Source organism: Chanodichthys erythropterus, chromosome 3 (genome assembly GCF_024489055.1).
Source record: "Chanodichthys erythropterus isolate Z2021 chromosome 3, ASM2448905v1, whole genome shotgun sequence".
NCBI lineage: Eukaryota > Metazoa > Chordata > Actinopteri > Cypriniformes > Xenocyprididae > Chanodichthys > Chanodichthys erythropterus.
In genome coordinates this window covers 52,989,397-53,133,575 of record NC_090223.1, presented here as the reverse complement: position 1 = coordinate 53,133,575, position 144,179 = coordinate 52,989,397, and the positions used below count along the sequence as shown (strand labels likewise).

Sequence of the window (144,179 nt, the reverse complement as noted above, 5' to 3'; positions counted from 1 at the left end):
AACAACATGAGGTTGAGTAATAAATGACATAATTTTAATTTTTTGGTGAACTAACCCTTTAACTAAAATGAGGCGATCTAAATATTTTGGAGTGCTCACTATATGTTTAATATATGTCGTGTAATATATGTTTCATTCATAGTGGAAGCCGGAGGGCGCTTTCTCGCAGAATGTCCAAAACAGTTTTATAGAAGTAATTCAGCTATTCGCAGCTGAATGCAGAAATGTATTGACTGATGAAATGCGAAGACAATAAACACATGATTGCGACAAGAAATGGTTTATGTGTGTTTTTCAAGCCATCTCAAGGTATTTATTGACAATAAAGTATATGAATAATGCCGTGCTAATTGACAACCTTTTTAATGTTTTTGAAAGAAGTCTTGTATGCTTGCCAAGGCTACATTTATTTAATAAAAAATACAGTAAAAACAGTAATATTGCGAAATATTATTACAAATTGAAATAGCTTTTTTCTATCTGAATATATTTTAAAAAGTAATTTATTCCTGTGATGCAAAGCATCATTACAGTCATCAGTGTCACATGATCCTTCAGAAATCATTCTAAAATGCTGATTTGTTGCTCAAAAAACATTTCTGATTATTATCTTATTATCCGTCTATTAGCACTGCATAACAGATATACATCATTCTTATGAAAATACCTGAGATGGCTTGAAGAACACAGATAAACAGAAATATTAGCGCAATTGTGTGTTTGTCTCCATTTTTCATTAGTCAAAACATCTCTATCTGCATGTTATTCAGCTGTAGTGATATCTGATCTCCATATAAGGGATTTCCTTGAACATCATATGTTTAATACCTCTACCAGTGTCACCTGCGCTTCATATCACCTCATTTTGGGTTAAAATAGAAAAATAATACTAAAGTACTTTGTACCATAGTAACTTAAGTAGTTTTTCAGCAACCTACTTATTTACTCTTACTTGAGTGATATCATTGTTCAGTACTTCTACTTCTATAATTTTTTAGTACTCTTTCCACCAAATATAGCTGGTTGCTTTGGTTCTTCACTTAAGTATAATGATCATGACTTTGTCTTTTTAGTATAGTTTTTTTTTTATAAACCTCTGTCAGGATTTCATGTGAGTCTGTCAGTGAGTACGTCTTCTGTCTGCATTTTTGTGTTTTGCCAATGTTTTCTTGTATGTTAAACTTTATATAAACTGTATAAACTGTTTATAAACTCTGAATAAAATTTTATATTGTGTACTATCTCATGTATATAAGACTTCATTATTGATACCAAAGCTTCCAAAGCTCATAAATTAACACAATAATGGTGATTATGTAAAGAATCAAGAAGATCACATCTACGATTCTTGCCACTGTGGTCCAGGACAGTTTCTGTCGTTGTTTTTGTTGAGTTGCAGCCTGAACATCTGCGAGGATCTGATTCTGGAGGTTAATGGTATTAGATTGCTCTTCATTCTGATCTCTAACTGAGTCTGGAGGGTACTCCGGGTCTTTTACACCATCTGTAATAGGAAAAATGCAAAGCACAGCTCTGGATAAATGCTGTTTTGCCTGCATTATCTCATATACAATTGTTTTTGATGGGGAATCTTTGCTGATTCTCCATAAAAGAAAAATAAATTAATTTCACATGTGGTTTTGGGGTGGCTTGTTTCATACGCAATTACATGGTTTTACATTTGCTAACTTCAGGCTTCAAATGCTATTTTCATCCATCCATCCATCCATTATCCAAACTGTTGTACTATTTTAGGGGCACAAGTTGCTGGAACATGTTCATTTTTTTTTTTTTTTAATATATACTCCCCATGGAGTCTAATTTACTCAAAGATAAATTTTAATTGCTTTCCTTTGCATATGTACCAAAGCGATGAGGCAAACAAATCTTAAACTTAATTTCACAAATAAACCTTAATTTGTGAAGTAGAAGTATAAAATACATAAAAATGTTCCTCATAATCAGATGCTGTGAACTCTTACCATCTTGGCCAGTAACAGCAGCTGTTGTTTCGACTGATCCCTTCTCAGCTCCTTTAGCCATTATAAAATTCACAAAGATGGTCTCCACCATGCTGATGGTAATTAGACAGAAAACGGCACAGCAGTAAATACCTGTGAAAAACAGCACCTAACAACTATGACCATTGTAGAGATTCGTACTGATTCTTGATGTTTGTGATGACGTAGATAAGGGGTGTCAAACTCATTTTAGGTTGAGTGAAAAAAATGTAACAATGTGCGGTTAAAATTTTGTTTTTTGCTTATTTGTTCTATAACAGACAAACTGGTCTTAAAGTGGTAGTTCACCCAAAAAATGAAAATAATGTAATTTATTACTCACCCTCATGATGTTCCACACCCTTAAGACCTTCGTTAATCTTCAGAACACAAATTAAGATATTTGTGTTCCGATTCATAACGCTCCGAAGCTTCATGAATCATTGTTTTGAAATCGGCCATCACTGAATAAGTCGTTATTTTGTGTTTTTGACATGCCAAAAATATTCTCGTCACTTTATAATATTAATGTTGAACCACTGTACTCACATGAACTGATTTAATTATGTTTTTAGTACATTAATGGATCTTGAGAGAGGAAACTTAATTGTTTAATGCATATTGTTTAATTGTTGTGACTTCATTTGAGATTCAGTTACAGGATTGCATTCTTAAAAAAAAAAAAAAGTAATATTAAATAATCAGGTCAATGTTAGACTCACCAATCAGAGGAATTTGTTTAGACGTAGAGGGCAGGATGTTATTAACAAGCAGCAGCATCACAGAAATAGACAGGAGCAAAGTCACTTTAAAGCTCACTTTGTTTTCTCCACTTGTGTCTATGAAGAAGGAGATCACATCCAGCAGAAGGAAGAAAAATACCGGTACTATAATGTTTATGACATACAGTAGCGGTCTCCTTTTTATGGTGATCTGCCACGAAGAGAGAGAGAGAGAGAGAGAGAGAGAGAACATTAGCATCACAATGGACTTAAACATTGATAACGCCAAGATAATAAGTACATTAAATAGGGGTGGGCATTGTACCAGTTTAAAAAAAAAAAAAAAAAAAAAAAAACAGTATAGGGTCTCTTATTACCAGTAGCAAAAACTGAAATAGAGTTCTCTATTCATAATTGTTACTAGTAAGTATCGAATTAAAGAGCTACATATATTGTGAAATACAACTTGTATGGTGATATATGAATTTGGTCATATTGTCCATCACTAAATATAAAATTAATTTCTTTTAAATTTTAATGGCGACACAGATCTGTGTTTGGTTAGAACTAAAAGTGTAATTTTATGGTAAATTTTACAATAAAGGTCACATTTGTTAACATTAATTAATTATTAATATGAACTTACAATGAGCAATACACTTACTGTATTTATTAAACTTTATGGTAACACTTTAGTATAGGGAACACATATTACTATTAACTACAACTTTTCCTTAATAAACTCCTAATTTACTGCGTACTAATAATTAGTAAGTTAGTTAAGTTTAGGTATTGGGTAGGATTAAGAATGTAGAATATGGTCATGCAGAATAAGGCATTAATGTGTGCTTAATAAGTACTAATAAACAGCCAATATTCTAATAATATTAATAGTTAAAAGACCCTAAAATAAAGTGTTACCATCTTTGTTTGTGTTATTCAGCTGTTCATTGTTTGTTGATGTTAGGGTTAGGGTTAACAGTGTATTAACTATGTTAACAAATACAACTTTTGATTTTAATAATATATTAGTAAATGTTGAAATTAACATTATCTAAGATAAATAAATGCTGTAGAAGTGCAGTTCATTCTTTGTTCATTTAAAGTAACTAATGAAACCTTATTGTAAAGTGCTAACCATTTTATCTTTATTTTACAAGTCAAACTCAACATGTAAATTCCTTGTTAATCTGTTTGTTGGTACTAAAGAAGAATACTTGGTTTCCACACTGAGGAGGCTAACTTTGCACAGAGGTTACAGAGAAGAATTTATTGTGCCAAACGTCATCACAATGAGAGTGAGTACTGTACACAGTGAGAATTGTAAACTTTAAGCATGTAAATGGATTAACAAAAGCAAAATTTCTTTTCTAGCTGTGATTTGTTACTGAATGAATCCACATTTTTTAAATTAACCAGGTGAGTCCAATGACTTAGAGACCCAAGACAGGCTGTGTTTGAATTCGCCCCCTATATACTCTTTCCCTATTAGTCCACTAATATAGTTCACTAAAGGACTGAATGAAAATAAGTGAGGGAATTCAGACACTACGTGCGCTGGAAGGGCTGCCACTTTTGCATCATTTGCGCTTGCTGTTAATTAATGAAACTTAGCAAACTGGCAGCTCCAGCAGTAATGAAAAGATTTATTTTGAACTCTGTCATGGAAATAGCATGTATAAGTCAGTTGTACACTCCTCATTGCAGTGCATTATGGGATTGAATGAGTGCACTCAATGATGTCCACTATGGTTTCAGACACCATTACAAATGGCTGTGCCCTCAAATAGTGCCCTATTTAAGGGTACAGGGGATGAGTTCAGACACAGCCGGACACTTGCTTTGTTCCTGAATGAATCCGCAACCTACATAGAATTTACACGTTGATCTTAACAGTTGAACATTAAATAACAGATACTGTATACTATTATATTATAGTATAATCCCACACTTTGGTGTATAAGTGAAAAAGTGTATTATATGAGCCCCAATGTATTGGAAAATGGCAAATAATTAATTTAGAAGATATTTGATACCCCTGCCTTTTTAAGCATTAACAATTAAATAATTTAATTTAATTTTGGCACATATTAAATTATGAACTCATGAACTATTTTATATATATATAAATATATGTTCAATATTGGTTAACATTCCATACCAAGTGCTCTGTACCTGATATATCAGCTGATCCATTTTAACCCATTCTAAAGATCCATTACCGGCAGAATTAATAGTATCTATACTGTTGAGCTCCCATTCTCCATCGGCCTGGAAAAGCAGCTTTGACTTAATCGTCGTCAAATTAGGAAATTTGGTTAATGATAAAAGTTCAATCTCCTTATCTGTGGGAACAAACATTAATATTTTATTATATTATATTGAATATAATAGTTTAGAAGAATAATCAATGTTATCTTTCATATGTTTGTTTGTCAAAACTGATTGATGGGTTTCAGATGTACTTGAATATGCTGCAGATTGAAGTGTTATATTGCAGTATTGGGTGTCGAGGGGAAACTTGTAGAGATCCATCTTACAGGCCGTTGTCAGAGCAAAAACGTCAGTTGAGAATGTAAAGCCATGATAGAACAACTGCAAATATGGAGACTCATTTGTTCCAAAATCTGCCTCGATGCTAAATGGATAAAATATAATTTAAAATTGATTATTAAACACATGATGATTGGAAATAGCAATTATTCAAATCAAATGTAAATGCAAAAGTAGATTTCAGATTACTGAGGATCATGTTAGATTAGGGGTGTCCAATCCTGCCCCTGGAGGGCCACTATTCTGCAGAGTTTAACTGCAGCCATGATTAAACACACCTGAACCAGCTAATCAAGAGCTGTATCTCATTTTGGATGTTGCACGCTCCGGAGGCCACATATGTCTGTCTCATTTTAAAAAAGCAAGATACACCTCATGCACCCTCCAAATTCCTGTTAAAGAAGCTTTCATTCGAAGGGTGCATTCGGTGTATACTTAATTGCTAAAGATATCCCACAATTCTTTGCGTCGCCACAAACAAACATCATTTATTTGAAAAAATGGCAACAGCTGCACTTTTTTAAATGCAAGTCAATGCATTTTTAAGCTCTTGAGCTATTTCCTCACCCAGATGCTGGACTCCAATTAATCCAATGTCCAGACATCTGTTTGTTTGATGTCAAGCTCCAATGTCAGACATTAAAGTTTGTTTGCACCACACTGCGAAAAGAGTGAAATGCATGGCAGCCCATTAAATCTCTTAAGATTTCAGCAGAGAATTAAACTCCACAAACAGAATTACCAGCTTCACTTATTACTGACCAGATTTACTTTATTTCTCTCAGACATCTACAGACATTCTAATTGAGACTTAACAGATGTTTTGTTATGATGTTTCTGTTTTATTGAAAACAATAGTTTGGTTTGTACAGAACAAAAATATATTAATTTCTAATAAATTTCCTTATGTGACCCTGGACCACAAAACCAGTCATAATTCGCATGGTTATATTTGTAGCAACAGCCAACAATACATTGTATGGGTCAAAATTGTTGATTTTTCTTGAATGCCAAAAATCTAATTTATTTTGTGAGTGTATATGCATTGCTAAGGACTTCATTTAGAGATAGACAATTTTCTCAATATTTTGATTTTTTTGCACCCTCACCCTTTGTACCTTTCAAATACAGTGAGTACGGAATGTATTCAGACCCCCTTACATTTCTTTCTGTTTTTTTATATTGCCATTTGCTAAAATCATTTAAGTTCATTTTTTTCCCCCTCATTAATGTACACACAGCACCCCATATTGACAGAAAAACACAGAATTGTTGACATTTTTGCAGATTTATTAAAAAAGAAAAACTGAAATATCACATGGTCCTAAGTATTTAGACCCTTTGCTGTGACACTCATATATTTAACTCAGGTGCTGCCCATTTCTTCTGATCATCCTTGAGATGATTCTACACCTTCATTTGAGTCCAGCTGTGTTTGATTATACTGATTGGACTTGATTAGGAAAGCCACACACCTGTCTATATAAGACCTTACAGCTCACAGTGCATGTCAGAGCAAATGAGAATCATGAGGTTACAAAAAAAAATTCTGCTGCACTTAAGGTTTCTAAGAGCACAGTGGCCTGCATAATCCTTAAATGGAAGACGTTTGGGACGACTAGAACCCTTCCTGGCCATCCGGCCAAACTGAGCTATCGGGTGAGAAGAGCCTTGGTGAGAGAGGTAAAGAAGAAGCCAAAGATCACTGTGGCTGAGCTCCAGAGCTGCAGTCAGGAGATGGGAGAAAGTTGTAGAAAGTCAACCATCACTGCAGCCCTCCACCAGTCGGGCTTTATGGCAGAGTGGCCCAACGGAAGCCTCTCCTCAGTGCAAGACACATGAAAGCCCGCATGGAGTTTGCCAAGATGGTGAGAAGTAAGATTCTCTGGTCTGATGAGATCAAGATAGAACTTTTTGGCCTTAATTCTAAGCGGTATGTGTGGAGAAAACCAGGCACTGCTCATCACCTGTCCAATACAGTCCCAACAGTGAAGCATGGTGGTGGCAGCATCATGCTGTGGGGGTGTTTTTCAGCTGCAGGGACAGGACGACTGGTTGCAATTGAGGGAAAGATGAATGCGGCCAAGTACAGGGATATCCTGGACGAAAACCTTCTCCAGAGTGCTCAGGACCTCAGACTGGGCCGAAGGTTTACCTTCCAACAAGACAATGACCCTAAGCACACAGCTAAAATAACAAAGGAGTGGCTTCACAACAACTCCGTGACTGTTCTTGAATGGCCCAGCCAGAGCCCTGACTTAAACCCAATTGAGCATCTCTGGAGAGACCTAAAAATGGCTGTCCACCAACGTTTACCATCCAACCTGAAAGAACTGGAGAGGATCTGCAAGGAGGAATGGCAGAGGATCCCCAAATCCAGGTGTGAAAAACTTGTTGCATCTTTCCCAAAAAGACTCATGGCTGTTTTAGATCAAAAGGGTGCTTCTACTAAATACTGAGCAAAGGGTCTGAATACTTAGGACCATGTGATATTTCATTTTTTTTTTTTTTTAATAGATCTGCAAAAATGTCAACAATTCTGTGTTTTTCTGTCAATGTGGGGTGCTATGTGTACATTAATGAGGAAAAAATTAACTTGAATGATTTCAGCAAATGGCTTCAATTTAACAAAGAGTGAAATTTAAGGGGGTCTGAATACGTTCCGTACCCACTGTAGTTGTATAGTTTCAAATAGTTGTTCCAAATATTATCCTATCCTAACAAACCATATATCAATGTAAAGCTTATTTATTCAGCTTTCAGATGATGTATAAATCCCAATTTCAAAAAATTGACCCTCGTGACCCTCGTGGGTTTTGTGGTCCAGGGTCACATATATTTATGATATAATATACTAAATATACTGATAAACATATGAAATAATTAACCCCCTAATAATTGACAGTGTTCAGTAATTTGTATTGAAACTTAACTGCATAAATAAAATAAAAGCAAACTTTAACAAAAAGTTAATAGAAATGAAATAGATTTCTGCCATATATATATAAAGCAATATGCCACCTGCTTCAGCAAACCTGCCAGTGATTTTCAAGTGATCCTGAAGAGCATTATTAGCTGGTTCAGGTGTGTTTGATTAGGGTTGGATCTAAACTCTGCAGGACAGTGGGTCCCCATGAGCAGGGTTGTAGACCTCTGTAATATAACATCAGTGCTTTTTGTTCTTCTCCTGGACTGATGCACAGGCTCTACTCTTCAGCACAATGGTGACCCACAAAACTCAGACAACAGAAAGTCATGTTTTCTAACTACACTTTAATGAAATTTGAAATGGAACTATATTTTGTTTAGTAAGGGTTTCCTTTAGTTGGGTAGTTTGACTTGGTTTCTTAAAGGATTAGTTCACTTTCAAATCAAAATTTCCTGATAATTTACTCACCCCCATGTCATCCAAGATGTCCATGTCTTTCTTTCTTCAGTAGAAAAGAAATGAAGGTTTTTGATTAAAAACATTCCAGGATTATCTCCTTATTGTGGACTTCAGTGGCCTCCAAATGGTTGAAGATCAAAATTACAGTTTCAGTGCAGCTTCAAAGGGCTTTAAACGATACCAGTTCCAAGTGCTTCCGCCAAAACCGCACTTTCATATTCTTAAAAAAAGCTTACGCTGTGTGTCCTAAGCCTTCCCTATTATACTTAAGGAATGAACGCAGGGCCAGTTCCATTTTTTGTGTAAGTAGAATAGGGAAGGCGTAGGACATACAGCGTAAGCTTTTTGAAGAATACATAAGTGTGGTCTGGCAGAACCACTTTGGAAGGTGATCATTTGTTTATATAAAGCATATACATTTACATTTATTTTTTTTAAATGACCAATCGTTTCACTATAGTGACCCTTATTCCTCATCTGGTATCATATAAAGCCCTTTGAAGCTGCACTGAAACTAATTTTGACCTTCAACATTTGAGGCCATTGAAGACCATTATAAGGAGAATAATCCTGGAATGTTTATCAAAAACCTTAATTTCTTTTCGACTGAAGAAAGAAGGACATGGACATCTTGGATGACATATCCACCAAATCTATTCAGTCAGTCTTGTTTTTCTTCGAGTCATGTATCTTAAGTTGCTAAACTATTTTACTCTGATTAATTCGTCAGAGCAGTGCTGACCAAAAGTTTCTGTGCGAGTGTGCGTCTGTACGATACAGTACGCGTGTATGTTTGAAAGAAAGAGCGAGAGCGTGCGAGAGCTTTCAAGACACAATAAAACGTATTTTGTGGCAAAAACAATGACAATTATTAGTCATTTTTATTCAATTTTTTACTTTTTAAAAAAAAAATATTTATATTTTTAACTTTTTTTTTTATTTGTCATTGTGGACTTTATGTAAACATCATTTATGTAAAGTTTTGTATAATGTAATTTTTTTTTATGATCCCTCTTATTTTGTTAAAATTCACATTTTTACAGATTCTGCAAGAGGTTCACAAATGTTCAAGTGTGTATATGTATATATATATATATATATATATATATATACAGTACAGTCCAAAAGTTTGGAACCACTAAGATTTTTAATGTTTTTAAAAAAAGGTTTCGTCTGCTCACCAAGGCTACATTTATTTAATACAGTAAAAACAGTAATATTGTGAAATATTATTACAATTTAAAATAACTTTTCTATTTGAATATATTTCACAAAGTAATTTATTCCTGTGATAAAAGCTGAATTTTCAGCATCATTACTCCAGTCTTCAGTGTCACATGATCCTTCAGAAATCATTCTAATATGCTGATCTGCTGCTCAAGAAACATTTAATGTGTACAATTGTACAAAATATTTGTGTACAATATTTTTTTTCAGGATTATTTGATGAATAGAAAGTTCAAAAGAACAGTGTTTATCTGAAATCTAATCTTTTGTAACATTATAAATGTCTTTACTGCCACTTTTGATTGATTTAATGCATCCTTGCTGAATAAAAGTATTCATTTCTTTAATTTCTTTTCAAAAAAATAAAAATAAAAATTCTTACTGACCCCAAACTTTTGAACGGTAGTGTATAATGCTACAGAAGCTTTGTATTTCAGATAAATGCTGTTCTTTTGAACTTTCTATTCATCAAGGAATCCTGAAAAAGAGTACACATCTGTTTTCAACGTTGAAAATAATCATAAATGTTTATTGAGCAGCAAATCAGCATATTAGAATGATTTCTGAAGGATCATGTGACACTGAAGACTGGAGTAATGATGCAGAAAATTCAGCTTTGCATCACAGGAATAAATTACTTTGTCAAATATATTCAAATAGAAAACAGTTATTTTAAATTGTAATAATATTTCACAATATTACTCTTTTTTTACAGTATTTTTAATTAAGTAGCCTTGGTGAGCAGACGAAACTTCTTTTAAAAACATTAAAAATCTTAGTGGTTCCAAACTTTTGGACTGTACTGTATATATACACATACACATACACATACACACACACACACACACACACACACACACACACACACACACACACACACACACACACACACACAAATGTGCAATGCATTTCCTTTTGTGGTTGATTTAGATATTCACAATTGATCACACATAATGGTTATATACAGTGGTATGTGAAAGTTTGGGAACCACTTGTGAAAAGACGGATCTCAAAATCATACAGCTCAAATATGCAACAAATCCTCGAAAACTGAAGAACCTGCAGGACATGGAGGATTTTTCTGAAGAACAGAGCTCAGTTTAACTGCTCAGAACAAACAGAGACTCATGAACAACCATCACAAAACAAAAAACAGTCACAGACCATCCAGGTAACCATACACAGTATTAAGAATCAAGGGTTCCCAAACTTTTGAATGGAGATATTTTAATAAATTAAGTTTTAAGCTAATTTAATTTAATACTGTTGTTACACTTTCCATAATTTTTGAAATTACAGCAACATTTCTGATCTATCACTAAAAGGCAAAATAAAATGTTCTGACAGAAGAAATACCTTTATACCTTTCAATTATACCAATGTCTGGAGTCCAAAAGATATTTTTGAGGGCAGAAAATGTTGTAATTCCACAAAAACTTGCAGTGTTCCATTTCATATTCAAATTTGGCCATGCCTAGAAAATTATATGAAATTCAGAGTGATTATAAGACAGATATTGTATGCTTGAAAATCAAATAAAACTTTGTGAAATAAGAATGAAATAGGTTTTTAAAGCACTTACAGTTATCGTTTTGACCTGTGTGGTGAGGCTCTGGGCTTTTTCATTCTGTAGTTAAAAAGAAGTGTTGAGAGATGATACTATAACTGCTTGACATCCTATAATGAACTGAATGAAAAGATGTTTGACACATACCACATTTATGATGGAGGTCACAAATAGGTCCACATAAATGTTGGCAGGATGATCACCATAGTAGCTGTTTTGGATGTAGTTGTACATCAAGGGCCACGTTCTGTAATTCTGAGAGTTATTCTTTTCCAAGCCGAGATATTCTAAAAGTTTAATTCTAGCTTGAGCAAGTTCTGTAGAACTGCAGGAACTAGATGTCCGCCCTGTGCAAATGAGACATTCAGTAACACAGAGAATTCCCCAAGCACAAAGTGAAAGAGAATTTCATATTTAACCCTTAAATGCATACCTTCAGTCTTTATCGACCTGGAACGTCATTCACTACCCTCTTCCTCATTAATTTTTTAAAGTTAGACACCAACCTTCTTATTATTCCTCAATCAATTCATTATAAACAATATAATAAAAAATAAAAAAAATCATAACATTATAAAATAATGCCTATTTTCCCATTTATTTTTTTGTAAACAAATTATATGGTAGCTAAGGACTGGAGGTGTGAATCAGTTTTTTTTTTTGTTTTTTTTCCCTGCACAAAAATAATTGAATCTTTGATGACTGAATAAGTGAAATTCATCTTTATTCCACAAGGTGGCAATGTCTGATACACAATGATGAAGTGACGTTTCAGAGAGAAAACGAAAGAATAGGAAGTAATATCAGCAAAACTTGAAATGGCTCAGCGATTTATTGCAGAGCAAGTACTGGATTAGGGCTGCACGATTAATTGCATGAGATTGTGATGCGTGTCTCATCAGTAAAGCCGGTTCTGTGATTAGCGGTAAATGTCCATCACCTGCTTTCAAATGGGGCGGCACTTAATATACAGAGCCGTAGTTCGCGGACAAGCTGTGCAATATCGTGTTCATAATCACAGATTAATCGCCTTCGATTATGAACACGATATTGCACAGCTTGTCCGCGAACTACGGCTCTGTATATTAAGTGCCGCTCCATTTGAAAGCAGGTGATGGACATTTACCGCTAATCACAGAACCGGCTTTAATGATGAGACACGCATGACAATCTCATGCGATTAATCGTGCAGCCCTAGTCTATAGTTTTATAGTTTGAATACATTAATTTTTACTTTTTGTTTTTTCTTTTTCAGGGTTGCAGCACATTTTTAAAAGTCAAATTTAAGGTTGTCTGAGACCTTTTTAAGACCTGAAGAAATAAAAGTTAATACTAGCCTAGTAGCCTATACATTAGGGCTGTTACCAATCAAATTAAATTATTATAAACAAAATAAATCTTTGCAATACAGAGGTGACACAGAATGAGAAGTGGCATTAATATATTAACTCAGTACTTACAATGTTTATACATAAATTTAATTCAATATTTAAATATGGAATTATTCCTAATTTTAACTTTTTAATTAAAATGTACTTTAAATATTGAAACTAAACTGCCAGTAGGTGGCAGCAATTCACTGTCTTAATGAGTGAGTGAGTGAGTGAGTCAACCGATTTGTTCAAAAGATTCATTTATTCAGGAAGGAAGCAAATGACCGTCTTTATTGAATGGGTCATTTGATAATTAATTAAACTGATTAATTCTAAATGCAGATTCAATCAGTGTAACAAAAACACATTTCTGTCTGTTGCACAGCACTCTTGCTCATGTGATATTGTAGGTACATCATATCATATGATATAAGTTAATAAAAAAAACTCGCTGGTGCAAAAATGCCCGTGTATCTTAATTTAGAGGGCATATAACTGCATGCATCTACATCACGCTGAGTCAGACGAGTAAAGAAAACGTGGTAGGCCTACTTATTAAAAGAATCACCCTTTATTTAAATGCATGAACACAGAAAATTGCTGTTAACAGGTTAATGTAGCCTAACATTTCCCATTCCATGACTAGTAAAATAATCGCAACTTACACGGAGGTGGGTAAAAAAGGGTTGGTGGTGTTGCCACCCTTCACACTGATGTAGCCAGGCAAATTCTTTAGAGTATTTTCTTTGAAGCTTAAAAACTCCCAAACTGTCGAGCTTACTTTATTCGGGTGTGGACAGAGCCTGCCGCTCTCCCGCTCGGACCACATGGTTCTTCTCGGAATAGCTGTGCGTGCTGCTGCGTCTTCTTGTTTGACAGGTGTCAGGTGCACGTGACGTCACCGTCGACCGTTAGGACTGCGGTTACGCCCACTTAAGTGGCAAAAGACTGAGCGGCAGGATTGGTTTTCAGTGTGAATGCCGCGAAAAACACACAAAACACATTCAAAATGGGAAAGAGCTTTGTGATTTACTGTACAAATGGCTTTGACACAAAACCCGAGGTATATATTTAAAGAGTGCCGAAAGCTACAGAAATTGAAGCAAATGGATCACTGCAATTTACAGAAACAGCTGGACTCTCCAGCAGAGAAACATGGATTTGCAGTTACCATTTTGTGTCAAATTGTTGGATTATGAGGTAAAATCATAACGTATATATTGTATTGTTAAATATTATGTTGACAAATCATCAATTCAATATTTTCCACCTTATATTCTGCATAATTGTGTGTTTTAAAATAAACACTGACAAAAACTATACTATAAATATATATATATGTTTTAGGGCTGGACAATATGACGATATATATAACATTGATATAAGTGAATGCGGATTTAAACCTATAAATGTCAGGAAACACGACTCCTGGCTGCATGTCAATATCCATGGATTAGGTTTATTTGACAAGTTGTAAGAAACACTTTCGAAGCCAACCTAATGTGTAATTCGTTTGTTTTACTCGCGTTTTCGCAGTTTCCCCTATTAAATCCATTAAATCCAGGTTCTTTTGCCACTCAGTCCAGCTGAGGGAGCATGCTTTCGGCGGGAAAGTGACGTCGATGCATACTGCCACCTGAGAAGTCAACCAGGTGCTGGTGGTGGAGTATTTACATGTCATCATGATATCATAAGAGTCCTATTCGCCAGTACCTGTATATTGTCACACAAATTAATGCGATATCGATATTTCATGCTTTGAATATCATGATTATCGTCAATACCGGTATATTGCGACACCCCTATTTCACATATCAGTTGAGGCTCTCGGATCCAAGGAGTTGCTTCAGCGAAAACTCTACATTACATACACAAGCTTGTCTTCGAACTGTTGCAAATCGGTGTCAGTTGCTCAACGTATTCAGGCAAGATTCTAAACTGATAAGCTAATTTTCTCCTTTCCCCCAGCAATGACACTGTGTCAACAATGTGACCACAATTTTTCATCACATATTTTGGTTTGGTATTAAAAACAACTCACGTGTTCATTTATAATGCAAATTTAAGATGTCTGCATGAGTTCTGGGCAGGTCTAAAATCATTGGGTAGTTTGGTCATGTGACCACACACATTTATTTCCTGGTACTGCCATCTTAACACAATGATAACATTAAAGCTCAGAAATGACAGTTAAGTTAAATTTTGAATAGCTCATATTTTTTTTGCACACATCATCATGAAAGGGTTATCTATACCAGTGTTTCCCAACCCTGTTCCTGGAGGCACACCAACACTGCACATTTTGCATGTCCCTCTAATCAAACACACCTGATTCAAGTCATCAGCTTATTAGTAGAGACTCCAAGCAAAGCCACTGGAAGGCAAGCCTGCAATCTTTAGCCAAAAAAGCATGACGGCTAACGCTCTGTCCCCTGCAGTACGCTGGGAACGAGACCAGAGGCTGTTTTTTGAATGGAAGTCAATGGATGAGAGGCTTCACTATGCTGATTAAACAGCTTTTGTGGGGAAATAGCTAATCATTTAATTAATCCGCTGCCTGTTTGCCAATCTTTAGAATGTTTTACACTAAACAATACTTTCGTTGGGAACTATATGTAGATTTTAGCTTGATAAAAATGTATTTTTTTAAGAGAAGGCAGATGGGAATGTTGTGACTGACGTCACTGCCATTACAGGATAGGCTGAGAGGTGACACATGTGATTAAGTCAGCTGTTATGCTTTCTCCAATAGTAAGAGATACAGACCCTCTTATCTCCCCATTATATACAATCTCTGCTCCAAGACCTGAAATGGGTGTGTCAGACAAAGGAGACATGCAAAATGTGCTGTGTTGGTGTGTCTCCAGGTACAGGGTTGGGAAACACTGATCTATGCATACATATTGAAATGATATTAATACATGGAGTCTTCTCTACACCAAACTCGCTCATCTATGTCTTTATGGACCTAGCTTTGTGCACTGGAGTGCAGTCATGTTGGAACAGGAAGGGGCCGTCCTCAAACTGTTCCCACAAAGTTGGGAACATGAAATTGTCCAAAATGTCTTGGTATTCTGAAGCATTAAGAGTTCCTTTCGCTTGAACTAAGGGGCCAAGCCCAACCCCTGAAAATCAGCCTCACACCATAATCCCCCCTCCACCAAACTTTACACTTGGCACAATGCAATCAGGCAAGTACCGTTCTCCTGGCAACCGCCAAATCCAGAATATTCCATTGGATTGCCTGACAGAGACGCATGATTCGTCCACATTTGTGCACCTCACCATGCTTTGACCCTGCTCTGTGATTTTACGTGGCCTGTTCCTAATTGCTTCAACTTTGTTATGATACCACTAACAGTTGACCATGGAATATTTAGTAGTGAGGAAATTTCATGACTGGACTTGCACAGGTGGAAACCTATCACGGTACCACGCTTGAATTCACTGAGCTCCTGAGAACGACCCATTCTATCACAAATGTTTGTAGAAGCAGTCTGCATGCCTAGGTGCTTGATTTTATACACCTGTGCCCATGGAAGTGATTGGAACACCTGAATTCAATGATTTGGAGGGGTGTCCCAATACTTTTGGCAATATAGTCTGTCTGTCTGTCTGTATTTCTTATTTATTTCGGTTTATAATGATTTGTAATAATTACCTTTCAATTTTCTATAATTTATGTAATTTTGTCATCTGCTGCAGAACCTCTGGAGGTAGTGGTGCCCACTGCAATTTCCCTAGAGGTGGCAGCATATGCTGCAGAACCTCACGAGGTGGCAGTGCTCGCTTCAGCTCCTTGCCCTGGTCACTTGCTCAGTCCTCTCTGCCCTGGCTTCCCGATCTGACTCAGTGTTCAGAAGGGGTGTAACGATATGCTCAGGTCATGATACAGTAAGATATAAAAACCACCCAGCACAGCTATGATCAGCTGTCTGGCTGAGATTTTTATGTTTTGTTACGGAAAGGCCATAGCTAATCGTTTGGTTGTCACATGGCCTGCAGTGTGCTTGCGGCATTCAGAAAAGTTGAGAATTTTTCACCTTGATGCGCCTGGAAAACACGCATGCGCATTGCGACCGCGTTGCTTCATTATGAGCACACCTGCCGTGTGGCTACATTTGAAATAACTGACTTGCACGCGGAAAAGACGCAATATGTGAACAACCCCAGAACTTCTTAAAGCAAAGCATCACAAGCATCTTTTGCCTTTCTATGAGCACAGCTCTTGCTGTTGCACTGCAGTGAAAGAAAGCCATGACTTTTCTTAGACTGCCATCATATCGTAAAAGTATCGGCATCACTCTACGATACATATCGTAACATTTTTTGCATTGCGAAATATCGTACTGCGATATATCTTTACACCCCTTTACACCTCCCACCACATAGTCCTGGCCCTCTGTCACGTATCCTGCACCTGCTGTTTCCATCTACTCACCACCAGAGGTCACCTGTTCACCATTAAGAGTTTTTCATGGCAGACACAGTTTCATCGCCAATTACTGCAAACACATATCACCTCATAGCTGATAGTTGTATTTACGGAGCCAGTTCAAGTTGTCTGTGTATATCCTTAGTCTAGCCTGTCTGATTTTACAGTGTTTGGATTATTGTCCACGTACTTTGGATTTTCCTCTCATCTTGCCATTTGGACTCTGTTAGCACCTCTCTTGGACTATTACCTGTTTTCCCTGGATTATTCTCTAGCCTAGCCCTCCTGGATATTGTTTGCCACTGGTCGACCATGCTTGTCCCAGGAATACTCTTTGTCTCACCTGCTTTATACCTGTTTGCTGTTGCCGACCCATGCCTTTTATTTATCACATCTCTGATAATAAAATCAATAAAAGCCAGCATACGGATCCGCACGCCTTGTTTGTTCATTCCGCGACAACATGAACATATTTTGTTATTGGCAAATTTGTTATTTAATTGTTCAGATTATTTATTTTGGTCATACTTCCAGGACACAGAATCTGTGATTAAAAAGTACAGTATCCACCGGTGTGATGACTGACAGCCGCACATTAGGGATGCTCCGATCGATCGGCCCGAGATCGGAATCGGCCGATAATCATATTTTATGACTCGATCGGTACTCACTAACTTGGCCGATCTCACGAACCGATCGCAATTTGATGACGTCAGCGCGTGAGTGTGAGGACGCGCGGGAACATAGCGCTGCAGACATGTCGTCACCTGTGTGGAATTTCTATGACGTTGCGAGAAACAATGAAAAATTCGCGATTTGCCGTGTATGTTCTGAAGAAATCTCTTGTGGAGGAGTATTGTCCAAAACGTTCAATACGACGAACCTGATTCGGCACCTGAGAACAAGCCACCGCGAGACTTATGCTGAATATGAAAAACTGGCAACTGCAAAAAAGGCAACGGTAACAACTAGTAATACGACTCTCACTCAGCCATCCATTACAGACATTCTGAAAAGTTTTTAAGTTAATTCAGACTACTCCATTTTAGGAGATTAAATGTTTATTTTGTCCTCAACATTTTACTATGGGACAGTTTTTAAGTAAACCTAATGAGCTGCATCACACTTATCCGATTTGTTGTTTTAGGACTTTAAATGTATTTTTCTTGGTTATGTTGTCCTGCTAGGACTGGTATTGGACAATGTTTAAGTTAATTCAGACTTCTCCATTTTAGGAGATTAAATGTTTATTTTGTCATCAACATTTTACTATTGTACAATTTTTAAATAAACCTTGTGGGCTGCATAAGACTGCTTCATTTTGTTTGTTTGTTTTTTTCTGTGCAGGAACACCATTTTAAAGGCATATTAAAATATTCACTGTATAATGAATAATTGTTGTGATTTAGTGCATTGTTAAAACTATAGTTGCATTACATACATTACCATAAAAATGGAACAAAAATAAAATAAAGGCAACATCTATAGTATTTTTTTATCTGGAGAAAAGGTGATCAAAGAGCTTACAAATCAGTGAAGCATTGAAATCGGTACTCGGTATCGGCTGATCACCATGACAAGAAATCGGTACTCGGTATCGGCTGCCAAAATCCTGATCGGAGCATCCCTACCGCACATACACCTCAAAACATTAGATTCATCTGCACTGAAGAGCTTTGCTGATACACAACCCATGTAAAGATGATAATTCCTCAAATAACTGCAATTGCAGGTTTCAAACAGGGATGGCGACAAAGAGACAAAACTTTTTGACTCCAGCTTTAAGTAAAATTCTGTCAAACTGATAAGATTTTAGGTTATTTTAATGCATCGGGTTTTAAAGTACATTGCTGTTTTTTCGATTTGATTTTACCGTAAACTACTGTATATATTACTGTTTTTTTCTTCTACTGTTGTGTTCTTACCTAGAAAGGTAGTTGAAGAAGATTGCCCATGCGGAAAGGATGGGATGTTTATGTCTGTTGCTGTAACTCCTGCAAGCAGAAAGGAAAGTGTTAATTTCAACTCAATCCATGTAGTTGTCTGAATTATATTGAAGATACTTTAAGTTTGGTTGCCATAAACTTACAGTTTATTACTGTTAAAAAACATTTTTGGGTGTGCCTTTTTATCTTAAACCTTTAATCCTTTTAACCCAATAGGAACATTCCATAGTGTTCACAGAAAGAGTAAAAGTAACATTGACGCTGTGTTGCAGTGATTTTGCAAGGCACATTTGTTATGGCAATAAATAAATAAATAAAATAAAACAGTGATCAATTAGATCACAAAGCTACTATGATACATTAATAATAATAATAATAAAACACCCAAATTCTGAGGTAAAGAATGTCCAGCTATTTGTTTATTTGCTTTGCTGTGACAAAGTTGCAACACTGAAAATAAGCAAAAAGTTAACACTCTGCATTTGGCAGTTGCACTGGCGATGCCACCTTGCTTTTTCTCTTATCAGTGTTGAAGAGACATAAAATAATCCGTTTTGGACATACAATTAAGAGTTGCATCATTCTAATCTGTGAAATGTCTTCTTTTATTTGTGTACACTCAGAGTAAAAACAAAATGTTGTCCTTTTTGTAAAATAAAAAAAAACTAATGCCGAGTTCAGACTGCACGATGTTCAAAGTAGTCGGGTCACTGTTCTTTTCACACTGCATGACTATCTTAGCCAGCATTCAGTCGCTGCTGTGTTCAAACTGCACGATGGATCGGCGACAGAAGGTTTCACACTGCATGACTTTACAATAGGAAGAATCGCCGACAACTCTGTCTGGGACGCAAACAACGTTTCACAACCAAACATACGCGAGATGTGACAAGGAAACAACGCGATATCACGCAAGACCGGAGTTATTATTATTATTAAAAACGGTAGCCGGCAAAAAGCTTGCCATATTGCCGGTGCGCTGATTTGCAGCGAAAACAAGAAAAAGAAAAGAAGAATATGGAGGAGGAAATGGTTGGGGAGACTGTGGATTGTGTGTTCTGCAATGAGAGTTGGAGCTAAATACATAACTTTTCAATGTGCTGCTGTTGCGGATGGTCAAGCAAAGGTTTGTGCTTTGTTTCTGTTTGATAGAATTGTAATGTTTATCTGAAACGAAGCCATGCTTGCTGATATTGTGGTCTATAACTCCTCCCCGAACTCTCCGCTGCTCTGTATCTTGCTCTCTCATTGGCTGTCGGTCATCGCCAGTGTAGTTTTCAGTCAGAACACTTTTCACACTGCAGGATTTTGAATCGCCGACAGGTCCAGATATTTAGCATGCCAAATATCTCACGGGCGTCGGCAACTCGTCGGCGATTCTCTCAGATCGCGTCTTTGCTTTAGCCCCGATTTTGGCCCGCCGACAGGTTTTGAGAAATCGCCGACAAATGCCTGAAATCACAGGCAAATCGGTGCTCGTTCACGCGAGGGACAATCACGCAGTGTGAATGAGCAAAGACGCGATCTGAGAGAATCGCCGACGAGTCGCCGACACCCGATTTGGCATACTAAATATCAATAATAATAATGTTTGATCACAAATATTTTATATATAAGCACACTGAAATTAAAGAAAGAGCAACCTTGGCTGATACTGTAATATTATTGGTGAAACAGATTTGCAAAGGTGGGTGTTATTTCTGGGAGGACACAGATATCAGACTGAATTCAAAAGAACACCCAAACATGTTAAAGCTGATTGGCTATCACGTCTACCATTGGATGGGTGTGATTCAAGGATGTAAGCACACTTTTGGATGTTTTTAAATTGTTCAGCTTGAGAGTTCTCCTTTTACAGCCTAAATGATTAACTAGGAGAGATCCTGCATTGTCCCAGGTATATTCAGCTATACAGTCTGGCTGGAATGCAGAGCAGAAGCTTCGATTCACAAAATTCTATCAGCGTTGTGATAAATTCTTTTTTTGGGGGTTGCATCATTTGGGCATTAAGGGTTGTTGTACCACTTAAGTTGCGAACTCAGGTCTTGGAGGAGCTCTATGTTTGACATCTTGGAGTGGTAAAGATGAAGTCACTTGCAAGAAGTTTCATATGGTGACTCACCATGCACTGCTTAGGATGTCAGTATGTGCAAAAGATGCCAAAACCCGCAACGCTACATCCTTGGTAATGGCCTGCATTACTGCAGCAAAGGATCCATGTTGACTTTTATGAGCACTACATTTCTGGTTGTTGTTGATGCGGGTTCAAATTGGCCAGAAGTGTTCAGCATGACCTCCACAACCGCCACCCAAACTGTGATGGTTCTTAGAGAACTTTTCATAAGGACTGATGTACCACAACAGCTGGTGAGGGCAATGGTCCTCAGTTTATATCTGATGAGTTCCAGATCTTCCTAAGGAACAATGGAATCAAGCATGTGACCTCTTTGCCCTACAACCCAGCTACAAACGGTTTAGCCGAGAGATTTGTGCAAAGCTTGAAGAATGCACTGTGGGCCATGACACATGAGAAGCTCACACTAAGCCAGAAGCTTCACATTTTCTTGTTTGCATATCGAAATGCAACTCATGTCACCACACAAACACCTGCCATGTTGTTTTTTGGTAGACCCTTACGATCAATTTGCTAAAACCCAATTTGAGCAGAACCATACATGACAGACAGATGAAGCGAGAAAGTTAGAAGTAGGAGAGAGTGTGCTCACTAGAAACTACAGAGGAGATCACAAATGGACACCTGCAAAGGTCAAAGAAAGAACAGGACTGCACTCATATACAATTGAGACTGCACCAGATACCACCTGGAGACAACACATTGATTAGCCGAGGAGATCAAATGTTCCTCTGGAAAGTGGTCCCATGAGTGTTCCATTCACCACTACTGATACTGTTACCAGTCGAAGTGTTAATTAGAGCCATAACCAGGTAAGAGAGGTGTGAATGTGTCCACGGAGGACTGACACAGAATGGGGCAGTTTGCATCACAAAACAATAGAGACAGTACCCCGAATAGATACTTAGCAGATGGCAATAAGCATCAGTTAGCATTTTAGGGTCTTCTCAAAATAAAATCACATGGCATGGTATTGAATAACATTTAATAAAACTCTTCAGATTTGAAATATAAGGTGGTCAGACATGTGGCTTTAGCTGCAGTGCATTTCTTGATTGCTACAAGGCCAACTTCACTTTTATGTCTATAAAGATATTTCATAAAAATAAATTTCTTTAACTAGAGAAATAACTTTACAAAAAATTGAAGCAATTTATTTAAAAAAAAATAATTCTGACAATAATTAGAACTTTACAATAAACTGCAAAGTGTCTTCTTTCAAATGAACCTATGCTTATGCTTTTAGTGCAAAGGGTTCATGATCATGAACTGTATCTGTTTTAGTTTGGGTATGTCATTTCTTGAGAGTTTTTCAAAAAAAAATTGTGCTGGCTAACAAGTTAATTTTTTTGTTTTTTATGCTGTATTATATAATTACACTGGGACACAAACTAAGGAAAGTTTGTAATCTGCAGTAAATGAACACATCCTTCACGAGTTCATGTGCCTATATAATCTTAGCGTAAGTGGTAAACAGATTTGGCTTGCTGTCTGCTATAGAGGGGCTCGGAAAGGATATTCTACTCGAGCTCCAATTGCCCCTCTATAACAGGCAATAAAAAATAGTACAAAAAGGAGGAGAAGGGGAGGAGGAGGGATGCTGAAAGAACTACAGGAAGATGCTGGTTTTATACTTTGGTATAATTGGAAGATTAGATGGGCGGCAACTCGTCGGCGATTCTCTCAGATCGCGTCTTTGCTTTAGCCCCGATTTTGGCCCGCCGACAGGTTTTGAGAAATCGCAGACAAATGCCTGAAATCACAGGCAAATCGGTGCTCGTTCACGCGAGTGACAATCACGCAGTGTGAATGAGCAAAGACGCGATCTGAGAGAATCGCCGACGAGTCGCCGACACCCGATTTGGCATGCTAAATATCAATAATAATAATGTTTGATCACAAATATTTTATATATAAGCACACTGAAATTAAAGAAAGAGCAACCTTGGCTGATACTGTAATATTATTGGTGAAACAGATTTGCAAAGGTGGGTGTTATTTCTGGGAGGACACAGATATCAGACTGAATTCAAAAGAACACCCAAACATGTTAAAGCTGATGGGCTATCACGTCTACCATTGGATGGGTGTGATTCAAGGATGTAAGCACACTTTTGGATGTTTTTAAATTGTTCAGCTTGAGAGTTCTCCTTTTACAGCCTAAATGATTAACTAGGAGAGATCCTGCATTGTCCCAGGTATATTCAGCTATACAGTCTGGCTGGAATGCAGAGCAGAAGCTTCGATTCACAAAATTCTATCAGCGTTGTGATAAATTCTCTTTTTGGGGGTTGCATCATGTGGGCATTAAGGGTTGTTGTACCACTTAAGTTGCGAACATTTTGACAGTTGAACCAACATCACATTGTAACATTGATGTATGTCATTAGTAGGGGTGTAATGATTCACTTGTTTTCTCGATTAATCGATTACAAATCCTGACAATGCATATGCATCGATTTTGAAACGTGTTCATTTTTATGGGCCATTGAAATAAAGTTATGTAGAATCATTAAGAACTAACATAAACTAACATTAACAATGGACAAAAGGTTGTTTTTTGCCCTTACTCTCTGACCTCCTGAAGGTCACGGAGTAATTCGCACCCTGACTAAGACACCTTGGGGGAAGCCTTTCAATAACCCTATGGACGCATATAAAAATGCAGAATCTAATCAAACTGCATCAAAGTTTAATGTGAATCATCTCAAATAGAATTGTTCTGAATGCAAAAATCGTTTTTGTATCTAATCAAACACCTATGAATCGTGAATCGAATTCAACCAAAGATTCACAGCCCTAGTCATTACCATTGAATTTTCGATAAAAGACCATTATTTCAGCATTAATTGTGGGTGCAACAGTGATGTTCATTCAATGCAATTAACATTGGTGCATTAACATTGTTTCAGTGGTTGCTAATACATTTTTAACATTTCAAATTGACAAAATAGCATTGGCTATATTAATAACAGACATGAATGAACAATATCTATAAATTAACATTATCTAGATCAGTGTTTCCCAACCCTGCTTCTAGAGGCACACCAACACAACACATTTTGGAACTCTTCCTAATCCTGTTTCAACTCATCAGCTCATTAGTTGATATTTCAAAACCAGAAATATATGGGTCAGATAAGGGACACATATTGAACCTTATTAAGGAAGAGGATTAGGGCCAAGCAATAATAAAAAAATAAAAACCATCTCGAGATTAAACTTGTTAAATTTCGAGAAAAAGGTTGAGATAAAATGTTGAGAATAAAGTCATTAAATTACGAGAAAAAAAGTTGTTGAATTGCGAAAACAAATTCGTTCAATTACGAATTTGTTCGCATAATATAACGACTTTTTTCTCGTAATTTAACTACTTTTTTCTCGTAATTTAACGAGTTTATTCTCAACATTTTATCGCGACTTTTTTCTTGAAATTTAACGATTTTCTCGAAATGTAACAACTTTAATCTCGAGATGGTTTTATTTGTTTTATTATTGTTTGGCCCTAATCCTCTTCCGTACCTTATAGTAGTAAAGTGTTATCATTAAACAATATTTACTTACCGAATGAGACAAAAAAAAATATCAGCCAGTGTAGGTGCATGTTCAGTAGTGAAAAAAGTCTGAGAGTCTGAGATCCGTCTGCTGTAGGATGAGGATTCACTCTTGGACAGATATCAGTCATTTGGTCATATTTATACACTGTGAGTGAGCAACACACTCTCACTCCCCACCAGTGGCAGAGCCAGGATATTTTCATTTTCATTTTCATTTTTGCTTTTTGCCTCTCATGCCATTTACATTTTCTTTAAGACTTTTGGTTTCACGTTTTTTCACTTTGATGGTCCCTTTAACACATTCTGTTGACTATTAGTAAAGCTGCACCTACATGTCTTCTAACTGTTAGTAGAGTAGTAGACTGGTAGGGTTAGGATTAGAATAAGTTGACAAAAAATGTAGTAGCAAAGTTGCTTTTAGTCAACAGAATGTTCAAAAAGGACCATCAAATTGAGTGTTACCAGCCTTTTATTGCATTAATCAGTTTTCTTGAACATTCAGCCTGTTTCTGTTATTCTGTTTTGTACATTAGTTTTTTCACCTTTTTTTTTTTTTTTTAAGATAATGAAGTATGTAAATACAGCCACCATGAAAAACATAAATATAAAAGCAGAAGAAAGTAATAATAATAATGTAAATAAAATGAGAAGAGAACATTCATTTTGCTAATCCTCAGAAGTTCATCCACCATATCAATATCATATAACCACGGTTTAAATTTCTCTGTAAACATCATACTTACTGTTTAGTGATCATAACTATAAGATCAAGTATCCCAGCAAACATGTCCATGTGGGCCCCATGCCAGTTTTTGATGTGCTGTCACTTGAGCCCTGCTTGGGCAATCCAAATGGGGCCAAGAGAAATTCGTCCATCATCTCCACATGTGCCCTATGTATGTTAGCCCACAGGGGTACATGATGGATCCATAGCAGGCTCTAAGAGGGGCCCATTTAGATGTTCATTATATAGGCTCACATTGGTCGCAAATGGGTGTTAATAATGGGGCAGAGGTTGGCTACACACAAAACCCTTATGGGGCCCGAATCATTGATCACACTGGAGAAAAAATGTTAAAAACTGACTGCCCTAGCAAACTGCCATTTAAGTTTATAAACTAATATTGATAATGTCCAAGTTGCACACCTTCGGGTGAAAGTTGGAAGGAGCCCAGCATGTGGTTTAGGGTTTGACCATGTTGCATGTTGAGCCAAACAGAGACCCCTTTGGTGTAAGCTGGTACTACAGCTTCCTGTTTGTTGACCAGGATGCAGACCTCGGGAATGGTCTGCAGAGCTCCATCTGGAGATGGGGCATAGAGAGCAGTTGGAAAAGGAATCCAGAGAGGAACTAACTGGAAAACTCCAACAAGGTGAAGCTCTCTTAGCCAGAGCAGAGACTGAGCTGAAAGAAAGACACGCTAAAGCCAGGGCCTGTGAAAATCATCTTAAACAGCCCCTTTTTAGAAACAAAGCCTTGGAGTTCGTAGGCCGCTTCGCGTACATTCACATTTCCGCAACAATTATACTCTAACAGAGTCAACTAACTACGTCATTACTTCAGGTTGGATGATTCTGATTGGCTAAGAAAAATAGACAAGATTAGAAATTTTACACATGTGGACAGATAGTAAGAAGCATATCTCCCTTTGTCAAGGTGATGACGAGGGGGACCCTGGATTTAGGTACCGGATGTCCTTTTGAGGACATGACATGGCGTATGCTGGTCTCAAGCAGAATGCCAGTTGTCCAGTACAAAGGGACCTGCGCAAAACCCTTAGCGCACATACACAGATACATGATTCACAGCTTCTTCAAGGTTGAAGTTGATTTGAGCTCTGCTCTGAGCAGGAAACTTTCCCCAAAACATCCTGGTAACATGTTCTTTTCTCTCGGGGAGAGGTACAGAGGAAAATGGATGCTTTAACATATATTTTGAAGAAGTCATTCAAATAATTTAACAGAAAGATATATGTTGATTAATAACTTAAAGGATATATATTGAAGCGGCAGTGGATTCCAGAATCCATCCCTTCAGTTTCCTTCCCAGTCTAGAGGTTAGGAGGGAAGGTGTAATGAGGTTAGTAGATGTGGGAAGAAGGAGGCGGGAACCGGCGAACATTCAACAAAACTTTAATCTCAAAATAAACAAACAAAACGAAAGTAATGCCGGCAGACCCTCGCGGACGTCTGCTGGCCACACAAACATAATAAAACATAAAACAAAGTCCAGGCCTGGTCCTCTCTCGTCCTTCACGGTAGTGGCTCCTCCTTTTATGCTCCCGGAGCTCCTCCGTGAGGGACTCAAGGCCGGTGCGCCTCCCAGGTGAAGCTCATTAACACTCGCGCCACCGGCCTCGCGCCGTTCCCTCACGGCTCTCGCCCGCCCTGCTCGTCACATACCCCCAACGCCCCTCGCAGGCCGGGGGGTACTCCCGAGACTGCGCTCTACTCCCCCCCGGGGCCTGTCTCGGCGGCCGCAGCACCTGGGGGTAAAGACAGACGAGACGAGAGAAAGGAGACGGAAGCAAGGGGAGCGACAGGACGAGAGAGGGGAGAGAGGAAAAAAAAATTCTGGGTCCGGTTCCCCGACACACTGCCGCTCGGTCCTCAGCCTGCCAAGAGGCTCTTCCTTGCGGTCTCACATGCGATGGCACTAGACGCTTGGTGGACGCTTGGCCTTCTGGCGGCCAGCGATGGCTCCTCCGACTGAGGGCAGCCGGCAGCGAGTCCCCCGTCCCCTGCTCCTCCCCTTCATGGCGGACGGCAGCAGGCTCCGGCCCACGGCGGACGGCGGCGACTCCTCCGCTCCCTCTTGGACGGCAGCCACCCCACCTCGTCCCAGGAGCACGGCATCCGGGTCTCCATCCCACCTTTCACTATGCTCCAGCACCACCAGTTCGGGCAGCCTCTCGCGGTCTTCACTCCCGTGCTGCCCGAACTCCGCAGCACCGCGATCCCCCTCAGCAGCGAGGGCTCTCCGTCGGCATGTCCCTCCTTCCTCCTGGGTTTCGGCACCAATGTAACGAGGTTAGTAGATGTGGGAAGAAGGAGGCGGGAACCGGCGAACATTCAACAAAACTTTAATCTCAAAATAAACAAACAAAACGAAAGTAATGCCTGCAGACCCTCGCGGATGTCTGCCGGCCACACAAACATAATAAAACATAAAACAAAGTCCAGGCCTGGTCCTCTCTTGTCCTTCACGGTAGTCGCTCCTCCTTTTATGAGGGACTCAAGGCCGGTGCGCCTCCCAGGTGAAGCTCATTAACACTCGCGCCACCGGCCTCGCGCCGTTCCCTCGCGGCTCTTGCCCGCCCTGCTCGTCACAGAAGGTAACAAAAGAAAATAAGATATGCTAATAAAAAGTAACGCAAGGATGTAAAAATACATGGAGGACACACTTCAGACTCAGAGTGAAAATGTTAAACCACTTTAAGGAAAAGTAAAAATGTTTATTTACCAAAAAGAGCTTAACAAAAAAATATGAGCTAATAAATCTTCAGGAGAGAGTATTTCCTAAAATAATAAACAAAACAGAAGCTAACTAAAGTTTAGAGACTCTAACTTACCCTGCTCAAAAACAAAGAAAAACAACAACAAAAACTTCCCTGAGCTTCCTCTCTGATCAATAAACAGGAGAAAACAATTGTACACAAAAATAAAAAGGCACTCTCTCCCTACATTTCCCATGTAACCAAATATTATTTAGAGTTAAATGATACAATACCTTCTAGTTACCCACACAAGGATAGGCCAGTAAGCAAACTAAGGAATGTTGCTGACACACAGCAAATAAGTATAGGCCCACACCTAACTCAAAGATATAAGCACTTGTTCTCACACAGTGTCACGAATACGGTTCCCGCGGCTCTTCCTCCCGGCCGCCGGAGGGAGCCATCACCTGAACTCTGATCATCTTCCAATTTGGACTACATTACCCATAGGCCCTCATTCCTTGTACTGATTGCACATGCACCTGCACTGCATCACAGTCACACTACTTAAGACACACACACATGCTCACACACCAAGAAGTCTTGATTTGCCTAGGTGATAATTTCTGAGCGTTTTCCTGTGGACTGCTTACCCTTTATGATTCTCTGCTGCCTGCCCTGATCCTTGCCTGTTTCCTGGACTGTGTTCTGCCTGCCACCTGCCCTGATCTCTGCCTGTTGCAAGACCATGTTCCCTTGCTGCCTGCCACGACCTCTGCCTGTCCCTGTTAACGCTATTGCCTTTCCCTTGTTTACACTGTGCTGTGTTTTAAATAAAAGCTGCAAATGGATCCTCATGCTGTTGACCCATCATTACACACAGCATTCACAGGCACAGAAAAATTTTCACTCTAAGGCTGGGGAGAAGTGTTCCTCAGCACAGGATCTTCTGAATTCACCATATATACTGCTCTGCTCAGACTCACGGTGCGTTCCAAATGGGATATATCGCCCTCCGAAGGGCACTTCGGAGTGAAAATAATCATGGACGCCATATTGAAGGGTCGTTCCAAACCAAAGTGCTCAAAACTGGCCACTTCAAAGGGCCCTTCGGAATGAAGGATTTCGAAGGGAACAACTGATGGACACTTCGGGCCCCCATGATCCTTTGCACAGGGAAGTTGTTTGACGTCACAGAATGGGTACAGGAGGTTAGGAGTTCGATTTTAACTATAAAGGTATGTATAATATTTTTCTGTACTACTGTAATATTTATACGAGTTAGATTTGGTACATTATTATGGTCAAAATGACATTGTACTTCAAAAAAAAAATACAGCTCATTTATCAGTCCATTCAAATGTTTCAAATACATAGCCTACATGCGATAAACCTAAAATAAATAAATAAATAAATAAATAATAACGTTAAACAAAAGGCGCAGCTTGCACAATTTATCATCCTTGATTGTCTCGTTAAGATGACGCTGAAGTGAAATAAAGTGATAGTAGAACACTCTGGGATGTAACAACCCCACCACTAAAATTACAGACCATGGTTCAATAAAGTTTCTGTATCACCAACCCAACGGCACCTAAAACCGAGTTCAAACTGCACAATTTTAGCCCCGATTTTGGCTCACCGACAGGTTTTGAGAAATCACCAACAAATGCCTGAAATCACAGGCAAATCGGTGCTCATTCACGCGAATGACAATCACGCAGTGTGAAAGAGCAAAGGCGCCATCTGATAGAATCAGCTATGAGTCACCGACGCCCGTGAGATATTTGGCATGCTAAATATCTATCTAAAGCACAAAAATTTGCTTGACCATCCACAACAACAGCACATTGAAAAGTTATGTATTTAGCTCCAACTGTTGTTGCAGAACACACAATCCTTGTTGTTAGCGTCTCCCCAAACATTTCCTCCTCCATATAATTCTTTTCTTTTGTTGTTTTCGCTGCAAATCAGCGCACAAGCAATTCGTATTTCAAGCTTCTTGCGGGATACTATTTTTAATAATAATCCCATTGTGTGTCTCAATCAGCTCCCTAGTTCAGTAGTCAGGGCACTGATCAGGGTATCAGCCACATTCACTTTCATTATATACTGATTCACGACCTAGGGAGCTAGGGAGCTGATTGAGACGCAGGGCCAGTCTCACGCAAGAACTCCGGTCTTGAACGCGTGATATTGCGTAGTTTCCTTGTCATGTCTCGCGTGTGTTTGGTTGTGAAACGTAGTTTGCGTGCCAGACAGAGTTGTCTGCGATTCTTCCTATTGTAAAGTCATGCAGTGTGAAACCTTCTGTCGCTTGAAATCTTGAAGCTTGAGAGCCCAGCGCAGCAAATGCTGGTTAGAGGAAGATATGTTGGACAGAAAAGTTAGAGGATTAAGGTCTGTATACACAATCACAGGTAGAGCACTACTCCCAAGGTACACCTCAAAATGTTGTACAGCCCACAATAAAGCCAAAGCTTCCTTTTCAATTGTGATATGACAGTTGGCCCTTTGAGAACTTGCGGGAGAAATAAGACACCGTGTTCAATGCCTTGGGCATCTTCTTGAATAAGGAGAGCTCCCACACCAAAGTGGCTTGCATCTACCTGCAGCTTTAATTACAGTTTAAAGTTAGGTGCAGCTAACACAGGGGCATTGCTCAGCAAGTTTTTAGCCGCTTCAAATGCTTGATCACAGTCACGACTCCAGATAAACACTCTCGTTGTGCTAAAGATGACTGTGAGAGGAGCAACTGACATTCCCAGAAATCGGTGAAGCTCACGCTTGTTGTTAGGTTTGTGGAACTTAAGAATAGCTTCCACTTTTGCTTTTATAGGTTTCACCCAGCCATGACCTACATTTTTCCCTAGGTAGGTTACTGTAGCCTTACCTATTTCACACTTAGACAGGTTTAAGGTTAGCGAAGTACGCTTTAACCTTTCAAAATCCTTTCCAAGGTTTTAATGTGGTCTTCCCATGACTTAGTATAGACTACGATATCGTCAAGGTATGCGTCACAATTAGGTACATCACCCAACACAATATGCATCATGAAAAGGAGAGGACAGAATATTCCAGGAAGTAGTCTGGCGTAACGAATGCAGAGATTTGAGCAACACAGGCAGTGAGTGGCACTTGCCAATAACCCTTTAATAAGTCAAGTTTTGTAACAAACCTGTCTGATCCTACCCGATCTACACAATCCTCCATTTAAGGGAGTGGAAAGGAGTCAGACTTCGTCACTGCGTACACTTTGCGGAAGTCAGTACAAAACCGGTATGTGCCATCTGCCTTTGGAACTAATAAACATTGTGAACTCCACGGGCTCTGACTATGCTGAGCCAGGCCGTGCTGTAACATGTACTCGACTTCAGTTTTCATTATGTGACGCTTACTTAGGTTAACTCTGTAGGATTGCTGTTTGATCGGTTTAACTGAGCCTACACTACACTACACTGATCACCACACCCAGCTGCAGCTCATTACCAGGACTATAAAGGACTTCCACACACACCACCTCACGGCGAAGTATTGTTAACTGTTGTTGTCAATTCCGAGCGTTTCCCTGTATTCCCTGTCTGCCTGTTCCTTGTTACCGTTCCTGCCTGTTCCCTGTTTATTGACCCATTGCTGCCTGTCCTGACCCTTGCTTTGTATAATGACCTGTGAGTGATATCTGCCAGTCCCGAACCTCTGCCTGTACCTGGATTACGATTCTGTCTACCCTCTGCTGTACCTGTTTGCTCCTGATACCCTGCCTATACAACCACGCTTACATTTAATAAAACACTGCACTTGGAACCCCTGCCTGAGTCTTCCATTCACAACAGAATACTTAGCCATACAAAGATCCTGCAGCATCTACGAGCATTATCAGTTTCAGCATGGACCCAGCACGGTGTCTCGTTGGCCTGCGCCAAGGTAACTCTAGCTTCGAGGATCATATTCAGAAGTTCCTGGATGTCGCTTATCTATCTGATCTGCCGGACTATGCCCTCATTGACTTCTTTGGTTACGGATTAAATGAACCATTAAAAACCTATTTACTTACCAATGGTCCCCGAGGATCGTTCATGGAATTCTTGGACTTTGCCCTGCTCGCAGTTGGTTTGACTTTCACTGTGGGGGTCGTGGAGAAATGCGACATCCCTTTGAGCCACGTAATGGCGGCCGCTACGGACAGCGTGCACAAAATGAAAGCTGCTACAACACAATGTCACGTCTCCGCTGATCGTCCAGAGCACCGTCACGTCTCCGGTGATCGTCCAGAGCAATGCCATGTCTCCGTTGATCGCCCAGAGTCACGTCACGTCCCCACTGTTTCCCAGAGCAGTCTGCTGCTGTCCCAGAACGACCTGCTGCCATCTCTAGATCAGCCAGGCAGTGGAGAGGATTGCGTTGCAGTGTGGCAGATCCACTGATGACTTCAGTACGAGCGGCTGGCATTTCTAAGCAACCACCAGCTACTTCTCTCTCAAGCTAGCCGGACGCTTCGCACCCAAGCCAGCCGGTTGCTTCCCACTCAAGCCAGTCGGCCACTTCGCTTTCAAGTTCGTCTGTTGCAACGCTCCCAAGTTCATCTGTTGCAACGCTCTCAAGTGCGTCTGTTGCAACGCTGTCAAGTTCGTCTGTTGCAACGCACTCAAGTTCGCCGGTTGCTGTGAACTCATGTTCGCCGGTTGCAACGCAGCCAATTCACCAGTTGCAGCGCACACAAGCGCCCTGGACGCGATGGACAAAATGGCTGCTTTGCCAGTGCCCACGGGCAAGATGGCCGACCCTGCAGTGCTGAAGGCGTTCCAGCCACTGAGTCCGCTCCAGAAACCGCTCCAGTCGGTGAACCATCGCCTCACTCTCGGAGGAGGAGGAAGAGGAGGAGGAAGAAGGCATCCTCCTCTCTTCAAGATGCACACATCCTTCAAGAGGCTGCTGTGGGTCTGGAGACCACTCCAGAGGTCTCTCCTGCTCCACCCAAGTGTCGTGCTCTGCCAGCACCGCCCACACTTCTTGCTCTGCCAGCGCCGCCCGAGCTTCTAGCCCTGCCAGCACCACCCAAGCTCCAAGCCCTGCCAGCGTCGCCTAAGCTACTTGCTCTGCTAGCACCGCCCAAGCTTCTAGCCCTGTCAGCACCACTCAAGCGTCTTGCCCTACCAGTGCCGCCCAAACGCCTTGCCCTGCCAGCCCCTGACCCTCCGTGGCTGCCCATGACACTTGACCCTCTGTGTCTGCCCGAGTTCCTGGACCTGCATTGGGGACCCCGTTCCAGTCTGCATGCAGGTCTACAATGCACCCACCCCCCCTCCCTAGCTGTTCCTTTTACACCGCGAGGACGCGCCTTCCGGGGGGGCATTATGTCACGATTACCGTCTGCTCCTGTCAGTTCCTTGACTACACTTCCCACAATTCTCCCTGTCAGTCACATGTTTACTCCACACCAATCACCTGTTGCCACATACAGCCTAGCACACTACACTGATCACCACACCAAGCTGCAGCTCATTACCAGGACTATGAAGGACTTCCACACACACCACCTCACGGCGAAGTATTGTTAACTGTTGTTGTCAATTCCGAGCGTTTCCCTTTATTCCCTGTCTGCCTGTTCCTTGTTACCATTCCTGCCGTTCCCTGTTTATTGACCCATTGCTTCCTGTTCTGACCCTTGCTTTGTATAACGACCTGGGAGTGACATCTGCCAATCACGACCTCTGCCTGTACCTGTATTACGATTCTGTCTACCCTCTGCTGTACCTGTTTGCTCCTGATACCCTGCCTGTACGACCACGCTTACATTTAATAAAACGCTGCACTTGGATCCCCTGCCTGAGTCTCCCATTCACAACAGCAGGTAACACAAGGGGGGGAGACACAACAATAAATGGATTATAATGCCTTAAAAATATAAATAGTCAAATGTTTTGTGTAAACATACAACTAAATGTAAAACATAATCCTCTTAGAAGCAATTGTAATACGAGATGATACTCCTCAGGGGCAGAAAACATATAGACATTCACCCTTGAAGGCTGAATTGCTCCTGCTCCAGTTGTCATTTTGGCCATTCAAAGTTAAAATATTACCTCTCGCATGCACGCAGAACATCTCACATTCAATTTTTATTTTTATTTTTTTTGTGTAAGCCCATTCTGACCCTATGTGATAAAGATTATAGAAATATGTTAGATATTCTCTCTTACCCAGATAAAGAGGAGAAATAAACACCTGGATTCCCAGCAGTTGATGTTGAAGTAGCTGGCTATTTTAGTTACTAGGAGTTACTGTGACAATGTAGATATTATGGTCTGGTTTCACATACAGGGCTTAGATTAAGCCAGGATTAAGGGTAACACTTTACAATACGGTTCATTTGTTAAACATTAGTTAATGGATTAACTAACATGAACTAACATTGAGCAATACATTTGTTACTGTATTTACTAATCGTCGTTAGTGTTAGTTAATGAGAATACAGTTGTTCATTCTTTGTTCATGTTAGTTCACAGTGCATTAACTAATGTTAACAAGCTTTTAATAATGTATTAGTAAATGTAATTAACATTAACAAAGATTAATAAATGCTGTATAAGTGCAGTTCATTATTAGTTCATGTTAACTAATGTAGTTAACTAATGTTAACTAATGAACCGTATTGTAAAGTGTTACCGGATTAAGCTTTAGTTCAATTAGGACATTTAAAGCTACTGTCTGCAACTTTTCCTCTTTGTCGCCATCTCTGTTTGAAACATGCGATTGCAGTCATATGCAGAACAGTTATCTGTATGTGCGTTGTACGTCAGCGCAGATGGATCTAATGCTTGCTGTCAGTCACCGCACCGGTGTGGATACTGAACTTCAGAATCACAGATTCTACATCTTAAAGGTATGACCAATATAAGATTTTTTCACTGGAAAATATCAGCTGAACAAGTAAGTAACATTTCTGCCACTTTTGTTCTGACCAACTGAGGAAAAAAGCATGAGGCCCACAATAAATTGCGCTGCCAATGATGATTAAATCTAACAATCTCTTAGCTCGGATCATGCCAAACCGTGCAAATTATTTTTACTGTTATATTGTTCTCAAATTGTTATTGTTAACAACATCAGCATTGCGTGACTGTGTATTTAGTGTGTATTTAGCGTTACCTGTAGATTTCAATTTCTGTATCCACTCCACAGTCCGAAGTCTTTTGTTTTTTGACTACGGGTGAATCTCCAGTTGTCACTGATGATTGTCATTTGGACCTTTCTGGATTACAATCCGCTATCACAATTATTAGTTTAATTATTTCAGTTGCTGTGAGAAAAGGCTATAAATGTGCCGCTACCGGCAGCTTCCTCACGTGATAAAACGACTAGCCTCTCGACGGGACTTCCACAAATTTCACATGGGTAATGCGTCCCTCACGTGAAATTACCAATCACATGGATTCAGTTGACTGTTTTTCGCCCACAGAGTTTTGCCATTTAATTAGCTCCTGAGCAAAGCAGTAAATATGGTTATAATACTGAATGGACCTTCCTTTGTTTACGGACGTGATGTAATGACGCACAGACAAACTGCTGCATGCTTGAATTTCCTGCGGAAATCATCCATGTCGCTCTTATTATAAAACATTATTACAAGCTTACTGTTGTGAATCTAGACAATATAATGAGATCGTTTTGAACACTGGCTGGTTATGTACTTGTTCAAAAGTTGATTTTGGATAATTTTTAACCAAACAAAGTTGCGGACTGCAGCTTTAAGTAGTTTTTATAAACATGCCTTAGAAAAAATCATTACTGGTCTGCATCCTGAGACAAAAAACAATGGCAAGTTGCTTTTAGTTATGACTATATAATTTAGCTCAAACATGCATTTTAGTCTGGGAACCAGGGGTAAATGTAACAAAGTTAAAGGCTCAGGGAAGTAAGTGGGACGTGGGAACCGGCAAGCGATCAACATAACTTTGATGAAAAAAATAAACATAAACAACAAAACAAAAGTATGCATAAAAAAAAAAAAAATACCAACATAAATGTCCCAAGCCTTGTCCTCTCATCCTTTTCTGCTGTCACTCACTACTTTTATCCTCCCAGGGCTTCTCCGTTGGACTCAAGACCGGTGTGGTACACAGGTGATCCTCATTAGCACTTGTGCCACCGGCTGCGCTCCATTCCCATGGCTCTTGGCCCCACCTTGCTTGCCACAGTATATTCTTTAAATCTTAAGGCACAATGACGCTTAAAGCTCTGAAATGAAGAAAAAAACACTTACAAGGTTTATTTATACCTGAGTGAATAAAGAAATAATACTTAGCTCAAGTAACAAAATCAATCAATCAATCAATCAATAATAGGGCTGTAACAATACATCTGCAACCAGTTGAAAATCAATTAAAACGTGACGATTCAAGTCGGATGAGATGCTAAATGAATCGCAATATAGTTGGGGGCAGGGGTTTATGTGAATGTATAGCTGAGGGGAACTGACTATGTTCAGAAAAGTTTAGATGGTATTTTATTTTCATCTTCAATCAATTTTTATCATTATAATCCTCTGAATTTATTCCAGCCTTGCCGGATCTGGGCCATTATCAGGGCAAACCATTTTGGCTACCTGGGATGATGCCACCAATAACCGGAAAGCCTTATGCAACAAGCATTTTATCCATAACAACCAAAAAAGCTTAAAGCAACAATTATGTTGCCAATAATAACTAGAAAGGCCTAAGCAATGAGCATGTTGCCGACACCTGCATAAACAAGAAACAAGGATAAAAGGAAAAGTTGACTTAGCTGCAGTGAAGACACATTCAGAAATGAAAAGAGGATGAAAAATTAGATATGATGAGGATGCTTTGATATTCCTTGGGAGCATTTAGGGAGGGCTGATCTTGCTCTTATGGCCTGGTGATGTTAGCAAAACTCTGGCAAAGAAGGATCCATTGTCAGTAAAGCAGCAAAGCATGAGAACTGCTTTCTTGGAGGTCAGTTCCAAAACAAGCATTAGTTTAAGCTGCGAATTTGTGTAATTACCAATCACATGGATTCAGTTGACTGTTTTTCGCCCACAGAGTTTTGCCATTTAATTAGCTCCTGAGCAAAGCAATAAATGTGATTATAATACTGAATGGACCTTATAGGCATGTTTGACGACAGGGGCATATTATTGATTGATAAAAACTTTTCGTCATGCAGTTCCTTGCACAATACTATATTATGACCTCAAAACTTGGACTCAGCCAATGGCAAGCCATAGGGACTGATGGGGATGTGACAGCTTTCTCTGGGGTTCCCAGGATCAGTCAGCCAACTGGAAACCCAAATGTACTAAATAAAATGAGTTCATTGTACTCAAATATGACTGAAAGATATGTGGACTCAATAACTGAAGCAGAACTTAAAGTGAATATTAAGGAAATTAAGGAAAACATTTTATTATTTGCTAATTATCTCAATATTAATAAAATTTCCATACAGCTGCCACCCTTCCTGTAACAATGGATTTGTACACAGTCTGTATATGTGACCTGTGAGACGTGATGTGGCGTGGTGTGGTGTGGTTCAGGGAAGATGAACAGGATCTTGCCCTTGAGCAAAACACTTAAGCCTGCATTGCTTCAGGGAGATCAACACTGTAATACATTCATGATGCTGTCACGATAATGGCATGTTTGAAAGTTATACAAACAAATTTGAGTAGCCCTTGGTTGTGTGGTGATACATAAATCTTCTAAATAAATAAAGATGTGTTCCAACCGAGGCAGAATGACAAAAGGTTTATTGTTCATAGCAAGTGCAGCAGAAATTATACAATCAATCAAATAGCAGTGGATGAATTCAACTGATGGATTCTCAAATTTCAGTATTGTGTATGTGTGTTTACCTGCAAATATATGTGAGTGTACATCCTTTCTGGATGGCATAAATTAACCTCTGTTGCCATGTCTGGCATGTAAACAGAAAAAAAAAAAAAAAAATCTGGATTTAAAGGGTTAGTTCACCCAAATATGAAAATAATGTCATTTATTACTCACCCTCATGTAGTTCAACACCTGTAAGGCCTTCATTCATCTTCGGAACACAAATTAAGATATTTTTGATAAAATCCAATGGCTCAGTGAGGTCTGCATTCACAGCAATGACACTTCCTCTCTCAAGATCCATAAAGGTACTAAAAACAAATTTCAAATTTAATTTGCAGTTCATGCGCGCTCAGTAGTTCTACCTTAAAATTATAAAGTGACAAGAATACTTTTTGTGCAGCAAAAAAAAAAAAAAAAAACTTTTCAACAATATAGTCATGGGCCAATTTCAATACTGCTTCTGAACTTTACAAATCGAATCAGTGAGTCGGATCTCTCATCAAACGGCTTAAGCCATGCACACACTTAATGATTGTAAGGCTGAATATGAATGTAAACAATTCCATGTTTAAGTATTTAAATCTGCTTCAGTTGCAGGAAACAATCGCTGTATGTTGAGCACAGTCTTAGAATGTTTTAGCTGGTTATTAAATGTGTGTCTGGCTGAAACTTCTGAAATAAAGTGACTTTGGTGCGATTCATAAAGCTCTAAATCAGTGATTAAACTTAAGATGCAATCAGTGAATCAGGCCACTTTATGGTGATGTAATCATTAAGCAGCGGGATTATCCAAACCTGCTTGAATGCTGTGGGAAAGGTACCAGTGTGAAGAGAGGTGTTGTGAGTGCAGATAAAACTGAAGAAGAAATGGCTTGAAGTAGATGAGTGGGGATAGGATCAAACAGACAGGTAGTAGGGTGATTTTAAAGGATGGGTTTAGAGAATTCTGGGGGACAGTGATCACCATAATGATAGCCTCAAATGAAACATTCAATGAAACATCAACATAGGGGTAGCTAGTAATGCTGTTTGTAGAGTTATTTAATCCATTAATCTTTATCTTTAATTCAGTAATTGCCCCATCTTTTCAAAAGAGTAACTTGGAAACATTACAAGGTATGAAATTACTGATGTATAGGTGTCCATGATTTCAGCTTCATGTTATTTTACCTTTACTCACTTTTTTAAGAGGAGGTGCAGCATGTTTTAGTGCATAAATATACCAACTCACTGACATCTGTTCAAGAGTTAATCCTCATCTCTGACAATTTTCTTTTTACTGTTGACCATGTGTCTACACTGGTTAATGTTTGCTCTTGTCTCAATTGGTAAGTTTTTTATATGTATTTATAATTTTTCAATATCCTTGTTTTTGTGTCTACATTTGATTACTCAAAATCTAATAAACCATTGGAACATGTTCAAAGTGCCATGCTTACAATTCTAGCAATCATCAGTGTAAATTATTATTTTTTATTTTATTTTATTTTTTTTGGCATAAAACAAACTACTGCAAAAAATAATAAGATTCCATTGTTACCTAGCCACGCTGTACCTGATCTATATCTTACATTTAGTTTTGCTGGGGTATATTTGATACACTTAAAATGAAATTAATTAATTTGGATGTTTCCACACAAAGCACATTTTAGTAGGTAGCACATTTTTTTTAGCTAAAAACGTTTGATACATGGGCCATTCAATGTCTTTAAAATCTAACAATGAAAAATGAATTCAATGAAATTAATAAATTGAATAGGATGTAGTAAATTCACTCTAAAACTTAACAGTTAAATGTACTAAATAAAAATTAGTTCATTGTACTAAAATATTTCCGAAAGTTATGTGAACTCAACAGAACTAAACTTTAGTTATAGCAAATGTCTATGGATCATTTGATTATTGATTCAGTATTTGTTACGTTACTGGTGTGTAGAAACACGCACGACTAGGAGAATACGATCAAAGTCCAACTTTACTAGATAATCCAAAGTAGCATACAGGGAACACAGGAGATAAACACACACTGGCATACAACAATTACCGACAAAGACAAGAGTGCAGGGTGAGTGGTAATATACAAGTCCTAACGAGTGCTGATGATGATCGTCTTCAGGTGCGTGTGATGGAGATGACGTGCAGGTGCAGGGCAGAGAGGATGCTGGGAAGTGTAGTGCAGGAACCGGTGGTTGTAACAGTACCGCCCCCCTCCGGCAAGGCGCGTCCTCGCGCCGTAGAGGAACATCCAAGGGGGCAGGCCGGAGGGGGTTCAGGAGGTGGACGGTGAGGCTGGAGGATGAGTCTGATGGAGGCCCAGTCCCCAACCAGGATGCTGTACATCGGCGGCGGCGCTGATGAAGGGAGGAGCCATGGTGGTGAAGGCATCAGCACCACCTTGGGGACGAACGAAGGCGGCCGCGGCGATGGAGGAGGAACCCACGGCGCTGATGGACGACAGATGGAGCGGCTCGATGACGACGACCCAGGCGACCGCGACGGAGCCACAGCGACGACGATCCGAGGAGGATGCAGGGATCCTGAGGGCTGAGGTGTAGCTGGAGCGACCAAGGGCGGAGACGGAGCCTGAGGGAGGGCGGAGCTAGCTGGAGCAGTAGGGGTGGAGGGCCGGAGAGTAACGGACGGCCCGTAAGTCCGTTGCATAGGCGGTGTGACGTCCGACCCAGGTGCAGTTGACGGTCCGAGGCAGCTCCGCGAAGCCGATGGCTCGAAGGTCCCAGCAGACGACGAGGGAGGGAGGAGCGTAGGCGAAGGAGTCAGGTCGATGGGTTGAGGAAGAGAGACGGGAATAGATGTTGGAGGCAGAGCCACGGGAACTTCATGCCTCGGAGGAGATGGCTCACAGTGGTCCCGCGGTGTCACCACGTCACTGAGAGGAGGTGATGGTGGTGTAGCGGGACTGATGGGAGACAGCTCGGGAAGAACAGCGGACTTGGTTGGGGTCAGGGAAGGCGGCAGAGATGGAGATTCCAGTAGAGGATGTGGCAGAGAGAGGCTGGTAGGAATCGATAAGTCCAGTAGAGAGTTTTCAAACAGCGGAGAAGTAGTATTGTAGTTGGTGGACTCACTCTCAGTGACGGGCGGGTGGGCGGGGCTTTTCTCCAGCTCGACGTCCGCAACACCTACTCCCTCGTCGCTGACAGGGACCCCTGACTCGAACTTCTCAGTTGGAAATACCTCAGGCTCGGTCGCTCCTCCTGGCGTGGGCTCTGACGTCACGGTGGGGTCGTCGTTTCCATCGGCGGTGGGTCTCTGGTTGGGAACTGGGTACGGAGGGGTTCCGGATCGGGGCCGCTTGAACTCCACGCATTTAAGCATGGCTTCCCTCCAGTTCAAGCCGGTGGTATCAGGCAGCACACAAGGTCCATTGTAGCTCGCCCCGATCCGGTATAACTTCCTCAATTCCTCATCATCCAGCTGACTGTTGACGGCAAAAAGGAAAAAACGTGAAGAAAAAACTAAAAAGTCAGGGCTCTCCTGAGCCAAGGCGATGAATTTAGCCCATTCATCCATTTAGGGCGGTCGGTAATTCTGTTACGTTACTGGTATGTAGAAACACGCACGACTAGGAGAATACGATCAAAGTCCAACTTTACTAGATAATCCAAAGTAGCATACAGGGAACACAGGAGATAAACACACACTGGCATACAACAATTACCGACAAAGACAAGAGTGCAGGGTGAGTGGTAATATACAAGTCCTAATGAGTGCTGATGATGATCGTCTTCAGGTGCGTGTGATGGAGATGACGTGCAGGTGCAGGGCAGAGGGGATGCTGGGAAGTGTAGTGCAGGAACCGGTGGTTGTAACAGTATTCAGTAAAATATGCCTTTTGTGAAATGCATTTTATTGAGTGGAACAATTTAAGATACTGCAAAGAAAACAACCTGTAATTTGAGTTTGCGTGAAACATTCTCAAGAGAGACTGTGAAACCAGAACAGATGTTTTGATTGTTGTAACACTGTCCCATTTCATGCTTGCAGTAAACACCCAAGAAAAGGCATTACTGGTGTTTGTCCTCATTCTGAGTTGATCTGGTGCATACAATGAAACCTTATTGTAAAGTATTCCCCATTGAAAATGTTTACACCACAGGACATGAAGCATTGACCCAGAACCATATTTTGTAATTCCTCTCACAGACACTGTAAGAGACCTGCAGAGTTCTCCAGACTCAGTTAGAGATCAGAATGAAAAGCAGTGTTGTACATTTGACCGTCTGAAGCAGATCCTCACTGATTGTCGGGCTGCAACTCAACGAAACGTACTCGGTTACTAACGTAACCTCGGTTCCCTGAGATACGGAACGAGTACTGCGTATGGGGAAAAGTCTCCCTTTTTCCCCGTCACTGAAGCCTTTTTCAATAACGCAGTGTAACTGCATCGTCATTGGTTCACTCATAGACAAGTCGTTGAACCAATGACGGCGCGGCATAGCTGTGCGGCCTATGGCGAGAGAGCGTGCGAACTTTCCCGCCGAAATGGGCGGGGCAAAGGGCTATATAAGCAGGCGTTTCGCCATAGGATTTCAGGCCAATCGACTGAAGCGACGACACTGAAGCCGCAGCCTCGTGGCACGGCAAGTAACGCAGTACTCGTTCCGTATCTCAGGGAACCGAGGTTACGTTAGTAACCGAGTACGTTCCCTTTCGATACTTCACTCGTACTGCGTATTGGGAACGAATTCAACCGCGCCGTGCCACGGCAGGGAACGACATAACTTGTTCTGGACGCCGAAGGGGGACCGAGAGAGCAAGTAGGAAGGCAAAGCCGTCGTAACCCTTGTTACACTACAAGAGGAGATAACTCCTGTTCGGTGAGAGATGGAACTCGAAGAGGCCATCTAGTTAGAGCTAGGCCTCCATTAGACCAAGCCCAGGAGGAAGCCATTCCTCTGGTGGAATGAGCCCTAACTCCTAAGGGGCATTGCATGTCCAAGGAGGAGTAACAGAGATTAATCGCGTCAACTATCCAACGCGAGAGACGTTGTTTTGAGACCGAAGACCCCTTGGTGCGGCCACCAAAACAGACAAAAAGCTGATCTAACTGCCTGAAAGGCTGCGATCGCTCTACATAGGTCCTCAATGCCCTGACAGGGCAGAGTAACTCCAGCTCCTGTTCATCCGTGGAGGGAGGAAAAGCAGAGAGCGAAATGACCTGAGCTCTAAACGGAGTAGAGAGCACTTTGGGTACGTAGCCATGTCTAGGTTTCAGCACGACTTTAGAGTCGTTAGGCCCAAATTCGAGGCACGCAGGGCTCACAGAGAGGGCCTGCAAGTCGCCAACGCGCTTGACCGATGCTAGAGCAAGTAGCAGAGCGGTTTTCAGGGTTAACGGCCTGAGGTCAGCTGAACTCAGCGGCTCAAAGGGGGGACCTTTGAGAGCCCTAAGGACCAAGGAAAGGTCCCAAGTGGGAACAGTAAGGGGACGAGGAGGATTTAACCGCCTAGAACCCCTCAGGAAACGAACCACAAGGCTGTTTCGACCCACTGACTGGCCAGCGATAGGAGCATGAAACGCAGAGATGGCTGCTACGTATACCTTGAGCGTTGAGGGGGAGCGCCCCAGATCCAAACGCTCCTGTAAGAAGGACAGTATCGGAGATACATCACATCCTACGGGGTCTATGTTGCGTGTAGAACACCAACCAACAAAGACCGACCATTTCTGGGCGTAGAGGCGTCTCGTGGACGGAGCTCTCGCCTGAGATATGGTCTCTAGTACGTCCCTGGGAAGGTTAGTCGGCTCCCATCGAGGGACCAGAGATGTAGAGCCCAGAGCTCTGGCTGTGGGTGCCAGATTGTTTTGTTCGCCTGAGAGAGGAGGTCCCGCCTCAGGGGAATGGGCCATGGGGCTCTCGTGGAGAGCCTGAACAGCTCTGAGGACCAAGTCTGGCTCCTCCAGAGCGGGGCCACTAGGAGGACTCTGTGTCAATCTTCCCTGACTCGCCTGATGACCTGCGGGATCAGTGCGATCGGGGGAAATGCGTACAGGAGTGTGCTGGGCCAGGTGTGGGCCAACGCATCTACTTCCTTTGAGAAATATGTTGGGCAATGAGAGTTGTCTTCTGAGGCGAAGAGGTCTGTCTCCGCCCTCCCAAAGAGCTCCCAGATCCTGAGAACCATCTGGGGATGGAGCATCCACTCGTCTGAGGGGACGTTGCTCCGGGATAACATATCTGCACCCAGGTTGGTTTTGCCAGGTATATGAGTCGCCCTGAGCGACCGAAGCCTTGGTGTTGCCCACTCCAGAAGACTTTTCGCCAGAGCGCATAAGCGGCTGGACGAAAGACCGCCCTGGTGATTTATATATGACACCACAGTCATGCTGTCCGATTGGACTAAGACGTGGCGTCCCGTCAAGTGAGCCTGGAAAACTTGCAGGGCTTTCATCACTGCCAACATTTCGAGGCAGTTGATATGGAGATGGCTTTCCTCGTGGGACCACGAGCCGAAGGCCGGTCTGCCCTCGCACAGAGCCCCCCAACCTGAGTTGGATGCGTCCGTCGAGAGCACCGTCCTTCGTGACACTGCCTGTAGGGGTACCCCAAGACTGAACCAAGCAGGGTTCATCCAAGGTTTCAGGGCTAAAAGACAGGCCCGATTGACCTTGAGACAAAAGCGGCCGTGCCGCCAGGCATGTGGGGGGACCCGGGATTTCAGCCAGAACTGTAGCGGCCGCATCCGAAGAAGGCCGAGCTGCAGAACTGGGGAGGCGGAAGCCATCAGCCCCAAGAGCCTCTGGAAGAGCTTCAGAGGAAGGTAGGCTTTGTTCTTGACGGAAGCCGCGAGCTGCTGTACTGCCAGGGCGCGCTCTGGCGAGACCACCGCCGCCATGCGGACTGAGTCTAAAACTGTCCCCAGAAACGAAATGCGTTGGCTGGGGAGCAGTGAGCTCTTGGCTAAGTTGACCCTGAGACCCAGGCATTGCAAATGGCTGAGGAGTACGGATCTGTGGTGTTCCAGCTCGACTCGCGAATGGGCCAGAACGAGCCAATCGTCGAGATAATTCAGAACCCGGATTCCCATCTGTCTCAGAGGGGAAAGCGCCGCGTTCATGCACTTGGTGAAAGTGCGAGGAGCCAGAGACAGCCCGAAGGGCAGGACCGTGTATTGGTACGCCACTCCCTCGAATGCGAATCTCAAGAATCGTCTGTGAAGGGGGGCTATCTGGATGTGAAAATATGCATCTTTCAGATCCAGCAAACAGAACCAGTCCTTGTGACAAATCTGTGCGAGGATCTGCTTCAACGTCAGCATTCTGAACTTCCGTCTCATGAGGGAGCGGTTCAAAAGTCTGAGATCTAGGATGGGCCTGAGGCCGCCATCCTTTTTGGGGACCAGAAAGTAACGGCTGTAAAAGCCTGACTCGCTTTCTGAAGGGGGAACTATTTCTATAGCCCCTTTCTTCAGTAAAGTCATGACCTCGGCCCGGAGGACAGGGGTGTCATCCGGGTTCACAAAGGTTTGAAGCACCCCTCCAAAGCGAGGGGGCCGTCGTGCAAATTGGAGCGAGTAGCCCTGCTTTATGATCCCTAGGATCCAACTTGACACGTCGGGGATGGCCTGCCAGGCCTCGGCCCGAGTGACAAGGGGTTGAATGATGTCGGGTGATAGGCCGCTGGGAGGGGGGCCGTGCACCGAAGGGGGTGGAAGAGGAATTTTGCTCTCTTTTTGAGGAAGTAAAATAGTGTTTGCCGTGAAAACGGCGTTTTGTTTGGGCGCAACAAGTGTGGGCCCATTTACAACACAGAGCATTTCTCCCGCGCCCAAGTTTAAACAAGGCGGAGGGGAGACTGCACGAGGGAACTTTCAGGGTGGTCCGGTCGTAACGAGACATTCCCCGACCCTCTTCCTTCCTGCTATTGGATCAGGACGTCTTCGGAGTCACCGAGTCCAGCACAATCTTGGGCCGGGGTCCCTGGCGTCTCGGGAAGGAGGATTGGCGCTTAGCAGGGCGAGGGCACTGACGATGCTCCTTAGGCGGTGCTGCTTGAGAGGCGGATGGTGCAGGCTTGGTCTGCTGAGCCGGCGCAGTCCTGGGGCGGCTGGGAGCAGACGCGGAGCTGGAGCGCTTGGGCAGAAAGTGTCTCATGGCCTGAGACGACTTCTGCGCTGCTGTGAAGCGCTCAGTGAAGCTATCCACCGCTGGCCCAAAAAGACCGGAAGGGGAGACTGGGGCGTCCAGAAAGGCCGTCTTATCCAGGTCCTTAATTTCCGTAAGGTTGAGCCAAATATGGCGCTCAAGCACAACCAGGCTGGCCATGGAACGCCCAATGGCCTGGGCAGTGGCCTTCGTGGCCCGCAGGGCTAGATCGGTGGCGCTGCGGAGATCCTTGAAAGCCGGTGCATAAGTGCCGGACTCGTCTAAGGAGTGGAGGAGTTTAGCCTGGAACACCTGGAAGATCGCCATGGTGTGAAGCGCCGAAGCAGCTTGGCCAGCAGAGGTGTAGGCCCTTCCAGCCAGTGTAGAGGTGGTTCTGCAGGGCTTGGAAGGCAGGGCTCTTTTAGTTTTCCATCCCACAGCCGCGGGAGGACAAAGGTGAGCTGCCACCGCTTCATCCAGGGGCGGCAAGTGCTCATAGCCCTTTTCTTCTGCGCCGTCGACAGCAGTGAGGGCAGAACGGTGCGTTGTGTGGAGGCGGGCGGAGTACGGAGCGCGCCACGACTTCGTAAGCTCCTGTTCAATGGGCTCCAGAGGAGGCGGGGGAGCGGGTTCGTCCGGCTCGCCAGCCCATCCTTCTGCTTCAGAAGCCGCAAGGGACATGGAGTCGTCGGGCTCTTCGTCGGATCCTCCAAACGAGACGAGGTCGCTCGCATCTGCAGAGGGACGCTGCTCTGGTCGGGAGAACAGGACGGGAGATTGTTCTCTAGAGGGAGAAGGCGAGGCACGCGGGGGCTGGGCCGGCGTGAGCTCGCACGACTCCGGGCGCCGAGACACTCTACCCCGCTGTCTTTTCTTGGCCGGCTCGCGGGAGGAAGGAGACGGGAGGGCGCGAGCGGCGAGATCGCCTTCAGTGAAGAAGGCGACCCGCGAGCGCAGAGAACCGAGGCTCATGCTCTCGCAGTGCGGGCATGAGGCTCCAGCGAGCGCGCCGTCGGCGTGGGACTTGCCCAGGCACGCGACACACTCGCTGTGTCCGTCGTCGTCGTGCAGAGGGGCTCTGCACGTGCCACAGGAGTGGCGCGGCATTTGCAGCAACGCCGCCGCCGTTATAACGGCGATTGTGGGGGCTCTTTTAGAGTGGCGAGGGCCGCGGAAGCTCTTTTAGAGCAGTAGAACCGCTGGAGGAACGCTCTTTTAGAACGGCAGAATCCGCGGGAGAAACTCTCAGAGGCGCGCCGGATGGCGGCAGGAGACACGCTGAGAAGGCGGTCGGAAGCGGGAGCGGGAGGCGGGCGTCTCGAGGACGGCGCTCGGGGCGGCAGTCAGCGAGGGCGCCGGCGCTGTCTCCGACCAGCGAGTTCAGCTGGGTCCGCTGCGGGGCCTCTTCAGACGGCGGCGGGAGCTTCTGAAGGCGGCGAGCTTCCTCAGGCTTCAGGCGGAGATCAGCGAAGAGATGCGTTGTCGTCGCTGAAGGAGAAAGGACTGAAATCCTATGGCGAAACGCCTGCTTATATAGCCCTTTGCCCCGCCCATTTCGGCGGGAAAGTTCGCGTGCTCTCTCGCCATAGGCCGCGCAGCTATGCCGCGCCGTCATTGGTTCAACGACTTGTCTATGAGTGAACCAATGACGATGCAGTTACACTGCGTTATTGAAAAAGGCTACAGTGACGGGGAAAAAGGGAGACTTTTCCCCATACGCAGTACGAGTGAAGTATCGAAAGGGAACCAACGAAAGAAGACATTTCTGTCCTGGACCGGATTGGCAAGAATCATAGATGTGACCTTCTTGGTTCTTTACATAATCACCATTATTGTTTTTCTGTCTGTGCTTGGGATGCTTTGGTTTCCATAGTGTTGCCTTATATACATGAGATAGCACACAATAGGGATCATTTTAGCAGGATTACTAAAAGAATGCAGATGGAGAATTTTAAAATATTTTTATTTCAAGTTTCTTTGTACAGCTATTTACTGGTTTGCTCTTTAGTGAATAATTACATGCACAGACACATTCTTGATTGTATGGAAAACATTAAAATTGCTTTCATATTAATATTTGTAGAAACAACATTAGATGTTTTTTGTTTGTTTGTTTTTCTAAATTAAACTTAAATGATTGTATGAATCAATAAAGGCTGATTTGTATTATTTTTGTTGATAACATACAACATTCTTTTTTTGATAAAACACAAGGAGGAAAGAATTGACTAATATAATACAAATTCTCATGTCAAAATAACTAGAAGCAGTTTTACAAACAAAAAATGAAAGAGCATTGTTTGTCTTTAGCTTATTTTCAATTAGCTTTTTTAAGCAGTAAATTAGATAATGTTAATTTTAACAACCAACGTGCAACGTCTTAGAAACTTTTTGAAACTTTTTTTTCTTGAGTTGAAGATTTCAGACCTTGACGTGGTATAAATTTCAACAGAGGTGAAAACAACATGACAAGTTTTTTGATTGTTAAATTCTGATTGGCTGGTTTGACCAAAAATTGTTAAATCGAACGTCCACAGAGTTAAATCAACACTGCTGTACATAATGTCCCATTCTACAGAATGTTAAAATACCACTGAAGCAGTGTTGAAGTTAAAGGGTTAGTTTGCCCGAAAAAAAAAAAATAAAATGTCATTAATTACTCTCATGTCGTTCCACACCCTTAAGACCTTTGTTCATCTTCAGAACACAAATTAAGATATTTTTTAATAAAGTCCGATGGCTCAGTGAGGCCTGCATCACCAGCAATAACACTCCCTTTTTCAATGCCCAGAAAGCTACTGAAGACATATGCATGTGACTACAGTTGTTCAACTTTAATATTATAAAGCAACGAGAATATTTTTTGTGCAACAAAAATAAAAAATAGCGACTTTATTCAACAATATCTAATGATGGGCGATTCCACAACAGCATGAAACCTCGTTTACCGAAATCATGTGATTTTGGCGCTCTGAACCACTGATTCGAAACAAATGATTCCCAAAGCTTTGAAGCTTCATGAAGCAGTTATTGTGGAATAAAGTCGCTATTTTGTTATTTTTGGTGCACAAAACGTATTTTCGTCGCTTCATAACATTAAAGCTGCAATCCGCAACTTTTTTTGGTTAAAAATTATCCAAAATCAATTTTTGAGCAAGTACATAACCAGCCAGTGTTCAAAACTATCTAATTGTCTTGTCTCGATTCACAACAGTAAGCTTGTAATAATGTTTTATAATAAAAGCGACATGGTGGATTTCCGCGGGAAATTTGAGCATGCAGCAGTTCCTCTGTGCGTCATTACGTCACGTCCGTAAACAGAAAGGAAGGAGTCCTGTTCAGGCTAGTCAGTTATATCATGTGAGGACACTGATAAGACTTTGAACTGTGGAGTGGATACAGAAATTGAAATCTACAGGTAAGGCTAATATACACATAGTCACACAATGCTGATGTTGTTAACATTAACAATTTGAGAACAATATAACAATAATAATAATTTGCACGGTTTGGTGTGATCAAAGCTAAATGATCGTTAGATTTAATCATTATTAGCAGCGTGATTTATTGTAGGCCTAATGCTTTTCCCATCAGTTGCTCAGAACAAAAGTGTTCAGCTGATATTTTCCAGTGAAAATTCTTATATTGGTCATACTTTCAAGATGTTGAATCTGTGATTCTGAAGTTCAGTATCCACACCGGTGCGGTGACTGACAGCAAGCATTAGATTAATCTGCGCTGACGAGCTGTGATGATGCACAACGCACATACAGATAACTGTTCCGCATATGACTGCAATTGCAGGTTTTAAACAAGAGATGGCGACAAAGAGGAAAAATCGCGGACTACAGCTTTTAAGGTTGAAGTACTGTAGTCACATGAACTGTTTTAAATATGTCTTTAAAAAAGGAAATTATCTTGCTGGCTATGCAGGCCTCACTGAGCCATTGGATTTTATCAAAATATCTTAATTTGTGTTCTGATGAATGAAGGTCTTAAACTGACAGTTCACCCAAAAATGAAAATTTGATGTTTATCTGCTTACCCCCAGGGCATCCAAGATGTAAGTGACTTTGTTTCTTCAGTAGAACACAAATGATGATTTTTAACTCCAACCGTTGCCGTCTGTCAGTGAAATAATGGGAGTGAACTCAATCATTAAGTGTCGAAAACACTTGCATAGACAAATCCAAATTAAACCCTGCGGCTCGTGACAACACACTCATGTCCTAAGACATGAAACGATCAGTTTGTGCGAGAAACTGAACAGTATTTATAACATTTTTTTATCTCTAATACACCACTATGTCCAACTGCGTTCAGCACTCGCTTAGTGAGGTCAAAAAAACCTGTTCTGATGACGGAAGTGATTTCTCGCGCTTTGCATCAATGAGTGCGAGACATGACTGCCGTTGTCAGAACGCGATCAGACCTAAGCGAATGCTGAATGCAGTTGGACATAGTGGTGTATTAGAGGTAAAGATGATATAAATACATGTGTCGTTACGAGCAGCAGGGTTTAATTTCGATTTGTCTGTGCATGTTTTTTTGACTCTTATTGATTGTGTTCCCATTTACTCGCATTATACGACTGACAGACTGCAACGGTTAAAAAGTTAAAAATCATCATTTGTGTTCTACTGAAGAAACAAAGTCACCTACATCTTGGATGCACTGGGGGTAAGCAGATAAACATCAAATTTTCATTTTTGGGTGAACTATCCCTTTAAGGGTGTGGAACGACGTGAACTAAGCCTTTAATGAGATAATTTAGTGATTAATTAAAGGAACACTCCACTTTTTTTGAAAATAGGCTCATTTTCCAACTCCCCTAGAGTTAAACAGTTGAGTTTTACCGTTTTCGAATCCATTCAGCCGATCTCCGGTTCTGGCGGTACCACTTTTAGCATAGCTTAGCATAGTTCATTGAATCTGATTAGACCGTTAGCATCGCGCTTACTTTGCTGCCGTATCATGGCTGCAGCAGTGCAATGATATTACGCAGCGCCCGTGAGCTCCTGCTTGCACAGGGAACGTGCCTTGCAACCATGGAGACGTTTGTGAGAGACGCTGCGTAATATCATTGCGCCTGCTGCAGCCATGATACGGCAGCAAAGTTCCTTGATTATTACGCCTGAATGAGAGTATAGTTCCTAGCCATATCAGCCTAGAAAATCGCAACTTTTCATTTTCTGTCGGTCTTAGTACATGATTTAACTACAGAAGAGTCAAGTTTTAAATAGGAAAAATATCAAAACTCTTTGGTCATTTTTAAGTGCGATGCTAACGGTCTAATCAGATTCAATGAACTATGCTAAGCTATGCTAAAAGTGGTACCGCCAGAACCGGACATCGGCTGAATGGATTCGAAAACGGTAAAACTCAACTGTTTAACTCTAGGGGAGTTGGAAAATGAGCCTATTTTCAAAAAAAGTGGAGTGTTCCTTTAAGTGGCAATTGAGCACTAGTGATTTATTTATTATAGTGATTATTAACACCTGCAGTTAACAAGCAGAATCATGTAAGAAAAGTGGAACAACAAGAACAGAAAAAAAGAGAAGAGATGAGTAGAAGCAACAACTACAGCTGACTTCCAGCCACAGCCTCAGATGAAATCAACTGATGATAAAAGACATTAATGGTGCCCTAGAACGTTCTGTCACAAGATGTAATATAAGTCTAAGGTGTCCCCTGAATGTGTCTGTGAAGTTTCAGCTCAAAATACCCCATAGATTTTTTTAAATTAATTTTTTTAACTGCCTTTTTTGAGGCATCATTAACTATGCACCGATTCAGGCTGCGGCCCCTTTAAATCTCGCGCTCCCTGCCCCCCATTTGATTCTGAATGAGTTTGATGGTGCTCCGTGGCTAAAGCTAACATTACACACTGTTGGAGAGATTTATAAAGAATGAAGTTGTGTTTATGAATTATACAGACTGCAAGTGTTTAAAAAATTAAAATAGCGATGACTCTTGTCTCTGTGAATACAGTAAGAAACGATGGTAACTTTAACCACATTTAACAGTACATTAGCAACATGCTAACAAAACATTTAGAAAGACAATTTACAAATATCACTAAAAATATCATGATATCATGGATCATGTCAGTTATTATTGTTCTATCTGCCATTTTTCGCTGTTGTTCTTGCTTGCTTACCTAGTCTGATGATTCAGCTGTGCACATCCAGACGTTAATACTGGCTGCCCTTGTGTAATGCCTTGAACATGGGGTGGCATATGCAAATGTCGGGTGCGTACATATTAATGATCCCGACTGTTACGTAACAGTAGGTGTTATGTTGAGATTCGCCTGTTCTTCGGAGGTCTTTTAAACAAATGAGATTTACATAAGAAGGAGGAAGCAATGGAGTTTGAAACTGTATGTCTTTTCCATGCACTGAACTCTTGTTATTCAACTATGCCAAGATAAATTACATTTTTGATTCTCTCAAAATCTCAGCAGAGGATATGTGCATCCCAATTTGCGTACTTATGCACTGTTCCATGACATTTTGTAGTATGAATAGGGAAAGTAGTGTGTTCACACTGAAAATTTCAAATAGAAAAGGTGCACTTCAAATACCCAGATGATGCAACTGAAAAAAGAAGTGTGCACTATTGGACACCTATAGACTTCTCCTCTTTACTAACGAGCTGATGAGTTGAATCAAATGTGTTTGATTAGGGAGACATCTAAAATGAGCAGTGATTCCAGGGTTTGGAACCACTGCGCTAGCCAACCCAAATTAAAAACTCTGATCCAAGCCAATCCGCGCTGGCGGACACACACACACACACACACACACACACACACACACACACACACACACACACACACACACACACACACACACACACACACACACACACACACACACACACACACACACACAGTCACATGCAGGAACTGCTTAAAATCTCCAGATCGAAAGGTGGCGCTGATGCTTCATGTTTCGGTTCCTGCGCCTCAGTCTGTTTTTAAAGAAGAAGACATGGCGTCACGACTTTTCATAAACAGTTGCAGGTGAAGATATGGAGAATTTCAGCTGATTTCAACTCAGACATGTTTTTCGGTAAGATAACGCTACTGTTGTTTTCAGATGTGTGTCGTTACCGCTTCCAGCGACTTCGACTGTACTGTTACTCATCATTCGTGTGAATTTTTGGAGGCGTTTACTAACTGCATTAACCAGTCAACTCCCCCTTACATGTTTTACTTTATGAGACAGTGTGGGAGTTCATTTCTGCCTGTTGAATCTCTAATAATCTTTTAATATATACACCACACCAGCATAAATTATTTTATTCCTTAGTAGTAATTTAAGAATCATAAACATAAACGACAGAAATGATCTATGAGCTGAACTGAATTGACATTTGATGTAATTTGACAGGTTGTTTATGCATGTTTATCTTTTCCGTCAAAATACCATCTGACATTAATGTTAGACTTGCTGTCATTAATATACAATATATTTATATCTAAATATGCATATTTAAATATATTTTTGTAAAACATTTTACAATATATTTGTGTAACATTTATATTAGTATTGTAAATGTTACAGCAAATGTAATTATTGCAAAGACAAAGTAATAGTTATATTTGTTATTGTATTCTTTTATTTTACTTGTGCAGTTTTTTTTTTTTTTAAATAAGATTTTAGGTTAAAATGGATCCTTTTTTTTGTTGATATTTAGTTTTTCACAATATTTCAATAACTTTTTTTCACAGTTAGTTTAAAGACGACATATTCCATATAGCCTCTCAGTTGTTATGTAGTCATAAAACTTCAAGGATATTTATTATACAAGAATTAGAAAGTGCTGTAATAGTTTTAGATGATGTGTAGCATGCTTGAATCATGTGCTCATCTATTTTTTTTGTCAGCCTGATTGATTGTTGAGATGGAAATAATGGCTGTGAATCTGCCGGCCACCTCTCCGTCCACCTCCACGCTCCCTCCGTCTCCCACTGTGGAGGACTCCAGCTTCCCGTTGTCCTCTCTGGACAGCGAAGACTACGTGTTTGTGGAGGCTCGGCATCCCAACAAGGTGCTGGAAGGCTTGAACAGTTTACGGCTCAATAACGCCTTCTGTGACGTGACTCTGTGCTGCGGAGGGCAGGAGTTTCCCTGCCACCGGATTGTTCTGGCCTCCTTCAGCTCCTATTTTCAGGTAATGACAAAACAGTCAGGCAGGACTAGTTGACCAAAATAGTAGAAAGTGCCAAAGCACTTTTAGCAAGCAATATGCTTTGTTACAAAAATTTACCATGTATAAGGCTCTGTTTCCATCTGTCATTAAAATGCATTTTAGTCAAGTGGATGAGGGAAACGGATACCCATTTCCACCTGGTATTTTAATCCATCTCTTTTGTCCACTTCTGTCCTGATTTCTTCGTGGGGAGAGTCTATGAGCGGGTAAATGATGTATGGATTTTTTCAGAAGTTTCGATCTAATGGACAGAATAATCTCGTCCAATTTACATATGAACACAACCGGAGATGACAGAAAAATATACGGAGAGCATCTGCTTTCATTTCTGCTAAAACAGTCACAAGAGCACGCTGAACGCTGTGAGAGTATGCTAATCATGAACGATGAGAGAACATTGTGTTTGATACGTTTTTCATCTTCAATCCAAACCAGGGTCTTTAGCTGATAAAGTTTAAATCCCGTCTGGCTAGTGCGCACTTCCCATAATGTTTACATATTAGGTCAGTAGGCTCAGAGCAGACAGTCTTTTGTGGCTGTTTGAACACATTCAACCACATGAGCATCTACACTACGAAAGCAATCTGGTCGAATGCATTTTTGACTACCTCTAAAAGTGGTCGAAAGTGGACAAGCTCAAAATGTTTCACACTCTGTTTATACCTGTATTTGGTCTCATCTACATGTGATCTGATTGACCAAAACACATCTTAATACCAGGTGGAGACGGCCTAAGTGCATTCAATAGACTGTATAAAAATATTGACTATGCACCTTCACTCTCTTCTATAGTAGTAAGCCGCCAGTGTGTCTATATGGTGCTGACATCTTGAGTCTCGAGTCTGCGCATAGTAAACTTGAAACCCAGAGTCTGCGCAGTAGTGAGCGCAAAGTGGAGCTGCGATATCAATGTCCCACCCAAACTCAGAAAAAACTCATTATTTCGTTGTGAAATAAACCGTTATGGAAATGTAGAAATTAAAGTTTAAGGTCCAGTCACCTTGCGAAGATCCAGAAAAAAGTCTATTGCCGCCAGTATGACTACTTCACTCAGAGAAGCTGTCAATATCAACTGTCAATCATGACGTCTCACCCCTGTTTTTATAGCATCAAATAACTAAAACTAAAATTAATTTAAAGAACGAACACTTGAACAAACTGGCTAAAATGACAGAAATTGTCTTTGGAAAAAAAAGTGAAGTGTAATTTATAGGGCTGTCAAACGATTAATCACGATTAATCGCATACAAAGTAAGTTTGAGTTTGCCTAATATATGTGGGTGTACTGTGTGTAATTATTATGTATATATAAATACAAACACATCTATGTATATATTTGAGAAATTTACAAGTATATGTATTTATTTATATTTTTATATAATTTATATTAAATATAAATATTTTTTTTTTGTACATAAATAACATTTCTCTTAAATATATACATTAATTTGTGTTTATTTATATATACATATTATTTACACCCATTACTCACACATATATTATGCAAACTCAAACTTTTTATTTTGTATGCGATTAATCGTGATTAATCGTTTGACAGCCCTAGTAATTTAATTGTTTAATTTGTTACACGTGCCACTGGAATGCATGGAGAGGGCGGGGTTTATGACGTATACTGCATATATATATATATATATATATATATATATATATATATATATATATATATATATATTAATCTAACATTTAATGAACAAACAATTTGTTCAAACCCCGAGAAAGTGCCCTGTTTTATCTGTGGATGTAAGTGAAAATTAAGTTAAATACTTTTCTTTGGGTTAAGCTAGTGTTAAACTTGTGTGGAAAAACTTGTGAAGTAACTATATAAGGGGCTGTTTAAACAACTCTTTTTTTTCAACATAAAAAGGGAATTTACGTTCATTTACACGACAATGCCATTTTGCGGGTCTGGAAACTCAAACTTTTGAAAACAGATTTCAAAGTGCAAGTTTTTGAAAAGAATCCCGTTATTGTCTCAGTGTGAACAACAAAAATGTAAATTTGTGAAAACTGTGACGTCGGGTGCATGTGTATTACTTGTTCAGTCTATAGGTGGGTAGTGTTTCTTTACAAAGTGACATCACCATCTACTGGCCTGACATGAATAATACTGCATTTTTAGTAATTTTCACGGATCCGTGTGAACGAGGATCATTTTGTAAAAGAAAAACTTTTCCATTTTTAGTACATCATTATCGTGTAAATGTACACTGTTAAAAAAAAAAAAAAAAAAAAATCTAATTTTACAGAAAATAACTGATTTTTTTATAGTAGTTTTATTTTAAATTGTACTCAACTCTGTAAAATTACAAACAATATCTTTAAATTAACAACTTTAAGTTGTTATTTTTAAAATTTTTTAATTATTGTTAAGTATTATGACATTAATGACAAATTACAGTAATTCACATTTTTATTCAGAAAAATAGAATTATACAGTATTATTTTTTAAATTACATACTAATGTATGTAAAGTTACAAAAATAATCTGTAATTAAACAGTAACAAAACAGTTAAATGATAAAATGTTCAAATGACTGGCAGCCAAAAAATTCAAATTAAAGGAAAATATCCTAATTTAAATAAACTAGAAATACTGTTCTTTTACAGTTATTTCCTGAATTATTATGATTACCTAAAACTTTTTTTGCTGTATTTTGCAACTTGCATTAATGATTTAAAAAACAACACAATTTTAATTTATTGAAAAGCAAGAAAATATCACAATGTATATCTAATATTTTGATTATACATTTGGCACAGATATTATTTTTATTATTATTTATAAAAAAAAAATCACTTAAAAACGTTTTAAACCTTAAATACAAGTCTTAATTTGAGATTTCTGCTAATTAATCAAGTGGATGTTGTTTTTGGCCAAAGGCAGTTATCTTAAAAAATTGATATCCACCAGTTACCTCTAGAAAAGAATGAATTATGCACTATTTAAAGTAAAAATACCGGCTGTTATCTAATATTATATAATTTATAGATTGTATTTATAGCTGTGAGTGATATGACCAAAATCATAAATTGCTGTGTATTAAGTTTTTTAATATGACTTAATAGTTGTTTTTGATTAAGCTATAAAATAAAATTACCACAGTATGGTCAGAAACCAAAGAATTCATATTAACGAATATAAGTCTGGCATAAACACCAGAAACATTTTTGAAAATGAGTTAAATGCGTAAAAGTATAAAAACAGTATAACTACATTTATTTTAAACTTTCAGCAGGGGCTTAATCGATCCATTAAGTTCTACTCAAATCACCCCTATCAGTCACATGATGAATATGCTGTACATTGAAACTGTTGTTAATGGATCGATTAATTCCCTGCTGAAAGCTTAAAGCTGTGCTGTGTTGTTGGCACAGGCCATGTTCTCCACCGACCTGATGGAGTCCCGGCAGGAGCGGGTGGCCATCAACGGGGTGGAGCCGCAGATGATCGGCATGCTGGTGAGCTACGCCTACACGGCGGAGGTGGTGATCTCCAAGGCCAACGTGCAGGCGCTGCTGGCGGCCGCTAATCTGCTGGACGTGATGGCGGTGCGGGAGGCCTGCTGCAGGTTCATGGAGCGACAGATGGATGAGATGAACTGCGTGGGCATCCACTGCTTCGCCGAGGCGCACTCGTGCAGAGAGCTGGAGCGACGCAGCATGGAGTACATCCAGCAGCACTTCAGCAGCGTTTGCCAACAGGTGAACTCAAGCACAGGGCCGTCACACTTTAGAGCAGCTCCCTAAAGTCATGCTCAGTTACCACAGACTAGACATAGACATTACCTTTCCCATTTAGGGGCGGATATTTAGTTGCTCCCTGGAAGTGATTGCCTTCTTATGTTGAATATTTACAGAATACTGTAGTATGTTACCAGTAAAACTGATCAGCATCAACAAAAGCCATCATTGCCCTGCAAAGGTGGAACAGAAGCAGCATCTGACATAACCTGTTCATTTACACACAGTAGCAGTTTAATGCTGCTCAAAGGTGGCATAAATGTGTTGCAGTGAGATCCAGTCAGGAGAAGTGATGAATAAAAATGATTTTATTTATGAGTAAAGAATAATATAAAACAATGAATGCACGGCTTCAGACTGCGACCAAATGGTCATTTTATGACCTTTTTCCCTGCAGGTGAGTCTAAATTTTGTTAGAAGTCACACTTTTGACACCACAGCTGCCATTTCTGTTGAATATGAGAAACCTCAAACTGCAAATGAAACGAAAGCGGAACGAAACTGCTCTACTTATTTGAGCTAGTTTATCAGTTCGGGGAAAAATAGACAGTGCAGCATTAGCTCAGAACAGGTTTACTCGCGGGCCAATCTCGATCACAGGACACTGTTACTAAACAGAGCTGCGAGATCCAGTGTTTGAGTTCGAGATTGCGAGATTTCTCTGTTATAAACTATATCAGATCAAAAAGCATGAACTCATGCAACATGTCCTATTAGACCACTTACCTGAGTTTGCAGAAGGACATGTCTCAACTTTTAGAGAAGTGGCAGCAGAATTTAGACATGTACATTTTCAGAGCAGAGGTGAACTATAGGTCTGGTCTGAATGGAACATATGAATATGAGTATATGAACTATGAGTATATGATATCAAAAGATATAATAGATAAAACGAACATTCATAAATGGATTGACACAAAAATAATCTGTTTGAAATGATTAATTATAGAAATGCCCATAAAAGAAAAAACATAATAATCCTAAGCAATAAGCATAAATATTTATTTTTCTAATACACATGTATTTACACAACAATTTAATATTATATTATTTTTAATGAGGTTCATGTAATTTTAAAACATATATAATGATAAAACAGGACCTCATTACAGGGAAGGGTTACAAGTATTATGACACAAATTATTGTCGGTTATTGCCCTTGATATTGTAATAATAATTATTAATGTCAAATGACTAAATACATTACGAATACGTGTGTGGAAAAATGGCATATTATTTTAGGCCACACAGGCAAAACAAACCAATAACTGTTTATTTGTTCATCTACACACTTTTGATTGGCCATTGCATTCATACGCTCAACAGATTGGTGTGTGCAAAATCGCTGCAATAAACAATGTGTAAAAAGAAATATTTTATGCAACATGAACAAACATGACACATTTTATTCATTTTCACTTTAATCATGACAGCTGTAATTGTTTTAGTGTAATTCTGCAGGGGCTTTTATCTTATATAAGATCAAACTCCTGCTTTTTTGAACCAAAATCGAAAGATGGGAGCATTTTTTCTGTTTTCTCTAGACCTGTAGCACAGATTTCACAAAATGTTTCATTTTCCTATTGCATAGACAGCCTTTTTTTTTTTTTTTTTTTTTTTTTTAAAACCCACCTTTCTATTGGTGAATTACCCCTTTAATGGCAAAATGTGGCAGAAAACTTGACTAATGTTGTAAGTGAAAATAAAACCTAGAATGTGTCAAAACAGTGATGAATACTGTTTTCAGTATTAGAAAGATGTGACATGATTTCAGCCTTGACTCTCTTAATTATAAAGGTGTGATTTCATGAGGAATCTGTCATTGATATTTTCAGCTAAGAGTTCATTATACTATGGATATATACCTTCTTTCTCTTCTGCTTCACCCTATAGGAGGAGTTTCTCTCTCTTTGTGCCGATAAACTGACAGAGATCATTTCCAGTGACCATCTGAATGTGCCAAAAGAGGAGACCGTGTTTGAGGCAGCCATTGTTTGGCTAGAGAAAAACCCCTCACGCAGACAAAGCTTTGAGAAGGTCAGTCATAAACCGTATTGACATCTTCCTAATCAGTGCTAGTTCTCAATGGACTTTTAGTAATGCCATAACACTTATGAGGCAGTAACAATAGACTTTGAGGATGCAACATTTCAGGCAATCGGATCATCTCAAAGCTTATTTGATGTTTAAAGGGATAATTCACTCAAAAGTGCTGTTATCATTTACTCACCCTCATGTCATTCCAAACCCATAAAACACAATCTCAAATGAAGATATTTTTAAGTAAATCTGAGAGATTTCTGTCCATTTGAGACATGTTTCCTAGGGAGCTGGGGGTTTGTGTATTATGGTGTCCATGGTGGAGCTCCAGCAGATGTCTGGGATTAGCTGCCTTTGTGTGTTTTGATGAACTAAGCCCGTGAAAGGTCACATGCTCCTAACAGGCTGTAATTATAAAGAGAATAGTCCCTTCATTTCACAGGGCTGTGTGAGAAATGTAAAAGTAGCCCTGATTGGATGGGATCGGATTGCTGTGTTTGCCTATCATTGTTGCTATGCAGTTATTTAAAGACTAGACCTTAGTTGCAGCTCTTGAGAAAAGCTCATTGCGTATCTCATGGGAATGTAAAGCAATTCTGAATGTACAGGAATGATTTTAGGTTGCAGTTAAAGGGGTGGTTAAGTGTTTTTTGTTTGTTTGTTTGTTTGTTTTCTAGGCTTGATTGTGTTTTTTTCATATATTTTACCTTTATTCTACACCTCTGTTTCCACTGTCATATGAACGGCTCATTTGACTTCCTGCTTCTATGAAGCCGCTCCCTCCGAAATACGCAATGTGCTCAGATTGGTCAGCAGGTTGGTAGCTGGCCCAGTGTATCGTGATTCGCTGAAGCGTCTGGAAACGATACGCCCCTTACCATCCGTTGCTTCATTCAAAATGTAAATAATGGCGTCTATATTGCTGTATCAAATTGAGCCAAATTAGACCCAGATGAAGAGGGTCAATCTCAATCGTGGCTTTTAAAGGACATTTATGAATGGTATTTAATTTTGTATTTGTGTCAAAGTGTTTAGATATGCTGTCACTGCTGTTTGTTAGCTTTCAATATACAGTTTTATCCTGATGAAAGCTTTACTGTAGCCGAATACTTGACTGAGTAGTAGCATTTTTGTAAAGGTATCGTTTAATTTGTAGCATGAACAACTGTTTTTCTATGAACATAGAAGTTTATTGCTGTTTGTTGGAGAAGTATGCACTATAATACAGCTAACTGGCTGACGAAACAAAAACGAGTTGCTCTTTGTATATGTCCTTGATGCAACCAAAAATAGGAACAGAACTATACGTTTAAAAGACATGTACAAACAATAAAACGTACTTACAGTTTGAAGCCAATAAACAGCAGCTTCTGCTTTTAAAGTAGGAACTGCTTCATCTTGCAGTAAAAGCCTTTGTGTAAATCCAGCATTGAACTCGTGTAGATTCTGGAAGCTGTCTTCAGCGCCGCATCCAGTGTAGAAAATATCACAGATTATAATGGGTTATATTATATTATCTTTCGTGTCCGGTGTACACAACTCTTCCGCTTCTACATGCTGCACCACATGGCCAGGGTTTATGATGTCACCAACACGTTGTTGTCCAAACCGGTCGTTTTTGTAGGCATTAAACTGCCATAACTTTAAAAGACAATATATCCGTTTGCATTGAATTTTCAGCGCTGTAACTTTGCAGATACTGTTTATGCTCAAGCAGCAACATTACACACTAACTAAAGTTTAAAAAAATGAAATCGGATTTAACCACCCCTTTAATGACATTTGCTAAGATAAGCATCATCAATTAGGGGTTGAACGACTTCAGATTTTTTTAAAGTTCTCGTTCTAAATCGGATACTGATAAAGCAGCACAGTAAAGATTACATTTATATGATTGCATGATGGAGAGTGATTTCATGTGAATTAATTCCACCTGGGTTTTACTTAATGAGAAATATATGCTAGAGCTTTTCAGTTTGTAAGCTATTTTACTGAGAAATCACAGAACTGATTCTGTGCACATGATATAACAAGTCTATGTGCTATACTGTATGTGTGTGCGTTACAGTGCATGCATTAGTTTAGAACAGTGAATAACTTGCATGTAAAATAAGCTGTTTAAAACGTGCATTCTCCTGTTCAATTTTGAGCATCCAGATGGTATAAATTACACATCTTGAGGAGCGATCTCAGAGTATGCATTTGTCATTTTAGAAATGGAGCATAAATGTGGACTTCAAAGATTTCTTATGCTGTTGCACCCTCTATAGGACCAACAACTAGTCGACGTCAAGCTTGCAGCATCATGGCAGAGCATTAAAGTCGGTGCAACCCCTAAACACAGTTAATCATAATGTGGTCATAAAATAATTGTTTATCCAAAAATGGACATTCTGTCATCATTTACTCACCCTGATGTCATTTTAACCCCATCCAACATTTTGTTAATCTTTGAGACGCAAGTAAAGACATTTTTAATGCAGACCCGTCAACATGTACGCATTTTGCGTAGCCGGGTACGCATTTTGACCCCAAAGTACGATTTGTCACTCTAAACTACGCAAAAACTTGGCTCTGTGCACGCATAGTACTCAAATCAAGCGAAAGAAAAAGAGTTTGACCGATCATAGCGCTGGGTTCATTTCCCCAAATAGCAAGAGGGGATGATTGACAAATGCGTACGGCTTATCAATAAAAAGAGACTTCAAATTGACAGCAACACAAAATCCCGCTCAATCTTCCTCCTTCCACTCCCACCTGAATTCTCAAGTGAGGACAGTACAGTAGTCACGGTACTTCTCACTCCTTGAGGTAAATGGTGTCTCTGGAGTCTCAAGAAGCTCTCCATGCAGGCTGGCAGTTGTGCGTAAAGATGGCATTTCAGCCACTCCAAACCAAAGCACACAAAGAAAAACGCAGCGGCAGCTACATTTTTTCCATAAGTAGAATAGGGAAGGCGTAGGACATACAGCGTGAACTTTTTGGAATACGGAAATGCGGTTTTGGCAGAGAGCTGTTTTATTGATGTCTTGCGGTTGAAACAATGATTGAGAGATTACATGAGACATAATTGATTTTCCATCCTTGTTCATTCATGTTTATTTTGTGTTGTTACTAGTACTAAAGAGGGATATGTGATGGTATGTTTGGTTTTGGACAAAATATTTTCAGTTGCCTAAAGTTCTGTGTTTCCCTGATCACATGTGATTGTGACTGGTTTGTAGGTTCTAGAGCACATCAGGCTGCCGCTCATCAGTCCGTACTACATTCATGACGTCGTCGAGACTCTGGATGTTGTGAAGGAGTCGCTTAAGTGCCAGAAGCTGATCTCTGAGGCCAAGGACTATTTGCTGCTGCAGGACCGCAGAGGAGAGCTGTACAGCCCCCGAGCACGGCCTCGACGCGCAACAGGTGACCGCAGTATCTATGACCCTAAACCTGTCCTGCAACAACGCCTTCTGCATGCATTATCACCACATTTACAATGTCAGCCAATTCCATTTGATTCTACAGTTACATCCGAGCCAATTCCCTTGTAATTCTGGATTTTTAGGGGCCAAGCACCAACTTCCTCTTCCTCTTCTTCCTGTTCTTCTTCCTCTTCCTCCCTTGAGTCTGTGGACAGCCCATAGAACCACTTGCGGGAAAGTGGTTCTTTGTAATTTGGCACACAGATAGAGAAGAGCCAAATCATTAATCGCAACAATTTTGAAGTGTCTAACTCACTAACTTTTGAACCGTAAGTGCTAGAAACAAAATTTTTCATCTTATTCTTTGTCCCCTTAAAATAAAATGCAACCATATTTTGTCATTGTTATTAGAGAGATAGGTTAAGCTAAATTTAGATTGGAGTTCTCTTTCCACATTGTACATTGGAAGTAAAGTCATTGAAACTCAATGACACAAATGGAAGTATGGGAATTATGTAATGTCCAAAGAAGTTCTGAGGTAATCCTGAGGTCTGTCCTGGGATGCTTTGGTCTGGAACAAGCACAATGTTTGGATGACTGTACTCATCCAGTGGCTGGTGTGTGTTTTGTCTGTCAGGTACAGCTGAGGTGATTGTGACTGTAGGAGGAGAGGATGATAAGGTTGTGCTGCGCAGCGTGGAGAGTTTCGATCCGCTCACCAGCCAGTGGAAGAGTCTGGCCTGCCTGCCCTTCGCCGTCAGCAAACACGGCCTAGTCGTGTCTGGTGAGTAGGGGTGGGAGGAAAAAAATCGATGCATTGATGCATCTTAAATCTCTCTCCAACAACTCTGGATTGATTCAGAGCTCAGTTTTTAACTGCAGATACGCGATGACGTGCTTTAGAAATACCCATATTCTGCTTGCCTCCAATTCCTCACACACACACACACTAATTGAACCTTCCATGAAATAGTTGTTCGGAAAGATTGAAGCGAATTACTAGGACCTTCATGGGCTTTATTGCACAGGATGCTTTGCTTGATATGTTATGAGAAAGAGAAAAATCACTCGCAGCTCATGAATGGAAAACGTTCTGATACTCTTAAATACTAAAAGTACTCTGTTTATTGGTTGTAATATGTTTCTTTGTTCCTCTTTATTATTTACTACTTGCTTATGTTTCAAAGCTATATATATATATATATATTAAATTCTTAATATACAATTGTTTTAATTTATTTATTTTTTTAAATTTGTACTACTTATAACTATATATGAAATTTAAATAAAAAAAAAAAAAAAAAAGATTTTAAGATTTTAAAGTCGGTAAACTAATTAATTAATAAGAAAAAAGTAGATCAAGACTCGGTTTGGAATCGGATTGTGACTCCCAGAATCAGATCGGATTGTGAGGTGCCTAAAGATTCCCACCCCTACTGGTGAGTGTGTGAAAGGATGTGACATCGCTGTGTCAATTGCTTAGTGATGTTTTTATTTGATGTTTAACTAGGGCTGGGCAGTATATTAAATATTCACAATGTATTTGTAATTATTTTGTTACCTATATAAAATTAAGCAACATTGTTGGGATTTTTAACATTTAAAAATATTACTGTTTATTACCATGTATTGTTATATTGGTTCATATAAATGAACATGATTAAATATTAACCTTGTGTTCATTACATGAAAATATATCTTGACTGTTTTTAACTAGATTTAATTAGACTATTACTTTTACACCAAACTTTTGGAAACAATAGCTGTTTGTAAGTGAATACTTGAATATCATGAGATTTAGAATACCGTTCAAAAGTCTGTAAGATTTTTAAAATATTTTTTAAATAAGTGCCTGATGTTCATCAAAGCTGCATTTCTTTGATTAGAAATACAGTAAAAACAGTAATATTGTGAAATATTACAATTTAATAACTGTTTTCTAAATGAATATACTGTAAAATGTAAATTATTCCTGTGATCAAAGCTGAACTTTCAGCATCATTACTTTAGTCTTCAGTGTCACATGACCTTTTCAGAAATCATTCAAATATGCTGATCTGATACTCAAGAAACATTTCTTATCAATGTTAAAAAAAAAAAACCCAACAACAACAAAAAAAAAAAAAACAGTTGTGCTGCTTCATATTAATGTGGAAACTTTGATAAATTTTTAGGATTTAGAAGAAACAACAGAATTTATTTTAATAGAAATTGTTTGTTACATTATAGAAGTATTTACTGTCACATTTGATCATTTTAATGCATCATTGCTGAATAAAAGTATTAATTTCTCAAAAATACTTACAGACCCCAACTTACTGTTGGTAGTGTAAATGAGTGCCAGTGGTCAGAGATGACCAAACTATGTTTTTTTGGTTTGAATTGTGTTCAAATGTTTTTACAGGCTCCATGCTGTATTTGGCTGGCGGTGAGTTTCCAGACGGCTCGGCCAGTAGAGAGATGTGGCGCTATGATCCGTGTTTTGACTCCTGGTTAGAGATGGCACCCATGAACGTGGCTCGATCAGAACTGGGTAACGGACACCAAATCTTTACAAAAATCCCACATTTGACTTATGTAACATTTGATGAAACGTAGCATTACACCCTGCTTTATTTCTTAGAATTGTTTGGAAATAATCCATTTTAAAATTTGAAATAAATAAGTGTACAACAGTGTTGTTCTGCTCTTCCAGGGTTGGTGATGTTGGATGGATATGTGTTTGCTGTGGGCGGCTGGGAAGGCCGTTCTCGTCTGGACTCTGTTGAGTGTTATAATCCTCACACAAACACATGGCAGTTTATGGAGTCAGTCAAGATGGCAGTCACTAGTCCCGCTGTGGTGGCGCTGGATGGATTACTCTATGTGACAGGTAACAGGTTTTCACCAACGCAAGCTCCAAGCACTGTAGAATGAGCATTTGATTCCAGAATAAAACACAACTGTATGAACTGCATATAGTAGTGCTGTCAATCGATTAAAAAAAAAATGTAATTTCATAACTCTAAGCTGTATAATAGAGTATGTTGGTCTTCAAAGAGAACTCAGTGCGGCACTAGCACGCTGTATGAAGTGGCTTTGTTTGCGCACAAGTCGTGTGTGTGTGTGTGTGTGTCTTTAAAAACAATCATAATTTTTGCATTTCCGTCTGGTGATGCTAATATTTATTGTCCTAAATCTGCATTATGATAATGTTTCCCTTCTGAAATCATACAGGAGGTGCTGTTTTAGAAGATGGCGATGGCACAGACTTGGCCCAGGTGTACAACCCTAAAACATGCGTGTGGACTGAGGTGGCGCCCATGCAGATTGCTCGCTCTGGATCTGCTGCCTGTACCCTGAAGGGAAAGATATACGTCATAGGTAAATATGGAGGCCTTTATGTCTTCAGTCATATGAGTTTTATCCTGTAGCTCATAGTTCTTCCTCTGCAGGCGGCTGGCACGCCTCCACTGAGAACACTGATAAGGTGGAGTGCTATGACCCCAAGACCAACAAGTGGACCATGTGCGCTCCCATGAAGGAGAGACGCTATCGGCCCGGCGTGGCGGTGGTGGATGGAAAGATATATGTTTTAGGAGGAGAGGAGGGATGGGACAGGTGAGAGATACTACATTAGAGTCCTATGAAATCAGAAAACAAAATTTGGGGGAAATCAATAGTAACTTGTGAAAAATAAAATAAAACTGTTTAAATTTTTCTGGATTCCATTTTAATTAAATTTTTAAGGGGATAACTTATGCTTTTTTGTTTTGACCTTCCATTTAGTGTGTATACAGTGGCAAGGATATCCCGGACGAACCCCCAGCTGTTAGATTAAAAGAATTTAAATGAACTGGTTTTCTGCAGTAATTTGCCATAAAATGTGATCTGATTCTCATCAAAGTCACAACAATAGACAAACACAATGTGCTTAAAAGAGGTGGTTGATTATGATTTCACTTTTTTAACTTTAGTTAGTGTGTAATGTTGCTTTTTTGAGCATAAACAACATCTGCAAAGTTACGCCGTTCAGTGCAAAAGGAGATATTTTCTTTTAAAGAATTCACTGTTTAAGGACTACAACAAACGGTTGGTAGGGACTACAATGAGTTTCTTCTCGGGTTAGTGTTGTTAGTATGTGACATCACTAACCCTAAAATTTACATAACCCTGTCCCCTAGAACACGCAACAAAAGGAGTGAGGCCACGTTGGGCTGTGTTAGAGAAGAGAAAGAGTTGTTGTAGTAGAGTGCTGTTGTCATGCCGTCATTTTACGCTGACTGCTTCACAAACGAGGGTCAATTCAATGCTGGATTTGCACAAAATATTAACATGACAGCACGTGCTAGTTGAGGAGTTGAATCAACTCCATAGAAATTACATAAATTTATCCACTAACCACTCAGAAACATCTAGTTGCATTATGAAAGTTCAACTTCTTCCTAAGGGTGTACTCACACTAGGCACGGTTGCCTTGAACCGAGCCTGAGCGCGATTGTCCCCCCTGCTGACTCCCCTGAGAATCAGACCCGTTATAAACTCAGATACACTCAGATTAATTACATGAATTGATAATTGTTCTATCAGAGTAGTAATAAAGATGTTTGCTGTCGTAATGATGACAGTAGCACACAAATGTAGTAGCCGTTCCATGCTCAGGCATGGTTTGCGCTCACACTGCATGCGAACCGTGCTCGAGCCCAACCGAACCGCACTCTGGCCCACCTCTTCCAAGCGGGACAGGGCGGGCTAAACGAACCGGTTGGAAGAGGCACGATTCAGAGCGCCTAGTGTGAGTACACCCTAAGTCTCTCCATCAGTGTCCGACTCCGATTTGAACAATGTAAAGCTGAACACAGTGACTGACAATCGTCATTTTGACAGCATGAGATTCTCCAGCTTTGTTGTTGTTGAGCAACCAAAGCACGAGCTGTTAAAGCTCCGTCCTCTTTTGGAAAGCTGGCCGAGAGCAGCAGCTCATTTGCTTTTAAAGGCACACACACAAAAATAGCTTGTTTTTTCTCACACCCAAATTGGGGCAAATTTGAGAAGCTATAATAAATGATCTGTGGGGATTTTTGTGCTGAAACTTCACAGACACGTTATGGAGACACCAGAGACTTGCATTACATCTTGTAAAGCGGCATTATAGGTCCCCTTTAAGCTGTTAACACACAAACAATAAAAAAAACACATTTTTTTTCAGCAAATTCCATTTTTTTTTTTTTAATCACTGGATTCTGTTATTCCGTCCACATATTCCACATTGTGGAATCTCATTCTGAGACCTGCTAGTCAGTTGTCTGTTGGGCATTTCTGACCGAACTTACTTCCCCGCAGGTATCATGACACTATAGAGCGGTACTGCGAAGAATCCGACAGCTGGGAGATTGTGGGAGAAATGCCCACCAGCCGCAGCTGGCTGAGTTGCGTCTCCCTGCAGCTCCGGAAGGACACTCACGTGGGCAGTCGTCCCGGGACAGCCTTGGAGACAGAGTTCCCTGTGGACTGAGAGCAAAAGGGTGCCACCTGCAGCACAACCGGCCAGGACGAAAGGCCAGGGGCCGGCTTTCAGAGCGCCCAGCTCCATGACAGTTTCCGTGGGCTATTTAGGAATGGAAACGGTCTGACCCAACCACTGGAAGGTCTTCAGAAAACACCCATGTCATAAGCTATGCTTTCTCCAGTGCGACCCACCGCGATGGGGTGAAGCTGGATGGACTGATGGATATCTGTGGTGATTGTAAGTCTGTGTGTGTTTTGCGCCATCCCAGAGTCTCCACAGTATCAGTTCAATGTGATGTTCAAGTGACGTACAGGGTGTCATGCGCCGAGCACCTCATGATTGTGACTTGTAAAAGTACTGATCTGTTTTCTAATGAAGTGTTGTAGTGAACATGTTTTGTACTTTTTGTATGGTGATATTTTTTGTTGTTGTTGTTGTATTTATTAGATGTTTTCTTGTTGTAATGAGAGATTTGTGGAGTAGCTAGCACAGATACACTGAAACATGTTGACTGACATTCATCAAAACCGTGAAGAGTCTGCGTATTGTGCACAGTATGCAATTTTTCTGTATGTGTAACTAAATTACCTACTACTTTTGCCAAAATCTGTAGGATACAACAACTGAGCACGCTGCTGGGTACTGTATCCAACGATGCACCATGTTTAACTTGATTGTCCACAGTATGATGACTGAACCTGAATTACAGCTTCAATTTTTACCATCTTTTCTCATCTCATTATTTGTTTGGATTTCTGGAAGTTAAATGATTAGTTTTAAAGGATTAGTTATAGACTTCATAATTTAAATTTCCTAATTATTTACTCACCCCATGTTTTCAAAGATGTTGAAAAGAAATTTTTTTTTGAGAAAAACATTCCAGGATTTTTCTCCATACAGTGGACTTCACTGGGGTTCAACGGGGTAAAAGTCCAAATGTGTTTCAGTGCAGCTTCAAAAACATGATTCCAGGTGAGAAATATAGGTCTTGTGTAGCAAAATGATCGGTTATTTTCTAAAAACAAAAATTATATACTTTTTAACCACAAATGGTCATCTTGCACTGCTATGCGATTCGCCACGCATTACATAATCACATTGGAAAGGTCACACATGATTTAGGCAAGTGTTTACAAGCAAGTGTTTACAAAGCAAACATGCAAAGACTAAGTCAAACGGCCTTTACAAAAAAAAAAAGAAGGTAAGACAAAGATGTAGGGCGATTTTGAAATTGGAGTTTTTCACCCTTTCACCTTTCCAACACGATTATGTAATGTGTGGCAGATCGCAGAGCTAGTGCAAGATGAGCATTTGTGGTTAAAAAGTATATTTTTTTTTTTTTTAGAAAAATGGCAGATAATTTCTCTTTTAATTTTGATGATTATAACTAACAACTAAGGAAAATCCCAAATTCAGGATCTCAGAAAATTAGAATATTAAGACCACTACAAAGAAAGGATTTTTAGAAATCTTGGCCAACTGAAAAGTATGAACATGAAAAGTATGAGCATGTACAGCACTCAATGGCTGCGTTGACCTTGGACCTCAGAAAACAGTGGACCAACACCAGCAGATGACGTGGTACCCCAAACCATCACTGACTGTGGAAACTTTGCACTGGACCTCAAGCAACGTGGATCATGTGCCTCTCCTCTCTTCCTCCAGACTCTGGGACTCTGATTTCCAAAGGAAATGCAAAATTTACTTTCATCAGAGAACATAACTTTGGACCACTCAGCAGCAGTCCAGTCCTTTTTGTCTTTAGCCCAGGCAAGACGCTTCTGACATTGTCTGTTGTTCAAGAGTGGCTTGACACAAGGAATGCGTCAGCTGAAACCCATGTCTTGCATATGTCTGTGCGTAGTGGTTCTTGAAGTACTGACTCCAGCTGCAGTCCACTCTTTGTGAATCCCCCTCACATTTTTGAATGGGTTTTGTTTGACAATCCTCTCCAGGTGCGGTTATCCCTATTGCTTGTACACTTTTTTTCTACCACATCTTTTCCTTCCCTTCGCCCCTCTATTAATGTGCTTGGACACAGAGCTCTGTGAACAGCCAGCCTCTTTTGCAATGACCTTTTGGGTCTTGCCCTCCTTGTGCAAGGTGTCAGTGGTCGTCTTTTGAACAACTGTCAAGTCAGTAGTCTTCCCCATGATTGTGTAGCCTACAGAACTAGACTGAGAGACCATTTAAAGGCCTTTGCAGGTGTTTTGAGTTAATTAGCTGATTAGAGTGTGGCACCAGGTGTCTTCAATATTGAACCTTTTCACAATATTCTAATTTTCTGAATACTAGTTTTATACTAGAATACTAATTTTCTGAATTTCAGATACTGAATTTGGGATTTTCCTTTAGTTGTCAGTTATCATCAAAATTAAAAGAAATAAACATTTTAAATATATCAGACTGTGTGTAATTAATTCATATAATATACAAGTTTCACTTTTTGAATGGAATTAGTGAAATAAATCTACTTTTTGATGATAATTATATGACCAGCACCTGTATGGAGAAAAATCCTGGAATGTTTTCCTCAACCTTAATTTCTTTTTGACTGAAGATAATAAAGACATGAACTTCTGGGATGACATGGGGGTGAATAAATCATCAGGAAATTTTCATTCAGAAGTGAACTGATGCTTTTAAGGGGGCTCTATTTAGATTTCAGAAACCCTTGTTATTAGCGACACCGGTGGCTGTTAAGTCAAAGACTTTCAAAAATATAAAAAAAATTCTTACTGATCCCAAAATTTTAAACCAGTTACAACATACTTTCCTAACAGCAGTGAAGTACGTACACACAATATGTAGAATTATACAAATAGGGATTATCTATCCTGTATTCAGACACACTTCAGTTTATCAGTGGATATGGAGTCTCTTTTATTACAAGTCTGTAAAATGATGGACATATAGCTTTACTTCATAACTGTTAATTTAAATGTTCCATAATGTCAAACAAAGTGTGTTTTCAGAAATGGTAGTAAAAAAAAAAGTTACAAGAAAAGCAAGTTCATTATTTTAGTTATTATATATACACATGTACTTGTGCTGACCAATGGCAAAATGAGAAGAATTATAAGTAAACACTTTAAAACTTAGTATAAAACAAATCAAGCTAAGAGGAGCAGACTCTCAGACCAGCAGTCTCTCGATGGCCATCTGCACTGACTGAATCTGAGGCTTGAGCTGAGAGCCTTCCTTAATGGTGACGGAGGTGGCGATGACGGGTCGGGACACGCCGCACGCGCGGCCCAAGGCCTGCTTGGAGCGCACAAACACGTACGGGACATTCTTGTCCTCACACAGCAGAGGCAGATGAAGGATGATCTCCAGTGGTTCAGCATCAGCAGCCATCACGATGAACTCTGCAATCCCACGGTTCAGAGTTTTGGTGGCTAAAAACAATCCAAACGGATTTAAAAAATATTGGGCATAATTAATTTCATATTTTAAAAACCCTAGACTGGTGAAGTCATTCTGAAAAAACAAAACCTGGGTTGATGTTACATCATCTTACATACTATTGGACAAATTCAATCTTACTTAATCCTCCATAATTACTGATTATTCCTTACTGCTTATTCTAGGGCTGCGTCCGAAATCTCATACTCTTTTGAGCAGGTACGTATTTTGAATAAGTACTTACTTTGCGAGTTCTATAAAAGTATGTTTATATAGTATGAATGTGTGTAGTATCAATGCAATGTGGAAGTTCTACATTTGCCATGTTGACATTATCGTGTGACCTACCAGCATCAGTTGCTCAGTTCACTGTCATTCACAAATCCTAGCCGGAAGAAGTAGGTCATCCGGGTGCATTTCCCTACTCTTTTATGAGTACTTTGAATTCAGATATACTACTTTTGTCACATACGCTCACTATGTAGTAGGGAAGTAAGTGATTTTGGATACAGCCTATGTGTGTCACGGGAGTGCTGGATGATTATTGACGTACAGCAGTGCAAATTACATCAGTGTAAGGAGATGGGGAACATTCTGGTAATGTTAAAAGAGCGTTATCTGAACGTTAGGGGAATGTTCTGTAAACCTTAAAAGAAAGTTCTGTTTATAAAGAAAGCCTTCCTGGACAACCAAAAACACACTTTTAAAAAATGACGTTTTGGGAACGTTCTGTCTGGGGAAGAAAAAATTGTTAGCTGGATGACTACTGTACCTTCATTGGCTCCTTTTCTCAGTTGTTTGTAATTGGCCGCTTGTTGCACCAGGTCCAGGATGGTTTTGGTGAGAGTGGAGTCAGCCAGAGGATAAGCTTTAGGATTCACGTCTGATTCAGCCTGCAAGAGAACAGCATTGATTTCTGAAACAGATCGATCTGAACCTCATTGATCAGAGGATAAAGTTCATCTATGTGAAAAAGAAAGCCTGTAATACTTAAAATAGATAAAACCCAAGATGAAAAATTGGAACAACCATATAACAAACATTGCAGCTTTTAAAGGGACAGTTCACCCAAAAATGAAAATTCTGTCATCATTTACTCACTCTCAAGTTGTTCCAAATCTGTATAAATGTCTTTGTTCTGTTGAACACAAAGATATTTTGAAGAAAGTTTGTAACCAGGCCACTTTGGAGCACCACTGACTTCCATAGTAGGAAGAAAAAATACTATGGAAGTCAATATAAGTACTATCTTCCTTTGTGTTCAACAGAACAAAGAAAATTATACAAATTTTGAACAACTCGAGGGTGAGTAAATTACAGAATTTTCATTTTTGGGTGAACTATGCCTTTAAGTAAGTAGCACTTTCTCAAACTGTTTAGAACTTTCTAGAACAATCCAAAGATCTTGGTATTCATATAGGATAGAGGGATGGAGAGAGAGGGGAAGCTTCACGAGCAAACAACTAAGCTTAATACTTCTTGATATTTGTTTCAGTAACAATATAAATGGCGCACAAGATAAGTAATACTACCTTACAGAAGAACAAGGCTATCTGGACCAATAATCTAGAGAGATTTCAGCAGAAGAGGAAGTGTGTATGTGTCTTTAGAAGAATCTTTATTAGAAGAAAAGTGCAGAGTGGAAATTTACAAAGAGGTTACCAAATTATGGAATAAACAAATGAAAAATTCGATTTTTAAACATTTGGTGATGATATAGCATAATGAGAGTTTTATAAGCCATTTTTTTTTTTTTTTTTGTAGGCTGGTCATTTTTACTCGAGAAAACCACAAGAGTAACAAGGTAGGGGGGAAAATAAATATAATAAATAATACAAAAGTAGTTACAGCCTGTGTGAGCAAGATCAGCAGTGTTTAGTCCAATACCATAACATTAACTAGCATGTTGCTGAAAAAGTAAATCCTCTCCGGTTCAAAATGCCCCGAAACACAACATGAGGGTTAAAAAGAAACATGTGCCTCCATGAGTCCCAACAGCTCTGAAAGCTACTTTTAATTATTTCCATGTAAACGGAAGATCTCTAACTGGACCACAGAAACACGAGGTCCTTCATGAACATCAGTAAGACTTTAAACACGTGTGTTCATCACGTGCTGCTGTTGTTACATGTGTTTCACTCCTGAGTCGATGGATTTCAGGATGTGCGCCGGTAAATAACCATTAAAACCCCAGTGCTTTTATTACCAATAGCGTAAAACTGGTGATACAGAAGCAAAACAGCAGCACGTGTTGAGTCGATACTCAGACACACACCTACACACATCATGATCGAGATTTATCCACAAGTTAAGCATGTGATTAAAAGAAAACCACATATTTACCATTTCTGCGAGCGTCAGAAGTCTGTGGAAACGCTATCAGTCCTCTCGGCGTGTGCTGCTTCACGGAGGACGAACAGAACAGACCGCTGCTGCGCGGATTCAATCTTACTGGAGTTCAGGCGTGATTCGCACGGCGAACGAACGTTCAGTGCTTGTCGCTCCGTGTTGCGTCATCAAAACGAGACGAAAAAAATTGGTCAAAAATCTAGTTTTTTTTAGGCATATCCATAGACTGTAAAAAAAGGCATATCGCCCAGCCCTAAAGTATATATAGCTAGATTTAAAAAAAAATCCGTTTTTTTTTTTTTTTTTTTTTTTTTGCAGTCTATGCTTGATATCATCGCATCACTCTCCATCCCAGCAGGTGGTGGAATACGCAGCAAACCGCCGTAACACATCTAAGAAGATCAACAACAACAACAACAAAAATAAGTCGGACGCAGCTTCTCTGTTCTGTTGTACGGAGCATTCAGTAAGTTAAATTATTGTTCTTGACATTTGGGAGTGTTATACTACTCTGTGACTGAAGTGGACTCAGTGACGCCTGGAAATCGGATAGATTTATTGAGGAATGTCTGGTTGGGGAGTCAGGAAGCATTTGAAGATGTTTTGTGTTCAGTGACTCAAAGTTTAGCGAATTCACTCCCTCACTTTAAATGCAGTATTTACTCCTGCCACTTTGCAGTGTGCGCGTGACTGTTTGTCCTCTCAGCAGCAAGAAAATAACGTTAATACTTTTATGCAAATAGATCGTGTACTGAAGCGAGCAAACTGTGGGATATTACCATGGTATATTTAAAAAAATAGATAAAGCGGTTTGAAATTTAAAATTCTTTTGGCTATAAATCTGCAGTGCGCTATCGCAGACATAAACAATGTTGCATATGTACGGTGACCGGGATGGGACATTTGGTTTGTGACCACGCGATATTAAAGGGTTAGTTTAAAAAAAAAAATAAAATAAAATGAAATTTCTGTCATTAATTACTCACCTTCATGCCGTTAAGACCCTCGTTCATCTTCTGAACACAAATTAAGATATTTTTGATGAAATCTGAGAGGTATATGACTCCTCCTTTGACAGCAATATAATCAACACTTTCAAGGTCCAAAAAAGGTATTAAAGACATCGTTAAAATAGTTGATGTGACTACAGTGGTTCAACCTTAATGTTATGAAGCGACGAGAATACTTTTTGAGCACAAAAACAAAAATAATGACTTTATTCTGTTCTCTGTCATTCTCCTATGCTGTTTACATTCAGCGCTTCCTGGTTCTACGTCAAAACGCCGGCTCCTGCATTAGCATCACATGCTTGTGTCGTGCTGCTCACGTGAACAACGCCAGCCAATACTGAGGTTGTATTCTGGTGTAGAACATCTGAAGATGAACGAAGGTCTTACGGGTGTGGAACGACATGAGGGTGAGTAATTATTGACAGAATTTTCATTTTTGGGTGAATTAACCCCTTTAATTCATGGGAATGTCATATTAACTTGTGGGAACGTCATATTAACTTGTGGGAACATGCTATTATGTTGTGGCCACGGGATCATTTTGTCGAGGTAATGACATCCTTATGATGTGTCATTGAGATCCCATGTTGAGGGAATGATTTTGGGCAAATTCCAATCAGAAGTGAGCATCGCTATGCCATACTCACTCCGAAGGGCAGAGCTGATTCGCGCATGACAAGTTGTAGGTAATAACTTTTTCTTCTTTTTTTTTTTAGGTAAATAACATGTGACGCTTACACTGGATTTGAGCAGCTAAGCAGTAAACATGCCTTTGAAAGTTGCAAAATATTGTGCAGTGCCAGTTTGTAGAAGAACACAGTCGCTGCATAACCTTCCTTCTGATTCAAACATCAGGAATGCGTGGTTGAACTTTGTTTTTAATGAAGTTCCAGACCACGTGAATAAGACACTGAGCATTTGTTCGCTTCATTTCACTGAGGATTCTTTTGTAAACAAGACACAGTTCAATGCTGGATTTGCAGAGAGACTGAGATTAAAAAATGGTGCTGTGCCTAGTATATTTGATCCGACGAGAACGACGAAACACACTACTGTGAGTAAAAAATATATTTACTGTCACTGTTGCTTTGTTACAGATTGTTTGATATGTACTGATTATGTGTACGTGTCTAACCAAAATCACCAGTGATTTCTGATATGATTCATGTACCATCAGATGTTAGTTGTCTCAAAATCGTTTATTGCTGTGTAGAAACGCTCCCTTTGCAATCACTAGAGCTGTCAATCAAACAGAGCGAGTTTATCAGTGACTAAGTTCTGGACACGCTCCAAAACTCCATAATAATCAACAAATTTCTTAGTTACCATGCATTTGCAATGTTAGTTATGATGAAACCATTCGTTAGAGTGCAGAAATCAAGTTGCAATGATGAGATCACTGCTTTCAAACACTCAACATGTCTGTGATCAACTACATTTTCATCACTACAGCATTTTATGCCACAATCTAAATATAATGCCATAGATCTAAATGTAATGCTATAATGCTATAAATATTTAAATATGTATCCTACGTGTTCTGTTTGGTGCAAGGAGTCAAATGTAAAATAATATTGGATAGTCTCTCTTGGATAAATCGGAGATTAATCATTACAATAAAAGTTATTCATTCAAGAGCAGTGAGTGTCATTAATGTTAATACAACAACAAAAGACAAAGACAAAACCAGAGACAGCAGCAGGATTATTAAGCTGCTGACTGAATGCACAGATCCAATATACTGTTACACATGCGTTTTTTTTTTTTCTCAACAGTTTACGCTCACTTTTTGCATCTTCAACATGAGATCAGTTTATGTCATCTGGAAATTGAGAGTTAGAAGCAATTATCGGCCGATAGTAGGGGTGTGATGAGACAGTTAGCTCACGAGAATGAGAGGAGATTTTTTACACAGTATTTTTAGGAAATCCTCAATGACGAAATACACTACCAGTCAAAAGTTTGGAAACTGTAAGATTTTTTTAATGTTTTTAAAATAAGTTTTGTCTGCTCACCAAGGCTGCAATTATTTCATTCAAAATACAGTAAAAACAGTGATATTGTGAAATATTATTACAATTTAAAATAACTGTTTTATATTGTAATATGTTAAAATGTAATTTATTCCTGTGATAAAAGCTGAATTTTCAGCATCGTTACTCCAGTCTTCAATGTCACATGATCCTTCAGAAATCATTCTAATATGATGATTTGATGCTCAATAAACATTTATGATTATTTTCAATGTTGAAAACAGTTGTGTACTTTTTTCAGGATTCCTTGATTAATAGAAAGTTCAAAAGAACAGCATTTATCTGAAATACAAAGCTTTTGTATACACTACCGTTCAAAAGTTTGGGGTCAGTAAGAATTTTTATTTTTTTGAAAAGAAATTAAAGAAATTAATACTTCTGTTTAGCAAGGATGCATTAAATTGATCAAAAGTGACAGTAAAGACATTTATAATGTTACAAAAGATAATATTTAAAAAATAAACGCTGTTCTTTTAAACTTTCTATTCATCAAAGAATCTTGAAAAAAAATATTGTACCCAAAAATTTTGTACAATTGTACACAATAAATGTTTCTTGAGCAGCAAATCATCATATTAGAATGATTTCTGAAAGATCATGTGACACTGAAGACTGGAGTAATGATGTTGAACACATGAATAAATTACATTTTAAAATACTTTCAAACAGAAAACAGTTATTTTAAATTGTAATAATATTTCACAATATCGCTCTTTTTACTCTATTTTTAATTAATTAAATGTAGCCTGGTGAGCAGACGAAACTTCTTTTAAAAAAATTAAAAATCTTAGTGTTTGCAAACTTTTGACTGGTAGTGTACATGACAAGAAAAATAGTCTGCAGGTGCATTTGAAATGTTTTATCTAGTCATCTTGTAATGAATGTCATTTCAGAACTGCTTTCCACAAATTGATCATAGAAATAAAAATAGTATAACTAAAAATTAATAACACAGTTTTCTCTTAGTCTTATTAAGTTCAAACAATAAGTGCTACCATAATAAAAACACTCTCTCAATATTCAAAATGCAAATAGAGACCAAATTTTTCTTCAAGCATGATACAGAGCTGAGAGATGGTTACAACTACACAGCCCAGCCTAAGATAGCTTTCATATTGGGAGATATTTGCATGCATCAGGGAGCCGCTTTCAAAATGCGTTTTACTTTCGCTTTCGCATACTCTGTGAATAGGAATGTGCTGAGCACGAATTCTACAAGATAAGACATTTATCAGATGCTTTGGCTCTGTTGTACAACGAATCCTCCGCCATAGTCTTGTCAGTCATCTCATCACTTACTCTCGTCATGTGATCAATGAACTCTGATTCCTGCTGCACTTATCAAACTGAATTAAATTGTATTTCTATACAAAGCAAAAAATCAGTGGAGGCATAATGTAAATGTAGCAGTGACATATTCTATCCTAATTTCTCAATTTCGTCATGAAAATAATAGGAGGCAGCTTTTCACCTCAACAAGAAATCTTGTCACATTTTAATCTCGCAAGATCTCGTCACACCCCTAGCCGATTGCGATTGTTAGCCAATCGGAGCACCCCTAATAGGACTTTGAATAGGATTCTCAAAGCATGTTTTGTATGTTTTATGCAAAAGTGAGTGACATACTCTATGTTGTCTGCTTCTACGTTGTTAAAGGTGCCCTAGATTCAAAAATTTAATTTACCTTGGCATAGTTAAATAATTAGAGTTCAGTACATGTAAATGACATACAGTGAGTCTCAAACTCCATTGTTTCCTCCTTCTTATATAAATCTCATTTGTTTAAAAGACCTCCGAAGAACAGGCGAATCTCAACATAACACCAACTTCTACGTAACATTCGGGATCATTAATATGTATGCCCCCAATATTTGCATATGCCAGCCCATGTTCAAGGCATTAGACAAGGGCAGGAAGTCTGGATCTGTGCACAGCTGAATCATCAGACTAGGTAAGCAAGCAAGAATAATAGCGAAAAATGGCAGATGGAGCAATAATAACTGACATGATCCATGATTACATGATATTTTTAGTCATATTTGTAAATTGTTTTTTTAAATGTTTCATTAGCATGTTGCTAATGTACTGTTAAATGTGGTTAAAGTTACCATCGTTTCTTACTGTATTCACGGAGAAAAGACTGTTATTTTAATTTTTTTAAACACTTGCAGTCTGTATAATTCATAAACACAACTTCATTCTTTATAAATCTCTCCAACAGTGTGTAATCTTAGCTTTAGCCACGGAGCACAGCCTCAAACTCATTCAGAATCAAATGTAAACATCCAAATAACTACCATACTTACACGATTAGACATGCTGCATGACGAACACTTTGTAAAGATCCATTTTGAGGGTTATATTAGCTGTGTGAACTTTGTTTATAGCTGTTTAAGGCAAGCGCGAGCTCTTGGGGCATGGAGCACGAGATTTAAAGGGGCCGCAGCCTAAATCGGCTCATTTATAATGATGCCCCAAAAAATTAATAAAAAAAAAAGCAAAACTATGGGGTATTTTGAGCTGAAACTTCACAGACACATACAGGGACACTTAAGACTTGTATTACATCTTTTAAAAACATGTTCTTCGGCACCTTTAAAACAACAATTACCGTATTATTGACGAAGATTCATATTACACCCCCTCTAGGTTACAATTACTTTGTTATAGGTCTTCATTTTGTATCCAGTGTAAGACACATTGGTCTCATTTAAAATGTAAAAGGATTTTCATTTGTTGAATCATTGAATAAAGTTGAAGTGGAATCAATTGTATGAAGTAATATCTGTACTGTTTCGCTTTTTTCCTCAGATCTGGTCCTCCAATCACTGCTCACATCTTCATCCAAGCCATTCCCAACTGAAAGCTGTTGTAAAGATGGAAGGGGACAATAATGATATCAGAAATTCAGAAGCATGTGGAGTGAAAGATAAAGATACAGAGGAACAAAGAGGTTGGTGTCCATTCTTGATTCTTATTTGAAAAACCTGAATGAAACACATTTTCTGACAGATTAACAGAATTGTAGAGAGTTGTTAAAGATTCATAAAAAAAAAAAAAATGCATAGGACAAATAGAAGATCTAAAAAAACTTATATTTTCATTTCAGATTTAATGAATGTGCAAGAGAAAAGTGAAGAATTGAATGATTTGAAGAAGAAACATCAGATTCAGGACCTTCATGATGCCAAAACTAAAGGAAAAAAAGGACAAAAAATATCTCAAAGAGCAGAAGCCAAAAAGTCTATTACCTGCCCTCTATGTGGAAAGAGCTTCTCATGTAATTCAGTCTTTATTGTTCACACAAGACGTCACACCGGCGAGAAGCCGTTCACATGCCCTCAGTGTGGAAAGAGTTTCATAAATAAAGGAAACCTTAGTAGTCACATGCAAATCCACAATGAGGAGAGGCCGTTCACATGTGACGAGTGTGGAAAGAGTTTCAAATGGCCATACAGCCTCAGAGTTCATAAGCTCATTCACTCTGGAGAAAAGCCATTTGATTGCGATCAGTGCGATAAGAAGTTTCTTAAGGAATCAATTTTAAAGGGCCATATGAAAGTTCACACAAAAGAGAAGCCTTACTTGTGTTCTGATTGTGGTAAGACATTTTCGTGGCTAGGGCGTTTTAAAGACCATCAGAAAATACACACTGGTCTGAAAGATTATTTGTGCTCTGATTGCGGTAAAGCTTTTACTACAGCCACTCAGTTGAAAGTGCACCAAAGGACCCACACTGGAGAAAGACCTTACAAGTGTTCATATTGTGAAAAGAGGTTCAAGCAGATGGGAACCCTGCAAGGACACGAGCGAATTCACACTGGAGAGAAGCCTTATCAGTGCCATCAATGTGGCAAGAGATTCAACTGTTTCAAAACTACACAGATTCACAGTAAGAAGCACTGCCCAAAACTAAATGGTATGTCAGCACAATTATAAAGCTGCTTTTATTATTATTTGGGAGAGGTGTTTTTATATAAATGTGTGAATCGACTGTCTTCAGAAAAGTGTCAGTGGTGATTTTTCTTTTCTTCATACCTCTGAATAAAGTATGTTTAAAAGTGCAGTGCTGCTTTGTGTACAGGGGTAAACTTTTACTCTTTATGATGTTATCAAACACTCTTTAAAATGCTGGGTTAGGGTTATTTTAGCTACGCAGTGCTGGGCTGTATTGACCCTGCTGGGCTATTTTACTATTTACTAGTTGTTACACTGCTAGGTTAAAATTAACTCCACAAAATTACTTTAACACACACAGTTCCTAGAGTAACACACAGGCTACAGTAATAATCAAAAGTTGAACATTAGCAAGAACATCCAGTAATGGGCAGAAATATAGGCTAAATGACTGAAAAGTAGTTCACTAATGTAACTTGGTGCCAACCCATTTAAGCCTTAATCATCAGTTTAACCCTCACAAACTCTCACATCATGTTGTCATAATCACAGACCTGCTTTCAGGTTTCATGATACTTTACAGTTTTTCTTTATAGGTTTATGTACAGACTTGCTTCAGTCAACAACACTATAAAGTTGGGGTTTTAGTTAGTAAACTTCCAGTTGTTGAAGTGAAATTTGGTCAAAAATATTTAATTAAATTAAAATTTAAATTGCTTTTTGTCCATTTTAGACTATTCAGTGCAGCCTAAAAAGTAGGCTACACTTTCCCATAAAACGGAGAGGTCTCTTGAACGCAGTATTTGCATTGGTACATTACTGTATCTCACACTATGATATGAAAAACTGCATAAACACTATGCCAAAATAGATGCAAGGTGGTTTAAGAACGCATTAGGATTTCAGATATTCCTTTAAAAAGTAAGAATTTATCTTTTCGATTTTGTAATCAGCTCAATCGTGGTTTGCTTTTGGCTAAATATTTTATAACTGTAGTGTACATTTGACCTACGTAAAATAAAAAATACAATATTTTGTGTCTTTTTGTTTTCTAAGAGTTAAAAAATGCAGCTGAATTCAGTTAGAATTATCCGTTTGATTCATATTTTATAAACATACTTTTTTTCTTACTATTTGTGACCCTGGACCACAAAACCGGTCATAAGTCACATGGGTATATTTGTAGCAATTAGCCAACAATACATACTATGGGTCAAAAATTACAGATTTTTATTTTATGTTAAAAATCATTTGGATATTAAAGGATTAGTTGACTTTCAAATAAAATGTTCCTGATAATTTACTCACCCTCATGTCATCCAAGATGTTCATGTCTTTCTTTCTTCAGTCGAAAAGAAATGAAGGTTTTTGATGAAAACATTCCAGGATTATTCTCCTTATTGTGGACTTCAGTGGCCTCCAAACAGTTGAAGGTCAAAATGACAGTTTCAGTGCAGCTTCAAAGGGCTTTAAACGATACCAGACAAGGAATAAGGGTCTTATCTAGAGAAACATACTAACTATACAACTTTATAAACACAAATGATCGCCTTCCAAGTGGTGCGCCAAAACCGCACTTTCGTATTCTTTAAAAAGCTTACGCTGTATGTCCTACGCCTTCCCTATCCTACTTACGGAAAAAAACGAAACTGGTGCCGAGTTCGTTCCGTAAGTAGAATAGGGAAGGCATAGGACATACAGCATAAGCTTTTTGAAGAATACGGAAAGTGGAAGCACGTGCAAGGTGATCAGTTGTTTATATAAAGCATATACAGTTGTATTTTTTCGAAAATGACTGATCGTTTTGCTAGATAAGACCCTTATTCCTCGTCTGGTATTGTTTAAAGCCCTTTGAAGCTGCACTGAAACTGTAATTTTGACCTTCAACCGTTTGGTGCCCATTGAAGTCCACTATAAGGAGAAAAATCCTGGAATGTTTTCATCAAAAACCTTAATTTCTTTTCGACTGAAGAAAGACATGAACATCTTGGATGACATGGGGGTGAGTAAATTATCAGGAAAATTTTATTTGAAAGTGGAGATCATGCTCCATGAAGATATTTTGTAAATTTCCTCTCGTAAATATATCAAAAGTTTATTTTTGTGAGTGGATATGCATTGCTAAGAACTTCATTTGGACAACTTTAAATGCGATATTTTGATTTTTCTTTTTCTTTTTTTTCTTTTTTGTACCCTCAGATTCCAGATTTTCCAATTGTTGTATTTTGGCTATTCTAACAAACCATACACCAATGGAAAGCTTATTTATTCAGCTTTCATTGGATGTATAAATCTCAATTTAAAATGTATTGACCCATGTGACTGGTTTTGTGGTCCATTTTCACATTTAGGATGGATAGTTTGGGACACAGGGAGATCCCAGGTACGACTTGAATATTTTGTAAAGTTTCGTTAATATTAAACAGCTTGAGGTTCCGGTGTGTCCATATATGGTGTGTCGCTGAGGCGCACTGGATTGTGGGAAAGTCTTCAGATCGGCCATAGCTGTCTTTCCCCGCGGCTGAAGGAGAGGAACGGAGTCATGACGGGATTCAGAGGTTTCGCTCATCTCTCCGTGAGTCCTCTTTCTCTCAGAGTGCACGGCTTTCTCTTCTCTGTTTAAGTGTCGTGTTTTAAACGCATTCGCGCTTTTTAAGGTCACCCCAAACGACCCATTCAGGTGTTACAGGCTAATGTTGCTAGTGTCATTGATGAGCCGGTGTTTGACATGCAGCAGCTGCTGAAAACTTTCCTCCGGTCGACGGAAAAACTCGAATAAACAACCGAACACACACAGATGGACCCGGCAGGCTTGTGTTTTCGAGTGTCCTGATAGTGTTAGTCGTGAATCAGCTGTGCTGCTGTTGTGATTGTGTGATGAAGGTCATCATGACACACACTGATACTGTACTTTCAGTCACGAACTCCACGAGAGCACACGTGACCTTTAACCGGTCTGATCTGTGACCATCATCATCATCATCTTCATTATCGTACAGGATCATGATGAGACCTTCAGATGAAATGGTTTCATAGGAATACCTCATGAAAAACCTTTGGATATCAGGGAATTTTAAAGTTGTGAATATGGGTAAATGTTCTACACTGAAACAAAGGCTTTCTGATTTTACTCATTTTTATTAAGGCAAAAATCATTTTCTGAAAGGGACAGTTCATCCAAAAATGAAAATTCTGTCATCATTTACTCACCCTCATGTAGTTTCAAACCTGTATGTTTATTTCTTCATTTGAACACAAAAGAAGATATTTGAAAGAAAGTCGGATGTCAAACAGTTGATGGGCTCCATTGACTCCATAGTATCCCCCCCCCCCCCCATACAATCATTCTTCAAAATATCAGGTTTTCAGATTGATGTGTCGCTCTGTCTCTTTAGTCTTAAAGTCACCATGAAATCAAAATTCTAGTCTTCAAAGTTATTTCTGTAAAAGAAAATATCTCCCTTTCCATTGAACTTTGTGCGTTGTAACTTTGCAGATGGTTTTTTTATGCTCTAACAGCAACATTACACACTAACTAAAGTTAAAATCATAGTAAACCATCACTTTAACTGTATTTTTTTTTTATCAAACACTGTAAACCCGAATAAGTTGGGCTGACTCAAAAAATTTGAGGTAATATCAGGTCACATCAAATTTTTTGAGTTCATTTTTTTGCCTCATTCAAGGCATCATCAAGCTACGCCTTTATTGTTTTCAAAAAGCAACCTCTAGCAAAGAGTATAGAACCCAAGAGGCGAAACTTTGATACTTTTTGGGTAACAGCCACTAGGTGGCGCTTCGGTAGCGCGGCCGCCATTATGGGGTGAAAATGCCAACTGGACACCAGAATCCATCACATCTTATGCACCCAAAATTGGCATATCTCACTGCCAAATCATAAAAGCAATAGAAAATTTCTCAAATTCAGTAAATTTTATGATACTTACAGTAAATGTTGTATTGTCTTAGCCTATATATGTTTTATATTATCATTTCTGGAATCCAACCATTACACATCTGAGGTAACGTAGTTAGCCTACTTTGAGTATTTCCATTTTATGCAACTTTACATATTTACTAATAGTAGGGGTGTAAATCGGACAGTTCATCACGATTCGGATACAATATCGATTCTCATAGCCAGCGATTCGATATTTTCTGATACCTCAAAAAGTTCTGTGATACGATTATGATACGATTCGATTACATTAATATTTTGATATTTTGAGCCTATTTTACACAACCAGTTAATAAAAATTTAACTCAACCAAACTATATAACAAAAATTTATTTCAAAATTTCACATACTGAACCCTGATTGGGACGTCCACAAATAAAAAATTCACACAGTAATCCAATGACAGCTTATGACATGACAACAGTCAAGAAAGTATTTTAGTTCTGTGCTAAAATGTGTAATGTCAAAAAACTGATAAACAAGGAATACACACACACACATAATTAAAAGACATTTCTTTTAAATGTATAGCACAGGTTTTTAATGAAGCAACAACATATTATAGGTAGGACAAAACAAGACAGGCTATTAATATTCTTTCATTGTGCAAATTTATTATAAAGGCTCTAATACAGAGCGGCACAAATCCAGATCCAGGGGATTAAAATGCTGTTGGGCGCCGGTGTTGCATAGGAATTCTCTATTGAGTGTCGCTTCTTGTCAGTATAATTTCTTTGCCTCTAGTGGTGAAACTTACATACTGTGCCTTTTAGCCATTAGACCAGTGGTTCCCAAACCTGTCCTGGAGGACCCCCAGCACTGCACTCTTTGGATGTCTCTCTCATCAAACAGAGACATCCAAATTCTGATTCAACTTATGAGCTCATTAGTAGAGACTGCAAGACCTGAAGTAGGTGTGACAGATAAGGGCAGTGCTAGGGGTCCTTTAGGACAGGTTTGAGAACCACTGCATTAGACACTTGTTCATTGGTTCACAAAATCAATACCTTCTATCAGCAAACCATCAGACTCTTGAAACATTTTTAAAACTAAGGTTTGAAACAGACTTAACAAATCCTCGTTTGTTGAAATCACATAATGTCAAAGCTCTGATTTAAAAGAAAAGATTCATAAACATTTGAAAGCTTCATAAATTGGTGTTTCAGAAGCGGCCATCACTGGTTTACTCACAGCGAGTGTTTTTCACAGAGACGCTGTTACGCTGCCGCCAGGAGGAGCGAGGCGTTAACTGAACCTCTGGTCACCCGAAAGCCTGCGGCAGCACCAGCACTCCCACCACAGGATGTCCAGGTAATGTGCTGTTATGCTTTCAGTTTAAATAACCGATCAAAACCACTACTTAACTTTTGATGACCACGTTTTGGTTTAGGTGTCCAAGCTTCCTAGTGGTCTTCTCGTTGCCTCTCTGGAGAACTACTCCCCCGTCTCTAAAATCGGCGTGTTTGTGAAAGCCGGCAGTCGCTATGAGACTGTGGAAAACCAGGGCGTCACTCACATGCTGCGATTGGCAGGCAATCTGGTATGATTGTTCAGAAATACTAGTATCAATGAATGCATAATCATGCTATTGTCATCAGAATCTGCTCTGTTTAAACATCTGTGTGAGTTGATCAGATGTGCAGAGGATGTTTTGTTGGTTTCAAATGATGAGTTTGTGTTGTGTGTTTCAGACCACTAAAGGTGCGTCAGCCTTCAGGATCTGTCGGGGTCTGGAGGCAGCGGGCGCCAGCTTGAGGTCAGCTTTGTTTTTATCCACTTATCCACTATACTTCTTGTATCGCACTCTGTCTCACTGTTGTTTCATTTCCTGTTTAGTGTGACGTCTTCGAGGGAACACATGGTGTATTCTCTGGACTGTCTAAGGGATGATTTGTGAGTATCTCACAGTAAATGATCTGTAGGTAGAGGTGAAGATGCAATAACTATAATATGGAAGCTTGTTTCTGCCACTGAATAAAAAAGGTAATTGCGACTTTTTTTATCTCACAATTCTGACTTTTTTTCTCTTAATTGCATGATATAAAGTTGCAATTGCAAGTTATAAAGTTAGAATTGCGTGATATAAACTCATTTTTTTCCTCTCGCTATTGACCCTTTGCCGGGAGTTTGTTTGACAAGCGATCTAACCAATCAGAATGCTGAATCCGCCATTTTGTCCTACAAAGCAGTCAGGAGTTAGAAGATTAACTTCGGTGGATTTGAACTTGAAAAATAGTGTGTACTGTCGTCTTTCCGTGTTTGAAACGATATTCTTTCTCATGTTCATTCATGTTTATTTGATGCTATAAATGAACTAGTAGGAAGAGATGATCGGTTTACGAGCCGCTTGAGCTGAGACGCTACAGTAATCTTTCACGGCACATTAAAGAGCCACAAAATGTTTTTTATTGTTTGAATTTCTTAAAAAATTACACAGTTTGAAAGCTGGCACTTTCATATCATAAGTAACCTGCTCTGTCTTGTCTGTCGACGTGTTGTCATTGTCGTCTTTGCTCCGTGATGTATTGACAGCACCATGGCTTGTCAGACAAAGCAACAGTAACTAAGGGGGGAGGGTCTTTATGTAAAACTTTTTCTTCACAGTTGGGAGTTTACATCTGTAAAAACAAAAGTCAGAATTGCAAGTCAGAAGTACGAAATGTAAACTCGTAATTATTAGGGACAAAAATTCAGAATTGTGAGATAAAAAGGCATATTTTATTTTTCTTTTTTTCCCCATGGCAGAAACAAGCTTCCATACTATAATGATAAAGATATAGTTTTAAAAACAACACCAAGAAAAACAACAATGGCACAGTGAAACAATGTCATTGGACTTTTGATTTTTTTTTTTTTTTTTTTTTTCAGTTGATAAACATTGTCAACCAATCAGAATCCTTCCTGCTTTAGAGCTCGAGCATTTAAAGTGGCAGACGACAAAACTGCAGCACATGCATTGCTTATAATAAACAGAACGATATCGTCCGCTGGTGTGGTGGACACTAATATAGTTATCATCATGTTACGTTCTTGGTGTGGACAGTACTGTACTTTTTTTTTTCTGACATAATATTTGACCCAACTGTTTCCCGTGACTTTTAGCTCTGTAAAATAAGGTATCGGCAACAGCTAGGTAACAACGTTGGTAATTGTTAAAAACAGACTCAAATTTATAGTTTCATTCAGAGATTTATTTATTTGTTCAATTTGAGTGAACAATTCATTTAATTGTCTGTAGCTGTGCAGCATATTTGTTTGTTTTAAGTCTGTATCAACTGCAAACTTTAATCCCTAAGTATATCAGTAATTTTAGTATTATTTTGTGTATCTTAAGCCCTATTCGGACGGGATTAGTTTTACATGGGGAGGTGGGGTAAAGTAATTATTATCAGAGCTTCTTAGTGATTTTAGTCCCATCCGAATGTGCCACCTCGGTAATCATTACGGACAATGTCAGTGAAGATTACGGTGACTTTTACCTTCTGTAAAAAGGTCCGGAAAAATTAACTCAGGTAATACTAATCCAGGTCGAATAGACCCGCTGTAAATATGTACGGTAAAATTCCATCATTTCCTGTTTAAAAGTAGTTTTCGAGCATGGAAGCACTTGAAGAAACATTCATTTGTGTTGTAGGTGGATAAGTCTGTGGCAAACCTCAAGTATTTTCTACATACCATTCAGAGCAAAAAGAAGATCGAAGCACTTATCAGAGACACAAAACTAATTTTATCTTTAGCTAAGTGCCTATTACCATCATAATCCAATCAGAATTTAATTAATAAATCGGACCTAACTGTTATTTATAGTTTATATATATTTAGATTATATGTGTTTTCGCACATCGTATCAGGAAGCAACATATACCCACATGACGACAGGAAGGTGACGGCGGTGTGTAAATCGAGTTACCCCTCCCACTTCTGCTAGTTTTACTGAGATGTCTTTTCCCATGCAAATTGACCAGTTAATATTACAGACATCCTGAGGTAAAATGACTTTACTCCACCTCCCCACGTAAAACTAATCCCGTCCGAATAGGGCTTTACTCAGATCAACTGTGTGAGATTGGCTATAGCAGAAGTCAGCAACCTTAGGCACTGTTTGTTCTGTTTTATTTGTCAGTATTGAGTTTTATTATCACTGTTTTATTAATTTCTCTTGTCATCAGGAATTGCTGATGTTTTATTCCTTACTATGGCTGCCAATGTAGAAATAGCAGCTGGTATAACTGTCACTTGCAAAATGACTTTGTAGACAGTCGGTCCAAAAGATCGTATTTGAAAACTAATTGTGTGTTTCGTGTGCAGTGACGGTGTGATTGAGTACCTGATCAATGTGACCACCGCACCTGACTTCAGACCCTGGGAGTTGTCTGACCTCACACCGAGGCTCAAGATAGACAAGGCTGTTGCAGACCAGAGCCCACAGATAGGTACAGTGCACCAATACCAAGAAATGTGTGTGGAAAATCATCTGATGACATGCAGAGTCTGATGAGATGTGCTTTCCCTGCACAGGTGTTATTGAGAAGCTGCATGAAGCTGCATATAAGAATGCTTTAGCCAACTCACTGTACTGTCCAGACCACATGGTGGGGAAGATCAGTGTTGATCATGTAAGTGACTGACAGCAGCTTCTCATCTGTTATTTGAGCTGAGCTGTTTGCAAACACTCTTATCTTTCTTCTCTCAAATTCTAGCTGCAACAGTTCTTTGCGAATAATTACACCAGTGCAAGAATGGCTCTCGTTGGATTAGGTAAGTCTTTCTCATGAATGTACACTGCGTTCCAAATTATGCAAATGACATATCATTAAGATTTCAGTACAATAAACATTCAGATTTTAGCTTTTCTAAGAAAATGTTTATTTATCCATGTCTTTTAACTGGTATATAACTGGTATCAATCTCAGACAAAATAATTTGCCAGGTCTATGGAAACCCTACTTAGAGGTTGTTCCACATTATTAAGCAAGTCACAGTTCTCATGCAATATGGGAAGGAAAAAAGATCTTTCTGAAGATGAAAAGCATGAAAATGTTTCTCTTTGTGAGGTTTGGTTTGGAGTGGCTGAAATGCATTTTTACGCACAACTGCCAGCCTGCATGGAGAGCTTCTCAAGACTCCAGAGACACCAGCAGCTTAAAATACCTGTTTGCTGCTCAACACTGTCTTTTTTTGTATCTGTCCTTTTAATACAATACATTTTTTTGACAGGAACTTTCCTCAATAAGCCTTTATCTGACTGAGTTCTGCTGTGCTCTAAATCACTCACAAATCTTATGATAATTCGATAATCTCCATTCAGTTTTCACACAATATTAGTTGTTTTCATGCATTTTGCACAAAATTGCACCGTTTCATGCTTTTCATCTTCAGAAAGATCTTTCTTCCTCCCCATATTGCATGAGAACTGTGACTTGCTTAATAATGTGGAACAACCTCTAAGTAGGGTTTCCATAGACCTGGCAAATTATTTTGTCTGAGATTGATACCAGTTATCTAAAAAGTCATGGATAAATAAACGAACAAACATTTTCTTAGAAAAACTAAAGTCTGAACGCTTATTCTACTGATATGTCACTTGCATAATAATTTGGAACGTGGTGTATGTCTACTTGCTTGATCAAAATTGTGGTTTTAGTTGCTCTTATTGAAATAAAAATACCTTTTATGTGTTTTATGTATGCTTTTTCGGATATCAACTTTCATGTAGTGTGTAATATAGCTGTTTGTGAATGTAAAAGTGCTGCAACATTTTAAATGTCAAAGTGCACAATGAATGGAATTATAAGAAAAAGAACCAAATCTGAACTGCTGAAACTAGTCGTCAGTAATTCCAGTCTTAGTTCCTGCTGAACCTATGTAGGTTTGTTATAAATTTGCACACTGCCAGCCAGCCTATGGTCAGATCAGAGTTGACCAATCAAAGCAAACGGTGTCATCTGACCAGTCAGAGCAGAGTAGACCAATCACAACAGACTGGGACATCTGACAGAAAAGAGGGGTTTAGAGAGACTGAATCCCTTATCGAACTGTTTCAGATGCTGAGAAAAGAGGTGATGCTGCAAAGTATTTTTGATCTTGTATGCATGTAAACTCCAAAACAAAATGATGAGCCTTTAAAATGGCATAATAAGGGCACTTTAAGAGTCGCAAAAGAATATGTATCTGTCTGACCCAGCCCAGACTGTGTGTGATGAGTGTTTGATGTTGAATCTCTGTGTGTGTGAAGGAGTCAATCATGCTGCTCTGAGGAAGGTGGGAGAGCAATTCTTCAGTGGACACACAGGGGCCGGCACACCAGGGGCTCAAGCTGTTTACCGCGGCGGTGAGTGACAACATGCAATTGCTTTACAGTAATGAACGTTTTGTTGGCAAATGTGTTTAAATGTCATGAAAATATGCTGTGCAATGGTTGAAAATGGTTGGAAAATAGGCTTAATTTTCTTTGTAACATTTGTGCATGTGGTTTATGTGAAATCTGAGCTAGATATATTTTGTGAGATTGACTGAGTGAACGGTGTTTGTGTGCTGCAGGTGAGCTGCGGGTGCAGAGCGGTGGAGGGCTGGTTCATGCGCTGCTGGCCTGTGAAGGAGCCGTGACGGGCTCAGCGGAGGCCAACGCCTTCAGCGTGCTGCAGAGGCTTCTGGGTGCTGGACCGCACATCAAGAGAGGATCTAACATCACCAGCAAACTCAGTCAGGGCATTGCCAAGGCCACCGCACAGCCGTTTGATGTGAGCACTGATCATCTGTCATCACTTCTCTCAAAGTATGCATGCTTACACAAGCTATTGCTACAGTTTAGATGCTCCTGATGTGTTTTCCATGCAGGCCACGGCTTTCAGTGCCACATACTCTGACTCTGGGCTCTTCGGAGTGTATATCATCTCTCAAGCAGACTCGGCCCGTGAGGTGAGTGCTCTGTGAACAAACCTTTTTTTTTTTTTTTAAAGCTTCCTTGCAACACAACACAACACAACACAACTTGAATTGAGCTGGATGATGGCATCACTGTTTCCTGCAGAGCTGCTTTATAGCTGTATTGACTATAAATAATGTATTTTGCAACACCGACAGTTATCCAACTGAATTGAATCAACACTGAACTGACTCAAAGTGAATAACGACTCTACTGTGTCTTCTGTAGAGCTGCTTATAGCTCATTTGTGAGCTATAAGCAGCTCTAACTCATTTGATAACAGATAAACTTTTCACAGCTATTGAACTGGTCTGAATTGACACTGAACTAACTTGAGCTGAATTATGACACTGTTCTCTTTTTAGTGCAGCAAAATCTGAATTTGTCTCATATTTGATGCATCATTGAATCATTATTTTTCCTGTTGAAGCTGCTTTGAAACGATCTGGATTGTATAAAGAACTATAGAAAGAAAGGTGACTTGACTTGAACTAGCTGTTTGATTAAAGGGTTAGTTCACCCAAAAATGAAAATTATGTCATTGATGACTCATCTTCATGTCGTTCCACAACCGTAAGACCTTCATTCATCTTTGGAACACAGTTTAAGATATTTTAGATTTAGTCCGAGAGCTTTCTGTCCCTCCATTTAAAATGTATGTACGGTGCACTGTCCATGTCCAGAAAGATAATAAAAACATCATCAAAGTAGTCCATGTGACATCAGTGGGTTAGTTAGAAGTTTTTGAAGCATCGAAAATACATTTTGGTCCAAAAATAACAAAAACTATGACTTTATTCAGCATTGTCTTCTCTTCCGGGTGTGTTGTATATCCGCTTTCACTCCACAGTGACGCTGCTTATTCTTCTTCTTTCCTGCATTACCGCCCCCTTCTGCTCCGGACAGTGACGCTGATGACGTGTTATCCGGTGCGCCCGAGCTTCGTTTACAGTCTGAGGGAGACGCATGCTGTATTCAAGCTATTCTACATTGTTTGTATTGTGGTATTGCTATATTTTTTTAAAATGGTGCATAGGTGTGCATGTCACTGATGTCCTAATCGCGTCACTGTCCGGAGCAGAAGGGGGCGGTAATGCATCAATAAGATGGATGCCAACCACCGTAGAAGAAGAAGAAGAAGCAGCGTCACTGTGGATTAAAAGTGGATTTGGAGGATTTAGATTTTTTAGATGCTTTAAAAACATCTAACTAACCCACTGATGTCACATAGACTACTCTGATGATGTTTTTATTACCTTTCTGGACATGGACAGTATACCGTACAAACATTTTCAGTGGAGGGACAGAAAGCTCTTGGACTAAATCTAAAATATCTTAAACTGTGTTCCGAAGATGAACGGAGGTCTTACGGGTTTGGAACGACATGAGGGTGAGTCATTAATTACATCATTTTCATTTTTGGGTGAACTAACCATTTAAGGACAGGTTTAGTCAAAAATGAGTCATTCACTCACGCTGTTGTTCCAAACCCATATGTTGTTATTTTTTAAGCTCTTTTACATACAATGACAGTCACCATTTCTGAGTGAACTGTTCCTTTCAGGGGTGCCTGCAAGATTCTCATTCATGGTATGCAAAAAAACAACAAAAACACATTTGAACATGTAGCCACCATAATTTAAACTTTGCCCCCCTGTAAACTCTGAAAGGTAAAAAGTATAGAAGTTGGACACAAATTTTCAGTTCCACTGAAGTTTAATTACCTCATCAGCTCTTTAAGGGGGTCATGAACTGCATTTTTTCATTTTTAATTTTTTCCTGAGGTGCACTTATGATGCAAGTATAATTTTTACATCAAAAAGTGTCATAATTTAGAAATAAAAGCCCATTCTCTATCCTAATTTTAGCCCTCTGATTTGAACGCTCTGTTTGAAAGAGCGTTTTTCCTGTGAGACTTAAATGTAAATGCCCACTGCTGTGATTGGCTGAAAACTTTGCATAAAAATTTTTACATGTGGAACTCTCTCAGAATTTTTACTACATTTTTTGCTATAACTCTTGTGAAGATTAATTAATTGTGAAAAGTGTTGATTACAGCATTATGTTCTACTCCCGTCACATGAAAGCATGTAGCCATTGACAGACATGTCTTTTGTGTGCATTAATGCAGTGATCTCGTCATTACAATTCAATTTCTGCACTCTCACGAATGCTTTCATCTTAACTAACAGTGCAGACACAATGTAAATAAGAGATTTGTTGTGCATTTTAGATGTGTCATTGATTATAATGGGAATTTTGGCGAGAGTCCACTGATAAACTAAACTAAATGCTGTGTGATTGACAGCTCCAGCGATTGTCAAGGGAGTGTTCTTTGATGGCTTTCTGTAGCTTATATAAATTACTCAATTTAAATAACAGATGATTTCAACACTACTAAGAGAAACGATGTGAAGTTGATTGTTTAGTCATTAATGCATAAACAGCAATACACAATTTTGAGACAAAGAACATCTGACTGTACATGAATCATATCAGAAGTCCCTGATCACAAATCAGGCATTAGAATTAACACTTACTTACATATTGTGGGATTACTGTCAGTTCCATATCTTGCAGTAAAAGAATGCACTGAAAAGAATTCACAATGAAATGTATCAAAAAACAAATAATGCTCTACTGAAGCATTCACATAGTTAAAAATGAAGTAATTTAATATTTTGTCCAATGAAACGTAATGTGTCTATTCTCATCTCACTTACACGCCAGTGGGTGGGGCCAAAGATGTGTTGATGTAGAAGTAGGCATTGATCTGATTCTGCAGAGGCGGCCTTTCGTCGCACAATAACATCCTACAAGCTGCGTCTCATTTCAAAGGCTGTGCATGCACGACAGGAAAAGAAATTAGTCAGTGGAGACGGCGGGAGTGCGCAAGTGTTTACTGTATTTCAGTCGTCTTTGGCCATTGTGCTGTTTTTCAGCCACACTTCTATTCCACCGCACTGCTCTGTCTCGTGTTTTTAAAAGCAAAGAAGTGCTCTGTGTGACGTGTGTTCATTCAGCTCGCTGCATTTCATTCTGCGTGAACACCAGACCTATAAACCCGAGATCTACTACGGTCAGCACAGCGCCCTCTGCTTTTCAGCACGGATAGATGGACTGATTAGACAAACTACATTGTTAAAGAGAGACCGACATGAAATGTTATTGTGTTCAAAAATTAATTTTTGGCATACATGATTGCTGACGATGATAAATGACATTACAGAATTCATATTGAAATGATGTCATGTGTGTACTTCGCCTTCAGGCAGGAGCGCCCCATGTTCCTTTAATGCTGACGGTGTGAAGCGAGTGAGTGATTGACATCTGCATTGATCTATTTACCTTTCTCTCTGCAGGTGATCAATGCTGCTGTGGCACAGGTGACGGCTGTGGCTGAAGGAAGACTTACTGCAGATGACCTCACCAGAGCAAAGTGAGTCTACTAACACCAGCCTGTCAGCAGACCAAATTAAACACATTGGCAATGCTTTTACACCCATAATGTACTGCCACATAAGCTATTTTGACAGTGTTATTGCTTGTTGGTATATGGACAGGCGTGGTTTTGAATGAAGGTTCTGTTGTGTTGCGTGTGTTCAGGAACCAGCTGAAGGCGGATTATCTGATGTCTCTGGAGAGTTCAGAGGGTCTGCTGGAGGAGCTGGGCGTTCAGGTGATCAGCAGCGGCGCCTACAGCTCGCCACAGTCTGTGACGCAGATCATCGACTCTGTGACCTCCAGCGACGTGGTCAATGTAAGCCTTTTAACTCGTGACAAATCCTTGATCTTTTGAGTTCATTGTACTGTGGAAAGTGCCAAGCGTCTTCCCGGTCCAGCAAGCCCATTTATTAAACCGAGTTGACAACCTCAAAAACAAGAAAGCAGCCAGAGCGATTTTTGCCTTGATGACGTGTCCAAAAAAAAAGCCTTTTTCAGCAAATATGTAGCAAATATTCAGTCTCCCCCACTGAACAGTTTGTAAGGCTTGTAATGCAAATCAGGGGCTCTCAACTCTGGTCCTCGAGATCCACTCCAACCTTGATCAAATTTGTAACTTTCTAGGCCACATCTGAAATTGCATACTTTCCCTACTATATAGTATGTGACAGAAATATATCCGAATTCATAGTACTCATAAAAGAGAAGGCAAAAAGTACACTGATGACCTACTACTTCTGGTGAGATACAGAAGTGTACATACGATGGACACTTTACTAAAGGAACTAGCCACCAGGGGTGCGTTTCCTGTACAACGATGTTACTCTCTGCTTCACTATCATAGTACGATGCATTGTTGAACAAATCAACTAGCCTAGTCACGACTGTTTCCCGAAACCGCATTGTTGTAAACTTGTCGTTCAACCACGTTGGTGAATGAAGTCACGCAGGTGGTGGAGTAATAACTTCTTTAAATGAATCCATTTGGGATCGAAATGAATGCTAGATTTTCTGCTATAAATTACGGACATGGCATTAGAGGACTAATTCTCATTTTTCTCGATTATTTTGTTATTTCCAGATTAAATCAAATGCTTGTTCTTACGCACATGCGCACTCTCCAAAAACGGTGCTTTAAATCTCTTGACAAACTGAAATATATAAATGACATTTGTATAAATTCGAAATAAAAGATATACATTGTACTTAATGTCAGCTTGCTTATTTTGATGACGATTTGTTAAGTCCACATGTCATAAAAACAGGAAACTATGCTTCGAACCACAGCTCGAGACCTGCCGTTCCAACCACACAAGTTTACGATGCTGTTTGCGAATGTTCATTTGAACTATGGTTTCGGGAAACATCAAATCGTTGAACTATGTAAGTAACGACGGAACTTGCGATGTTAGTTGGCTAACGATGCTTTTGGGAAACGCACCCCAGGACGGTTCACAGAGAACTAAACGTTCCCCTAGGGCCATTTTCTTGGTTGCATTCGCACCGGAAGTAGGAACTCTGAATTGATGTAATCTGTCCTGCTGCTCTAGTTGTTGTGTGGGACTTTTATTTTGACAGCGATCTGTTTAACAGTCCTATCTAATACATCATTATCATTTGGTTGATGCTCAGTGTCGCTAGTTATGCAGAAAATGAAAGAAGTAAAAAACAACAACTGTTGAATGATATTTTACAGCAGACTTCTCTTTTGTTTTTTCATCAGGCTGCAAAGAAGTTTGTTGAAAGCAAGAAGACCATGTCAAGTTGTGGACATTTGGCAAACACACCATTTGTTGATGAATTGTGAATCCAAAGTGCACACATTGTGCAGCTACTTATTCAAGTGTAAAATAATTCTGAAACCCTGATTGTTGTTTTTTTTTCGTCAGTTCATCATGAAATCTGGTCCTTGGTAAGGTGTACAGAGAGCACAGCCATCATTTTCTTCCTTATCACTGTATATCTGCTGTACATTCATTAAAACAAATCTATCAGTCATAAATGCCTCCTGTCTGCTTTATAATGTCACTGAAGGGTCTGTGGGATCATGATTTCTGACCCATTGCCTGTCTATGTTAGTTTTTCCAGTAGCCTGCAGAGGGAGACATTGAGAAAGTAAATGCAACATTTTCTTATTATGCGTGAATTATTAAAAGACTAAACAGATATTTGTTTTAGCTGCATTAAAATGTAATTTCACACTCTTCATTTCGTTTTTGACCCTTACAAGGCATGTTTTAAGTTGAAAATTTGGCATAAATGTGCTAAAACGGTCTCAAATATAAACCATCTCTAGTCAAAGACCAGTAAATAAAATAATTATGATAAAAGACCTTTAACATGCTTTTCTCATAGCTGATTGAGTATTTGTCATAAGGTTACTGAAGTATGAACACTAATAATACTGTTTATTTACTATGTGGCTATTTCCATCGCACATTTTGTATTAATGCAAAATAAAACGTTTTTTTTTTTTTTTTTTTTTCATCAAATAAACACGTCACGGTCTCTGTTGCATAACACATTTATTGTTGATGAAATGTATTTTGAGGTTACTGCGTGCATTATTAAGTGTGTAATAATAATTACAGAAACACTCGTGATGCCCCCACACACAGAACAGACCCCCTTTAACCACGCGGAGTCTCGCGAGAGCAGTAGACGGAGCGTGATCTCGCGGGCCTGTTGTGTGTGTCTGACGATAGACGCTGCGTGGGGGTTTTCGCTTGATGTCATTGGGAAAGACGCGAGCGGTGCGTTTACACTACAGCTTCTCATGCTCCTGCGGCGTCTCGCAGGCGTTTCTTTCCAAACTCGCCCAGTTAACGAGCTTTCACTTTACAGAGGCACATTTTGACGGGTTTTTGGAGATGAAGGTGATGCGGCGGTGCTGTGCTCGCGCTCGGCGTCCGTGCAGATGCGCGTGCAGCTGAGCAGAAAGATGGACCACAACACCGTCGACGAAAACGGCCCTGAATCGCTCTAACTCGCTTCTTTGACGCTTTTGTAGTTCAATCCCGCGGTCGAGACCTTCTTGGAGATGGATATGTGGACGTCGAGTGGCGTTAGGCCCTCCGGATGGCAAACAAACCGTGCGGATCTGTAGCCTGTTAGCTAGTAACAGAAGAAGACCGCAGTCTCCGTGTGAGGATGGAGCATCAGCTGTTAGGAGGAAGATCAGGGGCACATCCTGGTCTTTAGGGAGTTTGTTTCGTTGCACAAAGCTGCTGGACTTCTAGCCATATCATATCACAGCATATCATGCGGTCAGACCCGAGCAGTGTTTACTGACCGCCGCCGATATCTGTAGAGAGACTAGCTCAGTTCTTCACTCCTGTGTCAGAGTCCAGGGAACCTGAGATGGATAAACTCACCATTATTTCAGGATGTCTCTTTCTGGCTGCGGATATATTTGCCATCGCGAGCATTGCCAATCCGGACTGGATCAACACTGGCGAGTCAGCAGGTGAGAAATCAGATCAATAACTCTTTATTATTATATTGACAACAGAACTGCTAGTGCGCGTTTCTGATTAAGGGCCATTTCATGTTTACATGCCTCCTACCTGTGTTAGATAATAAAGGTCTGGCTCTCATCACATTATATAGATGCACTTCATAATAAACATGATTACACTCATTAGTTAACACGCGTTCAAGCGTTGGTTTCTTGTGTCTTCATGCACTATCGCATTTGAATGTGCTGAGCTGGATAAGTATTACTATTATAATGTTTGTTTAGTAAAATCATAATTTTAAAGGGCTGGGTATTGACGCAAATTTCAAGATTCGGTTCACAAGCTTGTGATTCGATTCTGAACTCGATTCAAAATCGATTCTTTTGGATATCAGGTACAGTACATGAGTCAAAACGGCATTTATTGCTTTAATTTCGTAGTAAAAGTTGAGACTCATAAGTTAGAGGTGCACCGATATATCGGCTAATAATCGGTATCGGCCGATAAAAGTACATTTTCACGCTAACGGCCGATAGTTTTAAAACGGCCGATATCTAGTCAATCAAAAGAGGGCAGGAAAATTACTGAATTTGTGTTAAGAATATGCTAAAAAAAAAGTTTATATTAATACAATTACTATTAATATTGAATAACATTCAGAAAGTTAAGAAATATTAATTCAATCTTCAGAATTTAGTTAATGCATGTAAATAGTAATTTGAGTAAGGTGTTTGTTTATAACTGATATCAGTTACTCTGAAACAAGTTGATGAAATTGAAAGATTACATTTTTTATTTGCGTTTCTTTCAAAATATAATGGTTAAAAAAAAATGAATAATTATTAATCGTAATTATCATTAATTTAAAAGTTATAAAAGGCAGAACCCCCAAACTACCGTTATCGGCAGATGTCCCTCTGAATAATCTATCGGTGGATAAATTTAGTATCTGTGCATCTCTAAAGCGATTTATTGGAAGGTAAGTGAGCTACAAATACTTTTTAGTGAAGTTTTGTTCAAGCATCAACTGAAAACAGCACGGACTAAAAGATCGATTCTTAGGATTTAAGAAGAGATTTTCAACCCAGCCATAATATATTACCCTTAGGTTATTGGTATATCAGTGATTTTTAATGTAGTCATTTTTCAGGCCTTGAATACTCATAGAATGGTTTGTATTTTGTAGCTCAGAAATATTTTGTGTAGTGAAATATTAAAACGTGTTATTTTAGGCTATTAACTTTAATAGCCTACTTTTAGATTATTTTTGTTTCAACCCATGTTTGGGCAAAATATGGACAAACCCAACCTTTGGGTTTAGAATTTTAATTTAAAAACATGGGATGAAACAACCCAGTATTTTTTAGAGAGTATTAAACATTTGTTATTCAATAAAACATGTAAAATCATGTAAAAATTATTGTCCAAGAGCGACCGAAAAGCATTGCAGTCAAAAATTGCATCATGTTTCTTTTGTAATATTTAACCTCATCATAGATATTGTAATCTGACCACTATAAAGCTCTAAACGAAGCTCAAGATGTGATAAATAATTTAACCTAAGCGATTCATTAATATCCAGTTGTTCAGCTGCCCTGTTTCAATGATTCATCAGTTTTATTTGTTAGGACATCTACACGGTTATTATTAAACATCTAAAGCGGTCCTGCAGATCACAACTGTCTTCAAATGTCCATGTGCCGGCGGGCTGTTGATAAACAGCTGCTCTTTGTTCAGCATGCATGACTGCCTGGTAAGTGGGTCAGCAGGGGTTCAAGCACAATCCACTCGATTCAGCAAGAATCGCTGACCTTGTGCTGTTCTCTTACATGTCAAATGCTACAGTGGTGAATCAGGTGTCAAAACATGCTGCCATGTGAAGAAGATATTCCTTTGTGTCGTGTTCAGCCGTCCAGCACAAGATGTTTAGCACATACTTCCTATCTAATTCATTTTTCCCACATGTCTGAGGTTTATTGTTGTCTGGAGCAGGCATTATTGTCCCATAGTGGTAGGAAGCTATTATAGGTGAATGTCACTGACACGCACACAAAAAAACACAAAACAAACAAATTAAATTTTTCATAAAGCAAATGAAGTGGTTTTGTTGCATTAAGATCCACTACATTATTTTATATTATTTAATTGATAGTTTAGCACATTAACCACACACGCACACACAATCTCTTCTCATTACTGTAATGTGTCCAGGTGTCTGTTTTACTTGATTTGATCTTTGATCTTTTTCTTTTTCTTTTTTTCCTCAGTGGTAATTCGCATAAGAGGCCAAAAGAAAAGTTACAAAATACCCTGTCCTCTTATAGTCCTTTTTATACTGTTATGAAATGAGTGATTTAAATGGATGATAGATCACTGAAATATTTCAAACTCTTTTGTAAATTGGGAAACAAACATGTTTTGACATGCGCACGCACACACACACACACACAATATACATTCAGGGCTCAATGCTGAGGATTTTTTCTACTGTCCCGGTTGAGCCAGTGGTTCAAGTTTTTACTTGTCCTGCCAAAGTTTTCATGTTTGCATTTAGTTCACAAGACAAAACAATAGCTAAATTTATTAAAATAACCCCATTCATAAGTATGTGAACCATTGATTCTCAATACTGTGTGTGGTTACCTGATGATCTACGACTGTTTTTGTGTTTTTTTGTGATGGTTGTTCATGAGTCTCTTGTTTGTCCTGAGCAGTTAAACTGAGCTCTGTTCTTCAGAAAAATCCTCCAGCTCCTGCAGATTCATCAGTTTTCAAGCATTTTTGCACATTTGAACCCTTTCCAGCAGTGGCTGTAGGATTTTGAGATCTGTGTTTTCATACTGAGGAAAACTGAGGGACTCAAACACAACTATTAAAAAAGGTTCAAACATTCACTGATGCTCCACAAGGAAACACGATGCATTAAGAGCCGGGGTGTGAAAACTTTTGAATTCAAATATCAAGGTAATTGTACTTAATTTTTCTGCCGGGAAACATGCAAGTATCTTCTGTTGGTTCCGAAGGGCAGTACTAAATGAAAAACAATGATATTTAAACAAAATAAGAAAAATTGTGACATCTTCATCCTGTTCATAAGTTTTCACACCCCTTCCTATGCTCTCCTTGCTTTTCATTGATTGAGAATCACTTTGAAGCAGTCTGAAGTTCTGTTGCGCGAGCTTGTAGAACATGCAACAGCGCCGCCTTGTGACTTTGCAAAATGCAGCGCCCGTTTGAATGTTAGCGGGAGTAAACAGTTCTGACGCACACATAACGAGTAGGTAAGAAACGACTAGTTAATCACGGATGGTTTCATTATCTTGCGCGGATATAAAAGTATAAGAGGATAAAAATAATAAAAGCAAAAATGTGTCTCAGAATATACTTGGGCGGCCGTTATTATACGTGGGCGGCCCGCCCAAGAAAAGTCTATGTGTGGGAAGCACTGGATTGTATTCCCAAACACCAGCATCCGAACACAAGATAACATCTGAGACACAAGTCATTTATGATGGAGGAAAAACGGCAACCGCAACTTCCATTTTTATTAGATATTTTGCACAAATTTCCCCGGAAGTGACAATTTTGTTCCTTCTACACAAGATTTAAATGGTGTTTTATTCACAAATGTTGTATGCGATTTTCCAATTTTGCGCACAAGTTAACTTTGAATGGAAACATGGTTAATGGAAAAAAAAAACCTAGAGTTTCACTCTAAAACAGCCAAAAGAATGACTTGATGAAAACAACACCGTAAAGACCTCATAGATGTTTGTTTGTGTTAAATTGTTCTTTCAGCTTGCCAAATGAAGAATTCTGAGTTCATTGTTTAGTGCATGACTGCATGCAATTCAGTAAACTGAATGGGCTTCTTTGTGAGCTATTGTCAGATTGTTTCCTTCCTGTGAATGGTAAAATCATTAAAGTGTTTGCAGTGTCCCTGCCCTCTCTTTGATGTGGTCTGTGACCAGAATGAAGCAGAATAATTGGCTGATGAGACATTGTTTAGGCTCTTTCAGGGAATTTGTGTCTTTGATCTTCTTCTAGACATTTTGACTAAACGGTTGCATTGAAGTTTTTGTTGTTGTTTTGATTTATTATGTGTATCCATCAACACAGGGAAAATATTAACAAAGAAAGCCATTTTCTCTAAGTGCAAGAAAGATTGCGGTCTTTTTTTCTTTTCTTTTTTTTGCTAGTATTATTATTACTGTTGGTGATAGTGTATCAAATAAACCTGTAGTCCAGTGGTCTCAAACTTAGTTCCTGGAAGGCCACTGTCCTGCAGAGTTTAGCTCCAACCAACACACCTGCCTGGAGGTTTCTAGTAATCCTGAAGACCTTGATTAGCTGGTTCAGGTGTGCTTAATTAGGGTTGGAGCTCAACTCAGCAGGACAGTGGCCCTCCAGGAACTGAGTTTGAGACCACTGCTCTAGCGCAAGTATTCAACTTTGGCATGTCATTTATCCAGTACCAATTGTGCTACATTAGAGCTCCAGTCTAACATTTGAGATCACCAATTGTATCACCGATGCCACCAAGTTCTACAGATGGTAGCACCACCACCTGAAAAATAGGGTTTAAACAGATCATTGTTGATCCATGATCTGCACAGACCAGGCTCCACGTTATTCCAGTGCGACCTCTAACAAAATTTAAATACACCAGCAGGAAAAAAGGTTGCAAAATGCAACCATTTAGTCTAGAGCCCTGTACAGACATCAATGACCCCTCAAATCATGCTGCTTGTTGCAAGCGATCAGGCAAATAAAATAAAATGGGGAAAATATCCCTTACTTGCTGAAATATTAGACATTTATCAAGAAGACTATTCTGACTCAGAACACCATAGTAAAAGCATAACAACACCCTGACATCCAAGCCCCACTTGTGTGTTGGTAAGAAATATTTTGAAACTTTTTCTGGAGCATTTTTGAATCAACCTGCAAAGTAGAAAATGCTTGCATTTTAAACCCCTCTGGACTTTGCATTTTAATATGTATATAATTTTGCCCTTGGGAGTTATTGGTGTTTCTTTATTTAAAAAATAGATAACATTTATATCAGAATCGCTGTGTTTGTTCAGCAGAACTGTTGACAGCATCCCTTTGTTTTGACCTAAGCGGTGCTCAGCAGTTTTGTTTTTATTTGTGTACAGTCGTTTCCGACCACTTAATCATGTTTATGTCCAGCCAACATTATCTGCTGGTAATTACCTTTAGCAAACATTTAGCAAAAAATGTGTTCTGTTGTTCAGTTAGGATGAGTCTTCATCTTTACATCATAATCAGGTGATCTGATCACAGCTGGTCTGCCCAGACATCTGGCATGATGATCTGTGAAGTCTTGGTACGTATACGAGATTATCGGCATTGGCCAGTTATTATTCCCAATTCATTAATTTTTATAAAGGGTTACTGAAAAGTATTGTCTCACATGTGTTCTCAGCTTGTCAGGCCTGTCAGTAAGGGCATTTAAACCTCATTTCCCTCTTATGACTTAGACTTATGCTGTTTGGTAGGAATGTGTCAGTCTATCCCCTCGAACACTAGAGGAAAAAATACTGGGAAACTGTGATTGGCATTTACTGCTCCATTTCACATCTGCGCTGCCAGTGAGACAGCTGAAATGATGGTATGTTTGTTCGCTTTTTCTAAAGGAAACGACAGTTCACAGGCGGGAGTCACGGCAAAGGCAGGAAATTATGCAGAGGAGACCTTCAAACTCAACCCGTGACCGAGAAACCAAGAGCTCGCAGGGACAAAACACGAGTTGGTGGTCGTGACATTTACAAAATGAAAAAAGCCCTGCAGGCCTTTTATTCCCAGAGAAACACTCGGAGTGAGAAGAATGATTAATTCGTCTCAGTGTCTCCTTGTGACAGCATACAGTACACTTTTCACTCTCTAGGCAGGGAGCTGATTGTTTGGAGCTTGTTTTAGAGGTGTCGAAGGCATTTTTAACAGTACTGTTTCTGTTTGCAGCAAAATAAGCACCCGGCTAGAAATGCCACTTCCTCCCACTGCTTCAGAAACACTTGCTGATGCACAATTCGGACTTGAAAACAAAATATTTGAGTGTTTTACACTTAAAGGTTGTTTTCAAGTCAGTGCAGGATATTGTAGATTTTGCCAGCTATTTTTTAATTTAGTCTTAGTCTTGTCAAATGTACTTTTTTTTTAGTTTCTTATTTTTTAAAATTAGTCAACATTGCCCTGTTTTAGTCAAGTTTTATTCGATTAAGGCCCAGTTTCACAGAGAGGGCTTAGATTAAGCCAGGATTAGGCCTCAGCAGTACATTTATTTATTTTTTTAGTTCAAATGTTTTCTTTTATTGAAGAAAAAAAAAAGGCTTCTGGAACATCATTTTAAAAAATGGTGTTAAATTTTATTTGACAAGCCAACTTACAACACAAGGCTTTTAATGATGTGTTATGTAAAATTCCTTATTGACACACACACATTTTAACAAATGCATGACATTAACCATGGCCATCTATTAAAAGGTAAGCCTATCACATAAAGAATATCTGAATGGATGATCAAAGTACTCAAATGTTTAAAACCATAATTAAATTTGTTAAACCCCCTACATTTACACTTTTTAATGCAGCACTAAAAGAGTGACCAAAAATGCATTTTCCCAGGAGTAACCATTCAAAACCATGTAATGCACTGGTTGCCGTGACCACGGTAAAGTGCAGTCCTGTGCAATTTGTATTTGTCCATGTTTGTTGTTTGCTCTTTTTTTATTTTTATTCCACAATATTAATATGCTGTGCCAAGTTAAAAATAGTTGTTCTGTTTTAAAAATGTGTATCGAGACCATCTCTGTTCCATTCTTTTGCAATAGTACGGCTGTTGCCCATCTTCACTCTTTTGGCCCTCGTCGTTCAAAAGAAACCCTTTACATGCATGCATTGATGCATTCTACTGAATAGTCACCATAAATGCTGCATTAGAATGATTGGGCAAGTGACTGTCCATCGTTTGGTCCAAACCTCACACACTTTGGCATCCTTGCCAAGCCCTGCTCTTATTAGAAGCTGAGAACATAATCCAATTAGGCCAAATATTTAATAAACAAATGCGCGAAAGGACCAGACCATTAGCAGATTTTTGTGAATGTCAGGTGCTCTGGCTCTAGGAAACCTGCAGAGTTTTCTTCAGGCACAGATTCCATGCGGGCCTGGTTATTTTGTCCCAGTTCATTGTAATTCATTGAGCTACATACTGAGGAGCTCTTAGGAAGAGGATTTTATGAAAAGGACTAACATGCTCTCAGCAATGCTTATCCGAATACATGAAAGGAATAATAAGCGACCGAGAGAGACAGACCTCTTGAAAAGTGATGAGGCCAGTCTGTTTGCCACTGACTCATGGCTGCTTGAGAAAATAAAGTCCAACTCGCTGACTCAGTTCAGCATGCAGAGAGCATTTCTAGAGCTCTTGCTGCTGACCAGATTTATTTTCTTAATAAACCTCCCTGCTCTTATCGTTAAGTACTTGTCCACTGATGTGTTTTTTCCATGGCAAATAACGATAACTAGATTGCAGGGTGGCCTATGGTTGATGGTTGAGCTACTGAAATGTATAAATGTATTTTAAAATTGCTCTTAAAAAAAAAAAAAAAAAAACTACTAAACCCCAAAATTAAAAATTCTGTCATCAATTACTCGCCCTCATGTCCTTCCAAACCTGTAAGTCCTTTGTTCATCTTTGGAACACAAATTAGGTTATTTTTTGATGACAGAATGATGTTAGATTTCTTTCCATTGACTGCCTTTGTAACTGCCTTTTGTGAGCTTCCAGCAGAGGTTTGTTCTTGTGCGTTATTCAAATTAGGTTGAGCTTTTGCTTATGTTTGCTGATCAATGTTTACATGCAAGTAAAAGCCTAAATTAAATCTGTTCATCATAAAAAGTGATTTGGACTAAACAGCTTGATTCATATGGATTAGTTTTCTGGGGCCAGTTGCACCAGCTGTGCGCAAGTTACAACGTAGACTAGTTTTCACGTAAATGGGCACTAAGTTACAACTTACGCACTACTAAATATTTTTGTGTTGCACCATTAAACTTAGTTGAAGCGTAACTCTACGTACACACTAAATATTTACGGAAGCCTCCTATCAGGAGTAACGGTTAGAATAAAATAGCAGACTGACTGAACTGCATCCATAAGCTCTTGTTTTACCTGACAGACTTCATTCTTTACACATATATGATGCTGCTGACATTTACACTCTCTTAAATTTAAAGAGAGAGAACATCATGTGAAAAGATTACTTTGTTAGACACTCTTCAACACGAACCCGTTAAACAGCGCACCGCTGTGTGCATCGGTCCTATCACTCAGTGTTGTGCATGTCAAATAAAATCAGTCATAATCAATAAATGTAATTTCTTATGTTTTTGTTGTTGTTTCAGTATTTATTTATTGATCCTTATTAATTTCGTTTCAAATACAGTTTCTGAATGTTATTTACATATAAAAACATTTATGATTAAGTAGTAGGCTATTATATTTAATGGAAACTTATTTTTACTGTTAGCTACGTGAGGCAAAATAAGTCAGAATGAAGGATAAACTGAAATTCACGGAATTTCAACAACTTCTGCTCCTGTATTTGAAGGATAACTGAAGGTAAACGTCATATTATGCGACTACGCATTACTTTACGGAGACCTTACGAGCTACTAGCTACGTTCTGCCTTAAGAACAAATGGTGCAACCGAATACTGATCTCTCTATGAAGTTTTTGAAACATCAAAGTTGGAGTTTCAAACGCAGTCAATGGAAGGAAATCTGACAGCATTCTGTCATCAGAAATATCTTAAAGGGTTAGTTATCCTTTTAATTTGTGTTCCGAAGATGATCAAAAGTCTTACGTTTGTGGAACAATGTGAATTAATGACAGGATCGATGTGAATTAATGACAGAATTTTCATTTTGGGGTGAACTAACCTTTTAAGGCAGAAGTTTTACATATTATCTATTAACAAGTCTGTTGGTAGACTTTGGAACCAACACCAGGGATGCTTGAGAAATATTGACCAATATTATTACTTTCCTCAGTACTCTTAACTAGGGTTGGTAATTGTGAGAAATTTTCCGGTTCCGATTCCGGTTCTGCCTAACAATTCCGGTTCCAGTTCCATTTAAAATAATTAAACAACTATTAAAAAATAGTAGTAAGGGAAAAATGCACAATACTCGACTTAAACAGTCCTTTTTGTGTAAAATTAATTTAACAAACTGTTAATCACAACAAATTCGCTAACACTTTACAATAAGGTTCTTTAGTTAACATTATTAACTACATTAACATGAACTAATAATGAACTGCATTTCTACAGCATTTATAATCTTTGTTAATGTTAATTCCAACATTTACATTATTAAAATCAAGAGTTGTATTTGTTAACATTAGTTAATGCACTGTGAAGTAACATCTCTGAACGGTGCATTAACTAATATAAGGTTCATTATACCTAATGAAAGGTATAATGTCTTAACTCTTATAAGGTTCATTTATGAACTAACCATCAGTAACAAAGGTATTACTGATGGTTAGTTCATAAATGAACCTTATAAAGTGTTCCCACAAATTAGATAAGATGCTTGAACAAACATGTAAGATTCAGACAGGTGAAACAGAATATTTTTGTAAGTTGGATTTGACTTGGTTCTGACAGAATGATTCATTGATAGACACATTTTTAACAGTAAATTTGTTGCCACCTAGTGGCGTAACAATAGAACCGATACAGTCGTCACTTTCAGAACAGAAGGTAATTTATTATACATAAACATCAGCGTTTCTACCTGAATAATAAACTTTTGTATACTTCTGTTATAATTGGAATAGGCCTATTTGTCACACAGAAATAATGATCGCCTACTGTGCTTTTGAAAAGACTGTTTGTGAAGCTGTTTATATAAACATTACAGCTCTCTTCAGATCAACAGCAGCGCAAACGCAGGTTTGAATGTCGCGATTTTACTTTTGTCAAATTTTTATTATACAAGGGCGATCATGTGGGTGATGAAATCGAGAAAGCTATCTTTTAAAGATTAACACGACCAGCTTTTGTTTCTGCTCTGACAGGTGCAAGACCATACCGAAATCAGGAATGGTGAGAGAACATTGTGCTTGGTACATTTTTCATCTTCAAACCAAACTCGGGTCTTCAGCTGACAAAGTTTAATTCCTGTCTGTCTAGCACACCTTTCACAATGTTTATGCATTAAGTCAAAAGGAGGAGAATAGGCAATCTTTTTCTGGCTGTTCGAACGCATTCAATCACATTACATTATGAAAACAATCAGGTCGAATGCAATTACAACCATTTCAGGAAGTGGTCAAAAGTGGACAAGCTTAATGTTTTACAGCCCATTTACACCTGTTTTTAGTGTTGTCCACTTGTGATCTGATTGACCAAAACACATCTTAATACCAGGTGGAAACTTGGCCCTAGAAGAGTCTTCAAAACAGTTTGACCATATTGTCTTATTCTTATACTATATTATTTCGTAGTGTTTAGTTACATAAGCTGTTAAGCCCATTCAAATTTTGTTATGATAAAGTCTTATGCTTCCAGCAATACATTATCCTTGTGTTTACTGTGGGTCCATCGCGGGCACAGGATGTGTATGCATCTGAGAGAATTCAGTGCATTAAAAAAGAACAAGCCTGTAGCGCCATGTACGGCCCCCGCTTTCCACCCACTAGGGTTCAGAGGCTGTTTGACTCATCTCCATAACGCTCCATATCTCCAGAGCTGCTCAGCCTGGACTAATGAGAGAACGCAATGCTCAGGAAGCACTTCCTGTTGTTCCACGCATAGGCTGCGAACAGGAGAGTGGTCCAGAGTCTCTGAATGTGTCAAGCCGCTGTTAAAATGGAGTCTTCGAAAGATTACTGGTGTTTACCGCTTTGTCTGCCAATGAAATGCAATCAGTGCCCACTCATTGTGAGAGAAACCCCTCCCTTATAGGTTCTTCACCAGTGGCATGTAGCTTTTGAGTATTGTTGGGGATAAACAGTTTAGGACCCTTGAAACCAGATATGTTGAATAAAGACCTGGAGTCAAAGTTTAAAAAAATAATAAATTGAAGAAAAATTTAATGAAGAATAGTTTGCAGTTTCATCAGCAGAAGCCAGCTTCAGGTCTCCCAAAGAGTTCGTAGGCCGCTCTGCGTACATTCACATTTCCACAACAATTATACTCTAACAGAAAGACTCTCAAGCAGAATGCCAGTTGTCCAGTACAAAGGGACCTGCACAAAACACTTAGCGCACATACACAGATACACATGATTCACAGCTTCTTCAAGGCTGAAGTTGATCTGAGCTCTGCTCTCAGCAGGAAACTTTCCCCAAAACATACTGATAACATGTTCTTTTCTCTCGGGGAGAGGTACAGAGGAAAATGGATCCTTTAACATACATTGAAGAAGTCATTCAAATAATTTAACAGACATATAAATTTTGATTAATAACTTAAAAGATATGAGATATAAAAGATATATATTGAAGCGGTAGTGGTAATTCCAGAATCCACCCCTTCAGTATTTTTCAATTAAGTAAACAATGCTTCAGAAAAGAAAAGGAAAACTGTTAGCAATAAAATAAAGAACGAATATACAGTTGCAAGCAATATAGCTTCAGAGAAGTCCTTCAGTAGATGTAGAGGGTCTGTTACAGCTACTATTACAAGTTAGCCAGACAAGAGTAGTGAGCTTTTTCCCCCTCAATACTGTGGTTTGATTTTTAATGATGAAACGGACAGTGCCAATCTATTACTTTTGCTTTTCCCTATATACTGCAAGACCTAATTCTGCCTTCAAGTGCATTTGATAAAACTTTTATCTCTGAGTTGAGCATTTGTTGTTATGCATCAAGCATTCAAGTCGGAATTATAACAGGGAACAAAGCAAACAAATTATATTATGAACATTAAGTTGAGTAATTAATGTTAAACTATTTGCGACAGACTTGCTGCTCACTGATCTCTATAGATTAGGGCTGGGCGATATATCGCATGCGATTGTCACGCGCATTTCGTCAGTAAAGCCGGTTCCCTGATTACCGCTAAATCGGCATCACCTGCTTTCAAATGGAGCGGCATTTAATATACAGAGCCGTAGATCACTGACAAGCGACGCAATATTGCGCTCATTATCGAAGGCGATTCATCTGCGATAATAAACGTGATATCGCGTGGCTTATCAGTGAACTACGGCTCTGTATATTAAATGCCGCTCCATTTGAAAGCAGGTGATGACGATTTAGCGGTAATCAGGGAACCGGCTTTACTGACGAAATGCGCGTGACAATCGCATGCGATATATCGCCCAGCCCTACTATAGATTGTTATATTGTCTATTTCATAGATCAGCATTTACAGTCTTAAATTGACACACCCCTTCATAGTCACAACTCTGTAGCTCTTGTATTGTCTAATAAACAGTGGTCTCCATAATCAAAAACGCCTGATTCATTAGTAGAGACTCAAATGCTGTGTTTGAAATCACCCCCTATACCCTCATTCACTATTCCCTACATTACTCCACTAATATAATCCACTTGAAGGAGTGAATGAAAACGAGTGAGTGAATTCACACTGAGTGCCAGAAGGGCTGCCGCTTTTAAATAGTTTGTGCTTGCTGTTTAATAATCATTTGAAACTAAACAAACCGGCAGCTCTAGTAGTAATAAAAAGATTTATCTTGAACTCTGTCTTGGAAACTATGGATAAACCTTAATTAATTTAATAATCACTTAAAAATGCATTTATAAAATATTATGCTGTTGCCACATTGGACCAGCGTGGTTTGGAAGATGGATGGATGATTCAGCTGCGGGTGCCAAGATCATTCGGTGCACAACTCTGTGTGTTGTGGGTATTCTCCAGCCATTGAGCTTGCATCTATTGTACACTTGTTATTGCAATGCATTGTGGGATTAAATTAGTGCACTCGATATTGTCCACTATGGTTTTGGACAACACTACAAATGGTTGTCCCCTCAAATAGTGCCCTATTTAAGGGTATAGGGGGTGATTTCGGACACAGCCATAGACTTGAAATCTGTGTGTCAGACAAAGGAGACATGCAAAATGTGCAGTGTTGGGGGGGCTCCAGGAATGTGGTTGAGAACCACTGGTCTAGAATTACGAGTTTCCCACTTGTAATAATGACTTTGCCCAGTAATTTATGTTCTCGGAATTATGATACAAGAAGTTCTCATAAAACTTTTAATTACGATATTTCCGACCCACTTGAAAGCCACAAAATGCACATCTGTTTTGACATCTTTCATTTTACGTATATTTTGGCTGTGTTTGCACAGATAAGGATTTTGACCTTGTGCATTTGACCACTCCCACAGTCACATTCGCTAAAAATATTCATGACCACATTTACTGAATTTGATTGCAGATAAATGTTATGTGTATCGATAAGGACATCTGTTCTGTGATAACCACAGTCAATAACAATCTGATGAAGAGTATACGTCTAGTTTCCACCGAGGGCTTCTTGGGAATTTGGCAGAGCTCCAGCTCTCTGACTTGTTCCAGGTTTATTTATCCAGATGTGTTGTTCTAAATGACGTTCTTCTTGTGTGTGTGCATGTGTGTTTGGGAAAAGGACACAGGGGGTTTGTGTCCTGTGAATGTCTAAACTGTAGTTGCGGGTGCGATTCAGAGTTGTCTGTCTTTTTAGTGTACCATAGCGTGCCAGCTGGTTGTAATGATGGAATTAGACATTGAAGTTGTGAATCAGCGGGGGATTGGTGGGTGCTGAGGGAAATGTTTACCGGATGCAGACACTAGTCTTTATCAAGCTCTTTAAAGGCTTTCTTCCCACCAAGACAAAATGCTTTTTTCCTATCATCAAACTCGGGCTTAAACTCAAAGATCTGTTTCACATTTGCAACTCTGTAATGGTTCAAGCTGAGCATAAATCAGCTTTCTTGCATTATACAATGTTAAATCTTCCTCTGTAATGCAGATGAGCTTTTTTTTGTCTGAAGCAAACTCAGTACATCATCTGTTTACTGAACTAATTGAATTCATAGTGCTGTCTATGCCGAACATAATGTCTCTTTTAGTTTAAAAAGGTGAAAAGTAAATTTGTTGACCTTTTTTTTTTCAGTTGAAAAACCAATGTCTTTTGCTATTTTATACTAAAAATACTGTTATAACCAAATTACCTTAATTTACTGTAACTATCAAAATGAAGGCAAACAAAAATTGCAGTTGAAATCTGAGGATCAACTAACAGAAAATTCGTGAAATTCCATAATACAAGAAATTTCAGTCAACAATGGAAAAACGGTAGCGCAGTACAATCATCTGGTCATCAGTGCAGAATAAACACGACAGAACCCAGAAGTGAATGATTGTCATGTATAAATTTGATATTTTTTGGCAAAATCAGGAAGCCAAGTGAATGTTACACCAGTGACACAAGTATATTTGGGTAAGCTTGATATGAAGAGATGCTCCAATCAATCAGCCAGAGATGGGTATTGGCCGATAAGAACATTCTATGACTCGATCTGTACTTCACATCTCTCAGATTTTGCAGTTGAATGAGGTAAAACCATTAAAAAAAAGGATTTATGGATTGGCTTGGTCAACCAGATTGACAGGTCTTGATTTATACGCCATATAGGACAGCTGAAATTTAACAGATGATGAGTCCCACTGACTTCCATAGTATCTTTTCCATACTACATCCCTTTAACATGCCATTTAGATGTGAGAGCATTAAATATCACTTATAAAAACTTAAATGATTGGTATTGGCTGATCATGATGACGAGAAATCGGTAAGCCATACTGGATGCAAAAATCCTGAATGGAGCATCAGTAGTATAAACAGTTCTTTCTTTAGAGTACTAACAATAAGGCACAGTCACTTCCAGTTCCATTTGTAAATCGTTTTAACGATGCATGAAGTACTGCTTACTTGAAGCCTGTTCACACCAACATGTTTGGTATAAAAATTTCATATGCGGTAAGTCTATAATAAAATAAGATGTAGCAGTCTTTCATAAAACTAGTAATATGTGCTTCTTATTTCAACAGCTTGTGCTGTCTGACTAACAGACTGCTTTTGAATACTGTTTACACAAATATTTCCAGTGAAACAGCACAATTCTTGATACAGAATTGAAGTATCTCAGTAATGGGCCATATATGGACCAGTTTTGTCAGTGTTTCTGAAATGTTTCAATCTTCAAAGCATTGTCTAACTAAGAGGTGCTGAGTTGTTCTCATTATCCCTGTATATGGAGTAAAGGACAGGATTTCCTTTGTTCTTCCATGTTCAGGATGTTTTCTTGGTGGATTCTCCACAATCCACTGCCTATTTTCCAGGGCGTAATGTGAATTCTTCCTGTATGTGAACTTTGGTTCAGTGATGTATTTTTTGAAGTCCACTTACAGCTTCTTTAGAGCTGTTCTTAGCCTTCACAGACAACACTGCACCAGTCTGGGATTCAGCGCCGCAGCAGGCATGTACAAGTGCATTGACAACATAAAATATGAGCTTGCTTTTGGTGTTTTCATTTGATGACGTTTCATTTGTATTATGTTCTCAGAACTTTCATGTAACGGCGTCTTCAGTAAGCAAGCCTCTTCTAAGAACATAAGAAAAGCATATAGACGCAAGCGCATCAATGAAATTGACTTCCTCAGTAGTCAGAAATCGACCAAGTTTGGCCTTTCCTTGCCAGTGTCAGTATCTTGTCTGCACATATGCATGTTGAATTGACAACGCCGTGGCAAAAGGAATATTACTGGCCTATATTATATTGTGAAGGTATTACTACTTCAATTTCTGTCAATGTTAGATATTTATCTGTGGGCACTTGTTGAAAATAAAGGCAGCCCTATGAAACCATGTTGTTCTGAGGTCAGCTCTTTCCTGAGGCTGTGTGAATGAAGACTCCAACTCTTTGCTGTCTTGGTGCCTTATTGAGTCTGTATGATGAGTGACTTGATTAGAAGTGCATCACACAGATTTGTTTGGTGTTAAAAAAAAAAAAGGGATAAATCCAAAATGAATGTTTAAGCGCAAACATGTTGAAGATTAACCGATGATGTCGATTCATTAAATAAGCTGTTTCTTCACAAAAACTGAAACCTCTCCTTCTTTGACATCCATTCCAAAAATAAACTGTTATAGACCTAAACATAGACTTCAATAGGGCTGAATTAACACTGTTCAAGCATGCCGTACATGTTAAGACCGGCTCACACTGCATCAAAACACAACAAACATGTGCCTTTATGTGTAGTTGTTCATCTTTGAAAGAAGACAATTAAAAATGGGGTTGTGGATGAAGCTCTATTTGTTGCACTTTGATAGACAAGAAGTTTTTTTTTTTTTTTTTTTTACTTTTGGTAAAACATTTAATGCATTCAACTTGTTCATATATTGTATAAATGGTTGTATAGTAGAGCAGTGCCTATGGCATTTTTACACATTTAAGACTGTCCATGAAGTGTAGGGAAATAGTTTTTCTTTGGTTCGTTTTGTTTTTTGCTCTCTTAGAAATGCATAATCTGCTGCTGGTCTACCTCTGTCTGGTGTCTTTTTATATAGTGCATTTTGTACACACATTCTGCTTTTTCCTCACTACCCAAAAGGTTACGAAATCACAATTCACAACCCTATTATTTCTGCTCCACCAATGCAGTTGCACTTGCAAAGCTCAAGTCGACAGTAACGCTTACCTCAGCGCCAGACTCGACAAACACCTATGGACCCATTTCACAAACTGTGATTCTGAATTCAATTTTTCTCTCTATCTGTCTTCTGACTCCATAATTTCTTTAGTTTTTTTTTCTTTTTTTTTTTCTTCTTCTTCTTTTAGAAAGTCAGGGGAATGGTATCAAGGATTATTTTTTTTCTTCTTTTGCTATTGGAGCAAATGGGAATGCAAGAATCATATTTGCTGTAGCCTCCCATTCACCACTATAGAAGTGTACCCATCGTCTGATGGCTTCCACTTCTGAGATCCCCGGAAATATGAAAAGGGTCCATCGAATATTTAGTCTGTGAAAGCATACACCAACAGAGTGAACGCACTGATTAATCAAAACCCAACAACAGTTGTTGATGTTGGGTCAGTGTGATTTGACCTTCAGCTGTGATTTTTCCTTGGTAGATTGCTGGTCTTTGGCAATGAATTTGTCACAACAATCTTTGAAAATGTTAATATTGGCTATATCAAAAAGGTATCACATCTACATACACAAATGGAATGACATGCATAAATACAAGTAGGCATGAAAACAAATATAGCAAATAAAAATGGTCCATGAAAGAAAATCATTTTGGATAATGATTACAGTAACACTTTGGTATCTATTAACTGACTTTTGCCTCAAATTCTTAATAGTTGATAAGGTAGTTGAAGGATTTAAGTTTAGGTATGGGGTAGGATTGAGGGATATAGAATTTGGTTATGTAAAAAAGGCATTAATACATGCTTTATAAGTACTAATAAACAGCCAGTATGCAAGCTAATAAGCATCTAGTTAAAAGTGAGAATATTTCCCCATACTAAAGTGTTACCATGATTATTTGCAGGGAAATTTCTGGTCCTAACACATTAAACCTTGTCTATGGACTTAACTGGATTGGCAGACTGAGCCCTACAGGATAACATACAGTCTCTTATAGGTTAATCTCTGGTTAATCTGTTTGGGTGGCTATGTGTGATCTGTCTGTAAAGCTGTCATAAGGATTTAGCTGGCTGTGAAGACAGACCTTGAGTGTAATGTTGGATAATTATCGCCCTATGTCATGATTGTCTGTTACAGCTAAAGACTTTGAAACTCTGGTAAATGAACATTTTGAAGCACTATTTGTTGGCTAATAATATCTTAAGTCAAACTCAAAACACTTTATTAAAGCATTTGATTCTGTGGATCATGTTCTTCTTTTTCAAATTATTTGACTGTAAGAACTCGGTGTGTGTCTATAGATAATTATATTTCTACTCCTTTAATAGTGAAGACAGGTGTTCCTTAAGGATCAATTTTGGGAGCAATTTTATTTTCTATGTAGGTTTGCAGCCAGCAAATGTACACTTTTATGATACTATCATCTACACTATGGCTCCATCTTTAAAAGTGGCAATGGACTCTTTACAGAATGCTTTTAATTCATTTCAGACTTCTCTTGATAACTTAGCATTGAACACACACCAAAAAAACAAAAAGCAGAAATGCATAATTTTCACATGCTCCAGATTATCACTTAATGACTTTGATTAAAACTTCTGATGGTACTCTGCTTTAGAGGGTTGCATCTTACAAATATCTTGGTATCTGGCTTGATGATAAGCTGACTTTTAGCACTCATATTGATAGCCTTTTAAACAGCTGAATAGTATTTATATTAATTGTTACCAAAATTTTAATTGTACAGATGTATAACAACATTATTTTGCTTATTTCAGTACCTGTCCCAGACAACAATTCAGCTGTTCAGGCAGTGAATTTTATTTTAAATCCATGTAAATGTCAGCCTTGAAATGCCTTTTGATTGTCTGATGGTGTGCTTGAGTACAGCAGCGCGAGCACAGCCTCAGGGACTCTGCGTCTGACAGGTGCAGTGTGTTTTTCTGCAAGAAACAAGCTCTGAACTTTATACTCGGCGGCTATGTTGATTTTGTTTTTCCTCTAGTGTGCCGTGTTATAGTTTAGTCCCTAGCTAAACACACTGATAAAGAGCAGATCCTGCAAGTTTTTGTGGGTTGAATGTGACTCGCACGTCATTGACATTGTTGTCTGTGATTCCAGGAGCTCTTACTGTGGGGCTGGTGCGTCAGTGTCAGACCATTCACGGACGAGATCGAACCTGCATCCCCCCGCGACTCCCCCCGGAATGGGTCACCACGCTCTTCTTTATCATCATGGGCATCATCTCCCTCACGGTCACCTGTGGCCTGCTGGTGGCCTCGCATTGGCGTCGAGAAGCCACAAAGTACGCAAGGTGGATCGCCTTCACAGGAAGTGAGTGACATGTCTCATGTTTGAGTCACCCAAGCTGTTTTCCTCTTGCCTTTTTGATCCGCCCACCACAGATATGATGGTGAAGTGTCATTTTTTTCAGCACACCAGTGGTTAGAGCTGGGCAATATATCAGATATTAACAATATTATCGAAATGAAAATTAACGTGCCAAAGATGGCACCAATAGGTCTTTTCCTTCCCCCTGCAAAACTAGTCAAGTACTTATTTTATTGCCAAAATATTACATATTGCACCTTTAACTGCTAGAACACATCCAAAAACCACTAGGGCAGTGTTATAGTACTTACAATATCTCAAATGTTTCCAACTATTTGTAAATCGTGAGAATTTCAATTTTCGCCTAGGATGTCCAATCAAGCCATCCAGCATTTAATGATATTCTAAAATCGATCTATCTTACTGCAGTGTGTAACAGTGTCTCACAGCAGCCACTGAGTGAATGCACAGAGTAACATTATAACATAATTTTCAGCACACTCAAATGTATCTAATATGATAAACAGAGCTGCGTTATCTCACACTCAGCACTGGAAAAGTGGAAGCGGTGCCGGCGACTGTGCCATAATAATAGTCCCGCTTCTCATGAGGCGTGTGTTGTGCAATCGCTCCAGCGGCCTCATTCAGCTCCAACAACACTCGGTCCTGCTCTGCTTCATACTACAGTAACGTTAATAATTGCATCCATGAACATGATTTCTTCCCGAGTCCTATCCCTATTCTTTTGCAGTCTGTTGATGTGGAGACCACATATCCCAAGATTCCGCACTCAAACTTTGCGTCATCAGGCTACGCCTTTGTTTTAAATAGGCTTCTAGCGACCTCTAGCGGACAGAAAATATTACATACTGCACCTTTAATTCCCCATCTGAAGTTTTGAGTTTCTGTGGGAATATAGTGTCATACCACAGAGCATCTCTTAAACCAAATAGTGTTGATAGATTTGTGTTCTTAGCTAAAAACTTGTGAAATGCTTGCATAATTTACCCCAGTTGCACAGTGTAAGATACAGTACGTGAATTACAGTGCTCCTAAAGAAGCTGACAAGTGTGCACCTTTTGTACCTATTTTGCACTCACTTTTTTTTTTCATATTGTTACATTTACATGTTAATTTAATAAAATTTGTGAAAAATAGGCGATTTCTTTTGCTCCGTTACAATTTCACTTTTTTTAATTATTGTAGAGCTAATGCAAAAATGCCAAGTAATGTCCAATCTAGGAAAATTGACATTTCACCCTTCATTCCAATATTATTACAAATTTGTTAAAGAATTTGTAAGCATGTCTTCTTTTTTTTTTCTTTTTTTTTGTGCAAGACTCCCTGGTAGAAGCGATTTTTGGTAACACTTTACAATAAGGTCTCATTTTTTAACATTAATTAAAGGTTTAGTTCACTTTAAAATGAAAATTGCCCCAAGTGTATTTGACTTTTTTTCTTTCTAATGAACACAATCAGACTTATTTTAATAAATATCCTGACGCATCCAAGCTTTATAATGGCAGTGAACAGGAGTCATGAGTATGAGCTGAAGAAAGTGTCTCCATCCACATCCATCCATCCATCCATCCATCAATCATAAACGGGTACTCCACATGGCTCCAAGGGGTTAATAAAGGCCATCTGAAGCGAAGCGATGCATTTGTGTAAAAAAAATCCATATTTAACAAGTTATGAAGAAAAATATCTAGCTTTCACCAGAAAAGTAAAACCTTTCACCTTTTCTTCCATGTTCAACGTACAAAAAAATGTAACTGGCATTGCGTCACTTAAGGCTTTTCCGTAAGTTGAATAGGGAAGGCGTAGGACATAGCCAAAGTTTTTTGAACTGCAAGAGTTTTACACTAGCTAGATGTTTTACTTTATAACTTGTTAAACTTAGATTTTTTTTTGTTTTTTGTTTTTTACACAAATGCATCACTTTGCTTCAGAAGGCCTTTATTAACCCCCTGGAGTTTGTTAGTTCACAGTGCATTAACTATTAAAATTAAATGTTCTGTTTGTTAACAATGTATTTGGAAGTTTTGAAATTAACATTAACTAAGATTAATAAGTGCTGTAGAAGTATTGTTCATTCTTAGTTTGTTAACCGAAGTAGTTTTACTTTTACTGATTGTAATTAATGAAACCTTAATGTAAAGTGTTACCAAGATATTTTGTTAATGGTACCTTACTGGTTAAACGAAATTTAAAAACAAATATAATAGTTGTGTTTGGAGTCAATTGTTTTACATCTGATAATGAAGATGAAAGGCAATGAAACTTGCCAAATTGTGCGGACGTAAATTTTGATCAGGCTGTCACATGAAGAAATTATTACCGCATGCAAATTCAAGAGAAAACCAACTAAATATTAATAACTGTATATTGTAGTCAATGTATGCTTTTTCCTGTGAAATAAAACCTTATGTCTTTCCTAGTAAAATAAAACCTGCATCAGTAGTTTGCCTATTTTGCCAAATAATTTTGTCGGATAAATACCTTAACTAAGTTTAATGATTTGTTTTTTTCCCCTCATATTTAAAATATTTTGAAAATCTAAAGTGACTCTACAAGTTTGATTAAAGTATCAAAAATAAGGAAGATCCTCATATTTTGATACTTTAATCAAACTTGTATGGTCATTAAAAACATATATCCCCTACGGACATCACTTTTGGCCACTACTGTATATCAATTATCATCATGCAAATTTAGAAAGATATTTAGTTAAAATTTTAGGTATATCGTCCAATCCTACCAATGATATGGTTCAGAATGGCAAGAATTTTGACTTTCCAATATTGATATGTCAGGCTGCTCAAACGAATTGCAATGAAATTTGCTACCTCTAGGGCTGCAGAAACCACAAACGTAACCTTTAAGACCAATACGCCCATAATGCGACAAACCTGCGTGGTATAGTGAAAAAAATAATGGCTGTTGGCAGTAAAAATTACTACATCTGTTGTCATATCACTTATTAAACCCACAGTATACCTTTTTTTTCTTAAACATGTACACTAGGGTATGTGTACAGTGTGCACAACATAAATGTCATCATACACGCACAGTACAAGAATACTTTATTCAACTACGCATGCTCTTTACGCTCAGTTTGCACATACTCGCAACTAAACGTGCAAAGACTTTTTTTTTTTTTTATTGGTCATCGTAGACCACCATTAAATATAATTCATTCAAATAATGACTGGTGTCTCAAGTTCTCAACACAAATGGTTCTAATGGAAAGAGTGAAACAAAAGCTGAAAATGTGTATAGACTTTCCACATGCGCTTGACAAAATAATGGTTTTACCCTGTCAAATGAGGTGTCGGTTCCCAGCTTTTGGGAGCGTGTAACAGCGACCGAGTCCTGCACACAAGCAAGCAGTCAGTGAGACAGATGATCTCTGTGGTTTGGGGTTGAATGGGGCTGCTGAGGTGTTGTGTGTCTGTTGAGCATGTGCGTAGCATCTGTTGTGTTCGCTCACTGGAGACACTATTAACTTTCTTCTCTGTTCCTCAAGCTAGTGTGCAAATCCTTTGTGTATCCTATGAAGAAACCCTTCAATTTAAACTTCGTCTCAGGATACAATAACTATAGATCACAGTGCTGCAAATTCATCACCTTAATATAGTGTCATCTTAGCTTCAGCACAGAAGTGTCGAGAGCCGTACTGGTGTCGCTAAAATATTCAGAGTGGTTTTTACAACATTGCTATGTAGTCACAAGGGTGTTGTTGGCAGGGTGTTGCTATACTTTTGTTATGAGTGTTTTTAGAACATTGTGGTTGCTAGGGTTTTCTTGGTGGTTGCTAGGGAGTATCTAGGTAGTTGCTTACAGAGTGCAGTGTTTGGGTTTTGGAAGTAAAAACTTGATTTTTAACAATGACTCAACTTTAAAAAAAAAGGATCTACTGTGAGTTTTGAGGTTAATCGATGGTATATGCTTTTGTTGAAGTCATCCATTCACATTATTTCAACTTATTTTTAAAGTAGTTTAACAATGAATTAATGGTGGAAAACCATAAATTACCATGTTTGTTCATTTAAAAAAATAATAATAATAATAATTAGTAGTAACTTATATTATAGTAACTTATTTTATATTTAATTCAGTATTTTAAATAATATTTTATATTAAAGATATTGTAAAGAATTTCTGTTGAAGTTTTTTTTTTTTCTTTCACGTTTTAAATGCAAAATGTATCTCCAATTTTAGAATCACTCATATGAATATTTTACAATTAACTTTAAAAGATATTGTTTTTATAGATATGATCAACAACTTTAAATGAATTGGCCGATGTGTTTAATTCAGTTATGTAATTTGAGGGGATTCAGGGCATTGTAGTTTTTTGCCTCAGTAAAGTTCACAGTCTTCAGAGTATTAGAGTATTCAAATACATTTGTTTCAAAATAAAAGTTTGTAATGTTGTGGTTTACCTCATAGCTGGTTGGCTTGGTGTATGGCTCATAAAAATTTTAACACAAATACTTTAACATTCCTATGGGAAAAATGAAAGGAAATAATAATTCCGGAACCAGCACAATGCCACTGAAAAAGTGGGCAGGCACTAATGCACACTATTGTTAAAGTTCCCACCCCAAGTCTCATGATGTTCGGGATATGGGTCAGGTTGCTCCTTTAGTCCAACTCTATAAAATTTTGATCACCATTTAATTGCCCACCAGATTAAGAAAACACAAGCCATCTGAGCCGAGGTAGAAAGCAGACAGGAAGTTAGAAGTAACAGCATACCTCTCCTGAACAAGCCCCAGGATTTGAGGTATTGTCTAGAGTGAGTGTATTATACAAAAGCTATTTCTAATTTGGCAAAATATTTCAGATTAGTTCCTGATTATGTCTGTCTTCTCTGTTATGTAATCAAAAGCCCAAAATCGGCTCTCTAGTGTGTCACAATAGCCAAGTAAAGTGTGATTATGAAATGGTCTCTACTGTTGTCTAATGGGTGGCATTGGCAGTGCATGCAGAGAGATGCTGTTGAACGGAGAAGTCATTTTGCTGAGAATCGCATACGTAGTGGCATGGTTGTCGTGGTAACAGGAAAGAAATAGTCCCAATTGTCCAGGTTCCGCTTACCGTCTCTGAACCTCAGTGACTCACTTGTCTTTTTCTATCGCTGTGTGTGGGCGGTAGTTACGCCGTTTAAAAGAGCAACAGCTCCTTAACTAGAACACCTCCGCAGGCTGGGATCATGACCTGCTCCATCGGGGTTACATTTGAAGACCGACAATTTAGCAAAATAGTGCAGGATTGCTATGCCACAAAACACAAATATTTCTTAATGGTCCTAATGGTTAAACTCTCCAGATAGGTAATTATTGTGTCTTCCCCTTTTTCTACATTATATGATCAAGCTCAAACCATTCAACCACAACAGGGCAAATGAGAACGTGCTGTCTGTGAATGTCCTGCCTACGTGACACACACAACGCGTGCGCGCCAGTATCGAGTTCTCTTCTGCTCTTAACGAACCATAACTCACAGAAATTTTGCTGAAAAACATTTGACAAAATGTACATTTTGGCATGAGTAACCCACCATTCAAGCAATTGCTGTTAATTTGAAAGTGAAAGTTGGCCTTTCCGTAACAAAACATCAATCTCAGCCGAACAGCTGATCATAGCTGTATAGGGCGGATTTTTATTTTTATGTCAAAAACATTCCTCATTGCGGAGAGAGCAGTTCATGGTTGCATAGCAACCACAGACGCCACAGAGGTGCAAACACTTTGGAAACAATGAGAAAGGGGCGTGGCCACGTTTTCCATGCATTTTTAGACGGGATATGTGAACAGCCTCATAAGCGTTTTAAAAAAAAAAACGTTAACGTTAACCTAAATTAATGTGTGCTATTATTAGGTACATATCCAAGTATTTGTGTGGAGTCTGGAAGCTGAAGTATAGGCTGCTTTACTGCAAGACATGAAGGCGCCGACGCGATCACTTGCAACAGTGGAAACTGTTCTGAATCTTAAAATACTCAATTTTTGGTCATACAGATAAGAGTAACACATAATTTGAAACTGAATACTTTTGTGTAAACTCACAATAACAACAAAACATTATAATTTTGTAAATTAAACAAAACACACAGGGTGTGCTTTCTGCCGTCTTGGTCTCTGTGAACTGAAGTGCATCAAAAAATAAACCAAAACTACTTGCCTCAAAGATGTGAAATATCTATAGAAAGAAATGTCTACTTTTAAACGAACCAGTTCAAATAAAAACAAGCACTCTCTGCTTACGTAATCCATATGAATGTTGCATTTTTCTCTATAGGAGCGTTCACTATACTTCAGAGATGGTGAGGCAGCATCGTTAGCTTCATCTTAGAAGCCGACACTGACTCAGAAAACACTACTTTATTCCATTGTCTCCATATTCAAAATGCCTCACATTTCCCAACACATTCAGTACTTGTGATGGGGCTCCGACAAGCCATGCCGCTCTCACGCCACACATCTTTCTCACACAATGAAATATACATCACGGAGCAAAGAGGACACTGACAGTGTGCCAACTGACAAGACATAGGTGGTTACTTTTGGTATGAAACAAAGTCTTAGCTTTCAAATTTTGTCCTTTTTATAAAAAAAAAAAAAATCAAACAATACCATTTTGTGCTTTTTTAATGTGTCGTGACAGATCACTGTAGCGCCATCAGTTTAAGCGACACATAAACCGATCATCTCTTCCTAGTTATTGCACTAAATAAACATGAATGAACATCACAATCAGAAAGTATGTTGTTTCAACTGCAGAAAGACTTCAATACACCATTTTTTTTTTTTTTTTAGTTCAAGTCCACCGACATTAATCTACTAACTCTCCTGTGTGGTTTGTTTATCTGAAAAAAAAACAGCGGATTCTGTCAGTCAAACTTGACGAAGGGTCAATTGGAACTTGCAAATCTGCATGGCAAAAATAACCTGCAAATATTTTAACAGCTTGTTTTAGATCTGATGTACATTCACATTGATTTTGGGCCTGCATAATCCATTTAAAGCTCATTGCATGAGCATTTGGGCCCCAGGTGGGGTTAACACAGGTGTCTGGGCTAAAGCTGCCACTGGCCTCAAGCCATCCAAACCTGAAAGAGCAGCTTTGTGTGACGAACACAAGCCCCCTGTGTCCCTTCGCACCACGCCCAGCTTGACCAGGTTATGCTCACGGCTCAGCGTCTGGTGTCATGTCCGCAGCTGTGGCTCTGGCTTGCGTTGGCTTCAGCATATGGTGCATCAGCGGGGACAGACGTAAACATTAGCTGCTCAGACTTGTGGCCTAACCAGAATGCACTGCTGGACAACATTAAATAAAAAGAAAGTAAAACAGAGACGCCGTTCATAACTCGATGGGGGAAAAAAATACCATGCTTTGAGGTTGTTGATGTATACTCTAATAAATTCTGGGTTGAAAATGGACCAACACAGTGGTTGGGTTAAATGTTTGCCCAATGTGCTGGGCAGTTTTATTAAATCCCAACTATTGTATAAAAATGATTGTATTGCTTACTTAAAATCAACCCAAAGTATGTTGGAAATGTTTAATAAATGAACATTTATTAATGTTTAATAAATTAACATTTATTATTAAATTTAATGAATAACAAACGATAAACATTAACTTTCTTATTAATAAATGTTCAACTTTTGATTTTTATTGTTGCCTCTGGTAATTATTAGTCTGAATTTAATTAGCAACCTATTTTGGGTTCATTTTAAGCCAGCCATATAGTAATTTTTAAACAATAGTTGGATTAAATAAAACTACCCAGCACACTGGGCAAACATTTAACCCAACCGCTAGGTTTGTCCATTTTCAACCCAACTTGGGTTGTTAAACAGCCAAAATTGTTTATGAATAGTATATCTTCATATCAATCCTCCTCATCAGTTATTGGCTATAATGTAAAAAAATAATGTTCAGCTATGAGTGTTGGGTAAAATTATTTGTGCGCATCCCTTCCAAAAATAATTTTCTTTGATTCATGAATGAGTAAATTGTATACAGTGTAGTTCAAAACCAACTGAGAATATGATGAATCATTAAAGGATTAGTTCACATTCAAATACAATTTTCCTGATAATTTACTCACCCCCATGTCATCCAAGGTGTTCATGTCTTTTTCAGTCGAAAACTGAAGGTTTTTGATCAAAACATTCCAGGATTATTCTCCTTATAGTGGACTTCAGTGGACTCCAAACGGTTGAAGGTCAAAATTTTCATTGCAGCTTCAAAAGGCTTTAAACGACGAGGATACCAGACGAGGAATAAGGTTCTTATCTAGCGAAACGATCTGTCATTTTCGAAAAAACAAAAGTGTTTCCAAGTGTTTCCGCTTTCCGTATTCTTCAAAACGCTTGCGCTGTATGTCCTACGCCTTCCCTATTCTACTTACGGAACAAATGCGGCTCCAGTTCTGTTTTTTTACATAAGTAGAATAGGAAAGGCGTAGGACATACAGTGTAAGCTTTTTGAAGAATACAGAAAGCAGAAGCACGTGCAAGGTGATCATTTGTTTATATAAAGCATATACGGTTTAATTTTTTCGAAAATTACTGATCATTTTGCTAGATAAGACCCTTATTCCTTGTCTGGTGTCGTTTAAAGCCCTTTGAAGCTGCACTGAAACCGTCATTTTGACTTTCAACCATCTGGAGGCCATTGAAGTCCACTATAAGGAGAAAAATCCTGGAATGTTTTCATCAAAAACCATAATTTCTTTTCGACTGAAGAAAGAAAGACATGAACATCTTGGATGACATGGGGGTGAGTAAATTATCTGGAAAATTGTATTTGAAAGTGAACTAATCCTTTAAGCTTTGAAGCGCTAGATTGTAGGTTTCCAAATGCATTTCTGTATCCGTCAATCCATCCCACAGAAATAGACTCTCCTACAGGTCTGCTAGCAACATAAATGTGTCAGGGCTGAAGCCTGTTTCTATTTCCGTTCTATCCATTCAATTAGTTTTTCTTCATTGTGCTCAAAAAAGCACCTCACCTCTTTTCACGGAACATGTTATTCTTTTTTTAACAGCATGAACTGAGTGGTAGTGTGGCATTTACCACAGCAGGAAGTGCTTTTTTTTTTTACTCTGCGCTGAGGGCATGACCTTTTGTCCACAGCCTAGTTACCATTCATCTCCTTAACCCACTCCTTTGTGTGCATCTAAGAGCCAAGACCAACTAAAGTGGTTTATGCAATAAATGTTCAAAGGCAGAAGCTTAATGCTGACACCACAGCCTCAGTCAGATCAGTGCACTTCTCTCAAGGCCATCGTGTTTAATTGCAGCGCAGCATTCTGCTGAAAGATGCTATTATCTTGCTTATGGGCACCAAGATTGAGCCGAGGCTGCACTCAGGCATCTATTAGCAGTGTCTGTTTTTATCTCGCTAAAAGCCTTTCTGCCAGGCTAACATGAACCCATGCTGAGTGTCATCACTCTGATCAGGTAGGAGGTCTGTTTTAGACGTGACGGGCCAGAGGTCTGATGGGTTGATTGGGAATAGGCATTCCAGGGCTTTGCTGTTGTCAACATGTTTTTTCTTTTCTTTTCTGCAATTACAATTATGGGTTGAGCAACTATATGGTAACGAGTTTGGTGCAGGTTTGGGCAAAAATATGATCGCAAAATTTTTTTTTTTTTCCCATATTGCTCGATATTGAGATTTATCACCATATATAATTTGATAATGCTGCCAGCTTGAAGACGATCCTGACAATGACTGAAGCCTAGAGAAATCAGAGGGCTCGTTAATCAAATTTTAGAATATATTTTAACAAGAAATAGAATAACATAACGTAAACTTAACTGTGCAAACATGCTTTTTCTGCCTTAAAACAATAGAAGTTAGGTTGCATTGTCACTTATTAAAATAGTGGCAAACATCTCATATTTGAAGAGGTTACAGCCTATACAAAAAGTTCACTTTTAGATAAAATAAAGTTCAGGGGCTGTATTCACAAAACATGTTATCTTACTACTAAGAGTTCCCCTAAATAGCAGTAAAAGTTCTTAGCTAAGAGTTTTCTCTTAACCTATTCATAAAGCTGCTGAGACAAACTTTTACTAAGGAATAGACTGAAGTCTTAAGCTAAAAGAAAGGGTGGAGTTGACCTCGTTGCTATGGAGTATACACACAGTGATTGGCTGAAGTCAGCGATTTAATCATAGAAATATTGTAGAATAAGGTGTCATGTTTCCATATTAAAATAAAGGTTTTAAAACACAAATGTTGCCCTATTCAAATAAATATTTTTAATAAAAATGTTGGCATATTGCTGCCATAAAGGTTTTAAAAAAGCTTAGTGTCACTAATTAAAGTATTATATACAGTGAATTGTCCACCTCTTGGGTGTCTGCATCTCAAGAGAATGCAGAATTCAGGTGACAAATTATGTTTTATAAACAAAATTTGGGTGGAGCACATTCAAACGGTCTATCTAATCACCACCAGAGGAGGAATATATACACAGACGAAAGCCAACTCACCTGTAGTTACTTTGACAGTTTTCTGTATCCCTTCGCCACCCTGTCCCTCACTCTCGGCTGGGGATACGTGGAGAACTTTGGGTTTGGGCTAAATTCCAGGCTCGGAGCCCTCTATGCCCTTGGACAGCACACCAACTACGATTATTATATATATTTTTTTGCTCGATTTAATAATTTGTAAGTGTGAACTCATGAAAACCACTGCCACAGGTAATCAGACAATATTTATTTGTTAAAGATTTATTTTTGGTGCCTCATCGTAGATTCAAATCTATAAATCAAAATGTATTGCATTTATGAAGAAAAAGTTCAGCACCTAAGGCTTTGTCGCTATTGCCTCATGGTGTACAGTGTCTTTAGGTGGATTAGGACTGTTTGTAATTTGATCTTAGTAACTGAGGAGTCCTCTTGACTACTCCTAACATTTCACAGATTTAGGAGCTAGTTTTAGCACTAAAATGATTTGTGAAATACTCTTAGAGCAAAAATTTAGGACTCCTAAAATTAGGACTGACTGGTAGGGTAATCCATATCAGGTAAAACATGTTCAGAGTTTAACATTGTTATCAACATAAATGTTGTCCCAATCTTGATATCATTTGGTTTATCACCCTGCCCTAGTTTTTCATTCATGGTGCCACTTTTGGGAAGGGGATCAGTCTCAAATTCTCTAGTGCCATCAACAGAACAAATTTTCATGTGAAAATTCATGTCACAACATCACATCTCACAGTAGTTTCACATTCACTGTGGAGAGACAAATTGCTTGTTGCTGGAAACTCATTGTATGCCACCTAATTAGTACATGTTACGCCTGACTAGATTTGTGTCTCTGTGGATTTTAGTGAAAATGTTTTTTGCTTGTCTTCCTACTTATTTTGTCTTAAAATTTGGCTTTGACAATCTTCAGATCAAACCTCACAAAATATATCAAATGGACTTTTGTTAATCTACTATTAAAGTAGGGCTGCAGCAACTAATCGATCAAGTCGATTATCGATAATGTAAATTCATAACGAATTTGATTATAGTCATGTCTATGTGCTGTGCTGAGAAACCATCAGCCAGTCATGTTGCTTTACAGTAGTGAATTACCCATTGCTATGGACTAGGGTTGTCAAAACTACAGGCTTCGGTACCAAGTCAGTACCACAATTTAAAAATGTGACTATACCAGCAGTGCCCCCTAGCATTCTAAGCACTGATGAGCAAATTTATAAACACCTCTGATTGGCCATTGTGTTCACACACTCATAAGATATGTCTGTGATGTGTCCAACTTGGTACCGAAGTTGGTGCTTTTGACAACACCTCTGTGGACATAATACATATGGAAAATAGCAGAGGACAGAATGAGCTGCTGCGGAAAGGTACATGATCTTGTCCGAAACATAAGAGTGGTTTATATTTATAAATGCTTCAAACAAAAGCATAAGCGTTTTCTTGCCTTGTCATGCTTTGACAGATACATGTGCTGTTTAATGCAGGAAGTGATACTGTATCTTGGACTGGAGGATTTCTCTATATTTTTGGATGATATTCAGTATTTAAGCATTTGCTCTGAAATGGCTTGATTATCTCATTCATATATTTTATAACAAATGCCGTTATGAAATAATACATCAGTTGAAGTTGACAATTTGAACTGATTCACAAAAATCAGCAAATGACAAACATAACAATGTATGATACTGAAGGTGAAATCAGGCACAATTAACATGTTTGATACTGGGAATAAAATAACATGTTTGATGTTCTTATACTTGCAGTTTGTGAGACACAAAGCAACATGAAAGGATTGAGTCTTTGGAAACTTGAAGGCTAATTACAAAACACACTCAGGAAGTCTCTTCTTTTCATTTTATACTGGGAATAAAATAGTTGTGAATACATTGTGAATACGGTGGCCAGCTGTAACTCTATATTGGTACTGCTTTAGTGGGAAAAAAATAGAAATTCATCACATCAGGTAGGTTGGCAGGTCCAGGCTTTGGAAGAGATGGAGTGATCTACCGGAAACTCAAGTAGAAGGCACTAACAGGGCCTTTAAATGTGTCATCCCTCATATATTATACTGTTGAATGCTCAAATCTGATTGGTTGACCAACGTTAATTATTTTCAGGGAAATGCATGCCTATAGTAGTTCTAGCAGGTCTTGACCGCATTAGTTTCATATCACTTCGCCAAATGATTTCAGTTATTTCAAAGGTCCTACAGCCTACAGCTGCAAAAGAACCAAAACCCACAAAGACACAGACCAAGAAAATAAATATAATAAACAACAGGTTAATAACAACACATTTTTTCCATGTATTTTGACACACAATTACATTTTATTGTGCACGAAAAGCACATACTCTTTCTCCAACTTATATACTCATATTTTAATTTAGTTTAACTTTAGTTTAAACTTAACACCTTAGCAACACCCTATCAACCACCCAAAGCTCCATAGCAACTGCCTAGCAACTTCATAGTAACACCCTAGCAACAACATAAAAATCAAATCAAACAAATCAAAAATCAAACCAAACAATTTGAACTGATTCACAAAAATCAGCAAATGACAAACATAACAATGATACTGAAGGTGAAATCAGGCACAATTAACATGTTTGATGTTCTTATACTTGCAGTTTGAGACACAAAGCAACATGAAAGGATTGAGTCTTTTGGAAACTTGAAGGCTAATTACAAAACACACTCAGGAAGTCTCTTCTTTTCATTTTATACTGGGAATAAAATAGTTGTGAATACATTGTGAATACGGTGGCCAGCTGTAACTCTATATTGGTACTGCTTTAGTGGGAAAAAATAGAAATTAGAGTGATCTAGTGAAAATGCCCTGAGGTTTTTGGGGCCCCCTGTTGGTCAAAAAAAGGAAATATTTCCTAAATGTATAGTTCGGCTTCCCTTATTCTATGGACAAAATTACTTATTCCCCTGTAATTGCAGGTTTTTTCAATCATCCCATCTATATTTTTTTTCTAAGTATTGTATGTGTGTACATTCTACTTAGTGCCCTGATAACACTTGCTTTCTTTCTTTCTCTTTTACAGTGATCTTGTTTTGTATGGCCGCCCTCATATTCCCAATAGGCTTCTACATCAATGAAGTAGGGGGACAACCATATAAATTACCCAACAACACAGTGGTGGGCTCCTCCTATGTACTGTTCGTGCTCTCCATCTTCTTCACAATAGTGGGGCTCCTGTTTGCGGGAAAAGTCTGTCTTCCTGGCTGAGGGGACGGTCCCAGCTTGGACAGCTGGGGTGTTCAATGTGAAACGGAAAGAAACGGCACTCATCGAGAAGGGCGACGACAGGGGATGGTATTATATGGTAAACACTAAACTCATTAAACTGCAAAACTAATAAAGACGATTACTGCACACACTGCATACGAGTGCGTCCGACCACATGCTCCCCTTCGCCCAACCTGTGCTTAGTTAAACCTGTGCTGTCTTTATGTTGCACCTTTGAGTTTCAACCCAAAGGATTGGGGGTGTTGAAGTACACAGGACCATCCGGAAAGGACCAAGTGCATCCACAGCGGCTGCTTCCGGTACTACTTCACTATGGAATATAGTTGTGTTATCTTCGGTTCGTTTAAGTTTCACACTCATGTATGCCCCCTGCCTTTGTGGAGAGGAAGGACAAGAAAGTGGTGGAGAATGCGGGCAGAGACACGTTGGGCCGAGTGCTCAGTCCAACAAATCGGACTCCCCACATTCTCTCTAGTGCCCCAAGAGCTGGCCAGGACGCTGCACTGTTACAAAAGAGGGAAACTGGTAAAAGGGAACAGTATTAAGAACAGTTTTGCTCACACACTACAACGAGGCAAGCTCTCCAGGACTGCCGGTCAGGACCCTGCAAGGCTGTGCCTCACTGTTAAACCACGCTCAGATATTGACAAACACGTCTCTGAATCTGACATCATACCAAAAGTAACTCCCGCCTGTCCTCGCTTGAGTATGGGGCGAGTTGGCTTGAGTCACAGGCGGATGTGTTTTTGACTTTACACCTGTTCATCTCTTCTTGTTTTGATCTCTGGATTTGCAGAGCCCTTTACTTGTTTGGTTTGATTTGCTAATGTGTCATAAACCTGTTTTCATTGTATGAATGCTAAGGGCATGAGAGGAGCACTGTGCGGTATAGCCATTTCAGTAGGTAAAGCACTACAAAAAAAAACGAACTCCTTACCTCATTATTTTGCGATTCAGCATTATTTTTCCACTCACCATGACAAAACGTGTGCCCTGTAAGTTATGATCTGCCTTGATCACGGACGTTTCATTAAAATGCTGCGATCATGGCAATTTATTTATCTGACACTGAATAAAAGGAGCTCAAGAATGTGTGCTTGTTACATCAACCCTGTTTTTGTTTTTGGAAAGCAAATGTACCGTGGAACGAAATCAGAACTGTATTTTATTTATGATGGACGTGTGATATGAAGGTTACATTTTGCCCACAAGTTATTTTGTTTTGTTTTTTCATCAAATCTCCTCTTAGTGTTCGGTTTTATTTGAATGCGCTTTTCTGTTCAATCCATTTACGGAAGGTCATGCTCACAGTCGCCTTTACGTTCTTTACTAAATTAATTTCATTAATGCTTCGATAGACTGCACTTTCCTTGGAAACACTCGTATTAATTATAGTATGGAAGTTTGACTTCTCACAGTTGTGAATTTTTTCTCAATTCTGACTTTTTCTCACAATTGTGAGTTTACATGTCACAATAATGACTTCTCAAAATTGATATAAACTCACAATTGCGATTTATAATGTCAGAATTGTGAAATATAAAGTTTATTGTGAGGGAAAAAGTCTTGTGGGATAAAACTCGCAATTGACTTTTTACTTGCAATTCTGACTTTTTTCTCACAATTGCAAGTACATCTCGCAAGTGACTTCTCAGAAATGCGAGATATAAACTCGCAATTGCAAGTTATAATGTCAGAATTGCGAAATATAAACCATTATGAGAAGTCAATATTGCGAGAAACTTGCTATTCTGACTTTATAACTCGCAATTTTGAGTTTATATCACGCAATTCTGACTTAATTTCTATCAATTGCAAGTTTATATCACACATTTCTGAGAAAAAAAGTCATAATTGCGAGAAACTCCCAATCGTAAGAAAAAAAGAATTGAGATTAAAAAGTTGCAATTTTTAATTTTTTTTTTCAAATCTAGTGGCGGAAACAAGCTTCCATATTATAGGGATGACAAACAGATGAGATATTTATTCAAATTTTAGATGATTCTCGTAAATATATGGGGTAAGAACATAAATTCTTGGATTGATAAAAATGTTTATAATAACTCCCACCTGCATATTCAGGCAAGATGTGTACTATTGCTTTTGGCAAAAGACGACGTATCGCACTGGGACCTAAATTAATGTGAACTGTGAGAACAACGGTGGAAAACATCACCTCCGCGCTAAAGACTGCTTGTGCTTTGGAAACCCATCATAAAATGGAATACAAGTATAGGGGTAATGAACATCAATGACATCTAGGGCAATGAAAAGGTATTATTTATAATTTCAAAAGGGAAGGAAACAAATGTAAGAGTAACAGTATTATCTATCAAAGGATGTTAACAGTCCTTGTGCACAGTTACTGTTAACAGATTCATGTTACTGGCAAGACAACTGTTTTCTCTGCTACTCTTTGTTTCAGTATCTCACTGTATACAATAAAAGGCATAAAAGAAGGAAGGTCGACTGCTTGAGTTCAGCTGAGCTTTGCTTTATTGAGAATCCAGTTGTAACTATTGCTCTACTTTCTACTCCTTTGATGAAAATTAAGCAAACTTTGCATGCATTAGGGGTCTGTGGCTAATTGCGTTTTGAGTAATTTTTGGAAGCATGGGATGTATGGTTGCCTAGCAACTAGCAGTTAAATTTGCAATATTCAAAACATCAGCCCGCTACCCTTTTTGAGCTAGAGGAAGATTCTGCAGCAGACTCTGTTTGCTGATGGTCCCTGTTTTTTCAGTATGTGACATTTAAGTAAAACCTTAAAAAAAAAAAAAAATTCTTAGAAACTGCCATCAAATGGATGAGATTGGTGATGATTTTTTTTTTTTTTTTTTTACTTTTACAAGTTTGCAAAATTGAAATAGGTTTGTTAGATTTAAATGTTAGACTTGTAAATGCATTTTCAAAGGGCGCTCTGTTTCCTCACATCAGGTAGGTTGGCAGGTCCAGGCTTTGGAAGAGATGGAGTGATCTACCGGAAACTCAAGTAGAAGGCACTAACAGGGCCTTTAAATGTGTCATCCCTCATATATTATACTGTTAAATGCTCAAATCTGATTGGTTGACCAACGTTAATTATTTTCAGGGAAATGCATGCCTATAGTAGTTCTAGCACGTCTTGACCGCATTAGTTTCATATCACTTCGCCAAATGATTTATTTCAAAGGTCCTACAGCCTACAACCGCAAAAGAACCAAAACCCACAAAGACACAGACCAAGAAAATAAATATAATAAACAGGTTAATAACAACAAATTTTTTCCCTGTATTTTGACACACAATTACATTTTATTGTGCACGAAAAGCACATACTCTCTTTCTCCAACTTATATACTCATATTTTAATTTAGTTTAACTTTAGTTTAAACTTAACACCTTAGCAACACCCTATCAACCGCCCAAAGCTCCATAGCAACTGCCTAGCAACTTCATAGTAACACCCTAGCAACAACATAAAAATCTGTCTGAGAGACTGCATGGCCTTAGTTCTTCATACTTTGAGCTTTGTAAACTACAAACATTCTGACATTTTGTCTAGTTTAATGTTCTAAAATAACTAAAACTGAAATAAATGTAAAACTAGACATGAAAAAATAAACAAATTTTAATACTTTGAATGTTTTCATTTTAATTGTAAAGTATTAATGAAAACTACCAGCATCTCGAAAATAAGACCACAATAAATTAATCATTATTTTTTATTCATATAAATATTGTTTAACATTAATAAACAAATATGCATACAGGTTTGTGACCTTGGACCATACATGTGTCCACGAATATTTATGTATTTATTTGTTTAAAGACAGCATATATTTACATATATGGATGGTTGTCAGAGTGTTATGCAGTTGCTAGGTTCAAATGTTTACATGCCTCCAATCTATGACTGTTTCTCGTGTTTTGTCGCATTACGTGTACAGACAGTAGCGTTACATCGGTTCTGTACCAGAAGAACTGAAGTTCAATACTCGTAGAGGTGTATTCTAAGTCTAAGCAGTATAATAACAGTGATGCTTGAATTAATAGCAAGTAGCACTGGTCATGAAAACGTGTCTTCTTCATACATGTCAACGTGAGATCGTGAAATCAGCAAGAGCGCTGGCTGCACTCGAGCTGAATGGCTCTGTCGGTTGCTATGGAGACGCCTAACACAGCGCAGCTGTCAGTCACTGATGAGTTCGAACCGCACAAGGACGTTTGCTGATTTCTGCGCGAGGATAATTAATGCTGCTGCTGATCACGCGCGAGCTTCAGAACACAGAAGGTAAACATTGATAACCTTGCAACACCTCAATAACTGATGTTTCCTGCAAAATACCATAGTTACTGCATATTAGGTCGTTGCCTCGGTAATATCACAATAAAGGGATATAGAAATAGAATTTCCTTTCAGAAACTCTTCTTTCTTTCTGATTTTTTTATGCTTTTAAAATAAAGTTTCAATAAGGCTAAATGTATTTTATCAGAACTACAGTAAGACTGTGAATTATAATTACAATTTAAAATAACTTTTCTATATTTTAAATGTAATTTATTCCTGTGATCAAAGCTGAATCATTACTCCAGTCTTCAGTGTCACATGATCCTTCAGAAATCATTATAATGCTGATTTGATGCTCAGGAAGTTTAAAACAACAGCATTTATTTGAAATAGAAGTATTTTGTAACAGACACAAACAAGTTCTTACCTGGGTCCCACTTTATACAAACCTAATTCCGGAAATGTTGGGACGTTTTTTACATTTGAATAAAATGAAAACTAAAAGAATTTTAAATCTCATGAGCCAATATTTTATTCACAATAAAACATAGATAACATAACAAATGTTTAAACTGAGAAATTTTACACTTTTATCTACTAAATGAGCTCATTTCAAATTTGATGCCTGCTACAGGTCTCAAAAAAGTTTGGCTGAAATGGCTGAAAAAAGCAAGAAATTTTGAAAAGATTCAGCTGGGAGAACATCTAGCAACTAATTAAGTTAACTGAAATCTGGTCTGTAACACGATTAGCTATAAAAGGGATGTCTTCGAGAGGCAGAGTCTCTCAGAAGTAAAGATGGGCAGAGCTGTGAAAGAGTGCGTAAAAAGATTGAGGAACATTGTTTTTTAAAATATTCCACAATGTCAAATTCCAAATGCTTTGCAAATCTCATAATCCACAGTGCATAACGTCATCAAAAGATTCAGAGAAACTGGGGAAATCTCTGTGCATAATAGACAAGGCCGAAGACCTTTATTGGAATGCCCGTGGTCTTTGGGGACGACACTGCATCACTCATTGGAATAATTGTGTCAATGACATTACTAAATGGATCCAGGAATACTTCCAGAAACCACTGTCGGTAAACACAATCCGCTGTGCCATCTGCAGATGCCAACTAAAGCTCTATCTCAGGGATGTCTATTTCAGGAAGGCCTTGTGTATTTCAGCAGGACAATGCAAAACGTCTCGGGTTACTGGCGTAACCTATGTTCTCTGAACACACCCTCTGGGTGTTCCCAAGCCCGTATAGAATCATGCCAATTCATTGGCTGATGGTGCGGGCGGCGAACCCCGCGCATAAATGCCGAGACCAACCTATGTTTGTCCAGGGGAATTTAATCTGACTCCCTTCGAGCAGCAACGGCTGCGACATAAACTCTCAGAGTAGTTGCAGCTGCCCCTGCAGCAAATTTTTCTTGTAGGAGCTCCAGCACTGAACCCACAGTTGACTGGATCCACATCATGAGCTGAACACCAAGACTCAAAAATCCATTGTGATCATTTGCCGACTGAAAATAGCACCAATGTTGATTCCTTTTTGAAGAAAGAGTGGGTCCCACCACACTGCAAGGGTGCGGAAACAAACGCGCAACACTTTTAACAGGTGAAAGGCTGGTCCTGTCGATCAGACCCCTAAGAGCTTCATCCACCAAAGAAATGGTCTCATGTGAAGCAATCCTAGGGGCAGCACAGGGGATGCTGCGGCCATGAGGCACAGGAGCCTGCGACAGGTGCTTACAGAGACATGATGGCCTATCTATCCTGAAGCGGGCCAAACATGTAACAATACTGGAAATCCGGGTAGGAGCCAGACGGGCCTGCATCTGAACAGAATCCAGGTGAACCCCTAAGAACACAGTCTGTTCGGATGGGTCGAGAACACTCTTTTCGGTGTTCAGTCTGAAGCCGAGAGACCGGATGTGGTGAAGAACGACATCTCTGTGGCGAGTCACTAATTCCCTGGAGTGGGCTAAAATGAGCCAATCGTCCAGGTAATTGAGTATAGGGCAATTCCAGCGTTATGGATGTGACATTTGAACTCATAATGACAGATAAAATGTCTCTGTAAAAATAAATTTCTTACAATATATAAATTGTCAATGCATATTCTCAGAGCACCCAATCTGGGAAATTTGTAGACAAAATATGTTTTTCTAAAATAATTTTAAACACCCCCAAAAAAGGCAAATAGGCACATGTTATGGATGTGACAGAAAATGACAGAATTTGCAGTATACTGTGCAACTTTCTTAAAAGTCTGTGAACTTTTAAGTTGAATGTATAAATATTGATATTCACATGATAAAGGGGTCTTAGCTGAGCACAAAAATATCAATGTTTAAAATATAACATTTTTTATGAAGTGTATAATGAGGAAAAACCAACGTTATGGATGTGACAAAATTCTGTTATGGATGTGACACATCTGAAATACACATAAAACATGTTTGAGAAATCAACAATCAAACCATCATGGCTCTTTTGTTGACCCATAAAATGTCTCTGAATGGCAGTTTTAACATTAAGAAAACAGTCTGAAATTATTCTGAAGATTTTTAAAATGGCATTACAAGTTTATTTTTTTTAGATTGGATCCTATATCATAATAGCCTGACTACGTCAGACTTCCTACTTCCGCTCAATTTCATTTCACTTCTGTACTCAGTCTGATACAGTGTCAGAGCTTTCTGTTTGCCACCGGTCTGGAAACAGCCGGGCCAATCAACGAACAGAGGGCGGGCTGAGAGCCGTGACGTAGATGCTAAGCGCCGAGTTTTACATTGTAGGTTAGAGAAATCGAAAACCGAAACGACCGCGGAAATGGGAAACGAGACACGGGATGCAAACTTCGGGATGCATTAACTTCGCATAATCTGCAAAAGTCGTTTACAGCCATGTTCACTCCGGTATTTCGCTCGCATCATCATGTGTTTACAACAGGTTTACAGTGGAAGTTCAATCATAGATTTGAGTTCGATGCATGATGTCTGTGCTTCGATGCGGCTGTACAGGCGTCATAACTAAACGTATCTGATTGGCTTACGGGTAACCAATGATTTTAAACTTCAGACAAGCGCCCCCTAGCCAGAGAGAAAACACTTCTCTATTATGCCATTCCAGACATTACCAGGCTAATATCATAATACGATATGTAAAATAATTGATAATGAGAGAAAAGAGGAAAGAGGAAAGGTGAAGGAACTTATTTATTTCATTCATTCATGCTTAACACTTTCATCTTTCATATAATTCATGAATTTTCTTCTTAATTATTTTTTTTTCTTTCACTCTGCCAGTACTGCCTCTTTGAAATGATAACGGCCTCTGTTGTCAAGGAAAGGACTGAGGCGCTGGATTATTTGTCCTTTTTCCACCCATGACTTGTCTTCCTTTGTAGGGAGGATGTAAACGAATCCCATTTCATCATTTCTCCTGAGAAACTGAATTTCTAACCCATCAGAATCCAAATCGGTAACAAGGCCGACAAATTCCCTGCTAGACTTTTTGCCTTTGTAGCAGATCTGCAGACAATCGCCTGTTTTTATATTGACCAGTGGCTCAGTTGGATGGGCTTGGGGCTCATCCTCATTTGAATGATGAAATTTGTGTGTTGCTGCCTCTAATGAGGACGAATACTGACTATGTTTGATGAGGCCCCAAGAGATGGGCTCGATGTGGTGCACACTCTGGGTTCCTAAGAAAGAGTGTGAATAGGTCATAATACTACAGATATCACTTTAATAACTTTATCATTTACACGCATTCATTAGTGAGCACAAATTGCTATCCAATAGTTACCTATGAGAGGTTTTACATCCGTCCACAGACGCTCTAGCTGGTGTTCATGTGTGAACGTCTGTATGTCCCTTTCCATAACAAGTTTAATATTAATGTTCGGGCAGTAATGCGCAGCTGTTTTTGCGAAGGACTGTGCATTGTTCACAATAACCTTGCGGCTTAGCACAGCTGAACTAACGGACCTTTTCACTGTCCCACCTACTCCATCAACAGCTCCCTTTCCATGACTTGTGGCGAAGAAGTGCCATTCCACCTAAACAGTCAAATGATTGTCATTGAAGAACACCATATGTAAGCTTGTAACACATATGTCCATTATGATACAAAACATTTGAATAAATACCTTAAGGCTTGGAAAGATCTCCCCAAAGATTGTGGACATGAATGACCAAATAAATTTGTTTTTAAAGTGAGATGCTGCTCCATCACTGAAGATGTGCAATTTTTCCATTCTTGGATTTTTTTTCTTCAGGTCTTCCACCACCTTGGACAGAAATGTTACAGCTGCCTTCTTTTCATGCTCCAGTGAATCACTGACAATTGCATAGGATTGCACATCTGCTTTGCCCCATGCAACAGCAGTGAAAAGTGTGACTTGTCTGCTGGTCCAGTGGGCTGCCTGGATTTCATCTTGATATGCAGTAGTGTAATTTTCTGCAAAATCAATCTGTAACACCGCTGAAGTCTCACTTGTGTCTTTCATCTTCTGTTGGAAAACTGCACTTTGATTTCTTTTTATGAAGCAGTGTTTAAGAAATTTTGTGGCTGATGCCAACAGCAATGCAAATACATCCCTCAATTCTCCTCTCTTCATTATCTTTACCTGAAACCCTCCTTCAGATTCCCATGAATGCCACATTGTTTGGATGTTCTTATCTTCATCTGGGATGTTGCTAATGATGTTCTGAAGGAGAATTGCATTACAGCAAGTTTTACATCCATTCAACATACACTCCGGAGAGTCAGGACTGCAGACCAGAGCTCTGATAAATGCTGATACGCTTTGGAAGGCATGTCGTGGTATGTGTTTATGAACACTCTCAAGCAGCATTTGTGTGTTCTCATGGTATTTACAAAGGCAAACATTATGAGGTGTTTCTGCTTTTGTGAAGACCTCTCTTGGCCGCAGTGCTGCAAATTTTGATTTTCCTATTTTAATCTCTGGGTACTCATCCTGAAAGACTCTATATGCCTCTAAAACAGACATAGATAAGTGCCTCTTTTGACATGTCTTCTTAACTCCATCTTCTCTTATGGTGACAGAATCTTTTCTGCCAGGTGCCTGTCGTGAGATGTCATCCCGCACATAAAACTGCTTGACCTTTTCTTCAGTGTGGTCTGTTGTACCTGATAGGTCTACTTGTTTAATTTCACTGTGCTCAATGAATCCAACTGCGTCAACAATCTTTTTAATCACTGCTTTTTTTTTGTTTGGACTTTGAGGAAGAGCAGTAAGAACTCGTTTGACCGCCCTTCCAAGAGACTGCTTACACTTGTATGCTGGGACAGGAGCCAGTTGAACATCTAAACTTTGATGTTTAAGACGGAGTCTCCTTTTCCTCTGTCTCTCTTTTGCAAGAGTGCGGACTCTTTCTTTCTCCTCATTAGTTTGCTGTATTTTTTTTTCTGGCTCTTTCCTCTCTCTTTCTTTTCCTCTCCTTTTCTTTGTAGTTTTCATCATTTTTGTGCCTTTCCCTGAAAGCTTTCTGACGTTCAGCATTGGACATACCTTTTACCTAAATTCAAACATGTAGCAGCCTATAGTATTACTAGTATTAGGTTAATTGAATAGGCATTTATAAATTTTGTCATATATAGAGGTCGTTATTGTCATATGTTGATAGAGATGCACCAATTGCAATTTTCTTGTCCAATTCCGACTTCCGATTTTTTTGCCAATTCCGATTTTCAAAAGTTTTTCAGGTTAACTGGGTTTTTATTCAGGTAAGAAATAGAAATTAAAGTTCAGTGTTATTGTACATGGGTTACCTTAATTTCTGTAGTCTTTATTGTAAATATTAATACAGATAAATTCTTACCATTAAAGTTATAAAACGTATTCAGTCAAGAGCAGAAAGTGATTTTCTTTGTCTTTTTTTTTTTTTTTTTTTTTTGATTAACTTATAAAGCAGCAGGGATTTTTGACTGCTGTCCCTTTAAGTGTTTATGAACGGGGTTCAACGGCCTCAATACTGTTTAATACAACATGGGTTCACTTTTCTTAGTTATTTAACGATTCAAAACTGTGTTTATACCAAGATTGCCTGTGCTGCTGGTAACAAAACGGATCGGCTCAGAATCCCTGGCCGATCGATCGGTGCATCTCTAAAACCCATCCTATCTGAGGTGATGAAAGAGCTGGGGTATCAGGTCAGGTTACTTGATATGATACATTATAATAACTAGATATCTATTTAACTTAATTGTGTGCTGTTTTAGTGACATCTTACCATTTTTATCTGTCTGTCGATAACGCTATCTTCGAGCTGTCAAAACCTGAGATTGAATGACAGGCAGCGCGAGCGAATTAGAGGGCGCCTGTTTCGCGCCTAAACCAATCAGGTTCCTCGTGCACTTTCAGGACGCCTCTCTACAGTGAAGTGAATAGGCTACTATAAACACAGACGTAACATTACAGCAAGGACGATAACAGAATACAGATTTTCTTTCTTACAGCATTGCTTGCTAAAATACATTAACAAATATTAAAGTTTATCAAATAGCAGTTTAAAATCACAGATTTCTCCCACAGTCAGGTGAACCGATTGACACTATTGTCACTTTCAATCATGTCTAAATGATCGCACGATTTTCGGCTAGTTTATGCAGTTTAAAGCAAAGCCTTGAGTAAAAATGATCACATTTTATTTCAAGTCAAAATTATTGCAATATTATTATATTTTGTCAGTTTGACCGCGAGATTATCATCAGTTGCCTGTTCAATTAACCAATAGGTAAAAACGTAACATCCCGAGGGAAGTGTCCTATGAGACACAATGCTCTTCTGTACTTTTTACTTTATCATATAGGCCGACGTTCTGATGTTGATATTTCGTTCTGTAACTGGAAAAGAGCAAAGATTATTTCATGTGCGCCTGATCCGCTTGATCTGCCGCTTATTCACGAGTGATATCTATAGGTATTGTTTGAATTTTGTTATAAAATCGAATGAACTAAAAAGTTGAGACATTTTTTCATATTAAAACTAATGAAGCACAAAGATGATTGCTATTATTGGATATGTTCTGATACGGTAAGCCTGAAACAGATCACAGCAATATAAAGAAGAAAACTCATAGGATTTAATATGAAGCGTCCGTAACGGTCACGTCCGTAACGCTTATTATGGTTGTTCAAAACAACGTAGTAAAATGAATTGTTGATCCTAATAAGCATAAACATAATTTAGCTTTGCATATGAAGTTTCAAGTTATTTGCATTTATAATTGTTATATGACACAAACTTAATCTTTAAAACGTTATGGACGTGACAGAGCACTGAAGCGTCATGACCTCTTTATTCCAGCCCTTATAAATTACACAGGCAGTGCTGTTATGACGAAATGAGTGTATTTA

General features: G+C 38.9%; 6 protein-coding genes across 8 annotated transcripts; 4 read left to right on the top strand and 2 right to left on the bottom strand.

Annotated features, from left to right (window-relative positions):
- The first annotated feature begins 53,275 nt into the window (after nucleotides 1–53,275).
- On the top strand, nucleotides 53,276–70,001 carry si:ch211-256e16.3 (kelch-like protein 20). Its single transcript, XM_067377230.1, has 11 exons — nucleotides 53,276–53,376; nucleotides 54,195–54,481; nucleotides 57,917–58,243; nucleotides 60,176–60,319; nucleotides 63,547–63,733; nucleotides 64,370–64,516; nucleotides 66,137–66,265; nucleotides 66,428–66,604; nucleotides 66,949–67,095; nucleotides 67,167–67,332; nucleotides 69,055–70,001. Exons 2-11 carry the CDS (start codon nucleotides 54,212–54,214, stop codon nucleotides 69,224–69,226), a joined length of 1,866 nt encoding a protein of 621 aa, XP_067233331.1. The 5' UTR covers nucleotides 53,276–53,376; nucleotides 54,195–54,211; the 3' UTR covers nucleotides 69,227–70,001.
- A 2,066-nt stretch (nucleotides 70,002–72,067) lies between these two features.
- snu13a (SNU13 homolog, small nuclear ribonucleoprotein a (U4/U6.U5)) lies at nucleotides 72,068–75,131 on the bottom strand. Its single transcript, XM_067377216.1, has 3 exons — nucleotides 74,969–75,131; nucleotides 73,398–73,518; nucleotides 72,068–72,618 (listed from the first exon to the last, which is right to left on the bottom strand). Exons 1-3 carry the CDS (start codon nucleotides 74,969–74,971, stop codon nucleotides 72,356–72,358), a joined length of 387 nt encoding a protein of 128 aa, XP_067233317.1. The 5' UTR covers nucleotides 74,972–75,131; the 3' UTR covers nucleotides 72,068–72,355.
- A 223-nt stretch (nucleotides 75,132–75,354) lies between these two features.
- Nucleotides 75,355–83,056, top strand: LOC137013440 (zinc finger protein 782-like). 2 transcript variants are annotated; one of them, XM_067377197.1, is made up of 5 exons: nucleotides 75,355–75,440; nucleotides 76,233–76,391; nucleotides 76,701–77,038; nucleotides 80,829–80,970; nucleotides 81,127–83,056. In XM_067377197.1, the coding sequence occupies exons 3-5, from the start codon at nucleotides 76,751–76,753 to the stop codon at nucleotides 81,954–81,956; spliced, it is 1,260 nt and encodes a 419-aa protein (XP_067233298.1). In that variant the 5' UTR covers nucleotides 75,355–75,440; nucleotides 76,233–76,391; nucleotides 76,701–76,750; the 3' UTR covers nucleotides 81,957–83,056. The 2 variants fall into 2 exon arrangements, with proteins under 2 accessions (XP_067233298.1, XP_067233306.1); XM_067377205.1 differs by lacking the exons at nucleotides 75,355–75,440; nucleotides 76,233–76,391 and adding an exon at nucleotides 79,807–79,968 and having other exon boundaries at nucleotides 76,905–77,038.
- A 1,322-nt stretch (nucleotides 83,057–84,378) lies between these two features.
- On the top strand, nucleotides 84,379–98,233 carry uqcrc2a (ubiquinol-cytochrome c reductase core protein 2a). The gene is made up of 14 exons (XM_067382785.1): nucleotides 84,379–84,489; nucleotides 87,082–87,183; nucleotides 87,263–87,412; nucleotides 87,564–87,628; nucleotides 87,709–87,765; nucleotides 90,181–90,305; nucleotides 90,391–90,488; nucleotides 90,573–90,630; nucleotides 92,108–92,203; nucleotides 92,413–92,612; nucleotides 92,710–92,790; nucleotides 96,160–96,236; nucleotides 96,404–96,557; nucleotides 97,965–98,233. Exons 1-14 carry the CDS (start codon nucleotides 84,457–84,459, stop codon nucleotides 98,046–98,048), a joined length of 1,380 nt encoding a protein of 459 aa, XP_067238886.1. The 5' UTR covers nucleotides 84,379–84,456; the 3' UTR covers nucleotides 98,049–98,233.
- Nucleotides 98,234–98,921: 688 nt separating this feature from the next.
- Nucleotides 98,922–134,983, top strand: mosmoa (modulator of smoothened a). The gene is made up of 3 exons (XM_067377185.1): nucleotides 98,922–99,707; nucleotides 118,531–118,743; nucleotides 132,324–134,983. Exons 1-3 carry the CDS (start codon nucleotides 99,602–99,604, stop codon nucleotides 132,506–132,508), a joined length of 504 nt encoding a protein of 167 aa, XP_067233286.1. The 5' UTR covers nucleotides 98,922–99,601; the 3' UTR covers nucleotides 132,509–134,983.
- Nucleotides 134,984–138,816: 3,833 nt separating this feature from the next.
- On the bottom strand, nucleotides 138,817–142,667 carry LOC137013421 (uncharacterized). 2 transcript variants are annotated; one of them, XM_067377163.1, is made up of 3 exons: nucleotides 140,947–142,667; nucleotides 140,604–140,856; nucleotides 138,817–140,499 (listed from the first exon to the last, which is right to left on the bottom strand). In XM_067377163.1, exons 1-3 carry the CDS (start codon nucleotides 142,321–142,323, stop codon nucleotides 140,090–140,092), a joined length of 2,040 nt encoding a protein of 679 aa, XP_067233264.1. In that variant the 5' UTR covers nucleotides 142,324–142,667; the 3' UTR covers nucleotides 138,817–140,089. The 2 variants fall into 2 exon arrangements, with proteins under 2 accessions (XP_067233264.1, XP_067233274.1); XM_067377173.1 differs by having other exon boundaries at nucleotides 140,365–140,528.
- Between the last annotated feature and the right edge of the window lie 1,512 nt (nucleotides 142,668–144,179).

What these genes read in the sequence shown, in the direction of transcription:
- snu13a (XM_067377216.1), bottom strand. An exon ending in GAGAAAAGGAGCCAATGAAG is followed by an intron (nt 72,619 to 73,397) that starts GTACAGTAGTCA and finishes GATTGTTTTTAG; the next exon opens with CCACCAAAACTCTGAACCGT.
- uqcrc2a (XM_067382785.1), top strand. Translation starts at nt 84,457, where the DNA reads ATGACGGGATTCAGAGGTTTCGCTCATCTCTCC. An exon ending in GACTGTCTAAGGGATGATTT is followed by an intron (nt 87,766 to 90,180) that starts GTGAGTATCTCA and finishes TTTCGTGTGCAG; the next exon opens with TGACGGTGTGATTGAGTACC. An exon ending in CCACCGCACAGCCGTTTGAT is followed by an intron (nt 92,613 to 92,709) that starts GTGAGCACTGAT and finishes TTTTCCATGCAG; the next exon opens with GCCACGGCTTTCAGTGCCAC.
- mosmoa (XM_067377185.1), top strand. Translation starts at nt 99,602, where the DNA reads ATGGATAAACTCACCATTATTTCAGGATGTCTCTTTCTGGCTGCGGAT. An exon ending in CAACACTGGCGAGTCAGCAG is followed by an intron (nt 99,708 to 118,530) that starts GTGAGAAATCAG and finishes CTGTGATTCCAG; the next exon opens with GAGCTCTTACTGTGGGGCTG. An exon ending in GTGGATCGCCTTCACAGGAA is followed by an intron (nt 118,744 to 132,323) that starts GTGAGTGACATG and finishes TCTCTTTTACAG; the next exon opens with TGATCTTGTTTTGTATGGCC.
- LOC137013421 (XM_067377163.1), bottom strand. Translation starts at nt 142,323, where the DNA reads ATGCTGAACGTCAGAAAGCTTTCAGGGAAAGGCACAAAAATGATGAAA. An exon ending in AGATCTTTCCAAGCCTTAAG is followed by an intron (nt 140,857 to 140,946) that starts GTATTTATTCAA and finishes TTGACTGTTTAG; the next exon opens with GTGGAATGGCACTTCTTCGC. An exon ending in GGATGTAAAACCTCTCATAG is followed by an intron (nt 140,500 to 140,603) that starts GTAACTATTGGA and finishes ACTCTTTCTTAG; the next exon opens with GAACCCAGAGTGTGCACCAC.
- LOC137013440 (XM_067377197.1), top strand. Translation starts at nt 76,751, where the DNA reads ATGCCTTTGAAAGTTGCAAAATATTGTGCAGTGCCAGTTTGTAGAAGA. An exon ending in GAACGACGAAACACACTACT is followed by an intron (nt 77,039 to 80,828) that starts GTGAGTAAAAAA and finishes TTTTTTCCTCAG; the next exon opens with ATCTGGTCCTCCAATCACTG. An exon ending in AGATACAGAGGAACAAAGAG is followed by an intron (nt 80,971 to 81,126) that starts GTTGGTGTCCAT and finishes TTTTCATTTCAG; the next exon opens with ATTTAATGAATGTGCAAGAG.
- si:ch211-256e16.3 (XM_067377230.1), top strand. Translation starts at nt 54,212, where the DNA reads ATGGAAATAATGGCTGTGAATCTGCCGGCCACCTCTCCGTCCACCTCC. An exon ending in ACGGCCTCGACGCGCAACAG is followed by an intron (nt 63,734 to 64,369) that starts GTGACCGCAGTA and finishes TTTGTCTGTCAG; the next exon opens with GTACAGCTGAGGTGATTGTG. An exon ending in ACACGGCCTAGTCGTGTCTG is followed by an intron (nt 64,517 to 66,136) that starts GTGAGTAGGGGT and finishes ATGTTTTTACAG; the next exon opens with GCTCCATGCTGTATTTGGCT.